The sequence below is a fragment of the Pholis gunnellus genome (genome assembly GCF_910591455.1).
Source record: "Pholis gunnellus genome assembly, chromosome: 19".
NCBI classification, from domain to species: Eukaryota; Metazoa; Chordata; class Actinopteri; order Perciformes; family Pholidae; genus Pholis; species Pholis gunnellus.
The window spans coordinates 9755077-9898804 of record NC_136546.1 but is presented as its reverse complement, the minus strand read 5'-3'; the positions used below and the strand labels follow the sequence as shown (position 1 = coordinate 9898804).

The 143728-nt window shown below is 42.7% G+C and overlaps 9 protein-coding genes across 9 annotated transcripts; 5 read left to right on the top strand and 4 right to left on the bottom strand.

The window, feature by feature from the left end:
• Positions 1-18411: 18411 nt before the first annotated feature.
• tmem121ab (transmembrane protein 121Ab) lies at positions 18412-19350 on the top strand (the record flags this gene model as incomplete). The annotated part of the gene is made up of 1 exon (XM_079180912.1): positions 18412-19350. One exon carries the CDS (start codon positions 18412-18414, stop codon positions 19348-19350), a length of 939 nt encoding a protein of 312 aa, XP_079037038.1.
• Positions 19351-32206: 12856 nt separating this feature from the next.
• slc24a4b (solute carrier family 24 member 4b) lies at positions 32207-60600 on the bottom strand (the record flags this gene model as incomplete). Its single annotated transcript, XM_079179769.1, has 17 exons — positions 32207-32356; positions 33262-33327; positions 33489-33601; positions 34169-34283; positions 34635-34801; positions 35234-35375; positions 35640-35809; positions 38289-38443; positions 40494-40547; positions 41386-41411; positions 41492-41566; positions 41935-42038; positions 42149-42233; positions 42327-42401; positions 44802-44878; positions 53834-53941; positions 60438-60600. 17 exons carry the CDS (start codon positions 60598-60600, stop codon positions 32207-32209), a joined length of 1845 nt encoding a protein of 614 aa, XP_079035895.1.
• A 12005-nt stretch (positions 60601-72605) lies between these two features.
• On the bottom strand, positions 72606-80388 carry cpsf2 (cleavage and polyadenylation specific factor 2). The gene is made up of 15 exons (XM_079179772.1): positions 80256-80388; positions 79718-79884; positions 79464-79623; positions 79254-79359; positions 79043-79172; positions 78832-78947; positions 78240-78427; positions 77799-78089; positions 77546-77646; positions 76885-77088; positions 76628-76780; positions 76252-76474; positions 75661-75975; positions 74809-74943; positions 72606-72829 (listed from the first exon to the last, which is right to left on the bottom strand). The coding sequence occupies exons 2-15, from the start codon at positions 79864-79866 to the stop codon at positions 72737-72739; spliced, it is 2364 nt and encodes a 787-aa protein (XP_079035898.1). The 5' UTR covers positions 79867-79884; positions 80256-80388; the 3' UTR covers positions 72606-72736.
• A 215-nt stretch (positions 80389-80603) lies between these two features.
• Positions 80604-82379, top strand: ndufb1 (NADH:ubiquinone oxidoreductase subunit B1). Its single transcript, XM_079180483.1, has 3 exons — positions 80604-80683; positions 81581-81725; positions 82205-82379. The coding sequence occupies exons 2-3, from the start codon at positions 81586-81588 to the stop codon at positions 82239-82241; spliced, it is 177 nt and encodes a 58-aa protein (XP_079036609.1). The 5' UTR covers positions 80604-80683; positions 81581-81585; the 3' UTR covers positions 82242-82379.
• A 92-nt stretch (positions 82380-82471) lies between these two features.
• Positions 82472-87259, bottom strand: riox1 (ribosomal oxygenase 1). Its single transcript, XM_079180919.1, has 15 exons — positions 87164-87259; positions 86804-86950; positions 86451-86590; positions 86179-86278; positions 85594-85707; positions 85201-85307; positions 85001-85108; positions 84696-84730; positions 84252-84430; positions 83924-84028; positions 83665-83806; positions 83384-83504; positions 83129-83228; positions 82956-83042; positions 82472-82685 (listed from the first exon to the last, which is right to left on the bottom strand). The coding sequence occupies exons 1-15, from the start codon at positions 87245-87247 to the stop codon at positions 82626-82628; spliced, it is 1629 nt and encodes a 542-aa protein (XP_079037045.1). The 5' UTR covers positions 87248-87259; the 3' UTR covers positions 82472-82625.
• A 3143-nt stretch (positions 87260-90402) lies between these two features.
• Positions 90403-93959, top strand: LOC306711516 (uncharacterized protein). The gene is made up of 6 exons (XM_079180490.1): positions 90403-90541; positions 91238-91274; positions 92442-92558; positions 92670-92795; positions 92886-92917; positions 93505-93959. The coding sequence occupies exons 2-6, from the start codon at positions 91241-91243 to the stop codon at positions 93544-93546; spliced, it is 351 nt and encodes a 116-aa protein (XP_079036616.1). The 5' UTR covers positions 90403-90541; positions 91238-91240; the 3' UTR covers positions 93547-93959.
• Positions 93960-95556: 1597 nt separating this feature from the next.
• Positions 95557-121903, top strand: extl3 (exostosin-like glycosyltransferase 3). The gene is made up of 6 exons (XM_079180340.1): positions 95557-95702; positions 112566-115183; positions 115883-116010; positions 117167-117311; positions 117425-117553; positions 118901-121903. Exons 2-6 carry the CDS (start codon positions 113048-113050, stop codon positions 119108-119110), a joined length of 2748 nt encoding a protein of 915 aa, XP_079036466.1. The 5' UTR covers positions 95557-95702; positions 112566-113047; the 3' UTR covers positions 119111-121903.
• Positions 121904-124175: 2272 nt separating this feature from the next.
• syt14b (synaptotagmin XIVb) lies at positions 124176-129984 on the bottom strand (the record flags this gene model as incomplete). Its single annotated transcript, XM_079180930.1, has 7 exons — positions 124176-124492; positions 125477-125533; positions 125923-126103; positions 126865-127302; positions 127639-127880; positions 128744-128881; positions 129099-129984. The coding sequence occupies 7 exons, from the start codon at positions 129982-129984 to the stop codon at positions 124176-124178; spliced, it is 2259 nt and encodes a 752-aa protein (XP_079037056.1).
• Positions 129985-137671: 7687 nt separating this feature from the next.
• LOC306711767 (cytosolic 5'-nucleotidase 1A-like) lies at positions 137672-143189 on the top strand. The gene is made up of 6 exons (XM_079180801.1): positions 137672-137860; positions 137990-138157; positions 139887-140016; positions 140152-140274; positions 140679-140863; positions 141660-143189. The coding sequence occupies exons 1-6, from the start codon at positions 137747-137749 to the stop codon at positions 142023-142025; spliced, it is 1086 nt and encodes a 361-aa protein (XP_079036927.1). The 5' UTR covers positions 137672-137746; the 3' UTR covers positions 142026-143189.
• Positions 143190-143728: the final 539 nt, after the last annotated feature.

Here is a 143728-nt window from a genome sequence, read left to right as displayed (position 1 = left end):
TTGAATGTATCATTGGCATGCACAAGCCTGACTCAGTACTCGTGCTCCAGGCTTTGAATTTACAGTGTGAAAGTACAATCAGGCTGCAGAGATTTTACAGCCCGGGCAAAATGTCACATCATCTCGGCACCAAGTTTTATGAGTCTAATCTGGGGGGCAGACACAGGCGCAGCAGCCACTAGCATGTTCTAAATGGAATAATGGTACATTACGACACACCAGGGCATACATCATGGGAGCTCTTTGCAGCTGGGGTGTGTTGTCGGATCGAGCTAATTTATGAGCAGATATGTCTACAGCCTAATTCCAAATATGAGGGAGCCGTCATTTGAATAATCTACACCGAGGGAGCGGAAGACTAAGGGATATTTAACGTGATGAATAAGCCAGGGCCGTACGTCTTGGGCTTTCTGCTAAGGCCTTAAATCTAGAGTCCTCGCCAGAGGTAGAGGGGTTGAGAAAGTGCATGGAACAAGTCCATGTTGGTCCAAGGCTTTTCGAAAGAGAGAAAAGCCAGAAAGTCCAGTGGTGAGACACAGGGGGCCAGTTACATATAGTCTCCGACTAAAGAGATTTCTCAACAGAGACATCCGCTGAAAAGGCCAATTATTCTAGGACCAGTCGTAATCCATGTCTGTGAAACTGGCCACGAGTGTTTTCTCTGCAGGGAGCCGGGTCTTCATTGTAGCCCTGCTTTTCAATATCACATCCCAGTCTCCATCAGGAGATAGATCGCCTCAGCAACAAGGGAATCTGGTTTTATCGTGCTCTGTTAAACATGCCATGCTGGTCAGCTCCTCGGTGGCCTCTGTGCATTACCGTTTTAAGTCATTCAACAAAAATTGGACATCACGGAGGTTCAATTTTGATCTTCCTCCCTTGCTTTGTACACATGGACATGGAATGAATGACCTTGAGCGAGGTGAGCACCGTGACTGCTCGGCATAATAGAGAGCGGGAGAATATTGTTAGCTCTGTGTGGGGTGAGGAGGGCAGAGTCGTATCCTCTAAGCACAGGTCAAACAGACTTTGTGACAGAAGGGACCAATCAGGACAACAAAGACATGGAGGCAGAGATGGAAGGACGGAGGAGGGGTCTGTGAGCTCACTCAAGGAGAGAAATGAAAGAATTGGAGCATTCCCACCTCGTGGATTCACAACATTTATGACCAGACATAGGGATAGGAAAAAAAATAAAGAGAGAAGGAAGAAGAAAAGTACGTGTGTTTTTTTGTTCTTGTCACTCACATTACAGCTTTAGAGTTAGGCAGCAACCTTTATTTTGCATTTTAGTCAAAATCTTTTCTCTCCTATAGTTCCTCTCCAACTATGTCCTGACACATGAGTCATCTTAGTCCAGGCGAGGGATAACAACACCAACACGCATCCAAACCAACCATCTGGGAACGTACAACTACAGCTCGCAATTAATGCAAGCAGACTTCTTTGAATTTTCATAAGCAGCCAAAGCCGCACACAATATAACGTTTCAAAAATGTGAAACATAATACTGGGGGGTATTTGTCAAATAGGTAAATACTTCCAACCCTATTGCAAGAGAAGAACGAAACATTTTCAGTGATCTCCCATCATCCTGCCCCTTGAAGACAATGTCATAATGAATGTATGTTTTACATGTTCTAAGCATAATTAGGTCTATTCAGCCAATTGTACGATAGTGTATGCAGCAGTGTGCTATATGGACACTCAGCCTTAGAATTCAAACGCTTTCCTGCTGCTTCTAAACTGAATATAGCAGCTGTGTGAATGCCTCATTATTATAATTGGAAAACTAGCATGTTCTGCTGTTAGTGGGCTACTTTTGTGCGGCCTCTTTCTGACTCCTACTCTTCCTCTCTTGTCAACATGCATTTCACGTTTTCATCTTTTGCCGATAAATCCAAACGTTGCGTGCGTTATGCCGAGGCACTGGAGTCTCATGAAATCTGCGATTCCGTGAGGCAGAGTGAAGGCTCGAGTATTTATGAATGGCTTTAAACAGCGGGGGAGAGATGAACTGCTGGATTTTCCCTGCTCTCCCCTTCTCCCTTTTCTCTCAGCTGCTCACCCCCCAACCCCGCGTTTGGCATCCCATTGTGTGCGACGTTCAGCCTCAGTGTGAAAAGTCAGCAGATGGGTAAAGTTTGCGGTTAGTGTGTGTTTCTGCCTGTGTATGATGGAAGAGAGGGGGTGAGGTAGAGCTAAAGAGCAGGGAATAATTTATGACCAACGTACCCTATAATTAGCAAAAACTAAATTGCGTGTCATGTAGGAGGCAGTTAAATAGGGCTCCTCCTCTGTCAAAGGACATTATAAACCTCAAAAGGAACTACAGTAGAAAGGCGACAGTGTGTTTCCACCGACTCCCTCTCTGAGCTGAAATAGGAGCCCATAGCCTGGATGATCTGGGACCCAGTTTGGCGAGACCAAACAACCAAATGAATTGCTAATTCTCAATACATTTTTGGCTTTTAATTTGTTAATAAAGGCCTCGGCGGAGCCCGAAGGCAGAATCACATTTGAAAACACAGAACACATTGGAACAAAAAAAAAGAAATAAATGACAGCAAAGTGCATTTTTAATTCTTCCTTTATACACTCTGTTGCCTATGAAGGTGCAGGCTAGCCTGAGGTACGTTAGGGTGCAAAGCACTTTCACAGACGGAGGCTGTTCTCATTCAAACAAGCGGTTTTTCTGAATGATCAAATTGACTTTTTAGCTCTCAACAACCCCTCAAGCTTCTTCTGTGAGACCTCGAGTAGGAATGGGATGTTGTTTTGCACTGTTCGAACATGCGACACATGAACCATTAGATATAACAAAAGATAAAATAAAAAAGAAACTGTTTTCTAATTGTTATTTTATTCTCTACAAAGGATACACTGAAGAACAACCTAATTGTGTTCATTTAGAATATAACACTTAGCTACATTACACAAGATCAGAATGTGGAATAAATGTTGGTGGAGAGCGATGGCTCAAGAAATTTGTCAAACCACAGTAATGCAAAATTGACTTAACATATCACAGAAATGTATTATTGTCAGGGTTATGGAAAAGACTGGTAGGTGATGGACCCAGGCACAGAGAGACACGGAAACAGAAGGATTCGTTAGATGAGGATTTAAAAATGAAAAATGTCCAAAGTAAAACCTGCAGAGCAAGGAAGTCCAAACGAGTAGCACCAAAAAATCCAAGGGCAAAAACTAGGAACGGGCAAAATTCAAAAACGGGATAAAAACAATAAGCGAAACATACTTGACAAAACACAAAGGAGAGGCGAACAGGAAAAGGGGCAACATACCAAGAATGTATTCCGATTCACCCACTCACGACAACTTAAAAACTTGTCTAACTTGCAACTGAAAGGAGTATGCTGCTTGTTGTACCACATGCAACACTCCATATACAAGCTTGTATCTATGATGTATAATAAATACTCCATAACCAAGCTATTATAAAGAGAATGCCAATTTACTGTTAAATGCTTTAGAAACAAGAGGTCTTAAACATCTTCATTTGAGTTTATATTTTGCCAGCCAAATCAAATTGTTTACAGGAAATGTAACCTTTGTTTCCTTATAATGCATGTAATACTTGACTTTTTTCTTTACAGGGCTTGTACAAAGGCAATAAAGTAATCCATGAATATGAGGTATGAGTTTATAGATAATTACAATTCTTCTTCGGGATTGTGGAGGTTGATTTGCGGCTTTTTGTCGGTCACACCTACAGTCTCTGGCGTCACACTCGTTGTCTTTTTGATTCCTCTCAGTTCATTTTGTTTGTACTCCCTCTGGCGTTTTGGAGAATAATGCAGCGCATAGAGTATTAACGCCTCCATTGACGCTCGGAGCTCGTGCGTCGTCCTCTATAAACAAAGCTTAAGTGTCAGACTATGAACACATTTCCTGTGGCATGTCACCCCTCTTCTACCCACATCTCTGCATATCATACATCAAACAACAATAACATAAAAATAGTCATTTGACAGTAATGTAAACTAGGAGGTAGATGTATTCATGATTTAGATGAATAGCATGTTGAATGCTCTCTATGCAAACTGTCAAGAGTGGTGGAAGTGTAGCTAAACTACAGTTAATGATTATTTTACCATAGGTGTAATAAGCTACACATAAGTACTGCAGTGTGTTATTTCAGCCCCTTGATGCTCATAATCAACACTCCTATAAAATGTTGACAACTGACATGTAACAAACATCTTAAATACAGGCTGCATTTCACCGTTAAAGTGTTCGCAGTCACATAATTAATACCTCAGATTTGAATTGCTTCTCCTAATGGCTCTTCTCCATTGTTGTTTGTAAATTACTGAATGGCATTGTTCGAAGAGCATGACATAACAGAGGTTTATTAGTGTGCCCCATCTGCTTGGGGGCCTCTTTAGAGCTGTTTACATCAGACAACCTGATGTTCATGTCATTGTAGACGCGTGGCTTCAGATCTTCCCAATTGATAAGAAGAGGCCTGCATTAATAACACCAGAATATGCTATTATCTTAAAGCGGATGTCAATGATGCTTAGGGTTATTGACAAAGCCCACTGGGTAGACAGGTCTAAGGAGCACACTGGTTCTTGCGCACAACAGTACAAATTGTAATATTAATTAATTGCCCTACGGTAATGAAATCATGGTGCAAGTCAATTATTTTATTGACTCTATAAAGTGGCACATTCCATAATAACCCATGTGACATGATTATTTTCTTTAACGTGCACATAATGAAATAAGTGACCTATAATTGAAAAAATATCAATATCTTATAACACTGGCACCCTAAACGTGCTAAATACGAGATTGGGAGCATTTTGATTCTCAACATGGCGACGGCTCAGCTGGCGGCTCGCGGCAAACGGTGCTAACAGCGCTAACTACGACAAAAGTGCTGACAGAGCTAAAAGTGTTTACTTGAGAGGGAACCGATCGGGGGGTTAATACGCTTCCGCAACGACGCCGTCGTGGTTAAATACAGCTTCCTATAAAGGCTCCGCACACCCACACAGGTGTTTTTTTTAAGTAACTCCGGTAATTAGACCTCTACTCGGGATGATGTTGGGTGGAGCTACAGTATGGATATATCACTTCAAGTCACGGGACTATTTCCCTTTACCCCCTATATGACGCACTCTCAAGGGTTGACTCTAGTGAGCAGTGAATTCAGATTTACAATGCATAGTAACCATCATCACTTCATGTCATCGCTCCAGCAGCGAGTGCTGCATCACTGTAAATTTTTGCATCTATAAAATGTGACGCATTGCATTTTGGGATCGTTTCTTTGTTCCGTAGTGAGAGGCTTTGAGTTCACATATCCAAACACGGTAGTGTACAGGAAATATAGTGCACGCTCGTGAATAGGAAGTGATTTATGACACAACCCTGATTATAATAAACTGTACATGTCGTCCCTCCCTCTCAGCAGCTGCAATAAAACTGGAGATGTCAATCACACACGGTTCTCCTGCCCACACAGTCTTGAAAAGAGGTCGACCAAGCAACATGAGTGAGAAGACCTGTGTGGGTGTACAATAGGAAGAGCCTTTAAGCCTTATAACCCATATGTCATGTTTGCACATGCCCTATAGATCAATGTTGGGCAGTAACGCTCTGCTTCACAACATGTAACAGTAATGTAATCACTTTTTTTAATGTTAATTTACTAATTATACTACAGCTACTAATACCGATTTGTTTGCTTCCCTACCAGGAATTTCATGGAAGGGTTCAGTTTTTTTAGTAAAGGGAGAGAGAGAGTGGACGACATGCAGCAAAGTGCTGCGGGACAGATTCAAACCCCAGCCCCTGCAGTAAGGACTCACCCGCAGTCTCTGTGCGGTCATTAGGGAGTAATAAGTAATCAGTATTTCATTACATTTTCCAAGTAACTCGCCCAACACTACTATAACTGCGTGTGTGAGAGCAGAGCGGCTACTGCCTCACACTTGCATCGCACAGACAAATTATGCCATCAACATGAATTACCCATCAAAACCGCAGATTCACAGCAACATGCCAAAAGCTACCAAAGTCTGTTCACAATGGCACAGCCCATAATTGCTTGTAAAACCTTAGCAGAGAACACTCATTATAAGGCCTGAGGGAAATGACTGGTCGTATGGAGAATATCAGCCATGTCCAGTTAACAACATTTGTAAAATTACCACAGTTGTACAATTATTTCTGTTTTGGTTCCACGGAGTAAATATAAATTGCACGACATTTGTCTTTCAGAGTTGCACAGCACTTCTGCACTTGAGGATCACAGCCAAACACACCTCAGTGGAAGCACTTGCCAAGAAATTTGACACTCCTCAGCGAGTCGCGAGGCAAACAATTGTTTAATCTTGAGAATAATGTCGTTTTCCATTTCATTATCACACAAAGCAGGTGTCGCCTTCAGCAGACACCCTGCCTGTGAGACACATTCAAAGTTTAGCAAACGTTTAGTCAAATACCTGGTTTCACTTCACAGATGTAAAATGCATGTCATTCTCTCTCTCTCTCTCTCTCTCTCTCTCTCTCTCTCTCTCTCTCTCTCTCTCTCTCTCTCTCTCTCTCTCTCTCTTTTATAATCAAATACAGTAGACATGCCCCCAAAAAACATCCTTGTTCTCTACCAAACACCTCCACTTAAGGTAAATGATCTTGTAATCAGTCTTTAAAACCTATCAACCTTAAAATAGGAAACATTTCTCTCACCATCATTAGATTTTCTACACTTGCTTCATGGAAAATACGTTTTTTTAAGACTGAACGCAAGATTGAATAACTTGTTGAAAGGGACTTTTTTTTTTTTTTTGCTTCTTTCTGCCTGGTTTCCACTCCCATCCCTGAGTCCCTGACTGGTGATATTTAATTCTGTTTCCTCTGCAAAGCTATCCGTTTTAACTCCCAGCTCATTAGCAGCACTTCAAAGTCTCCCTGTATCGCATCTCTTTTGCCTTTTATTCAATCACGTGGCGCCGCAAACCCTTGCTCTCTTGCATACTCTCCTTCCTCTGTTTTCTCCGGTTACTTTCCCCCTCTGAGGACGGTCATGAAGGTGACTGATGTCGCCCTTTTCCCTGCCAGTGCACCCATATGCGTTCTGCAAACTGGCGGGAGCAGCAGAGTGAGTGGGTGTTTAATGGAGACAGAAGACAAAGTGAGCTTTAGTGGTTAGGCTAAACACCACCTTATAGAACCATAGAGGATTCTTTTGTGCAACTCTGCATTTTCAGCCACTATTTGCTGCAGTAAACTCAATACATAAATGATAACACTGAAAGGACCTGTGAGGTTTTGATGTCTTTGGGAAGTCATTTTACCCTCAAGTGGAATGGAAAGCAAACAGAAAAGGAAGCGTGACTGGAATGAGGTATGGATGCCTCCTCCCTCGGGGAGGCCAGATTAGAAATGGCGACAGTGAACACAGGAGGAGGAATTGCAAGGCATGGCAAAACAGCAGGCTTAGGAGGGGAGAAAGGAAGACTGGGCGGGGGGGTATTGACACAAAGATCAAATAGATCTCCCTGTAATACCGCTGGATAAAAATCCCTTCTGTCCCTGGGTGATCACACACATCCAAATTATCATTAGAGAAATTAATATGAGAGCTGGGATTGCATGGGCAAATCAATATGCTTGTTAAACTCTTGCATGGAATGAATCAAAAGCTAGAGGAGTGTGAGTAATAGTCTTACCATAGTACAGCTTTAATGCCATGCCAGAGATATCTGTCTGTGTGTGTGTGTGTGTGTGTGTGTGTGTGTGTGTGTGTGTGTGTGTGTGTGTGTGTGTGTGTGTGTGTGTGTGTGTGTGTGTGTGTAAAGATGAGGGTAATGGTAATCACTGCGGCACTTTATGCTCTTTTGTGGCAGACAATTTGAAAAATTAAAAGGGGCGTCCAACAATCACTTGAAGGGACAATCCAATTATCAGTGTGAGGGGTAGTTACACTACAGTATGGGCTTGAAGGTGTGTTTTTTTTCCAACAGAAGGGATTAAACTTAATTATTCAGCCAATTCCTAATTGTTATTACTCGAGTTTAAGTCACAAAACCAAAAGCCAGAAACAATGCAGCTGGGACTTATATGTGGTCTTGCTTCACTGACTGCAATCTGGAACTTTTTGATAGAAAAAAGAGAAAATGAAGGGTTATTTCCCGGGGATGAGGTTATATTTCGTTGATCAGAGCTGACAGAAGAATTAGAGGCTAAAGCACTTTTGGGTATTAAAGTGTATTTTGTAGGTCAACTGACTACTGGGGTGACGTGCAATAATTCTTAAACTGAGTGGGATTTCCCTTTATAAGATGAGGTTGAAACTGACAGCAGTAGTGGTAGTGTTTCCATCCATTACATCATTTTGTCTTGAACAATGACAAAATGGGTCTTCAGAGGCTCTTACGTGAGCATCAATCAACTGAAACGACATGTCTAATTGGCAGAACATCTTATTCTTTATCTTCAAAGCTGCAGTAATCAATATTTTTATATGAACAATGGCTCAAATGACTGCACCGAATGTGAAAAAGATCAAAAATAGTACGACACAGTACTCACAGGTTTAAACCTGGTGTTTGTTAGATTAATATCAGCAATAATATTATATGTATAATTAAATGCCAGTGGTGGCTGCGAAGGATTGAACTTTTTTATGTCGACAAAACTGACTGAATATTTATAAAAGAAAGTGGACTTGACAAAAACAGACAAACTCACTTAATATGCTGAATCACTTTATCCAAATAGAGTAACTTTACTGTTTTTTTCCACTCTCACCAGTCACCTTAACCTTGTTTCCTGCCTCAGCAGGCAGATGTTTTGTGCAACAAACAAAAGAAGCTCCAATATACCCAATGTACGCTACTTGTGCAACGCAAAATAGCAGGTAGACACATTTAGCAGTTTGCTGGTGACCATAGTGGAGTTGGGCTCGAGCAATTCGTCGAAGTACGCTGCATATTAAAAAATACCTTGAATTGCATAAAGTGCATCGGCGTGTCACAAGAAGTGGCAGCGCCCCGGTCAAAGCGAGTCCCCTGGACGGAATATTTCCCACAATCCTCTAAAGTGTGGACGTATTTTAGACAGCGACCCAACAATAGGGTGCTCTGTAAACTCTGCAGATTGGAAATAGCTTTTCCCAGCAATACTGCACTTGCACCTTCCTTTGTCAAGAGGACGGATGCTCCAGTCCGACTTTGGGCTTTCAGTTGATACCAGTTGCCGATCCAATACCAGTGTTAAGTAATAACCTGTATGCCTCACGGTGTGGAGGAGACTGGGATCATTCTTTCATGTGTGCACCATGCGTCATCTAACTTTGTCATTCAGACGTTTTATATTTTCTGTTTACTTTAACGACCGTGAACGAGTGAGAACATGGCTGAGACTAACGTTAAAGACTTTTGTTATTATACGCTTTTTTATTTCCCTGATCCCACACTGATGCAAAAATACATTTGCGTGTGATTATCTTAACTGCATATGACTCCCGTAATGAAACCATTTTAGAAGTCAAATTAAAGAATTTTCAGATCAAGGAAAGGGGTTGCTGTGACATACAGAGATTAAATGAATCCATGTCCCACATCAATCCTTATAAGCTAATATAATATTAAAATGTTAATCAGACAAGTTTTTGATATTTATTTTGGGTGTATTATATGTTAGTTGTACGACTTGGGAATTTACCAAAAAATCTTACGATATTTGATAAATTAATCGTTGGATTAATCGACTAATCGGAAAACGTAATCAATACAAAAGAATAATTGTCAGGTGCAGCCCTATAGTGGAACATTACCAACGCTGCTAAAATGGCAGATATTTACCTCAGGAGTTGGTGGGAACCAAAAACAGAAGTAAAATGAGAATATAGGTCTTATATTCTTAAGGTGGCCAGAAACTATTTTAAATGAATGCTAATGTTGCTCACTGTCTGCTGGACGTGGGAAACACTTTTGTCATATATATAACATATATAATTAAAACTACTAATGCTAAGAACATAAAAAAAATACAATACATTTTTGTTTTGTTTTATGCAAATAACCACTAAAGATGAGTATAAAGTAAATAAATTACATTTAGAATTTTTGACTGTTGGGTTGATTAAAAATATGTTTCAGGACAGTTCCAGGAAAAAAGGTTAGACTGGAGCCTTGCTGCCATTTATAGTTTAATAATAATCATTATTGAAAGTGTTGTATTTCTAGTTTTATTCATTTTTTCAAGGCTAACTTCTTTTTGGGCCCTTTATGTTTGTTTCATAATAACCTCAAGTTGTGATTCATGCTTTCAAATGATTATTCATATTTACAGACACGGTGCTGCACAGAGAGCTGAAGTGAAACTCTCAGATTGAGTGAAAACCTATTCAAAGTCACATTGACAGTTGTAATAACACAAATCACCACAAATCCAGCCCTGGAGGAGAAGTCCCATAAAATCTAATGGGGACTATAGTTTTTATTGTTTAAGTTTCAAGGGAGGCTCAGTGAAGCAAGTGAAAAAATATCACGTTTTGTATCAAAAGAAGATCAGATAAAATAGACTAAATGTGTGTGATTTGGTTAAAGAGATAGTTCAGAGATACAGTAGTTTTTTGGAATTTTACTGTCCCACTTCCCCAGAGTCGGAAACTAATAAATGCCTTAGGACAGACCTTTTTCCATGTATTTGCTGTATATGTCACACGGTAATATTGGGCTATCTTGGCATTATGGGATCAAATACCAATCATTATCCCATAGGCATCCAAGCATTGAGCAAAACTAAACTAAGGGGGGGTGAGGGGGCACCTTTTAACCAAGTTCTCTCAGGTTAGGCCCACAGTGTCAGACTTTGAGAACCAATGAGAAGCATAACATGGTAAAACCCAGGGTTCAATGAGAGATTGCATTGAGTTACAGAAGCTACTGGTAGAGTGGTAAGGGGCTCTCATTGGTGTCAGGACTTTCTGTACAGTACAGTAACTCAATGTATTAACTTGATGACATCAGCCTTTTCCAAACTGCCTGTTGCGCAAAAAAATGCTAATGATACGCTTTTTAATTTAACCATCTGGACAATTTTCACTTGAATAAATGTCTGTTAAGTCACTCTCTATTGCTGAATGAGGTAGCACAATGGTGACTGAGCCTATGGCGCACTGATGAAAGCCTTTGAATTTGCAGTGTTACGAACTAGGCGTCTGTGGCGACATTCCCGGGACAAAAGCGGCGCTCCCTGGGAAGTGAGATCCAAAAACACGCCTGCAATTAACCCTCATCGTTTAGGATCGCGAAACAGAGATCTTCCAGATATTAACTTCAAGCTAAAAAGGTTAAACTTTTCGCAGCCGTAGCCACATAAACAGCATCCTCTCTGGACAATTCAAGAGTGTCTCGTCTCTTGTGTATGCTTTGGGCCACTAGTCATCTCTAGTCATCTTTGCCCCCCCCCCCCCCGTGTCAGTGACTAACTGCCGGGTTGGGATGTCAGAGGGCCGCTCTTCACATTGACGATGACTCACTGTGTCACGGTGCCTTTGATCGTCTCCCCAGCTTTGTGAATAAAGAATACACTTTGATTGACGCTGCGCACATTATGGCCGTTTGAGAGTTGGCAGGGGAGAAAAAGACACTGTCTGTCATGTTGAAAGGCCTCGTCTCTGAGGGCCAAGTTGGAGGAAAAGCGCTTTGGAGCTGCTTTCTACAACTAACCCTATACAATGCCCATTATAGGAGCCCACCCTGCACAGCAGCTATCCATCCTTTGTCATGTGCAGCGTGTTTGATTTCGGCAGCGTTTGATCAACACCCACGGATATTTAAAAGCACCGACAGCCGGAATACAGATTGGGTTAGTTACAGTTATGTGCTGAAATGAACCTTCGGTGCTTGTCACACACACACACACACACACACACACACACACACACAATGTGACATGGCAAAGTAGTGTGAGGATCAGCCTTAATCAACAATAATAGGTGATAAAATGAGCTTAACCACTGCTACAAGACACGGCCCTCTTCTTGGTTTCAGATCCCCATCAGTGTTCTAACCCAGTGCAACCTCGTGAGCAATTACAAGCGTATTATGCAGCGATAACAAGAAAACAAGAGAATGGGAATCTAAGAGCAGCATGGAACACACATCCTGCGCATTGTGTTTTGACTAATTGAGTGGTGTGTACAAAATAGGTGACCTGCCAAAAATATTGACAACAAAAATCCGAAACATAGGTGTTTAGGATTTGTTCGCACAGCACCACACTGATCCATTAGACGCAGAAGATATCCACTGTGAATCATGCATCACAGGCAAGGCTAAGCCCTATGAGGGCAGCTGAGTGTGGTGGTTTTAACATGTTAAGGAAATGTGCTGAGCGCCCGGGAGATGTCACACACTTTCGTCGGTGCAGCCGGGAGGGGATCAAGTTCTTGAAAACACGGCCAGGTTGGTTATCGTAGACATGTGTTAACATGTATTCAAGGATTTGGGGATATGATACTGTGCTGTGTTATAATCCGTACAAGATGTACGGGATCAGTGTGTGGCTATAGAACGTTATCAGGATATGAAAGATGGGATAAAAACATGACCTGCAGATCGCCCCCCTGTAATTAACCTTAAAAGGCAAGGTAATTGTGTGTGTGTGTGTGTGTGTGTGTGTCAGAGCTTTCACACATGTACATGTGAGTGCATGTGTGTGTGTGTACACCGTTTCTGTGTGTATACAAGCGTTTGCTCTGCCGAGCTGTGCTGAGCTGCACTCTGTGTGCTGGGTGAATTCAAAGCAATCTGCCACCATATCCCAAAAGCTAGCTTGAGCGCCGACTGTAACACAAAGGACGGCGCAGAACACCTGCCGAGATGATGAAGATGGCTCGCAGCCAAGACGGCATATGGGTCTCATTCTGGCCCTGATGAAGACAACCTGACATAAATATCGAACAAAACGGACCACTCTGGAGGCCTGCGCCGTCTCACTGCAGTGTTGCCGACATTGACTCAAACATTTGATCATCCTTGGGGTGTTGAGGCATTAGAAATTGAGAGCAGAAGCGTGAAGTGAAAGCTGAGTTGGGGAGGTAATGCGATACATTTAATGCATAACAGCGCGGCTTCCCAAAAGCACCAAAAACTCCCGGTCTTCTTTGAAGCCTACGTGGTAAAAGAGCATACCAGCCACAGTTGCAGGATGAAATGATTGTGTTGCTGTAAACAAGTGCTAGCTCGCAGCCCTCGCAAGGTGTATGAAGTGTCAGAACACCTCAGTATTAAAAGAAAAGCTTCCTGAAGCTTGTAAGACTTTACTATCCTTAAGCTCTGAGCTCTGAGTCAAAAACGACAAACATCAATAGCAAGAACACGAGTAATTAAGATAAGTCTTGAAAAGAAACTGTTTTCGTGCAAAAGCAGCACCTAGAAAAAGCACCACTTTAACAACCTATACGCATTTGATTGATTTTTTTCCCCACATTGTAGAGAATAAAAGGATTCTGTGCCAAAACACTGTTCTTCCTGTTGTTCTTGTTCTTTGACCCTAACAGACCTTTTGTAGGTTTTTTTTTTTTTTTAAAACAACTGTAAAAACAAACCAAAAAGTAGCAGAATGCCACTTTCTGCCCCAGCCTTCGTCCTTGAGGTGATCCATGTGATAGCCTGTGGCCAGTAAGGGAGGCTAACAGTGAATATAATTGCCTGACAAAGAAACTCTGGCTGCTTAGAGAGATAACGGCCTTGTGCCACAGCTACAGCAATAGCCTTCCCCCTGCAAACACATGTTTTGCGCTGCCGGTTCACAGCCCTCCATGTTGCCTTTTTAATGGCACATCAAAAAGCAATATGCTGTAACTGAAGCTGAAATGTACAGCGTGCAGTACACAGAGCCCCGTGCTCTCACAGTGGGTAAAAAGAAATCAAGCAAAGATGTGAAATGATCGTCGTCACAGCTGTCAAATCACAAATCAACGGCAATTTCTTTTCTTTCTTTTTTTCCCTATTTCTACGGGGCTAATCGTCAGCCTCAATTTATACATTTTAAATGCAGAGCCCTTCTGTCATCATTTCACACAGACAAAGGCCCTTTTGAACAGAAAGGATTAGTAAACGTCTGTTACTGCCAAAGTTCATCAGGTTCTTGTTTTCGTCGGGCGCCCATTTAGCGCCAAATCATGCCGATGACATCTTGCGATCTATGTTTCGCAACTGTAGCCATAATTCCTGGGAGGTTCAAAACATCCAATTTAGCACTCTCAAATTATCACGCCGGCTGTAATCCGTTAATTAGGGAAACAATCTCAAAGTCATTTTTCTTTTTTTAGAATTAATGGTATTTAAATAATGTGATGTACTGTATATGTGAGATCAGCCTTCCTTATAGCATGTTAATGATCCACAGCTTTCTGCTAATCAGTCAATTAATCACCATCCTATGAATTTAATCTCTTACTTAGGCACTGTTCTACATAATGGGTTTTAAACATTCAAATTCATGCTCGGATTACAAATGAGGCTCGTGTCATGCTCTTCTTAATCTGGGCTTCCATTGACAGCCTTTGATTTGTAACGTTGTTATTTCTGTTCTTCAACACACACGGTTATGTCACAATGACGCAGCACAATGCATCCATTGCAGCTCTGTGGTTGTTGTTTTCTGTATATTGCTTCTGGGTGAACATACAGTTCATGCTCTTCGAGGCTCTTCTATTTTCTGATGAAAAATAACCTCTCCGCAATCTCTGGATCTCATTCAGAAACCTCTGAAGCCCATTTTGCTTTGGTGATTCCACCCAGCCCAGCTGAACACAAACTCATGTTTATTTATCACGTGCTTAAAGCTCTCATATCAAGAGCTCAGTTCGTCAAAATGAGAGTGAAATAGAAGCCTTTGGTTTAAAAAAGTAAACTCAGCGGGGGGAACCACTTGTAATGCAATTCTGGATTAGCTTTTGAAAATGGATCCAATCAATATCACTAAAAGGTTAGAAAATATTTTTCTGAACTGATCTGTAAATGGCAAGAGCACAAACGTCAGCTTTGGCCTTCTGTTAATGTCAGACACACTGCTGATCCGAACCATTAACATTGAGGTTGATGGCGGTGGGGCACTCCCTGTTGCTCCGTCTCATGTGGGTCACATATCTTTATGGGAAAGCAATAATAAGTCACTGGAGTACCCCATTGCAGATCAATATTGTGTGTTTATACACACCGAAGGATTTTGAAGTTGTCAGGTATTTTGTGAGATATGTTGAGAAATACTGAAATAAGCTGTTTATATTTGTGCATGTCTATTTATTGTGTTTGAACACCAGTGTTTGGGAAGATTAGGCTCGACTTATATTATTAGTGTTATATTATTTGTATAATTAGATTCTGGTGGTGGCTGCGTAGGGTTATTTTCGACTGGTGTGATCCAAACATTTCCAATAATTGTGTTGTAAAAACCAAAAGTCAACATTTATTGAAAAAGGATAGATGTTAGAATTTCAAAAATTATACCAAACATTCTGCTTCAATCCATATTTGTTGGTGTTTAGCCTTTCCAAAAGAAAGTCACTCAAAGGACTCCCACTTACCGGACACAAAGGCACTTGTATTTTTTCTTTTTTTTTAGGGTGATGACCTCATAAAAGGACAGACATTCAATGATTCATTTGAAAACCTCAGCAGAAGTAAGACTGAACCACTTGCTTCAAAGCTTTGACCCTTGTCATGGTAATAAATGTCCAAATCAATAATCAAATAGATCAGGGTTTTTGCTTTGTTTTCTATATATGCATCACCCCGAAAAAACCCAAATAGCAGATGAAATAAGGAATAGTAATTCCACAATATTCATTATGCATCAACGTGAATTATTGTGAGTTACTCTCAGATGGACAGCCCTCGTTGTGTATAGAGGGTGTGTGACTGTGCTGTCCGGGCCACTGAAACGCAGCGGCAGCGATCGATAAACTGACAAAAAGTCTCAACAAAGCCATGTATGTTATTTCGGGACTATATGTTGGCATACAGTACATTTACTTATTTATTTGTATCTGACTAAGATCTGTTTCTCTCACTGACTGACAGAATGAAGGGGTGAGAGGTGACTGATGCTCCAAAAGGAGGAGGATGTGTTGCGTTATGTGTAAAAGACATTAATACATTTGGACTACAGTGAGCCGGCCTGTACCTTTTGGGGACGCAATTTCTGTAGAGAATAGCCTGTAGTGTGTGTGTGTCCTCCCCCCTGTCGAACCTTCAAATATCGTCGAATACTTGTCACAGAAGCTACGAAGCCAAAAAAATGTACATTCGGTACAGCCCTTATAGACAGTAGTTGCATGGTCCCAAGTTTGGTTATAGGATTCATATCTTGATTTGAAACGCACCTCAGCTGACAGAAAGACAAATGTGATTTATTTGTGTTCTGCCTGAAGGATCCAGTGACAGGAGGAGCGGACAGAAATGAACAGAGCAACAGAAACATTTGAGTTTCTCCTGAAGCTCGCCAAACTCAACCCGAGGGAGATGGGTCTGCTCAATTAACGCACTTCACTTTCTTTTCTTTATCCAGCCTTGTTCGCCGTCTATGCTAATAACTTAGACATGCCGGGTTATTTATGGACGAGGCCAGCGCACAAGGTGGGCTCCTGCTGGCGAGCTAAGCGCTCGGCATCTGCACGGTGTCTTTTTTGGAAAGAGCCGTTGGACTGTTGATGAGAGCCCCCCCCCCCCCCCCCCCCCCCTGACCCCACCCGTCACACGCTTCGACACACACGTCAGCTGGAATATTAAACAGGTCAAAACAGAAACACCTTGAAACATCATCCAGCCAAAATAGACTGTAAATGGAGCTTGAATTGAAGGGCAAAATAATGCATGAGGAATGTAATTATCAATTTAGTTTGACATGTTTTAGACAGCTGAAATGTGGTCTCCATGGATACTCCATGAAAAACACTACCTAATAATCCTCCGGGGAAATATCTACTGCATACATACTGCAATCACCATATCCTAGTTTCAGTTTAGAAGTGTGTGTGAGTGACTCAAAATGTGCCGGAAATGAACTCTTTGTCATCGTTTTCCCCCATTTACGAAGAAGAAAATGTAATGCCAAGTAATGCAGTAAAAAGAGGTGCCGAGCAGTTAGCTACTATGAGACTACAAGTACTAAATCCTCTATTAATCCAACTCCCCAAATTAAACTACTGGGTATTATGGTCCCAGATATGCTGACTATAATAACATAACCATCGAAGCATATTAGCTATGCATCCAGATGTCTTGTGACACATCACAGAGACAATAGAGAGGTAATGACATCCTGAAGCAGTCTTAGTGTGACATGTGCAATATACTCTGCCCTATCGATAGTGAAACGGGCTACATTTAAGCCAAGCTGACACATTGCTTGGCTCCTCATATGTGGTGGCCCGTTGGCAATGAAAGCTGTGTTATATGGCCCAGTAGTGCTGACAGGTTTCTTTCTCCCTTTCCTCTGCCCTCCCCCCCCCTCTTCTCCTCTTCATTTCCCCCCTCTTCTAGGCTGTGGAGAGGCTGGCACGTGGCAAGAGGAGGAGGGAAGGATGGATCTTCAAACCGATGTAAGAGCCTCCCCCCAGGGAAGCTGGCGTCGGACGCAAGGCCTCATGGGCCGTTGACCTACTGTCTCTGTGATTTATGGCGGCTGGGGGCCTCCGGCCACTGCAGACTCCTTTCCTCTCTCTCCTCCGCTTCCCTTCACACACACTGCAGGATTGCAAGGAGCCACACACACTGCACCACCGTCTGCAGGAGTATCCGAAGAGGAATTCCTCGCACAGGCTGAGCTGCAGCACGGGCGCGCATACAACTCCTGCTTCCTGCGCCGTCTCGCACAGAAATAAAGCCCTCCATAAACATTTCTACACTGCAGCACCGTGTCCCGCAATCCCATCGCATGTGCATTAGACCGAGCCGGCTCTAAGAGTATTCTCCGTTTGACTGTGTGTGGATGACTATCAGTCATGGCGTGTCAGCCGTAGAGCCGTTGGTTCTAGCTGCACGCTCGGGGGGGCCGAGGCGGATCAATGGAAGTGCGTTGAGTAACGAGGTGATGTTCCTGTTTTCACATGGTCTGAGAGCAATCAGCAGCCAGCATCTCTCCACTGACTCCACACACTGCTCTGCTTCTACATCGCAGTCCTCTATGGACTATTAGTGCAGCGACTTATAGTACTGTTCTAATATTAGACACACGAGTCAGACATTTGCTCCTCTGCACACCAGAGCGGTCAGACCACCTTAAATACATTTCTTTTTTTTCCTCCAGCCATAAAGGTTTGGAGAGGACACGGTGCCGTCTTCACCTTCTGGACTATTTTCTTTTTTGCTTTTGAAAGCTGGGAACTGAGAGTGAGAGCCAGCAGGTGCCCTCGCCATGGTGTTGCCACCCCCAGACAAACGCCACGTGTGCCTGACCACCATCGTCATCATGACCAGCATGGCCTTCATGGACGCCTACCTGGTGGAGCAGAACCAGGGTCCCAGAAAGATCGGCGTGTGTATTATAGTGCTGGTAGGGGACGTATGCTTCCTCATAGTGCTGCGATACGTGGCAGTGTGGGTCGGCGCCGAGGTGCGCACCGCCCGGCGAGGATACGCCATGATCCTCTGGTTTCTGTACATCTTTGTCCTGGAGATCAAGCTCTACTTTGTCTTCCAGAATTGCAAGGCGGACAGGAAGAGTTTGGAGACGGTGGCCCGGAAGGCTTTGACGTTGTTACTATCTGTATGTGTGCCGGGCTTATACTTGGTTCTCGTGGCTCTGGATAGTATGGAATACGTGAGAACTTTCCGGAAGAAGGAGGACATGAGGAGTCGTCTATTCTGGGTGGCTCTGGACCTGCTGGACCTGCTGGACATCCAAGCCAACCTGTGGGAGCCCCAGCGGACAGGCCTGCCCATCTGGGCCGAGGGCCTGATGTTCTTCTACTGCTACATCCTGCTGCTCATCCTGCCCTGCGTGTCGCTCAGCGAGATCAGCATGCAGGGGGAGCACATGTCGCCCCAGAAGATGATGCTGTACCCGGTTCTGAGCTTGGTCACCATAAACGTGGTGACCATCCTCATACGAGGCGTGAACATGGTGCTGTTTCAGGACAGCCGCGTCTCCACCATCTTCGTCGGAAAGAACGTGGTCGCGATCGCCACCAAGGCGTCCACCTTCCTGGAGTACCGCAGGCAGGTGAAGGAGTTCCCCCACCCGCAGAACGCCATGGCACTAGAGCTGCAGCAGAACAGCCACACGCAGCCGCTGCCCAACGCCACTAGTTTGCCGCACGAACCTTCGCCGGTACAGGATGTCATCGACACATGACCAGCCAGCGGTGGACTGAGTGCCATTAGAGACTGACTGCTTTTTATGAAAGCTCCAGCAGTGGAGGTAGATAGAGAAATCAGCTGCATGACAGGATGATACTCGCCACTTGTCAAGCCCACATGAACTGCTGTGAAACCATGAAAGAGATTTTCAGCATCACCTGCCTGTCAGAACATATTGTAAACCTACACTTGACTCTTGAGTGCAGCGTGCAGACTTTGAAATCAAGTCAAAAAGGTTTTTATCGTGCCATTGTGTTTTTAATTGTTTCAGAAGTTTTAAAAGTTCAAACTTTTATTAGAGACAATCTCCACAGTGCAAAGCCCGGTGACATTATGTTGTGTAAAACGGACAGTTGGTCCCGCCTCGGTGGGCATCTTGTATTTTTTAAAAAGGTCACTTTTTTTTTCCAACAGTGCATCTGTGGCATTTCCTTTCAATTCCAGCACCAAAGGACGGACCGCTCAGCGTGAAGCTCTGATGGAGAGGAGATGCGGAGAGTGGCACGGGTCAGTCTGTGCTGTGCTAGAGCAAGGTGGGTGGCAGACGAATGCTTTCTTCTCCTGTGTTTGGTTCTGCTGAGAAAAGAGCTCTGTGGAAGCCGCCGCCTCGGTCAGTGTGACACTTTACGGCCAAAGGCCTGATTAAAGCACCAGAGCTCAGCACCATACTTCCCACTGCAGGCGTCCGAGCATGGGAGGTATAGAGCCGAGGTGTCTACGTGCACACGCACACTATAGTCTACAGAGTATGTGTGCCGGCAAGCGTACATGTCCATGTTCACCACAGGAGGTGCGGGTTATTTCAAATCGTTTTTTGGATCAGATGTGAGTGGTTGATGTGTGTGATGAATAGCAAATGAGACAAAAATATGTAGTGATGTCAGAAAAAAAAAAACTAATATGATGGGGGTAAGATATGTTTTGTTTTCCTGTACTGTACATTCCTCTAAAACTAGCTGAAGCCTTGAAGTCTTGAGGATGCAGAGAGTCCAGAGAACGCCTCACTGAAGAATTGACAAAAGATAAAGCATAAATACTATTACAGACAAACAGAAAATACTTTTTCTGATGTTATTCAGTTTATTATTATTATTATTATGATTATTATGTACATTCTTTCCTTGATGGAGGCCAATGATGTTTTAATAAAAGTATGTATAAAAGAATAATGATGAGAGCTTGGTTTCTTTTTCCAAATTGTTTGTTTTTATTAAGTATGTAATATTCTTAGCCAAATGAAAGGTTCTCTATACGACATTCGGAGCATTTATTTAGCAGCAAGAGAATAGTTGCTATGTAAAGATGATGTCTCCTTGAGTAGAGAAGGAAGTCACTTTCCTCTGTGTGTTGTAATCAGAGCTTCTCTACTTTGTTGACAAATGTGATAACAAATGTATAAACCTTTTTCTTTCATAATTTCTCCCTTCTTCTTCCCAGCACTCTTTATTGTTTCCATAGAGAGTTTCAGTAACTGAAGTGTTGTGGTGGGAGATGGAGACGTCAGCCGCATGAGGACAGTCTGTCACTTTACTGTCGTAAAGGTTAACTGCTGATCTCGGCTTACAGAGACACACTCCATCAGCGTTAACCGTCGGCTGCAGAGTGTTTTGTTTTTGACTTTTCAAGCAAAATATAGGGCATTTTTTTTAAAGGATCATTCTGATTTCATTCATGGGTCTCAAAATAGTTCAAAGCTGTCTATTTGAACAATTGGAGGGAAATCACACTGACTGGACTGTAAAGACCAGAACAAACTTCAGCCATGCTATGATTCACAAACAGGATATTATATTACTGCACAGCATTTTTACCATTAAAGCTATTAGTAATTGAAGGTCTCCTACTTTGCAGGGGTAACGCCACACTACAGACAGAGTAACGACATAAGTAGATTTGCTCACTTCTTCACCGCCAATTATGCTCAGCAAAGCAAAGACGGCTATTCCAACAGCTTAATATTATTGGAGTTAGAAATTGTGCTTAGTTGGCAAATTGCTTCAATACCCAATTTACAGTATATTTGCAAAATATGCTAAACACACAGAGAGGAAGACTCAAAACCTTGTTCAGAAAGTTACAGCACTGCAAGAAACTAAAGTATGCACGATGAAGTGGTGCCTTCGCTTTTTTTTTCACGCCCCATGATATTGTTGCTTCAAGCTCATCAAACAACCGGTCGTTTAGACCGACTGAGCAGGATCAGTTTGGGGCTTACAGTATCTGCACAAACTGCCAGTGTCCTCTCTTGGAATCTATATTGTAAAAAGATATAAATTGTTCTTGCTGGTGGTGCAGTGTTAAGTATTTGTGAGGCGTGTCTCTGCGGGCACATCCAGTTCATCCTAGTTTTCTGTTTTTTAGTTCAGCTCCTGTCTTACAGCAACTCTGCGCCATGAGGCCTAATAACTGACATATGAAATAACTAACAGTTGAGAGTGGCACAACACAATAAATAGATTATTATTTCTGGATAATTCCTGAATTCGGGCTATTCAGGATCATTCCGGTTCATACTTTTTGGCCGTGATTCCTGTCGGTAATAACACACATTGTACCCACCAAGTGATTATTTTTAGATCTTGCAACATGGTGACATCACTAAAAAGAGATCACAGCAAAAAATAACATGTAGTCAGACAACCATGCAGCTTTTCAAACCAAACCCACAGTAAAAATATGTCTTTTAACATCAGAAGTGCAACACTAAGCAGAGCATCGACATTATTACCAAGCTTGTACTGGCCTGATTTCACGCCAGGTTTTGTAGCAATAGTTCAATTTAATTAAACTTTGAACCCAAATGTGCTGACCCGCATGTCCAGTGAAATTCTGGTGTGGACTTTATGACAAGAGATAATTCTACTGTTGAGAATAATTAATTCGGTACATCTCTGAATTCCTGGAGTAGGGGTGGAGAGAAATTGAACAAAGGGATTTATATTTACATACGGATGTAGTCTGTAGCATCCTATCTAGCTGCTGTGTAGGATTATGTGCTGCACTTCATTCTTTGCACTAGCTCATGTAAAGTATTCCCACTCTGACCCACAGTCCATTGTGTTAAACATCCATCATAGTTTACAGACCACTGGTTCAACCTTGACCACCCACACTAACCGTAGAACAAGCGCATGTTTTTTCCTGTGCAATGAGGGATTGTTCCTGACATTTTGGTTGCAATCTGGTTGGCGTTTTTACCTCCAAATAAAGTGGTTCAGAATTAGTTTTTTGGCTTGTTTGCAACCAGCTTGATCATCTGAAGACATTCGTTTCTTTTGTTGTGGAAATGTTGCCATATTATCAGATATCAGCAATTACTGAAATGAGTATTTCTCATAAAAACAAAGGACAAAACTACAAGTTCCTTGAAAAGAAGTGTAGGTCAGTCTCAAACCCATCACTGTTGCATCAATACATAATATGCTGTTGGACTAAAAGGATGCCATCAGTTGCTGTTTGCTTTGTTTCACATCAATACACATTAATATCGCATTACACTGTTTACTGTCAATCATCCGCCACCCACAGGAAGGGATATCATCAACTGTACCCCATTAAATGATCCTTCAAAATCGTGTCACCTTGGCTTGCACACTTTGTTGTCATATCCAGGTCTTTATATTTAGAGTAGACTTGTTAGCCAGGACAGCAAAAGGTAATCTAGTTTTGACACCGTGCAACATAAACAAGGAGATTGTTTTTGTTAAATCTAATTACACACCTCATGCACCACAAAATGATTTGTCCAATGTAAAAAGGCTATAAGTCGAAATGTTGAAATGACGGCGGTATTATCTTTAACTCTGACAGAGCTAAATGCAGCACTGCGAGGTGACAAAACGTCTGAGATAGTGGAGTTTAAGTATGGCCTGGTTGGCTCTCTGCTGCAACTCACATTATTAAATCTCTCATAGGCTTGTCTAAACAGTAGACTCAGCAAAATGTATATTTATAAAGAATGGGAACGGAGAAGCGGGTCCAGTATTTAATTGAAACGGTTTCCCAGTATGAATAAGAAACCGAACAAGTCCTTAGTACTATCTAGAGCCTTTAAGGCTGTGACTGAGACCAAATCGTTGCTGTGGTCTGGATCACGGCTCATTGCTAGGCTTTGAGCATAATGCCACGATTGTTTGAATAAATCTTGTCAGCGCAAGTGGTTGAAGGGGAGAACGTAAATGGCAAACTTGGGACCAGAATAAATTACCTGTGGCTGCCTCTGGAACAGATCACGTTTCCAGAGGCCCTCTGAGAGAGAGACTCATCCATAAATCACCAGGCAGGCACGTGCATCAGGAATGTAACTGTGCTCTCTCCATGTGTAATAACTCGGTAAAGGCGCCTTTTTTTCCTCCCCGCCTCTGATTCACTGTGTATCTATGACTTCCTGAAGCACTTAGTCTCTGCTAAATTAAATCAGAAGCAATCGGATGAGGGAGCCGTTTCCAGATTTAAAGACTCTCTCTTGACCGCCTTTGGATTTGCTGACTTGTAGGCTTTTGTCCATTTAGTTGCTCTCTTTGCTTCACACAAGTTGGTTCTCACGCCCTAATAGTTTTATTGGCTACACACAGCTTTAACTGCACCCTGCTCACAGTAATCTATGTGAAAATAATTTTCTGACTGTGCCTCTATCATAAAACTGCAACACATTTATTGCCCAATGAAAGCTTGGTCAAACGAACAATAAACTTCTTGCCAAAAGTAAGTAATGATGACATTTCTGCAGCCATAAATAGTTGCATATTCTAAGCTCTCTGTGACAATTTGTGCAGTCTTACTCCAGGCCAGGGGTTTTAAAGACCCAACATCAAACAGGAAGTATAATCACGCCATGGTGAGAGAGAGAGCTGTCGACAACACGAGCACCGTTACTTTTAAAGACTTAATTTGTTTACATTTTGTCAAATAAGCGCCATTAGAAGTATGCCAAATCAGCTATTAGCAGTTTCTGAGTGCAATTTTCCCACGGATAAACACACAGCTATCACTGGATTACTTTGATACTGAATACAACTTAAAAAACGTGATAAATCTCAGACACGTTCCAGGAGCGTCTTTTTTATGATTTTTGTAATCGGATTTATAGACTTTAATATTTATGTGTATGTGTGTAACACTCACACCTCAGTTTAAGTTCATTTAACTCTCAAGCCCGATGGTGGCCAGAAACAAAACTCCAAATGAATGCTGACGTTGCTCCATAGCTGCTACAAATGTAACAGTTTGAAACCATAAATATGACGCTTTACGTGATAATAGGTCAACGTTGCATTTACAGGTTGTTGTTGTTCTTCCCCCAAAGGGACAAAATAAGTAATTCATGAAGCTTAACACAAGTAGGCAGAGTAGAATCTGACGCAAACAAAACAAATTCAACACTGCCGTAGAATTGGGGCACATAGAAATGGTGTAGAAACACATAGACTTGGAAATGTAGAAGATGCATCACCTAAAAGAGAGGGGAATAAAACATAACAAAAATGTGAAAAAGACGTAACGGGAAACAAAAAGCACAAGTATTAAAATGAGTGAAATATAATTCAATGAATACTGATTATGTTTGCCATACAGACATAAAACATCCAAATGCAATCAACAACTTAACTGTCAAGAAAGAAAAAATACATAACAAAACACAACCACGATTAGGCCCAGGAAATAGTAATGATTTAATTTTAATCATCCTTTGACAGCTTTATCTTTCAAATGTTATTCACTAATTGAGGAAACATTTTAATTATGGATAACAATACAATGAATTATAACCCTGCTTTCCCCTGAATACCAAGCAATGTATCTGAGTCAGTTTTAGTGTTTTAATTTAAAATTAGATTTGTTTCTGAGTGTGAATCTATATTTCAGGCTACAAGAAATGCAAACCCTGGACTCTCTCCAACACAAACGTGTTCTCGTAATGATGGATGTCTGTGGATTAGCCTAACAAAAGTCCACAGCGCTCAGTGATCTATGGCACACGATCCTAACTATAACCTTGATGAAAGGACTCATTGCATGACTCACCATTACTTGAGTTTTCCAGATGGTCTTATCGAAACTATCGGTCTCCATTACACACTGTTACCTTCAACGGGGCTGACTACTTAATATTCATACATACCTAGATAAGAAGGTATTGTGTTATCTTCATGAAGTGTACAGCGTGTGCAGAATGGATTAATCACTGAGCCACAATGCACAAGGGAACAGGCTGTGGGGGACTGCCATAAACAGATAAGCATAAATGAAAGCTGAGCGGGCATCCTGGTCCAGCGTCCTGCTGTTAGATGTGAAAGAAGCTGACTGTCCTCTGAGTTTATGACTTGATTTCTGTGCTATTTAAAAAAAAGTGGCTTCATTATTGGCTGAGTAGCTAAAGAAAAAAGGCTACAACAGCCAGTGACCACGGGTTACAGCTCTGATAATGTCATTGTCCTCATCATTATTCAGGTTATTATAATTCTATCTTGTTATAAAGTTGGTTTAAATACCAGGGAAAGGTCACATGGTGGTAATGGAGAAAGATGTGTGCCACTTACGGAAAGTGGACTGTTAGCTTACGGACTTTAAATCGACTCAGCCAGTGGATTTTGAAGAAAAAGGAGACAAAGTGAGACACAGATTTGAAATGAGTACCTGTGTCAATTCTAAGAAATCCAATAAAAAGAAGCAGCTTATCAAGATCATTGTAGAGAGTACGGTTCACAAAACTGCCTTTAAAATGTTATTGATATGCTGTGTCAGTTTGAATGCCGTGCTTGCATCATGAACTAAATGCTCACAACAATCTAAAAAGAAAGAGTAATTATAGTTGTGGGTTCTGCTCCAGAGGAACTATCTAATTAAAAATCCCATTGACACTTGTAATAAAATGAATTACTAAAAGTCCAGCCCAACAACACAGCATCCATAATGATTAGAATGTGAATCACTCATTTTGTCTTAAGTGATAGTGAATTCTTGTTAGAATCACCGTTTCTGTTCATGAACTATTGGATCAATTTACATCTTAATGCACCGAAAACATTTTTTCCCTCTGTGGTTGAACTGACCACCTTCTACTGACAATTGCAATCTGTGATAAGAGTGATAAGGAGACATTGCTTCTTTTTTAAGGGGCTACAAGTCACACAGGATTGGGAACATCTGCTTTTACGAACACTATTTCCCAGACCTTCGAGGGTTAGACGTCAGAAAGGGAGATAGAAAACCTTTTTAGACGAGAGATTAGAGCTATTCTAAAAAAATCCAAAATACTTTCTGTCAGCAGTTGTTATCAAGATTTTTTTTTTAAGTACAAAATATTCACGTCGAGGTCTGTGGATTATCTTCAGCAACCGGGACATTGTTTCTGGGAAGAGATTTTTTTTTTAATGTTGTTTTTTCATTGCTGTGAGCCCCACAATAAAATATAATCTACTTCCATTGAATTTGTATGAGGCAGAAATATATGAGACAATTTCTCAAAACCCAAACTATCCCCACGGATAAACAAATAAATATAGTAAGTGTTTGTTTTGTCGTTTGAACTAACTCGTTAAAACACAAAAAGCACAGCCAGAGCTCACCAAAGAAAGCCAAACAAACCAGTAGTTAAGAAAACAGGGGCGACCCACAACACCTTGTGTTCAGCAGCACAGGATGCCTTCACGTGGGACTGCAGCAAGCAGCAGCAACCCAGTTTGTTCACCATCCATCATTGCAGCACAGCAATTTACCCAAACTGCAGAGTGGAGTCAGAAAAAATACTGGCAAGGCACAAACAAGGAAAGAAAATGTCCCCAAACTGTAACTGCGGGGGCGGTGGGTGAACAGATAAACAACTTTCCAAAGCAGGATTACGGTGCTGTATATGTGGAGGCCGGGATGCGTGGGCCTTGTCTCTAAATGCGGCACAGCAAATGGTGGAGGGGAACTAAGCCGGCGTTCACGGGAGACACGCAGTAGCCGCCCAAACGGGCTTGTTAGGGGGCAGAGAAGGAACTCGTCAGTGCACAAGATCACGGCTGACAGGGAAGCTTGTTAACTGCAGCACGGTAGCCAAGAGGGTGGGTCATTAGGGTGAAGCCCCAGTAGCCGGCTCGCGCCATGCTGGTCTCACCAGATGGCCGCCTGTCTGCTGGCTGATGAAGAATGTGGACATCCATCATTAACAAATGATTCGCAGTATGTTTTATGTGCAAGGAATCATACAGAACACACTAATTTCAGTCATGGGTTTGACTTTGCCACATTTTGATATTTGAAACTTCATCACAGACTGCCAGAGTCTTATTCACTTGGGTGAAGGAGCTCCATTTTTCATTTCATACTCAGCCAGTTACAAAGTTTCTCTGTGACATGAATGCTGTTGCAACATTGCCCCCTGCTGGTGCTGACAATACAAAAAAAGAAAACCTAGATTGATGGAGACAAGATGCAATCAAAACATGAATTTTCCCATCACTCGCCTCTCAATGGACTCTTCACATGTTGCCTGCCGTCACCATAAATAACAAAATTGTTTACAATCACCCTGTCAGTGCTCTTCAACTTGATGACACAAGACAAGTTTCCAGTAAGGACCAATACATTATTATTCTTCATTCACTGTGGGAGAAATGCAAGCTGTTGCAGGAGGACTCATTCATTTAGACATTCTTTTCAGGGACGCTTCAACCGAACCAAATCTAATCTCACACATATTTCAAGTATTGTTGCAATGTATTACTTTTAAGCATTGACCGAGTGTGAATATTTGAGTGCGATTGGAAGATGCTGGAACTTTAATTAAAAATCAGTTAGTTTTTGTACAGAAGAAAAGCACAGCCAGCAGCATGAAAAAAGAAAGGACGCAATCAAACACGGGTGATATGGACAGAATATATTAGAGGGTTTCTGAGGGGACATAAACTACTATTCTTGAAAAAAACTTCAATCTCTGCTGGTGCAACGGAGTAGCCGTAAGGAGTACATGGAACTCATTAACTTTACCTTAAGGGTCATTTTACCATGAAATATTACACATTTTAAACTGCTCAGATCAAAACTGTGAAAGCTGCACCGCGTCAGCATATCTGAAGTTTTCCTCCAGTGTTGTGACTTTCTTAGTCAAGAATTACAATAGATTACAGAACAAGACTTTTTAGTACACAGTATTGTTGGGATAATCGTTCTAAAATCATAAATTAGTGACAGGGAAGATCATTTTCAACACAACAAAGCAGAACGTCAAACTAAAACTTTAAAGGGAGGCTCCACCTTATATATTAAATTCAGTTTATAAGTCATGTGGAACACTTTACAGCTTGTCCAAACTGTTTGAGGTCTTCTGTGACTCTGGAAGGCGCTTTTTAAAGTTGCATTGTGGGAAATGTAGGATGTAGTGATTTTGGACAAAAAACTAAAAGTCAGGGCATAAGTTACGCTTAAAGTACTCAAGTGTACCCAGACAAAAATCATGTTTTTTAATTAAAAATCTGAAAAGTATCTAACTTCAGCTGTGAAATACATTTAGTGGGGTAGACCATGTGGTGTACAAGTATCCATACTCCATTTCTTTCATCTAAAATATGGGGTAAAAATAGTCAGAGTTCCCTTTTAAACCTAAAACCTGAGTACATGCTGGGAAAAACAAATATGGCAGATATATGTACAAATGGCATCATTTAATTTACGTATTTCACAAACGATCCAAGAACTGATGAGACAAATTTACATGAATTATTTTTGCCATTTAATTTTTTTTCTTCACATTATTGCTTTACAGTAAAATGCATTGGTTGGATATGTCCAGTATAGCAAGACAATACATTCATATAAGTTACACAGATGTCCTCAGTAATGTTTTATAAGAACTAACTTTACATTAAATTATTATTATATTTTTTAATCATGTATTATTCTTGACAAACGACTCCCACATCACATTGAGCTCACAGTGCATCAGGTCGCATTCAATCAAGAAATACATACCGGTCCTCTCTTGTGTTCAATTGCCATTTCTAAAGTGTGTGTTCTAAAGTATGTGCGCTTATTTTGTACACAAGATTTCCATACAATCTGTATTTATGCAGAGTAATGACAAGTATGGCATTTGATTTCAACACTTTTTTTTTTCTCCCCTCTTTCAAAAAGAATGACTTGTTAACAAGGATGCGAGTCAGACAACCGGTGAGAACGTGTGTCAAGATGAGGACAAGATGCTGCGTGTGTTACCGCTCAAATCTGGCAACCAGGACGTGACCACACAGAGCAACAAAAATATACACACGAAAGAAAGGAAAAAAAAAAAAAAGAAAAAAACCTCAACACTGCACATTCTGAATCAACTCAAGTACAGTACGTGCCTTCCCCACAAAAAGCATCCAAAAAATTAGGTCCTGTATGTACAGAAGACCGACTGAAAGGGTTTAGGGGGTAGGAAAGGAGGCGTACACGGACGTCAGTGGGCCGTGTGGAGGAGTCTGTAGGCCCTGTGTGGTCACCTCCTGACCTTAAAGTCCTCCTGAAAGTCTGCTCCCATCCATGTTCTTTGAAAAGCGACAACGGCCCCAGGGCGGTGGAGGCATATCATCCATTCCCTGCTGCCCCTCTGCTCCTTCAGCTCAGGTTGGTGGAGAGTTAATGCCCTTGTGCAAGTAGGAACAAGAGTGGAGAAAGAGGGGAAAGAAAGGAGAGCGTGTAGGACATCCCTCAAAGCCACCGTTCCAGAAAAGGTCCACCCTTTGGGCTCAGTTCTTCAGCCGTCACAAACACACACACACGCACGCACACACACACACACACACCTGTGAGCTCACACATCAAGTACTACGAGACAAACTGACGTCACATCTCCACGGGATCCCCCGTCTTTATATGGCAGCCTTGCAGGGGCCTTTAGTCACATAGAATTCTTTAAATTGAGATTGCATATACAAGTGCCTGCTGCCAAAGCAGAGGAATATTTCTCCACACTGAAAACACTTCCCCCACCCCTCCCCCATGCGCTTTTGTAAGTCTCTGCACCTCACTTGCGGGCCTCCTCGCGGGCATTTTTGCATGACGTCAAAATGTCTGGATTGCAGTGTAGCTCGTAGCTGCCGATTTTTGTAAAGTGGGTTGGGCGGTTTTCCAAGGAGAAGCCCAGAAGCCCTCAGCCTTTTGCTGTGCTGTGGAGGAGCTGCATTTAATGTCCTAGCATGCACTGCAGACGGAGGCGGGTGTGCTCATGATGTTAACGAGGTTCCAATCAAACTGTCCGAGAGTTGAGTGTGGGAAACAAAGCGTGGGCCCATACTGAGCGCACACACACACACAAATTGTTCTCTCTCTCTCACACATACACACAGTGACATATACACTCAAAACACACACGCACAGAAGGAAGCACTAGTTGATTCAGAATGAGAGGACGGCTGTTAAAGTGCAATATCTACATGTAACTCAAAATCAAGAGACCATCATCATCATCGCCATCTGCTGGAGTTGTCCATCTCTGAGTTTCCCTGATAACCGTCGGCTGTGGTTGGCACCCCGACCCTGGGTAGAGGGGCTGCGGTACCCCCTACTGGCCAGGGGGGCGTTATAGCAGACAGTCAGTGTTGAGAACCGTCTGGTTTCTTTGCATTTTCTCTAAAACAAACTATCTCCATGCTGCTGCCGTCTAAAGATGACAGAAATACGATGCGTCCCACAGATCTAGAGCCAGGTTTTTTTTTCTAAAGTTGTGCACAGGGAAAAGTGGACTGATCCATCGCTGAAAGAAAAAGAATGCTGGAGTGGAACCACCAGCCAGATACCCCTCCGAGTGGCAAAATCTCCTTACAGCACAAAGCAAGAAAAGCATTTCCATGTGCAATTTGTTTCAGTGAAAAAAAAAAAAAAAAAACAGGCAATGTCCTACATTTGCAACAAGCTCTCCTCTGCATTTCATACTAGACAAAACCTTCGTTTAATTAATAGAAAAGAAAAAAAAAAAGTGTTTACATGTTTACATTGTGCAGTGCTGCATATGCATAACACCCTCACAGTCATCTGATCTGGACTGCGGTACAACTCGACACAAAAGCTTCCTGACAAAACGTCTTTTTTGTTTCGTTTTTTTTTTAAGAAAACACAGCAGAATTGATCAAGCAGGTGAGGGTGGAGGAGAGTTGCGGCGGGTGAGTTAAGTGAAGAGCTAACAGTATCTGCTCCCTGATGCCAAAGGCCATGCTAGGGGAGTGGGGGGTCCAGGCTGGAGGAGGGGAGCTGCCAAGGACAAAGCCCTCCTCCATGGGGTCGAGAGGGAAAAGGGAGTGCACTTCTTTCTTTGGGTGCTGGGGGAACTGTAATTATTTTCAGGCGCGAGTTCATGGAGAGTTATCTCTTTGTGGGGGTTTTGGTTGGAATCTATTTTTTGTTTCCCCCGTCACAAACTCTTTTGGTTTGTGGAAAGGCTTTGGAAATGGAGCGGAAATCTATATGTGAAAACAGTGAAAACACACACCAACAATCAACAGGGGGCACTTATGATTCTGGAGGTCCCCAACATCTAAAGGCATGCTAAACGGGTAGAAAGTTAACAGGCGCACAGAATAACTAAAGACTCTCCTGCAATAACAGGCAATGCCTGAAATAATTTGAATTAAGGACCGGCACTGTGTGACAAGAGGACAAATTAGAGACATAGAATGAAGTCCACTCTTACAGCGTGTACTGCCTCTTGAGGAAATGAGATTCCTATTTGGGACTAAAAGGATTGCAAGAAAGAGCGCAAGAGAGGAGAAAAAGAGTCTGCAGATAGGTCCAGTATACTTGGGGGGGGAAAAAAATAAAATAAAATAAAAAGATTTGGGGGTTGCTATGGGAGCGTTGAGGTTTTGGTATCGGAGGCATGCTGCTGTGCTCTAGTCCTCCATGCACATGGGCAGGTTGACAAAGGTGAAGACGTTGTACTCGATCATCACGGAGATGCAGACGAAGATGGCGTACAACACCAGGACGTAAATGCCCAGCTTCACGTCCAGCCTCCATTTATTCAGGTGGATCCCCAGCACCTGCACACGTACAAATACATCAGAGAGGCATGCGCTGGATCGCGCATGTTCCACATGACATCTGAATGCGCAGTAGTTTGAGTTAAGAGGCGATAGTATGGACCAAAACAAAGCAGAATTGAATGCTTCGCCCGATGTTGAATGCACCCTGATCTGACTCAATAGCGCGTAACTGGGCAGCCAATACACATATTATGCAAATCTCATCCTAAAACTGATCCACAAGAGGCATTTTAGCTACAGCAGTGTGTCCATCGTTCTGTTGGAGCTAACAGATTTTCTGTAGCTGGCTCATTACTCATGTGTGTGTGTTTAAGATGCCACGGTCAAAAAAGCATTGGCCGAACAAAGATTACTGCAGTAATTTATACAAATTTAAAAAAAAAAAAAAAATATCAAACGAAAATGTAATTTTTTTTTATAGAAGTAACATTTGTTTACCAACTGTGTTGAAACTTCTGTTTGTTTGACGCCACATTGTGAAGAGTTGACTGCAACTTAGAGTTTTAACATATTTTGTTAAAGGGTAATTTGTTAATTCTTTTTTCAGTAAGAGTTTCACATTCCACTTAATTATTGAATGCAGCGTGAATATCCACATCTCGGTTTGTTCCAAAAAAAATAAATTCATTACCTCCTTTGCACCAGAGGATCTTTCATAGGAAGGATAACACTACAACACTGAATTATTTACATTTTGATGAGCCCATTACATAACTTGGTTCAGTCGCTATTGCATAACAGTGAATCAGTCAGTGATGGTAGATAAATAGCATCCCTGTTTGGCTACTATGTGAAAGTAGTGTGGATTTTTACTTTATACACTTAGAAAAAAAAAGTTGTCTTCCAGGGACTGGTGAACATCTGGGACCACTGCAGCATAAACATCATTAACGATTGCTCACCGTGAGGGCCACAGAGCCCAGCAAAAGCACCACCGAGTACACCAGGCCACGACTGTTGATCATCACCTGCAACGCACAAGAGAGGACAACAATGACCCTGCAGCTCCTCAATCTTTTTCAAATCAACATCAAAGATAAGGAGGAACTGAATTTTGGTCGTTTCTTACGCCAACACGCAGAGTGATAAGAGAAACGACAAGTTCTTGTAAGGTAAACAAGCTCCTTACCACTGATCCATAGCTGACGCACATGGTCTGTATCGCCCAGGGAACCCCAAGTCCCACGAGAATATCAAACACATTACTGCCAATAGTGTTCGACACGGCCATGTCTCCCAAACCTGCAACAAAATCAAAAGAAGCCATTTTATAAAAAGGAAACTAACTTTAAGAAAGATTGTCATTGAGACTTTCAGGTTGAATAAACCATTTGTATCTAAAGTTTTTCCTGTTCTGTACTTTGATATTTGTGAGGGCCTAACCTTATTCAGCCGACGCAGGGCTACATCGAACCATTTCCTCTCGTTTCTGTGCTTAGTCCCAACTTGTTTAACTATTTATTTGTATGTAGCAGACAACACATGTATGGACAGTACGACAAGTATGTTACACTAGATTTGTAAATGCCAACAAAGTCTAACGATAATGCCATCTGCACTACATTTTTTACAATAAATACTGAGATTTTAATATCTAGATAGAGTTCTCCATCCATGTTCTATCGCCTTAAGAAAAGGAACATCCCAGAAAGCACTTTCACCACAAAAGGTCCTGGAGGACTAGTGATTTGAAATATCAGGCAATATCAACGTCTGGCTCTCCACCGTGTTATTTATAGCAACTATACTAATAATAAACAACATTGACGAAATTGCAATCTAAAACCGTTTCAGAAGGGAGCGGTCTACCTTGCCGAGCCACAATGAGGCTGGCTATGCAGTCTGGGACGCTGGTGCCTGCTGCCAGAAATGTGATGCCCATGATGACATCGGGAATTCCCAGAGTGTAGCCAATTACAGTCACCTGAGAGAAATGTACAGTGTCAGAGCTCAAAAATAGCATTTTCTGTTTGTCAACCTGAACACCAAATACCCAAGTTTAATGCTTTCCTACTTATCTGCAAATGTTTAACAGTTCAATAATAGTTATGCCAACACGGTTGCATTCATCTAGAGCCCTTGATGAAGTTTTTCCCCCCTTTTTTTTTTTACAACCAAAACACCAAAGATATTCAATTTCCAATGATAGTTTACAGAGAGTTGGAAAAAGAAAACATCTGATTAACCATTTCAGCACTACTAGACTCAAGTAAAAGTGGGGTCCTGGCAAATGCCTCACTCTGAAAATATAGTAAGTTCTTGCTTTCGCACTCACCATCCAGACCATAAAGTAGGAGAAGACGGCAATCCAGACGGTGGACAGGATGAAGGAGAGCATGAAGAATTTCTCCCAGCGAGGCTTGGCACAGTTCGGGACGGTGAAGAACAGCAACAGGAGCAGAGGCCACGAGATCAGCCACTTCAACTTGCTGCCAATACCCCCTGCAGCAAGAACACGCATTGGCACAAGCGATTAGCCTCTTGCTCTTTAGTAATATGGTTGAAGTACAATTTAAACGCCATACCGTCAAATTGTATCATGATAACCTGTAGACCACATTTCCCACGAATCTTTGCACTTTATAATCAAATCTGGTTTCCCCTCTTTGATTATGTGAATCTATCTGTCCAGCAACTGGATTGCTACAGTCACTTTAAGCAGACATATTGTCCACTATCTGTTGTAAGTGCCAACAACATGTGCATTTTTCTTTGACATTTGAGTTCTGTTTTGCTTATTTCAAGCAAGCAATACAAGAGGACATGAAATAGTTTTACATGTCTAAGATGTTACAACAGTTTTACCCAGTAAAGAATGCATCGAAGTCCACTTAACTACACACATGCATCGTGTAAATAACACAAACGACATACTTGGAATATGAAACGGCGAGATGGTTTCGTTTTCCGGCTCTTCGCTGGGTTTGTCCTCTGGCACGTTTCCATTCTCGATTTCAACCTTCCCGTCAATCACTTGTGTCTCCACTCCATTAGCCCCTTGGACCAACTTCTGGCGCTTTCAGAAAAAGAAAAAAAACTAAGTCAAAGAGCACATGAGCAGACAGACATGCTGCTACTTTTAACTGCAGCGTCACCGCCATATCTTTTATGCATTTTGTTTGAAATGAAAAACACAAATAAATGTAAACTGTCCCAGTGAGATAATGGTACTCTTTGTGGCTTAAAGGATTTAGCTGCTACTATGTGTTGAGTGTGTTCTACACTCAACACATAGTAGCAGCTAAATCCTCTTTTTGGGGGCAACGACGCAAGGCTGTACCTCTGTAATGATGAGGCGACTGGCCATGCGCAGACGGGTCTTGGGTCCAAAATGGCTGGTGACCATGACACGGAGACCAGCTTCTGGGAACCTGAACTTTGAAGGGCTGTCGTGCATGATCTCGTCCACCATCACCACCGATCCACGGCTGTAAGCCTTGGTGGGCTTGACTGAGGTTTGGAGGAATATGATGCAAATATACAAAGAAAAAAATCATAACTTAATGAATTAATTACCTGTGCATCAATCTAGCACACCAACACATAGCACTGTGTTTGCATTCATTTATACTCTAATTTATTTGTTTCATTTAAGTGCATCGTACTTCCTGACCGTGAACCGTTTTGAAAAATGAGTCCCTGGTGGAGCATCCTTATGACTAATTAAAACTTAAGAGCCATCAAGAGATATGTACTGTACTATAAACATCTGTAGTGTCACTTTGTAGTCTGACGCACTACAGTGTCCCGGGATACTAAGGAATATTAATGAGCACTCAACCAGGGCTACTTTGTCACCATATCGGAGCTTAAGCTGCACCAGGCAAGATTTTTTTTATGTCAGCACGCACCATTCCCATTACCCTAAATTACAACGTGGGCAGTTTTATACCTACACAAATCAAAACTTCAGAGCAACAACGTCCCCTAAAAAATGTGAATGTCTTGTCAAGTCGCGGTGTTTTCCAAAGCTCTGGAAATCACTCCTTTCGCGCCACTCCCTCATCTTTTACAAAGTGACCAGGAAATGGATGTTGGTGCCTTTATGTTGCAAGTCGTCTCAGCAGTAATGAGGGAAGTCAGATGAAGCCATGAACGAACACTTAATCATTCAGTTGATGTGAAATATTTAGTGGCGATGTGGAAAAGATTGACATGTTAAGACTGCATAAACCTGCATATATTCGCAGGATGTAAACGGGAATAAGACTCACACAGATCGGCAGAAAAACGTTGGTTATGATGGGGCTACCTAATAAAAAAAAAGCATCCGGTCTTGACGGAGTAGCAGATTAACGGTCCCAAATGAGTTCTTCCTTCTTTGACGTCACTCTATCCTCATATCATGGAGGTAAAGGGGAGTTTAAAATCTTTGGGCCCCCCCCCCCCTGAACACACCAACGTTGACCCCCCCCTCCCCCTCCTCACATCCCTCTGGTATAAAACATCACACACACAAGCTGAGTTAACATGATTTCTGGGTACTGAACATCAAATAGCTTTCCCAAATTGCCTGGCGCAGCTTTGAAGTTGCTCAACAGTTGTGAATATTTATGATTGATTTCAAAAATGGCATGAAAGACGTAACCTCTGACATCTTCGATCCAACTATCTCAAATTGTTGCGCAGGTGTCCGACACATCAAACAAATAGTTAGTCCACTTTGTGCTCTGATAATACTACTACACATCTTTAAATGTTTTATTGGGATCCTATAACTCCTCATTTGCCCTGTGCTCACAATTAGATATAAGACTCAGTGCATGGGGAATAAAAAAAAAGTTTAACTCTGCCTTAATCTGACTTATTATGCATGCAAGGATGCACATAAATTAACTGTGTAAACAGAGCCGGCACAAACATTTCCTCTTGTGAAATTCATTACCACTTCAGGAGTGAGTGGGTCTACGCCCCAGAGACCGGCAGAAGAAAGTAGTATGCAAGCAGAAAGAATTGGCACACAGCAGCACAACACTGTTGACAGTAAGCAAGAATAAGTTTAGTAAGGCTAAACAGACAGGCATGTTAAGACTAATGCAGCCAAAAGGGAAGGGTTAAATCTCTCAGAGGGGTTAAAAGTCACTGATTAGACACTTCTGAAAAGGTCAGAAGCAGGAAAGCAATTAGTGGAGAACTGTGTTTACGAGGAAATCTCGCCCAAATGTGACATTAAAAGATTTCAAATTTCGTCAAGAAGTTTTTTTAATAAGTTTGAAACCCAAGACAACAAAGTCCCGTGACATTAAACTGCATTACCGAAGGAAGATAAAGAATATCTTCATTATTCCCATTTTAAACAAGAGCATTTCATTTTGTGCCCCCTGTATGCGCAGATAAGCTTCAGTTGCTTATCACTCAGAAGAGGACTTAGCGGGCGGATAAAATGAATGGAGGAACAAAGAGAACTTTAAAAATTACCACAGGGAAAAAGAAAAAAGTAAGAGGGAGACATTTGACGAACCGTCTCTTCAGGTAGTGCAGTTTGTGAGGTCACAGGACTGAAGTTTTCTTGACCTTTCGGAAAGGGATTCTGCAGAATCATGTTTGAAAAGGAACAGTTTGACGTTTTGGGAGACGAGTTTATTTGCAGTCCTGCTGAGAGGATCAATACCACTCATGTCCGTCTGCTAAATATAAAGCTAGCCAGTAGCCGGTTAGCTTAGCACACTGTTGCATAATAAACAGGTGTGAACAGGGAAACCTGTCCCAAAATGTTGAACTATTCCTATATGTAAATTTCAGCAGAATACCATAGAAGATGAAAAAAACTGAAGTTAGTTCAGCAGATAGGGGCAATGGTTAAAGCCACATCAGAAGGAAACAACCACAGTCTTCCAGAAGTCAAATCATCTCTAGATCTCCATTTAAACATCCGATTCATGTTCTGACAGAATAATCTTTGGTTCCCAGCCTGTCTGATTAACCTTACCTGGTGAGATTAAAGGCAATGACGGGTCGTCATCCCAAACATAGTCATAACTAGTATTACCGTCCTCCATCTCACTGCTGGCTGCAGCGTTACCATTTGCCACATTCTTGTTCGACTTCGACCCCATGAAAAACCTCTGCATGCTGGTGTTGAATCTAGTAATCAGATGGAACATAATCCCTGAATTAGAGATACTGAAATAATTCAGCCCAGAGTCCTAAAGGGAAAGAAATAAACAAGATTGAGCATCAATATTCACATTTGCGAATAAGGTTTATGAGCTTCAGATGAAAGGCTCCAACTTGTTTGAAATGTACATTATGTCTCATTAGCCAAAATAACCTGTTTACTATCCGTACTTTTATAGAGTGAATTTACAGTTACGGTGGCCTAATTTCTGAAAAACTGCATCAGCATAAACCGAGTGAAAAATGGCTGAAATATGCTGTTCTGCATAAGAATAGAAGGGAAAAAGTGGCCAATCGCAAGGCTTTCATACGCAACAAGGGCCTTCAATAAGACCATTTGAGTGCCATTACATAAAAATGGATTGCAAATACAGTCACTTCTGATGCCTTTGAACAAAATGTGTGCAAAGTAACACCGACAACATCTAAAGAACAGCTCTATCCCTTTCAGAGGTTACACCTTCAAAAGCTAACATGAAAACTAATGTTCTGTATTTTACAGTTTGCAGCATATTCAAAGTCGTTATCTTAATTCCACATTTTACTTTATGCTAAGTTTCTCCTCTGAATCGAGGGTTTTTTAACTAGAGATTTTTAGATTTTGTAGAGTTTGAAGCCCAGGAACGGCAAAAGGCTGTAAAAGATAAATAGTTTCTTAAATATGTAAATTGAGTGTAAAATCATTCAACAGGGTTTACATTTAAAAAAGAGAAAAGGCTAGCTAGCTAGCAAGCTTGACTGAAAATGTTAGCTAAACACACAGAGAAGCACAAACCATGAAGACTGAAGCAGGCTGGCCGTTTCTAATTACATCAGCTGTGTCCCAATTCAGCGGTCCCAACCTTCGAAGGCTGCATTTGCAGACCATCACAGCGGCTCAGTTTGGGGCCCAAGTATTCTTGACTGATATCCAAAAACAAATGCGCATCTTTTTTTCTTTAACTCTTGGATTTAGCGTTACTCGTTTTCACAATTGGCAGCGTGTATGCTATTTGAGGAGGGAAAAAAAAGAATCACAGCCAAGCCCTGGAAGGTCACCTCGGCGCTCCGATCGAGCTATATAAAACTCACTTTACACCATTTTGACTGGAACAGCCCAAAGTGGTCAGCGGATATTTTTGGGAGAGGGCAGACATATGACAGCACTTCTTTCCTCCAAATGAGAAAGGAGAGTGATCCGGTTAAGCCCGTGCTCTTAGCCACTACAGAGGGAGAAAGATTAAACTCTTATGGCAGGGAGAGAGCAGGCTGCTGCAGACTGTAACACAGATTACCAGCTGGACAGAGACAGCGGCACAGGACGACGTGGGTTGGCATTATGCGGTTTGGACTATAAAAGACACAAATGTGTCGTGATAGATGGAGTCTGTATTTTGTGCAAACAGTTTGCTCATACAAGCAGAAAGGTAACAGATTAAATGAGACAGGGGACGAGACGTCTTCGGGGCCGATTGTAACCGAATTATGTGAATGGATGCACACACCCCAGACAACAGACGAAAAAGAACCCCTACTCTGATCCTAATAATCCAAAGGTTCAGTGTCATGGGGCAATAGTTTTATGAAATAAAATGCATAGAATCCTCCACATAATTAACTTTAATAGTTTCCTATGTGCAGCATTTTTTTCAATCAATTATATAAAATGAATACAAATTCTGATCTCTAGCATATTTGACAAAGATCCATAAATAAGAAAATGTAAAATGGTGTCCTTACGGTGTGAAATTGCATTATAAAATAGTTTCCACCAGAAGGCACCTGAGCTTAATCTTTCTCTAACATCTGGGCTAAGGGGACATGAGAGAGACCCTCCCCTCCAGCTGGAAACACTCTTCTCTTGTGAAACACCAGAGTGCTCTCCTCATGCTCATTTAAAAAAAATGTTAAAAAAAGTATCAGAGCGCAGAATTATAGCAACTCTCCCCAAGTTTACACTCAGGTTGTTGCAGTGGGAATGTGTCAGTCAGCTTGAACAACAACTGAACAAAAAAAAAAAAAAACATGCAGAACTCACTTCATGATAAGGATATATCCAGCATACATGACCACCAGTATCAAACTCTCCCACCTGGTGAAGATAAAAATACAGGGTTAATTATAAAACAATGAATTCGGGTTCCCACACACTTTAAATAAATCAGTGTGTATGATTTAGTAGCATTTAGCGGTGAGGTTGCAAACAACGGAATACCCCTCCGCTCACTCCGCCCTTTCCGAGACTGCTTTAACGTGTGCCACAGAGTACAAAACCGTGGTAACGCCATGGTGTCTTTCAGGACCTTCGCCTCGCCTACTTTCAGAGCAACGTAATTCAGAAGGTGGGTGGCAGTTGCACGGCTTTGCACTCAGCAGCTCACGTTACCACAGTTTCACTGAAGGACTACGATGGCCTTGAGGTAACGTAAAAAACAGAATAGGTTCTCTCTAGAGCCAGTGTTCAGTTTGTCTGCTCTGGGCTACTGTAGAAACATGGCCGTGAAACATCGTAGATATGAAGGGCTCATTCTCTAAACATGAATATTCTTTGTTTCAGGTGATTATACACTTATGAAAACATACTCATTCATATTTTATTCAATTTCTGCAAAGAGATCCTCCAAAATCCTACACACGCGTCCTTTAAAGTCAGACTGTAACTTTTGCTGAACAATGACTTCTGTCACCACAAGTAACAATTACAGGACAATGCTATGTTGTAGTGTAACGTCAAGTCTGAATGTGATGTGCAGCAATGTCCTAAAGTTGTATTAAAGTTTACAAACATAATCAAAGTCATTGAGTGTGAAGATGTGATTCAGGGTGTTTTCTTGCTTATGAATTTAGCGTTCCAATCATAATGTTTTTTCTTTTAAAAGTTACATAGTCCCGTTTTAAAATATGGACACATTTAAAGCAAACTGACTTACCATTCTATCTTCCCATCGTAGATGAACTGAAAAATAAAAGGAAAACATAGCTTTATCAAACTTAGGCTGATTTGGATTTTTTTTAAATGCACGGGGTCCAACTTACTGCAATTAAAGCCAAAACAGACAGGGTGTAGTAGAAGGAATCCCTGAAAACTGCCCACCAGGTCAAAATCACCACCTGATTTAAAAAGGGAAAAGTGCAGCGTCATATTTTAGATCATTGCGCATTAGGGTTCTGTGAAGCATTTTGGTTCATACATATGGTATGAACCAACAAACTTAATATGTGAATTTCACTTGACAGAAAGAGCTTACAGAAGAAACATTGATTTATGATTAATTTACGCCTCCAGAGTTCTCCATTTCTACTAAAACCATTTTTGAGAAAGCCAACTAAAGCAGATGGCTTTGTTTCCCCTCAGCAAATGCAGAGCAGCTACACATGTGCTGCTCTGCAGTCTATAAATAAACAGAAAGATGCAGCCGGAGCAGTAAGTCACTCCCTCTGGCACGCACACACACACACACACACACACACACACACACCTGTCCAGCAAAGATCCCGCAGACACCAATGATGCAAAGGATGTTGAAGACCGCCGAGCCAACGATGGTACCCACCCCCACATCACCGTGGGTGATGAAGACACCTGCACACGTGGAGAGGCCGTTAATCAGACACCAACCATCTGGGAATGTCTGAGTGTATACACATACTGTAGGGGTGCCTGTGTGTGCGTGTGTGTGTGTGTGTCACTACCAATGACTGAAGCAAAAAGCTCTGGCGCAGAGCTGCCAGCTGCCATGAAGGTGGCTCCGGCAACATCTTCACTCAGATCAAGTTTCTGCAGAAATTAAGCAAAGAGGTCTGGTTTACACAAACAACGGCATTGTGTGATGTCAACGCTGACAAATCAAAGACTGCAACTCCCAAGTACCTCACAGATCTTCTCCAGCGCCGTCACAAAGTATTCGTCGCACGTTATGGCGAGGGCCAGAAACATGTAGAGTGCCTATAGACAGAAACGGTAGAGTTACGCTCTAAGAGAGTGAGTGTGTGTGTGTGTGTGTGTGTGTGTGTGTGTGTGTGTGTGTGTGTGTGTGTGTGTGTGTGTGTGTGTGTGTGTGTGTGTGTGTGTGTCAAGGGCAAGACAGCGTGTGTCTGTGTAGATACATCCTTAATCAGCAGAAATTAGCAAACTTAATAGAGCCTTGGCAGAGCAAGATGTTCTCCAGCTAAAGGACGGGTGAAGGGGAATCTCAAAGCACAGCATCCAATTATAATAGTGCCTGCATTAAATTCAAATGTCAATTCAGCAACAAGCTGTTCTCTTGCAATTTGAAAAAAAAAAATCTACAGGATCTATCAGGATAGATGTGAGAGAGGAGAGGTGGGAGCAGCATATTTCAGTAGCTGAGGAGAGATCTATAAATTATAGATCAGCTGTGACATCATCATGGCCCGGCAGCCATGGCGGCGGTGCTCTGCTCTATGCTATCCACAGGGGGCAGTGCAGGACTGCAGTATGATCAGCCCCCCCCCCCCCCCCACACACACACACACATTGTATTTTACTCCTCTCAGCAGTGACAATAAGAAGTCAAATTTCAGTGTGGAACATCCAGTTTGAGACACTTAAGTGTAAGAGCAGCATACAGAACTGCTCAAATCATACAAGACTCTTTATGTCCCGGTCATATTCTATTTGCGTCTCTAACCTTACAAGGGAAACCAAAACCTGATAGTGATCATGATAATGTTTTCATTAAGAACGAGAGAGAGAAGATGAGCACTCTCTAAAGCACCCTCGTAGGCGGGGGATCTCCGTGCTAATGTAATCTGTGTGGTGAGAAGTGCTTAACCATGCCGTGGAGGCAAAGTACTACAGTTCTCACACCTCTGTTCAAACTGGCTCTGCTCAAAAATGTCATCGATTTTTAGTCAGAGTTGGACAAATCCAGTAGGTGTCTTCACGTCGTCCTAGTCCTTTTAGTATACAATTCCCTGTGTTCCCTTGCCGAACTGCAACGGAGGCATCGTAACAGAAATTTAAAAAAAAAAGGGAATTTTCGACTATCGCTATGTGACAGACTTGAAACTGTGTGAACCTATTCTTTAATCCAACAAAACAATACATTATTTAAAGTCTCAGCATGTCTACCCCAGTGTGGAGAAGGCTGTGAAGCAACATTTCATGCTGAGGTATAAAATTTCCATTCATGTCCAATTCATTCTGGTTTCAGGTCAACATTTTCTGAGCGGGATGGGGAATGTGTTATGAGGGGAGCCTCATGACCTCAGAAATTTCTCAAATCCTACAGCCCTGACTTGCATTTGACTAAAAGAAACTTTTTAAAGCCAGTTAAATCCAGCATGAAGAGCATTACCTCCTGCTGAACAATACCCAAGAACTCCATTGAACTCCACAGGTCAAGTCAGTTGGAGCTTAGCATGACTAAATACTCAATAATGGTTTTTCATGTGGAGAAGCCGCTCATACAAGATAAATACAAATGTACATTATTATAAATGTACATTTATAAAGGCCTCAGCATTGTTCTAATGAATGTAATCACTTAAAATTAAACTGACTAAAAATACTTCCAACGTCAGAGTTACACTATCATATTTATGAAGCCATCTACACACACACACACACACACACACACTCCTGAGTTGAAGCTCTCCTCTGAGAGAATGCTTTACGACACTCAGAACTGTAAAATGAAATGAATGAGGTCTTGTAGTTTTGCAGCTGTTCCGATGTGCATTCAATACATTCAAAAAACGACATGGGTTATATCCGCTGATTTTAAATCTAGTTCTACATTCTTGTACCGATTTGCTCCCTGCCCTTTTGTGTTTACTATATTATACACCCTGTCAAATGTGGTTGTGCGTTGGCTTTAATAATTCAAGATCAATTTGTCATAAAATATTAAGAGTGCAATTACTTGGCTATTCCCAGAGCTTTTGTTTTGTTTGTATCCCATGGCCTCTCAGAAAAGATCTGCATTACAACCTCCACGCTCAAAGTACTACTGAACTGTTCTACCCATTTTTCTTTCTTCCCTATAGATCGTCCTCTCATCTGTGTGCGAGTTTACATCTAGGAGTTTGTTTTGCACAAAACAGGTGAATGACAATTTGTGTGTAAAATCATTTGAGCATTAAAAAGCTCCTATGTGGCATCCTTACATTCACGCTAAGCAAAAACTGCTACTATGCAGCGACTCCAACCTTACCTTTCCGGCTTTAAAAAGATAAAAACAAGCAATTAGTCTGCTAAGTAAAACGCTTCTAAATCCACCTACAACCAGCTGAGCTCTACTAAAAGTGTTGATTGGGGACAGATGTGATGGGAGATGCAGGTGCAGCAGCTTCTACAAAAAAAAAATAAAAGTCCTCTTACCGCCGCGATGTGGAGCAGAACGCCCCCGCTCTTACGTTCATCATTGGTGAAAATGTCATTGGGGAACTCGTGTATTGCTGAGGAGAGAGGAAATGTCACGGTCACCACACAGGAGCGGCATATCAGCGAGGTACATGTCCCCGACCCACCCAGAGAGGACCACATGACTTCATGATGGGCGTCTGTCTCAGAGGAGCGGGCACGGTGTGCCCCGTTGGTTCAGCTTGCTTACACGGAATTAGTTTGGTCATGGTACCGATCAGAGTGTCATCCTGACTGTTCCTGTTCCATCTCGTCACACTTTATCATCTAATACAGCAACAAACACTCGTGTATACCTAAAAACAGGGCACTGCAGCCTGGAAAGGTGCAAATGCAAATTCAATAGCAGCCTGTGATCATCATCCCAAAAAAAAAAAAACACCTGGAAACTTAAACATCAAGGGCTTTGAATTTCCAAAGGACTGAAAATCAGCCTGCAGTATGTCACACCCCTCGGCAACCAATGACTTCATACCTATTCATGGAAGAAGAAAAAAAATAAACCATCCCATCTTCTCAAAACCTGATGTAAGAGCCTGGGCTATATTAAGAGCTTGCAGTCATACAGAATTAAAGCAAGCAGGCAGAAAAAAAAAAGAAAAAAAAAAGCGTCCTTGCAGAGGACTCATCATCCATCACCAGAGCTCCAGCTGGAACAGAGGGTGATCAGGGTGCCACCATACGGCCTACATCTCTGGGAGCACAACCGCTCCACAGTGCACCTGGCCGAAGACAGAAGCTGGCCGTCGCCCTGACGGGATCCGGCATCTGGGGCGATCTGCCTCGGTCCGACCCGTTCCTGTTGGGCCCCCGAGCTGCAGGCTCACATCTCGTTTCTTATTAAACAAGCCTGCAACATATACCTCCCATACTGCGTACACAAGTTACAGCTATCTCTATGCTACATTTAGACTTGTAGTGCAGAATAAACCAACAAAGGTCTACAGTCATGCAGCAGCTCCGTGTGGCTGTACTTCTTCATAGTCTATGCTAGCTGATGCCAATATCAGCGAACAATGGATGAAGATTTTAGCATTAGAGTTTTTATTGATGTTTTTACAGTTCATGCGGGTTTTGTAGTTTCAACTGTTCTTGTTGTGCACTTTTAATTTTGTGTTGGAGGTGCAGCATCATTTGGCGTCTGGCTCTCAGTGGATAACTGATAAAGATCCAGCTCTCTTGTTCAAACTGTGTATTTTAAAAAAGAAAAAAACATTCTGTAAATCTCCTTGATAAAATAAAGAACATTCTTCCAGTCAGCTAGGGTTGCAAAGTCGTTTTTTCACAATGACAAGTAGAATATTTACCATGTTCACCATCTTAGTTTCGTGTTAGCATGCTAACATTTATTAATTAGCAATAAACACAGTACAGCTGTGGCCGACGGTCAAGTATTTCCACCCGATGATGCCGTCAGGGGAGCACCAAAGTTGATCAATAGCTCATCCTGACGGGGACATGACTGCTTGTGCCAAATTTCAGTTTGCTGTAGAGACATTCCACTCAATACCACAAATGTGAGCGTCATGGTGGCGCTACATGAAAAGTTAAGGGATCATCGAAATCTATAGGATTCATCATCTTGTTGCGATATTTAAGTCTGGGTCCAAGTGGTGGACCTTGCTATCCCAACAATGAAATAATCAAGTAGATGGGACTGCCTTGCTGTGGCACTACTGTTCGAAAAATACAAATACCCAAGTGATGCAACAAACTGCTGTAGTCTGAGCCAGCAGAATAACACTGTTTATGACTGAATATAAGGCAAGCTGTGGGCCCCTTGTCGCATATGGACTCGTGAAGTGGAACAGCGCTCACCTGAGACTTCTCACTGCATCTGTCCCATCCCCACCGTTGCCTGCATTTATGATATTCGGCGAAGTGTGCACACATGACTGAATCAGCGCAGCATTTGGAACACTGCACAGGCACATCAAACACTCCACAGTATGTGGTCCAAGCCCACTCAAATCAACTGATGCATTTCATGTCACATACATGGACTTTTTTTCACGTTGCATCTCCATTATGTCATCTCAGACTCTTTGTGTCATGGCTCTTTGAGCCGGCCTTGATTTGAGGTCTCATTGCAGCACCAAGGCTGCCTCCATGACCCAGTAAATGCAACTGATTAGACGACAAAATAATAATAGTATGAGTAATGTCTTTATGACAACCTGGAGAACACCAGGCTGACATTGGGATCTGACAGCAACATTGACTATTGCAGGCGGCTTTAGCTCATTTCACTTATGACAGGTTCATGTGCTGAATGAAACATGTCGGAAATCCGCCGGCCTCAAGCAAAGGCGCAATCAATTACAGGATTTGTCAGCTGTGCCATCAGAGGTGACTGAAAAACTGATGCTGATACAGTAGGCTAAAGTCCTACTGATACCTCAGGGACAAACACCCACAATCAAACATTATTCTACCAGCTGAAGGTTGCTCGAATACTTCTGAAAAACATAAAACCACGGGGAAAGTATCAAGTTTGAATTTCCTGCTGTCCGAGCCTTTTCACCTCCTGCTTCCATGTTCACCCGCCAAACCTGCAGGTCTGCCATTAATCAATAATTAAATGCCATTGCCATCCATGTTCTTTGGTTACATGTTCAGCCCCCTGCCTCTGTGCACAATCAGGTCTGGCTGAGAGCGAGTTAAAAATAGGTGATCACAAAAGGTGTTTAAAGGGCGCCGCCACAGCAGAAAGAGGGCAGGCAGGGGTCACCTCCCCGGCCCTGTAAACACTCGGGCAGACAGCGTCTACAGGATTCGTCTGTGTCTCCTCACTGTAGAGGTCAAACCGGACGTGAACATGCCGCCACAGCCGTTTCCCCACGCAAGGACAGGACGTACACACAGGAGTAGGAAAACAGACAGATTACTTGAGTCATGCATCTCAAATGAGGCCCATAAATAGAACCATAAATAATATGTAGCTCAGTTGAATTGGGTATCATTTTTAATGAGGGAGAGTTGGCACACAAATAAGACAAAGTTTTCAACTTTCTGTCTGACGGTGAATCGTTCAATCAATTGCTTCAGCTCTAAGAAGAGTTTGCTTGCTATTCACCATTTTTTGTAATCATTTCATAAGACATTGCTTTGCTTTTAGACATATGCACAAGTTGTAGCCTACATTTATACGGCAAGACGGTAGAGATTTGTCAAATTAATATCTGGCATTGTGAACTAAACTGCATGTGCCAATTTGTTATTAATCACTATAAAAAATCTTTAGGTAAATATGTTTGAGATGGCGCAGAGGAAGCTGCTATCAGAATGTTCCGCTGAACAAAAGGTTGTGATTGTACAAATCGGAAAAAACTAAAACTTGTATCTATGCTGCTGTTCTTGTGTTTGCATGGGGCTGCCGTCTGTTTTGGAGGCGACGAAGGAGCGAGAGGGAGGGGATGTCTGTACCGGCACGACAGGCAGGAGGTAAAACAAAAAAAACAGGTCCTGTTCAGAGACTGAGCTACAAAATCTATAAATAAACCCTGGATTCTCTGTTTGGACACCTGACTGTGCCGCTTATGCAAGAAATTATTGGCAACAAGTGTTGGGAGGATTTGATGAGATGCAGCGCTACCATCACTTTCATAAGTGTGGACAGTATGAAAATGATTAGGGGTCAAAAAAGAGTGGGCTGACGATTTTAGGGGGGGGGGGGGGGGGGGGGGGGGGGAGGTCAATTTCTTTTCTCACCCTAGATGCATTACATAATTCAGCCTTCCCATGCAAGATATACATATTTCATTGAGTCAATAATGGTGACTTTCGTGTGCACAAAAGAGCCAAAAACATTTTTACCATATGCACAGGACAGCAACTTTTCACAAAAAGGAAAGGCGTCGTATCAAGTTGGGCCATAAAATAATTCAAGTAATTCAATCATTTCAGTTCAGCTCGACATGTTGGGCCCAGTTCACGACGGTTGGTGGTGGTAATCTATTATTGTATACGTTTATTGATAAAAAGTGACAATATTCACCCGTTTGTAATAATTGCTACTAATTTGGCAAAAAAAAATAAAAGTCATGTTCGATTGGCAGTAGTGTTATTCCATTAGAACATGGTTTAAACTTTGTGCTTTGCCACTTTAGTTAGGATTGCAACAATAATATCAGTTAACCCAATTCAATACGCGAGATATTTGGGAAATGGTGCAACCATATACGGGGTTCAAGGAAAATAACTACATGCACTATAAACTAGAGTATTCTTCCCTGGATTTGTTGTGGCACTGCTTTACTGCGAGTAAAGTTCAGTTATTTAAAGCACTGAATACATTTTAAAATGTCAAGTCCTACAATTATTGTCTCTACACAGGTCACACAAGTCTCTCTGCATATACAAAAATCTGCTCAGATAACCTTCATATAGTGGCGTATTAAAGCCAGAGCACGACAGCCATTCTTTACATTTGAGTAACTATTATTCCATAATCTGGTAATATTCCAGATATTATGGTGCCGTTACATAATGGAGCTCAGCATCGTGTACCGTCTGTTGTCCCAGAGATAGAAAGACAGGCGGGCAAGTCTCCACCCAACACAGCTACTGTGGTGGCCTGGACAAAACGGACTGATATGGAGCCATTCAAAGTATGTTTTCAGAGGAAAAACACAATGTCATCACTTGTTAAAAACAGCTGAATAAAATGATTATGATGCGAGCATGATGTTTTGGCGGCGGGCCCGGCGCTACCTTCTGTCACCGACCCACAGACCAGCCAAGTCATTAACAGAATACAGTTGACACTCCAGTACAGCAGTCAAGAGACTCTTCAGAGGAGAATGATTCCTCGGGGTCATTATTAGTCGATTAGATAATTAGCTTACTCCAGCAGACATCAGTGAAGAGCATGACTCAACGGTAACCGACAGCCATTCTTGTAAACATGACAACATCACGAGTAGCCTTTCTGGAAAATCTCTGTCAAACAGAAACAATAACTTCTTAAGAGCGCAGGGGCTTGGGTAAACCTACAACACACACACGATTATCCATTTGTTAGGTCGATACTTTCACATGCTCAAACACACGCAATTTCACCTGCATGAACACACTTGCATACCTATTGCACTTCCACGTTTAGTATGAATTCCCCTCAGCCCTTAATGTGACCGCGTTCATGTAAGAGTGAGCGGTCGGGGTGATGAAAAAGGGCCAAGCTGGTGAGCAGAAGACACCTGGTCCAATAACCTAAAGGGGGCGCCACTGTGAGACGTGCGCATTCAGCTGTGTACAGGAGAAATAGGTACCGAGCTCCCTCAGGGGTGAGGTATGGATCTGCAACAATACAAGAGTAGAGCTGCCTCGCTGCCGCGACTATACTCCTTTAAACCTAATGTCCCTTTTCTCGGTTTATATCAGCCAAAAGCAGAATGGGATGGAAATGTATGCGGTTGCAAATCGGAAGCAGAACAGAATGTGACAGAGTGCAAACATAAAAGGAGGTCAGCCGCGTTTGAACTGGGCAGCGCGGAAAGTGCTCTGTGCAGGTGCTTGTGCCTGCGAGCCCCCTCTCCTCAGCATTGTTCCACCGTTGGCATGCGAGCGAGAAGCAAAGAGAGGTCAGTTTCCATTATGCACAGCAGCATAATCCCCCCCGCTTGTGTAATTCCCTTTTAAAAAGCCTCCTTCTGGTGTTTCCCTGGAGTGGACGAAGCTGCATTCCAACGGTGGACTGGCTGCCTCCCTGCTGGCAGAGTCACCCCTCGTGTTACCGCCAGTTTTTGCCTACCCAAAACCAACCATACACCCCCCCCAAAGAACTGAAACTCAGGATTTTAGGCAAACAAGTGGATGTTGTACGCTGCCTTTTGTTTTCGCCAGCAGCAGAACTCACTCCACTCGCCAACAGACATTTACACCATAACACAGCAAGCTTTTTTTTTACAGGATGACGATTCCACTTTGGGCCACAGTCACCCAGTTCCTCCTCACCCACACCACTTTTCAAGCCAAACATGCAACATGTGCGTCCCGTTGCCCGTGGGAGGATTAGAGCCATATCTAAAACCACTACAAATCAAATCCCGTCGGATTATTTCATAGTACAAACCCAGCCATACTAAAACCTTTGCTTTGTTGTTCACGTCTACTTCTTGCGCTGCTGTCGTCGACGACGACGACGACTTCCACCAGGCCAATTAGGCCACTCAAGGGGAGTTTTAAATGCATGGTATTAGCAGCATCTTTATTAAAAGCTAATTATTCCTCCCACAGATCATTAGCCACGGTGCTCTGCCCCCCTCCCCCCCCCCCCTCTCTCCAATTTTCTTTGCTTCACAGTTGGCATCAGTCGGTCCCAAAATGGGGAATATAATCCAATATTCTCTGTCCTCAAGTAAACCTCAAGTCAAATAGCAAAACACATTTCTGATCACACTTCTTGTGCAGCCTTGAAGAAATCATAAAACATTTTGATTCGGAAATAAAACTGCCAGTACATTCAATCCACAGAGTTACTTGTTAAATCTAAGTGAAAAAGTGAGAGTGCATTTGTTCTATTCGTCATGAGCCTGCTACAAGGGAAAAATGCATTTAAAGTTCTGCATGCGACTATTAAATAAGGTTGTATCAGCCCCTTCAATCAGGAGCGCAACAAAAACAGTTTGGACAGCACCTTGTGCTTTCCAGGAGTTATTACTGAAAGACCAATAAAAAGGCACTCATGATGAATGGCTGCCTTAGCGGCACAAGTTTCAGGACAAGCAAAACAACATTAGCACCCCGTGAACCCTGAAAAGGGCTCCCTCGCCGATCACAGAAATAATGATGAGGAAAAGGCAGAGAGACCAAAGCTGGCCGAGTGTAATCTATGCAGCCCACAAACGGCGGCTTAATTAAACTGAGCTTCAGATGCTGCACACACAGCATAAAACGAAAAGCCTCCAATAATAATTCTCATCCAATCGAGCAGGGGTCCAGCCACGGTTCGTGCTTGGCACACCAGTGCCATCGTCCACTGCTGGATCATCAGGTCTGGACAAACAACTGCAGAGGGAATCGGGACAAGCGCACCGATCGGTGATAAAGAAAACAAAAACAATTTTTCTCGCTTATTGTGAGAGTTGGAAACCAAGAACTCTATTCAGTTCTTGGCAAATGTGTTGATGGTGAACATGTTATCGGTCCAGCTGATGATGGGAGACATGAGCAATAAATATTCTTGACAAGTGCAACGTGATCAATAAATTGACTGTAGTCAAACTGTCGGTCAGACAGAGAACAGTGATCAATGTTGGATTACTTTTTCCCCTCAACTTAAGAAATTTTGCGTTGAGTTTCCTGAATCTCTACATAAGGAGTTGCTGAGTAAAAATAAAAAGAGCCGAGTAAATAAGAAGAAAAATATTTTGTATAATTGGCCTTTTCCGTCAGATTTTTTCCCCCCAATTTTAGAGAATTTGGTCTAGAAGTCTAAATGACTTGATAGTGTTTTGCAGTATAATATATCGTGACGGTCAAATCAATCTATATATATATATATATATATCATCTATATTGAAGCCTTGCCCAGTTACAACCAGAGACACCCATACTGCCCACAACATAGTTACTGGTCATCCGAGGTGACCTGAAATCTATGACTGGATTATTCACAAAACCATGACCCAAGAACAAAGAGTCATATGATCGGCTCACAGTGACGGGGCAGAGCAGGGGTGGGATCAGAGGAAGGAGGACTAGAGCCGGTGAAAAATGTGTGGAATGCGAAGTACTGTCTGGTGCGGAAGACATTTGAAAAAAAATAAATAAATAAAAAAAAGGTAATCCTGAAGGATTAGGAGGAAAACTTCAAGCACCTAATCTTCTCATTTGGTGCTCATTTCAACAGGACCCCACTGTGATATTCAAATGGACTAAATACTGAATAGTTCAAATCCAGCGGCGTAAAAAGAGATGTTTTGCTTGTTTATTTGCAGGTCACAGCACCAATGATTCATTAATCCCTGAGGGATGCTGCCTGCTGTGACCAGTAATTAAGTCATAGCCAGTTAGTCCTTACTGGGTCACTTGTGATTACGCAAAAAAAACAAAAAACACACACTTATACATTTCCACTACATGACTTAAGATTGAGCAGGTAGTCCCTAAATCCTGTTTGCCAATAAATATCACCTCTAACCCTGCAGAGCTTTTCTCACCGAGTCATTGGAGGAAAGAAATTAAATAAAAATAAGCTCAAATGAAACGAATGTAGTAAAAAACACAAGGCAATTCAATTGACATCTTGCCATTGCTGCTGGTACATTTCAAATCAACAATATCATGAACAACGTAGCTTTAATGTTTTTCGTTGGCTGATGCAGATGTCAGCAGTGTCAGTGGAACTGTCAGCATAGAGTCCGGTATAACTAATTATAGGAGAATGCTGCTTCCCTTAAGTGTGCCAAAGACGCTGTAACATAATCAATACCTGACTCTTCTAATAGCCCTTTCAGTGCTTATTGCAGCGCAAGTATTCTAAACCGAGTCAGAACAATAGAGGCCAAATTAAAGTAGCATAGCAAACTCAAAAACTCCTCAACTTCTGCGTGCTATTTGGAGTTTTTCTTACAATTTCATTGATCGTCTTGGAACAATACATACCTATAGTCGTCAAGAATAGTGCATCTATGACTTTCCGACTGTATTGGTCATGCCGCGTACATTCACTGGTGCATAAAGATTATCAAATCTTATAAAATATATCCTGAGGGAAAAATCTGTGTCTTTAGCTTCTAAATGCTCCACTACGTTCACAAGATAGTCGCCAACTTTGTTTGTTTGCCATTTAGTGCTGAGCAGGAAGTGTGTAGCAGGCTTTTCATGGCAGTTTTGCTGAAGAAATAAAAAATCTTTAAGTTGCGGGGACGTAAAAAAACAATGCACAAAAAGACGTAAAAAACATTTGTGGAGGACGTGTGTGAGGAAAACTACAGAGTAGAGCGACAATTCTCTGTTGGTGGATTAATGGACCTTTAATAGCATACCTGGCGCTGAACAGTTCTTCTGCTCCGTTTCGTTGTCTGGTACTGAAGCCATTAGCCGTCTTCCCCAGTGTTCGACGTCCGCATGTCCCTCCACGATCATCCCATGGCCTGCAGGAAACCGAACACAAAAACAGCTTTGCTTATCATCCATTCAACCTGAATTAAACCATCTAAAATTGCAAAATGCAAGTTTGCTGCATGTGTTGGAGGTTAATACTGAAGATCTGCTGGAACAATTTAAAAGCCTTTTCTTTTGCCGCAGGGAAACCTTGAAACTCCATTTTGCACATTGTAAAAACAGCAAGGAAAACTAACATGGCTGCTCTTACACAAAAGTATGTTTTATGACCCTAAACATCCATGATCATGGTCATTAATCCAAATAAGGTGGCTTTTCTTTAATCCGTTAAAAGTTTTCATTCATGTAGAAATTACATTTTCTTCCGGCGGTAGCAATAACACATCAACATGCAGCTGCTGTGCCATTATGTTTTTGGGGTGGGAGAGTGGGTGGAGGAGCGTACAACTTTCATTTTTCATTAAAATGCTCTTAAGCCTCCGTAATGAGGACATAAAAAAACTGCTGTCCCAAATCTATTATGTAAAAATCACCGACGACCTGAGCGGCGTTTCAATGCTCACAAATTTTCATGAAATGTCACCACACAAGCGCAACGTTGATTCGACACAGCGGTAACTTGCTGCAGGATGATTTCACAGTATTGCTGAATTCTCGATGATGAGCAGATCACTAGGGAATACCCTGAGGACAGATTGTCTGTGTACAACTTGTTCAGATTACCTCCGTCTGGCTTGCCATTGTAGGTTATACAATGGTTATGAAAGACTTTGAAGCAGTGGACTCGCATGATCTCAGAGTTTGTAAATGTCTCCCTTGACCATGTGAATGTGTCCGAAAGATCACCGAATTCCCCCTCTGGCAATGAATTTGCGGAAGTTATGGTTAGGACAAAAGGAGACAACTATTACTGAGATGTAAAGACTTCTTGGAAAATTTGACTGATTAGAACACTGAATGTTATATAAAATATAGTAGAAATCCACCAATATTTGCTTATTGCAGGTACATCAGTATATGAGTCAGCTGATCGGTAATTTGGAGCAGGGAGGAAGTTGTTTAATCTGCTGATTATTTTCTCTATTTATCGATTAAATAAAGAACAAGATGTTACTACCGTTAAAAAGGTTGTGTTGGTGAATCTGAGCATCCCATTTACACGTTAAGCAGGAGTCGTGTTTCTGCCCACCGGATTTAAAAAAAAAAAAAAAAAAAACAGTTTAGGCACTGGTTAATCATTTTCTACTCTCCAACCTTTCACTTAATCTTTGTATAAAGTTTGTGGGTGTACAGACACCGAAATGGCGTCATTAAATGGCTTTTAATCCGGTACAGTTTGACAGCCTGGCGATCAGCAGGCGCTGGACAAACAGACTGTACACAAGGCGAGTGCAGCTGCTGCCCACAGCTCTACAATCCAAAAAACACCAAACCATCCAGTCATCACTGCAAACTGTTCCCCTTCACTAACCGGCTCAGTTTCACTCCCCCTTGTTGATTACCGTTATCCGCTCAATGCACACCAATGCAAGGCCAGGGGAGGGATTGAAACATGTGGACACTGTGCCAAGAGATGATCACTTTGTCATACTTGACAATAAGAGTCATGTGTAAAGCACATGGGCTGTTTGATGTTTGGAAACAGTGGACCATTTACATGTTTTGGGAAAGTTTGCATGACAGTCCATCTAAATGCAATTTCTCCAGGCTGTTATGTGTAGAATCACTTGACCGCAACTATGAAATCTTATGTTCTTTAAAGAATGACTGTGTCGTTTCGTGGTAAATGACTGCATGCATCCCTGTGTCCCTGTGACAACATTGGGGGTTCAGTGCTCTGCGTGCTTCCTGCCGAGCATCTGAAAATGAAAAACGATAAAGACTGATTTCTGTCGGGACTTCTAGGCAGGCTGGGGGTAGGATGAGGACTGCAGTCTGTTGTGGGCATGACTCACGTTGATTAATTGTCTTTGTCTCTATGTTGAATGACCGCAGTGTTGGTGTCGTGAAGAGCTTGGAGGTTTTGATTACCCCCGATTAACCCTCGTTAGTTTGTCAACAGGAAATCTAAAAAAACGTAGGACTTTCAGTGGAGTTTGGTGGACAGGAAACTCGATCCAAGAATCAATTTAGTTGTAAATAAAGTAAAAAGTGACATAACATTTTCTGACACCGGTGGTTGGCACACATGCTGCCAATTTCACAACTCAGAAACTGTGATTTAAAGAGTCTCTGGGATAATCTAGTCCGGATTTGACCAGTCTAAGTATAGTGGTTTTTGAAGGAGACCGGCCTCTACCTAAAATGTCAAACATGCATCGGTCGCTCAGCAATGGGAGGTAAGTTTCCCTCAACAGCTGCAATTAGGGAGCCAACTTCAGTGCCATCTTCGTTTCTCTGCAATGCCCACTTTCAGGAGCATAGTTGACAAACTACGAGTCAACACACAAATACGTGGAAACGCTGCAAAGGCAGCCATCTTAATTGCGGACCGTGTGCAATGACAATTGCAATGCATTTAAGCAATGTGTGGACTGTAAGACTCGCTGCAACAGAATTCTCAATAAACATTAATCTTACGCATCCGAGGCCTCGCCCCCATTAGCCAACTCTAATCATAATGTGCATTTAATTTGATCCCACAAGGCCTTACTCAAAAGCAGTAAAAAAAAAAATAAAAATTTAAATGTCTGGGACAATGATGGCATTGAAAGTTTTACCGACTTTTACAGCGTCATCTTTGAGGAGGCAACAGACACAACTAGAGAATATATTAAATTAAAAAATGAATGTCCTAACTCAGAAGATGACAACTATGGACACAAACAAAAATCCTCTATTCCCAAAGACATTTAAAAAACTAAAATGCATAGTTCAAAGATAAATAGCATTTAGGAGCAGGGACCTTGTGGAATTTAAGGAATGCCAGGAGGAATGGGAGGAGACGGCCATGGTCCCAGCTTAGGATGAGAAGGCCAATGAACTAAGTGACTTATGCAAAGCCTGCTGTAAGGAAAACGGACTATAGACCGGTTGCTTTGACTTCTGTAGTTATGAAATGTTTTTAGAAAATCACCATCAATCTATTGAAACTAGAGGTCAGCTGTTCGCTACGTCCCGTTCAGGTGCAGTAGAAAAGGTACAGACGATGCTTCGGTCCCCTCTCTGTGCAACTCAAGTCCAACTCATGCAGACTTCATTGACGTAAAAAGGTTTAGGACAGCTTCCATCCCTGCAATCGACCTACCAAAAGGCTGTTCTAAAGGCAAGCCAAGAAAATAATAACCGACCCATCCCATGTGCAACACACAGAGCACCAGCTTTACAACATCGCCGAATGAATAGATTTTAAAAAGTCAATACAAAAACTAAACCGCAGCAGATTAAAAAATTAAAGAAGAAATTGAGATGGAACCCAACAGTGCTTTGTTTGTTTATTTATTGATGAATTTGGAAGGTTTTTTGTGGATGCTGCATTGGTGAAAGCCCAATCCAAATGTCCTACAATGTGGGACAACAAAGTGAATCTTGAGCTTAAAAAAAAAGAAATTCAGAGCCACCGCATCTTTATCTTTAAACATTGAATGTTTTGGCTCATACTAAGACATTTCAACAATTGGAAGTCACGTTGGGATATACATTCGTTATTCATTTTGACATGTTAGTTTGAATTTAAAATATCATGACAATAGGTGTCAGTAAATAAACATTTTTCAATTTTTGCTGGGGTCAAGAAGTCAGTGCATCTTTAGCGGCTGATGGGGTGCAACTGCAGAGGTGCACTATTTGAAAGTTGATTCATAGTTACCCCCCCCCCCCCCAATCAAAAATGCCACATATGGTCTTGTCCCAGACTCTTAAATGTGACTTTTATTTATTAGTCCTCCATCTTTGGGTTTGGGACTGTTGGTCCAAAAAGACAAAATAAAAACATTTGAAGTTGTCGCCAGCATATATTGTTCAACGTTGGTGAAGGTTAACAGGCTGTGCGCCTTAAAGTTGGCCTAATCTATAGATGAGCACATCTTAAATGTGGCATTAAGGCCAACCTGAAATTCTGACAACTGCAGTTACATTAAAAGATACTAAATCTAATTGCTATTTTGGAGCAGAACAAACAAAGAAATGAGCCCAAATGGGATTTTAAAAAAAAGGCTGTGAGCACATTTTGAATAAGACTATAGAGAGGGACAGCAGTTGTTGTCCTCCAGCTCTTTCCAGTCAGCTCAGCTCAGATGGACCAAGGACAAGCATCCATTAATCTACTGTGCGGTGAAGATGCTCTCCTTATTCGGGTGTTCACCTTCCTGTTGACTCTCTCCCCCCCCCCCCAGACCATCACCGTCTGCGTGCCACAGCTACCTGTCAGAGTCGAGCCCCGCTTCTCATAAACACCTGTTCTAGTCCTCCCCATGCGCAGCTTCATCGCACGCAGCCCCATCAGCATGCATGACAGCATGTTGCGCCCCACCCCTCTTTCACGGAGATGTAACCCAGGAGTAGTACATCAAATCCCATCCATCTGGACCATTCGGCGCAGCAACACTCCTCCACACTACTATCAATCAAACGGGTGGCAAACACATGGCACAGGTTTCACTGTGACGTGAATGTGTGCACGTGTCCCTGTTGTGATGGACGAAAGATAAGAAGGCCACGGCTGTTCAATTACACAGATCTGATAATGGCGAGCTTTGGGTCTCGTGGGTGCAGAGGGGATTTCTGGTCATCTCTTATCAAACACTTCTCTTGCATGTCACCTTGAAATCCCACCACCACCATTGCCGCTACTGCATGGTCAAACAGGATGAAATTTACAATAAATGCCTTCTGTCAAATACCCCCACATGTCAATCATCGTATGGGTCAGGAGAACTTGATTAAATGAAAAAAAAAAAAAGGCAAGCCATTAGTGACAGAGGGTGGCTTACTTTGGCTCCCAGTGCCTGCCTTTGGAGATAAGAGATTTGCACTTGCCTGTATGATATCATTCAGAATAATCTTTTAAGCCTCTTGTTGTTTTTAATGTAATTAATAAAACTCCTGATACATCAGTTGGAGATCTACAGTCAGGCAGTAGTTTTGGGTAATTTACGGCCGCTTTCAGCTCCTGGGGCCTAAGTGGTTGCAGATGGACAGATCCCATGACAGGGCTTGGGCCTGAAGTTTAGGGTTAGAAGCACAAGAAAAAAAAAGACAAAGACCAAGCCCTCTGCTCAGATTACAATAACTCATGATTTCAAAAAAGAAGCAGCAAGACTGCGAAATTCATGTTGGCACATTTGTATTGTTCCCTTCATATGAACTACACTGTGCTGGGGGGGGGGGGGGGGGGGGTTGTCTAGTTAACCTCTGATCAAAGTGGTGTGTGTCAGATATCATTCTTCACCAGCAAAATGTCAAGGTTGCTCGTTAGATTACATAACCGCATGTGAGGCTGTGTGGGATGCTCTGCGTGTCAGCGTTGGCACGGGCCTGAGGTAAGAGTTTCGACATGTTGGTGTGTGTGTGTGTGTGCGCGTGTGTGTGTCAGTGCCTGCATAACATCACACGCATAACGCATGATCAGCCATCTGAGTTGTCTGCTCGGCGCACACGTCGAGCACCAAGCTACAAACATTAAGCAAGCCACCGCATATCATCTTTAGATAAACTACAGCGGTCTCTGCGTAAAATCAGGATCCCTCGATGGCCATGCGGAACCTGGAAGCGTGATGATGCTCGAGCGTGATTGAGGTGATCCAGTGTGTGTGCGCGCTCGTGTGTGTGCATGTGTGTGAAGCCCCGGGCCAGGCGCGATGATGCCAGCGCTAACCACCATCCTGAGCTCCAGTGTAGTGTGACCGACGATATGCCTGGCGCCAAACCAAAAAAAAAAAAAAAAAAGAGGCAGATTTGGGAGAAATAAAAGAAAAAAGAAAGCGCAAAGCGCAGACGAATTAAATTGTGCTCGTTCTGGGATCGGTTACTTGATCGCCGTGTGCATGTGGAGCGTGAGGTGTGCGTGTGCCGTGATTATGAGCCACCCTATTTCAAATTAAAAAACGTGCCGCTGCCACCGCGCGCACACTGCGGCACATACGGGCAAACAGACTCATGTATCCAACACGGAGATAAAATAAAAATGCTGTAACCTGACGATAACCTGTGCAGTGGACTTTTTTTTTTTGCTACAGAGTGTGCTGGGCCAAAAAAAAAACACCGAACGCATCCTGGGCTATTTACAGCATATTAATAGAAACTACACACACTTCATCTAAACGGGTAGAAAACCACAATCGGAGGCTTCGCGCACGTATTTTCTGCACCTGCTCCGATTTTAACAAGCAAGCGAACACAACGCTGTGATCCCCTGCCCTTGACATGAGAGCGTGTAGGCCTGTGTTGGGCTCGATGCTCTGGGATTACAATTAGCCGAACTGTTGGTGCGCGTGGGTACATGGTTTCACTGCAGATCCGCGCCGTCCAGAGCTCCCTGTGCCCCCGGTGCATCTCAGCAGTCCCCACCACCCCCTCCCCACTCACCTGTCTTGGTCAACAACGCAGACATGCCCCACGCCGCGAAGAGGATACCGCAGACGAAGCACACCTGGACGAAAAGCATCTCCCTCCTCCTGCGAACTTTGAATATCTTCGCAATTATAGTCTTTTTGGACGCGCTCCCGGTGTCGGTGTCGTCCCGCTCCATGCTTCCGGAGCCCGGCCGGCGGACACTTCTTTGCGTCCTTGAGAGCCGAAGAAACTGCCGTCCCCCGCTTGCCTCTTCACACGGAACACAGCCGGGTTGTGGTCCTCATTTCAAGCCGTCCAGGGTCGCAGATGGAGAGTAGTGAAGCGGACAGTTTGTTTTTTTTATCTCCCCCCCCTCCCTCCCTCCCCCTCTTCTATTCTCTGCCGTTCAGAAGATGCCTCTAAACTGCCGGGACCGTGACTGCTGTCCAATGACACGGCGGTCAAATTCCGACAAGGGTCTCCAAATCAAATCACTTCAGCAACGCTCCTGAATTCGGCTTCTGTACGAGGATGGATATCGGACGGGCTCCCATTGCAACGCGTATCCTGTCCCGTGACAAAAAAAAAAAAAAACCTCCAACAAAAAAAGAAACCATCAGCTGCAATATCCTTCCTCCGTGTAGTTTGAGTGTTTGGCATTACAATGCGCCAGCGTACGGCACATAAACGTGAACTCGCTCAGCTGCGCCGCATCGGGAACTCCACGCACCTGCGCCAGTTAAGTGAAAGCAATCTGTGTTCATCAAGGTTAATTGTCGAATTCGGCCAGCAGTCGTGCAGCTCTCCTCGCTCGGGGCGCCTCCCCCTTCACATGGATCCCTCCTCAGTGCAGAAAAGCAGCGCTGGCGAGAGCGAGAGGACCATCAGCTCCCTTTGCTCACAGCTGCTGCCCTGCCACCTTCAGTGAGACCGGGCCCCTTTAACTTTCCCGAGGACTGCATGTGCGAACGGCCAGTTAAAACATGCTTTCGCTGTCCACCTTCAAAAAAAAAAAAAAAAAAAAACACTCTCCGGGCAGCTGCTCATCGATCACACCTGGACCCTTGCAGGGTGCGGAAAACCTGTTCACGTTATTTGCGCGTCTCCGTGAAATCAAACGCACAGGTTTGGATGTGTGCGCGTCGAGGCATGCCCTATATCACGCTGCTCAAAAACAACACGAGTCACGCGTATCCCACCACTGCTGTTATGAAACCAAAGCCAATATCTGTTTCTGGGTCCCGAACACAGTCCTCCTTCTTAATAACTCCAAAGTCACCTGCTATCCTCATTTTCATATCATGCAGAATAATTGAGGTTATAGATCTTCAGGCTCACGGGCATCAGCGTCTGCCCCCCCCCCCCCCCCCCCCTCCCTTTTCAAATCTACAACCATGAAATAATTTCTCATTGCCTAAAGGTTTTTTTTGTCCAAGATTATAATGCTTTTGCCCTTCACACAAACAGCTGTTAGACCTGCCCATACTATAAATGAATAATGTAATGGGGACCTTTATGTCAGTGTGGCAGTCGTAAATTAAATGTGGGTAAATATGTCCCGCAGTCAGTGATCTTAAGGCAAACAATTACCATTATAAGGGAGAGAAAAAAAAAATCTATTCTGCTGTGTATTGAGAAAAGCATTAATATCAACGAGTCTCACTTCACTTTTATGTGCAGCGAATGTTCCACAAGCGTATATGTCAGCATGAGTGGAATGCTGAGTGGAACTGGATTTAGCCTCCACTACACCCATAATTAGTGTTTGATAGTTGGCAGCCCTGCAAATGTGTCACCCAACAGGCTAACCGAGGACTCTGTGGAGTCCTGGAGGCTCCAGGTGATTGGTGAAGCTCAGGTGTCGTTGCTCAACTATTATTTGGTGTTCGCTGTCACCTGGAGCTGTGACTTTGTGTTACAGGAAATAATTGGACAGTTATGTTCCCTGGACGCCAAAAGTGCACGTTCTTTAAAGAGACTTATATGCGAACGGGCGTTATACTTTGATATAAGTAGCCAATTATTTATGATGGTGCAATTCGATGTTGTGGTTAGAAAAATGCACCACAAACAGAAGGGATATTCCCAAGATATTATCTGTTTCATCCGTCGTTCTTGTATTGTGTCCTGCCTGAACAACACGTAGACGAGAGATTTGCATTTGTTTGAAAAACACATTTTGCAGAAGTGTTGCAGAAGAAAAGCCCTGCTGTTTGCTCTAATGCAGATCTCCTCTGTTATTACCAGCTGTATTTTTAGGCTGCTACTGGAACAATTAAGTCACTTCCCACTACTGAACTTTTAATAGTTTAATAGATTGATAGAAGTGGAAGTTTCCACTTACAAGAACTTCAAAGAAATTGTTCCACATGTTGGGAAATACGCTTATTCGCTTTAGTTAGAGAGAGTTAGATGAGAAGATTTATACCACTCTCGTGTCTGTCGCTTTAATTAGAAAACTACATTCAGGAGTTAGCTTAGCTCAGCATAAAGACTGGAAATAGGGGGAAACAGCTAGCTTAGCTCTGTTTGAAGCTAACAAAATCTGCCTGCCAACATGTCTAAATCTTATTTGTTTAATCCTTAGAAGACAGAAGTATAAGAATTACATGTGCTGGACTATTTCTAGCTAGGTGTTTATAATATAACGTGTTTATTGGAGGCGCTTTTGAGAGACACGAGAGTGGTATCGATCATTTCATCGAATCCTCAGCAAGAGAGAAAATAAATATATATATATTTCCCAAAAGTATCTAACTATTCCTTCGAACACTTGAGTGCAGTGCTATCTTTCAGAATTACAAACAGCACACGCATGTGTTGGGGGAATTGTGAGGCTGCAGTGCAGAAGCTGGCTCCAGGCCTGCTGCGGGTCACCTTAACTGTCCATCTCCACACAACAGGTTGACAAGGTTGAAACAGCGTGTCAGCTCTTACATGCCCACTTAAAAAAAAAAAAAATGAGCAGCATGTAAGGGTCAAAGGGCTCACACTCCCGACGCAATCTCCCGCATACCGAGGTTATGTAAGACCAGGGCTGTCCCTGTCGGTACAGTACGAGGCAGACCTCCAAAAAACATTGCCCCTCATCTCTGAGGAGCATCCAAGACTTTGTGTGAAGGCTGCTAGTTAAGCATGGAAGGGGTTGCAGGTTATTAGACAGGGCTTTCTGAATCTGGCGCCAGGTCTCATCTTCATCCTGCAGCTTGGGTCTTCTGCATGCATACACACTACACACACACACACACACACACACACACACACACAGAGACATACACATCAACATGTGTGACCGATGGCCTTGCCAAAGGATTAGTCCCCTCCAGGCCCAGGCCCACACAGCAGGCAGGCAATTTGGGGAGCAGTGCCAGGGCCTGCTTACAGAGATTTAGCTACTGCTTTACACTCCCTGGCCCGGTCAAACATACATACATGGCCTCCTTTGCTTCCTGCAGGACCCGATGAACGGCCGCCGATCTGCAGCGGAGACGATAACGTTGTGTGAACGGTGGTTTTAGCTGCACGGGGAGACGGTGAGAGATTGGCTTTGTAGGCGTGTTTTAATGTGGGCAGATGTCGAAAGGAGCAGTCGGTGTAATGCGAATGTGTTGTTTCATATAAATGCCAAGCATGTGTCATGTCCTTGCACTGCGGATCGCTAATGACTTGATGTCAAGGGTGTTAACAATGAACTGTGTGAGTGTTGCACAACCATTGACTCAGCGCTGCTCATGTCAGCTTCCAACTCCATTTCTGCTGCGATGATTCATGTGGTTTATTCACCGCTTTAATGCATTAGGATCCAGCAGGACCAGGGCACAGTTTACATTATGTTTTGCATGGCAGGCTTTTGAATCAAGTACTGACAGCACTTCAACAATGCACTGTGGATGGATTTTCAGAGGTTCAATGGTTATGCATCGACTGAAGCTGCGTTCATTCACTATGTCAACACATAGTGAATGATTGTCAACTGCTATTTGCAATAATAACACATATGGCCACAGCATGGTGAGGTATACAATTTGAAATGCTGACTAAAAGACAGCAAAAAACTCAAATTGTCCCATTTGGTTATTTCTGCAAGCTGATGCCGGAATTAATTTAATTCTGCGGTTGAGAAAACAGTCGCACCACATGGTCCATTTAGTAGTGGTTCTTAACATTTTGATCATATCACTTAATCTTCCATCAGCAAATAGATTTTTCCCATTTTTTCATGACAATTTTAAAGAAGGACTATGTGACATTTGATAGTTGTTTAACACAGCCTTCCTAGTACAAATGTGGAGTAAATATTTTATGCAATAAAATGCACTTTTAACCAGCTTTTGCTGCTCTAGCTTTACCTTAGCCTTTGGTCGCTAATGTTAGCTGTGGCAAACTTTATGTCTTTATGACTCTTCTCAATTTGGGTTACTGTTACACATTCTTTTAACGGTTCTATTTCAAAAGATAAACAGGAAGTTGGTGTCCCATCGCTCTCATCTAGGTTGCCTAAAGATGACGTCTTCAAAGTAACTGACTCTTGAGTATCTGGGGAAAAGACAGCTGACGCAGACAAGTGACAAGTGAAGTTGTCGTATGTCTTTTTGTTTGATTTGAAGGACTAATTGGACCTTGTAATGAAATTGTTTTCTCAAGTCCTGTTTTTGTCTCTTTAACGTTCTGATAAAGATATTTCATATCCAAGTTAAAGCCTTCAAAAACGTTGTGACTAAAATAACATTTTGAAAACTCGGACACAACTCTGAATATAGCTTTAAATTGTCTTTGTTTCTGTTCATATGATACAAAGGGTGAACAGGGCAACTGGAATACAGCATGTCCTTTCGTGGCGACAACGCTGGGATATCCCATGTATAAGTGGGACTGATTCTGCTGAGTAATGATTGCGGTGGATAGAGGTGACACTGAGCCAAAAAAAGAAAGCGTGACACCTTCAATTATTGCACTGCTGGCACTGTAACTAATATTTTACCATTTATCTGAAGCAAGTAAACAGATGGAGAAAGAAAGACCCCTATGAACCCCTTTTTTTTTTCTCTCAACCTGCCAACTATAGCAGAGCCCACTTTAGCCAATGGCTGGTACTAATAGTACAGTACAAGCTTGGCGTACATGCGCACACGCACACAGGAAATGTCTCTGGAGACCTGCTGATTTTTACTCCTTGCATAAGCTCCTCGGTCAGCTGCAGGAAAAATGAAATATTAATCGTGAGTGTTGAGCATTCTGTGGCAGCACTGCAGGTTTATTTGTCTGCCTGCTCAGGTGTGAAGAGTAAACAGGGCCGAGAGGAGCAACAGAGAGTCTAATCTGTGTATTCTAGAGGCAGCAGCCATCTCCTGCACCGACCGCTTCATCTTCCAGGACATGAAAACTCACCCATACAGCTGTCGTCAACATAAGGCAACTCAGCCAACCCAAGACGGCCGGCATCTGTACCAAACATTGTGATTCATACAGTGCTGTGTACGTGCAGGTGTGTATGGGCCAGAAAACAGCACATTTCTCATTTATGTGTGTGTTTCATTCCTTCTGGCTGCGATCTATTTCTTTATCGCTCCAAAAACAAATCTCAGTTTCAGAACACGATGAGCATGATAAGTGCCCGAGAGGTGCACAGTAGGTGCTTCAGTAGTTACACGAGGCGGACAAAATGGGACACTTGTTGTATATTATGCAATCCGGTACAGTAGCCATGCGATATGCTACCTCATCTTTTTTTTTTTTTTTTTTTGAGATGGTGTCAGATATTGGTCATTTAACCTCTGTGGCTGCTTGTATCCGCTAAGGGTGAGTGTGAAATGTTGTCGAAAGCTCCAGAAAAAGCAAGTAAGTGGACCTTGATTTCACATTTTGCTGTCAAACTACTGATTCAAAGGCAAGAATGCCCTTTCACGCTCAATTTGAGGCTGTAGTTTGCGGTGTTGCATGGACACTACAGGGTGTTCGTGTCATTTTGTCCACCCTCTTTTAATGACAAATGCTAAAATAGATATCTCCTCAACGCGTCTGATGAAATATCTCAACATGTCACTCGTTATTTTACTTTTATGTTCAGCTCTTTCTTATTTTTTTCGTTATTCTAGTGACAATCTCTATTAACAGTTCGTCCAAACCTGCTTACTTTCCATTTTTCTTACTTCCCTCCTACAAACATCACCCTCTTCCCCTGGGCCCAAGACATCTATTTTACTTTTTAGAATGGTTTTAATCATTTGAGCATGAGCATGAGGACCGTGTGATTGGCTACATCGGAGAGCCCCAGCCTTCTGTAATTGAGCTGCACATAAATAACTTCATTATTCTTTTGTCTGCAGAGCAGAAAAGAAAGGGTAGGCAGGCAAAGAGCCGCCTTTTCCCCTTGCAAGGAACAGTGGAGAGTCCCATTCAGACTGACCACAGAGGTTATGCCAGCAGAAACATGCAGCCCATTCATTCTGGGAAGATAGCGTCAGAGTTGGATACAAAAGTCTATATTAATGCGGCAAGCAGCAGTCTCCAAGAACAGAGGGCAAGTGAGGGTGAGTTCCTTCATTGACTTGGAGCCGGGGGTGGAAGGGTGTGCAATAAAGTCAGTGAGCCAGTAGATTTCCCTGCTGTGTGATTTCCTCACCCTGCACACCTCCATGCTGGACACAATAGTTATCGGCACTGCGTGGTAGGAGGATGAGTAGGAGTTGTTAATGTCATAGTCGCATTATTCATAAGCGGGCACGGGGACTGGAATGTGCTTTTTTGATGGAAAAGTTATCAGAAATGTTTTGAAAGTGGCATCCCGCCATTTTTACACATGAAGATGAGCTGGCTTGTCATGAAGAGTATACCGCTCGGGCTGTAAAAACAGCTGGATCCTCTCTGCTGTGGCTCTGAAGGGAGCTGACATCACATTATTTAAGTTGTATAATTCATCTCCTCTTTGACTCAGTTTTCACATCCCTCCACCCCAAACCCCTATATACTGGGGGGGGGGGGGGGGCTCCAGGGTCACGTTGTGTTTGTGGTAGTTTGAATAATTGCAAAGATTTGTTTGGTAATACAATATGCAGCACAAAAAGCACGACACAAATCCCTTAGGGTTGCGGTGACATCTGCATTATTACATAATCTAGAGGCATCTCTTGCAGAGGGGATACTAATTTGAAATGTAGTTTTAAAGCCTTTATTAATCAGCTTATCTCATTTCCTTAATCATATAACCACAAACTAACACGCACATATGAGGGGTCAGTAGGGGCCCATAGCCCATTTTTGGTCTGGGGTCCCCTCTAGGTTTAATTCAGCCATGAGTGGAGCCTTGGTCTATGGGAGGGGAAGATCAAAGTCTTGGTTCTCAATTTTGCCGATGACTAAGAGGTGTATTCAAAGAAAGCTAATGGGTCGATCTTTGAGCCGATATCATTTTATCACACATACACTGGTCAAAATGGGATTTCCAGGCTCACGTGTTAACAGTGGCTTTACGTATTTAAGTTCTTGAAATCCATATGCCTGATGATAACATATTCTTGGTCTTTTCCTTTCTCTTTTTATTGATTTTACCAGGTAAAAACTTGAGACCTTTCATGTTTTTGCTCTCAGGTCTCAAGTCATGTTAAGTCTTCAGGCGGTCAAGTCTCAAGTATATCAACTCTCCCACCGGTCAGCCAAGTCAAGTTTTAAGTCACCGTTTTCTTGTGACTTAAACCTGGCTCAAGTCTCAAGTCTACAGCTCTGGCCCTTATTGTATCCGGCATGAGACGGCTAGAATTGGCCTCAAAAGAGAACGTGAGTGACAGAAAGCATTAAAAAGAAAATTGATAGGACACTGTCCGTATTTGTCCGGTGCGTCTCGCTCATGTTGTGCTACAAAGTCAAAGCAAGCGGAATAATTTGGACATTCTGTTTGACCGAGGTCTGCTGTTCCACGGCTCAGAGCGCTGGCATGTCCACCGAACAGCACGAAGACATAAACAGTTGTAGTGCTGAGTCACTTCTCTGGATTCTCACTCCTCGGCCTGGGCCTCTTCTCATTTCCACGTGGGCATCATTCACTGCAGAGGATTCAGCCTTATTACATGGCACCGCGTGTCATGCCAGAGAGTCATGCTGAGTTTAGGAGAGACGTCTGCAGGGGTAAACAAAGGAAGCGAATCCTCGTCGTGTTTTCCAGAGCTTGAATTAATCATCAGGCAGGGTCTCCTCATCGCTCTCAAGGTGGTGTCAGCGGTGTCACATCGGATGAGGCCGGCTGCCTCTGATGTGCCGAGCGGAAAGAGCAGAGCAGCCAGGTTGCATTCTGCTGACTGGCTGGAACCACATGTCAGCCTGAATGCAGTTTGCTCAGAGGCGGATGCTGTCCTCATCCGAGAACGTGTTTCCTGATCCCATTGCCTGCGTGGCTTCAAGTTACAGACACACAACTGGTCAGGTTTTGTTTTGCTCTGGGAGGAGAAGAATGCGCTGTTTGTACACAAGCCAAGTAAAACAATCTCATGTGATCTGTCCTAAATATCCAGTCACAAACACATGATCGCTAAGTCACGCAAATGTCTGTGCCAGGGGGGAGCCAGCCGGGATGAGTCCCAGCCATGAATGCACCCAACAAAACGCATTGTTTCATCAAAAAAGGAATCATGGCAGCTGCAGTATTGTGGACTGTGAATAATCTGGCAGCAAGAGCCTTCGTGGATTTGTGCTCGTGAGCGTCCCCGCTTTGTGGATGGGTGTGAAGAGCAGGTTGCATAAGAGGATCACCTCCGTAATGGTGTAATTCAGGATTCCTGCTCAACACAAGCCTTTCTATGCGAGTCTTAAAGAGAGGGTGGGCAGGAGTGGTTCTTTTACTGAAGGACAATTACCAAGAGGAAGACGCTGGCACATGAGGATTAGCCACAAGAGGCAGGAATTATGGAAGAGATAGAGGGAAATTATGATGTGTGGAGTGGGGAAGAAAACGAAAAGGCTGAAAACAGGAAAGGGAACGAACAGAGTGTTTGTTTAAAAGGCAACTCCACCCAAACTGATTTTTAGAGAAATATCTGCCAGTTACATGTCATTTAGATGCAACTGCTGACGATGGGGGCTTTTGCAATCATTTACAGTTTGTCAGTTCTGTAGTCTTAGCTCTCAGAAATGACCGATAAATTACAGCTGAGAGGCACGAATGTTGAAATTTGAGTGTTAAAATATAGCACGGTGTTCTTTATTTTGATATCATTATTTTCTGGTGGTGAGATAAAAGCATAACAATGGTAACGTTAAACAAAAGTGTGGAGGCAAGAGATGCAACACATTTATTAAATATCTAGCAATTCTGTCAAAGGACTGCTTCGTATTCGTTCACAACCTTTGTTGCTCCAGAAATTTCAACGTGATGTCCATTTGGGCAAAGTGACAAATTCCGTTTTTTGGCGCTCAAATCATGAGATTTTTTGTGCCTTATGCTATGTTTGAATATTGTGAGGTTTCATAGAAATTCGTCCCCTTTTCACATTATTACATTGATGTCATTGGCATTAAGTGGTCTGCTTAGTGAGTAGACCGGGATTTCAAAAGGGATTAAGTTCATTCATCCTCCAGTCGACACAGACGAATGGAAACACACACAACCAAGATTCTCCTTTCTGAGCAACGCTTCGTGCCAATGAGTACAGTGTGAAGAGCAGGGGGGTGGTCTACACGGAGCCAGGTTATGGATTTATGGATTAGACGTGGTCTGACAGATAGGCACTTGTTGAGTTGAGGGCAGATCTCTCGCTGGCCTCCAGGGGGCAGAGCCTCAGTGCCCCAGGGAGACTCTGCCCTGTGCTCTGGGCTTAGCTGCTCGTTACATTAAAACAGGGGCTTCTGTGACAGAGTCAGCATTATGAAAGCTAAGAGGATTAGCTGATGGACATTTCTGGCGTTGTTGGTCAATTATCAAAATGAAAAGCAGTGACTGGGCAGGGCTGGCATGCTCTATGGCACAGAAGAGCTCCTCTCTCTCTCTCTCTCTCTCCTCCTCATCTCCACTCTCTCTCTCTGTGTCTCTCACTCAGCTTCTGTCTGTCACAGGTTAGAGGTCTGTTTTGGGGTGGGGAATAAAAGGCACCGTTGAGGCGTTTCTGCCTTTCTGAACATGAAAGTGTGTGTGTGTGTGTGTGTGTGTGTGTGTGTGTGTGTGTGTGTGTGTTTTTATGTCTGTCTGTCTGTGTGTGAGCCACGGATTAAAAAAGAGCATTTAAATTTTAATGTTTCTAAAGTGCAAAACTGTATGTTATGCAACTGTGTAAGAACAGGCCTGCACGTCAGCCAGCCATCAGTGCTCAAGTGTAACTCCTCCAACCATGTGCATGATCACCCCACACACACACGCACGCACGCACGCACACGCGCGCACACACACACTGCTTTCACTGCCCTACTTATGTGCGTGTGCCCCCCAGTGATTGCTTAACAGGCTATCAGTGTAGGAGGAGGAGTCTCCACCACTATGCTGCACATGTGATGTTGGGAGAGTTCTGGATGATGAAGAGTTGTTGTAGGATGATGGGGGGGGGGTATATCCGTAAAAGTGGCGTTCCACAGCTGCCCGTGTTAAGGATCTTCCCCCGGGATTCACACAGCGCTGCAAACGTAATCAACCAAGTCAATGTGCCACCACGGCGTGCAGCGGACACATCTCTCCAGCAGTGACACCCTGCCTTCCGCTCCATCCTCAACGGCAGCAACATCCCTTCTTATCACCCCGACTTTCTAATACGCTGGTTAGACCTCACTGGAGCACAGCAGAGGTGAGCTGTATATCCATGTGTGTCTGAGAAAGATAAGAAAACAAACCGCTGAACCATTTCATTATTTTTTTTTTTCCAGGGAGGTTTTTTTTATTTATTTATTTATTGCTAGTAGGCTGAATTATATTCAATCCCAGTTATCTCTTCAGGGACAATGTCATCTCACCACTGTATTACAGATGGTCCTGCCGCATGGGCAGATTTGATATGGGTATTCAGGGGCTGGTTAGATGCAGCTGAAAAATGTCTCCATCTGGTGTTGCAGCGCTAACTAGTTGAACTAGCAGGCAGTAAATGTGTGTTGATAGATGCAGCTCATGCTAAAAGAATAATCTAATATGGACAGAGCAAGGTATCATATTGGTACAGTTTCAGCATTGAAAATGATACTTTTCAATAGATTAGTTTGAGGGATAATCACTTTTAAATTGAGCAAAATATGCCAGTTTTACACATGAACATCAGTTTACTTGTCATGAAGACTATTTAGCCTCTTAGGCAAACAGTTGTCTCCTGTGGCTCTGGGAGAAATTTGTCAATTTTGAGAAAATTACTCTGATGATGTCATCAGGGTTAGTTTGGTCTTGAGACATTAAAATCATAGAATGTATCCTACGTTACAAGCTGGAGGTTTGGGCGTTTATCAGACGGGAACAGCAGAATGAAAGATGCAATTTAGGATCCAGCATTTCTTTTAGTACTTGACCTAAACTAGTAGCTAAAACTCATGATAGCCCGGCCTCTGCTTCTGGTCGGTCTCTCACTGGGCCCTTCATTTCATGGAAGTGCAATAACAAAAACACAGGAGCACCCTCTTAAGGTGGCACAACCGGCCATACAATATCGAAACGTATTTTCGATAAATTCTGTCTAAAATGACCAAAAATTCTTGTTAACCTGAATATATGATCAAAGTACTACAGAGTACTACACTAAGGCTTTACTGTTTGGAGTGGAATAGTCTACCTATAGTATAGTATATCTATCCTGTGCTATTTTATCTGGAATGAAGTGTGAAATATATCCACTATACTGGTCTCAAGAATGAGTAAAGAGGACGGAGCTCAAGAATTGTGGCAAGAATTTGATGCGAACTTTTGATTCTTTTCCATTTTACTCAAAAAGTAATGAGGTTCATTACCCAGCCCTAACTGTTGACATCTGAGACAAAGCATTTTTGGAAAAAAAAAGGATTTAATGACAGAATAGGAGGGGGAAACACATCCTTTAGTCCATCCAGTGCATCAGGATGTTACTGTACAGAGGGAGGAGTTGTAGTATCTGTTCACACACACAGAGAGGTCAGTCCAGAGAAAGCATCTGCCTCTTGCTTTGTGGAGGTAAACTAACAATCATAAAAAAAAAATCATTATCTGGAAAAAAAAACTATAAAAAAGGGAAAATGTACAACTGGGTTTGCAGTGAAACAGCTGGAGCTGCCCATGAGGCAGAGTGTGGAACACCCTTGTCCTCTGGGTAAAGTCCTCGTGAAGGATCGTCTCTGTATTGCCGCTGTATGCTCTTCTGCAGTGTGTCCTCCTCCTCCTCCTCTTCCTCCTGCTGCTGCTGCTGCTATACCACGGCGTACTGCTGATACAGCAGCTCCCGGATCTTATAGTAGTCGTCACACAGGCAGCCTTCCAAGCCAATGCGCCCGGCCTCCGTCTGGACAAAGAAGCACAGGTCACATGGGTCCATTCATTAACACTTTGTACGACATGGTTCCCCCTTTTTAAACATTGAAGTCCACGCACTGAACAGCCCACTGCTGACCTCCAAAATAAATGTGTGTCCAATTTATTCCCACAGACTTTCTAAGCTCCGCGTTTTCCCTCTTAAATAGCACACGCGCCTTTAAGAGTCTCAGTTCTCTTTGATCTTATTTTCTGGGTTGCGTCTATTTTAGGTTCTTGTCAATTATGCATTTTGTTGTTGGTATCCTGGCTCACTCTCAACTTTTCCTTTAGTTACTTTTTTTTGCGGGTTTCTTCCGAGGTGAGATGTATTCATATGTAACTTTTATTTGAATCCTCCTTTAACAGGCTGTATTTGTTTCTCTTGTTTGTTCGACTGGTAATTTATCTCATCGGGTGGAAGTAGATAAAGCTCAACCTCACCAGGGGTCGGCAACCTTTTTGATATGAAGTGCCATTTTTCAAAACTTTCTTGTTAATCAGTGTGCAACATTAAGGTTAACATTAAGTTTAATCATTACACCACATCAAAATTTAAATCTCCAACAGATCTGTAATCTAGCTGAGCTATGGCATGCCAATGGTGCCCCTCGTACCAAAGGTTGCTTAACCCTGAAATAAACTACAAAGAACCACACTTTTGTCTCATTTTAAGACACAATAACTTGACAGGTTTTGTGAAATTTTGACCAATTACATTCCATCTCCATGACAAAAAAATAATCTTTTAATATAATGTAAATATATATTTTTTTACTCTTAATCTGAAGTAACTACGGTATATATTGTAATCAGCACCACTTAACTGCAATGCTAACAATTTGACTTTGGTTCACTGCCAATAACACATAGAAATACATTCGATAGATACCTCTGCTAGTGTTTATCTAGACTCAGACTTACTGTACTATATTACTGTATAGACTCAGCTGCTGTATTAACTGTACTATATTACTGTATAGACTCAGCTGCTGTATTAACTGTACTATATTACTGTATAGACTCAGCTGCTGTATTAACTGTACTATATTACTGTATAGACTCAGCTGCTGTATTAACTGTACTATATTACTGTATAGACTCGGCTGCTGTATTAACTGTACTATATTACTGTATAGACTCGGCTGCTGTATTTACTGTACTATATTACTGTATAGACTCGGCTGCTGTATTAACTGTACTATATTACTGTATAGACTCGGGTGCTGTATTAACTGTACTATATTACTGTATAGACTCGGCTGCTGTATTAACTGTACTATATTACTGTATAGACTCGGCTGCTGTATTAACTGTACTATATTACTGTATAGACTCGGCTGCTGTATTAACTGTACTATATTACTGTATAGACTCGGCTGCTGTATTTACGCCATCTAAAACAACTTGCCCGACAGTCCATCAATGTGTCACAATGTTTTACAACAATTTTAGTGTCTTTTTCAGCTGTACGGCTCACAGTCAACAGAACCTAAGGCAATAAATACCCACATCATTGGTAATGTATTTAATATGTGCCTATTTTCTGCAGTCGTAAATAATGGTTGAGTGTTTCTGGGGCTCTGACGGGTACAATAAAAGTTACTGAAGGTTACAGACATGAGATGTGAGAGGATATATTTGTTGTGATAAGCTAAAGGCCTTTTAGGTTCTTTAAATTTGTTGGACAATTAATTATTTTAAGTGTTTTGTACAGGTCCTTTAATTCACGTGCTTTTAATTTCATTAAAACTGGCTATATATCAGCTATGCAACTTCTTTGCACCTAAATATGAATACATTTGGAATTTTGGCTCAACATTTTTATTGCTTGGTTTTGGCAGTACAACAAGCCTATGTCATATGTCTGTGCGGGCCACTTTCCCTGTAGGGAGGGGAGATAGTGGTGGCGAGCGTGGCAGGGAGCTGACAGATAGCACACTCGCCGAGCCAGTGGGAAGGACAACTCACCCTGCGGACGGCCACCATGTTGTTGCATACCAGCACTCCTCCCACAAACTCGGCCTGGATGCCCTCTCTCAGCAGGACCTGCTTAAAGTCGGAGAGGCGAGGCTCGTTGATGAACACCGACTGATGTCCGGAAATCTGGAGGGAGAACAAAAATAAAAGAAGAGCGTCGGTTAAACAGAGGGCTGTCTGAATTGCTTGTGTCCTTGTGAACACATAATAGTGGAACTGTGTTATAATGCCTTCTCAATCAGAGCCCAATGGGTGTCTGTTGACAGCTCTTCTTTGCGACTCACCTTGGGCTAACTGTCTCCCAACCTCTTTGCTGACAACATGGAGTCTTTTTTTTTACATAAAGATTTTAACATTTTGTTATTTGTTTGCCCTTCGCTCAGTAGAATGACATCTATGCTGATGAATTTGACGCGAGAAGGCTGTTTGCACATTTATGTGCTGAAGGGGGAAAGTTTCTCCGTGCTCACCTTCAGTCTGAGTTTAATACGCGTCTGTACGAGCATGATTTGTGACGGCACACCTAGTGTGGAAGATAATCGTGGTCAAATAACACCAGTTTGTCATTCAAGGAGAATGTGCTTCTCAGTGAAGTGAGAGACTTATTATAACCGGCACTTAAATCTTTGCATATTCATATATTCTGGATTTGTTAATCAGGGAAAGGGAGATGATGTCATTCTAAGCATTTTTAACAAGGTAATTACATTTTTCAATGAAAAAAAAAAAAAAAAAAATGGTGGAGAGAATATGTTTGAGCTTACTGGCAAAAAAATTGACATTTAATTGTGTCACATTTCCCAAAAGCCCCATAACTCATATTCAGAAATAATGATGCCTCACCTCCTGTGGAGGCAGTGGCTCCAGCGTGGGAATGACGTCGCTCTCCTCGGACACCTCCTTCTCGTCCTCCCCAAACAGGTTCTTAATGGCTCGCTGTGCTGCCACCGCCGTGGCGTTTTGGTCGATGTCGAGCTCGGGGGCGACATCCATGGCCTGCTCGCCGTCCTCCGTCTCCTCTTTCACCCCCTCCTCCAGCATCACGCCCGTGTCCACCTTCACCACGCGCATGTCCAGCACGCCATCGATCCAGGCCAGCTCCGTGTCTTTGGCCTTGCAGAACTGCAGGGAGCTCACCAGGGAGTCTTTCAACCGCACCTTTACCGCGAGAAGATGAGACAAGATGAAGATGTTCGCCTGTCATGGAAGGATGCTTCTGTGCTTTGCTAAAGAGATCAACCTCGTAGCAGTTAACTTCTTGCCTCACTTGTCAACCGACAAAGTTTTATCAGGTTTTACTTTTTCACAGCAGAATATTTGAGCTGCATGAATCTATTAAACACATTTACGGATACACGATAGAACTACGTACAACAATCCTGTATATCTAATCATCAGAAAAATGCAGCCCTGCAGGCTTTTACTGCGGCTGACCTGGTAGATGTGCGTTTCACTGGTGGCGTCGATTGTCTCCTGCAGTTTGGGCGTGTAGACCTTGATGTCCTTGCTGAAAGCCTTGCAGGACTCAGCCAGGTCCAGACTGGCTTCCGCCGGCCCACGAACGATCACCAGCTGTCTGGGCTTCATCTGATTAATGATCTTCTTGATGGAGTCGCCATCAGAGCGACCTTCGTAGTCTATGTACATTATCCTCGCTCTGGAAGAAGAGTTACGTTAGCACAAAGCTTGTTAATTCAGCTGAATTATCAAACATTGTTTAGTATCCTCACAGATGAGATTTCTTAAAAGACTTGAGACGACACATATTGGGAACTAAAACCTGCAGAGTTCTTGTTAAAGGATGACTGACCTGATTTCAAGATTTTCTACACTGGAGATGCATTTGGTGGGAACCACAGAGAGATCCTGGTCCATGGGCTCATCGCCGTTGGTCAACCCGGATTCCAGTTTGCTTTTCTCCTCCTCTGTGGCTTGCAGCTCAGGAACCAGGAAGTCCTCTAGCCTGCGAAAGAACAATAATGGCTTATTGACGATGGCGTCAAACAGTCGGTGTAAATTCACTGTATGCATCTTTATGTAATCTGCCGTGTATTAAAGGTTGAGCACCTGATGATTTCCCCATACTCGTCCCATTTGATTCTCTCCTCGTGTGTGGGGAACATCGGATAAGACTTTTTGGCCTGTTTGAAGAAGCTGCCTTTGCGGCTCCCCTCGCTCTTCATCATCAGGTCGTGGTGTTTCGTTTTCACTGCAACGGGCTGATCCAGATCATCGTCCATATCGCTCTCGTCACTCGAGTCAACATCCACCCTGCAAGCGCATGAAATACACAATACACACACACACACACACACACACACACACACACACACACACACACACACACACACACACACACACACACACACACACACACACACACACACACACACACACACACACACACACACACACACACACACACACAGGTTTCATTTTTCCACGGACAGGCAACAGATTTTTGCTCAGTTGCAGAGTGTAAATGTTGCCTTAAAGTGTCGTGACTCATCTCCCATTTACAGATTCACATTTAATTAGCCTCTTTTAAATTTGCAATCTGGAGCACTATTTGCATTTCTGCTGGCTTTTTACATAATTTCCGGTTTTAGCTGTTAAAAGACGGTAAAATAAATGACAGGTTTTGTTACACCGCCAGGCATAAAGCATCATGGAAAAAGAGATATCTAACCCTCGAACACCCAGTCGACCCATGTCTATTCCTACTTACTCTTTTTCTTGTTCCAGTTTTTTAGCTGCTTCTTTCTTCACTTTGTCCTTTTCAAGGTATTCCTCCAGCTCCTTGCCCTCGAGCTTCACTCTTTTCCTCACCTGTCATAACGAGAAGAGTGAAAGATGGATATGGAGCAAAGGATGAGTCGGAATGTGAGAGAACAGAGCTTCTCGTGGGGAAAGCGCAGCGTAAAGAGACAATCTGAAAACCCTCCGTCATGACAAATCAGCATTGTGACCGCCGGTCTCACCTCCAGATCCAACATCTTCTCTCCAGGATTGTCAATGAGGTAGCGGGCCAGAGTTCCAGGTGTAGTGCGGTACGTCAGGATGACAGAGTTTTTGGCGTCTTGGCACCACTGGATGAAGAGTTCTCTGGAAAAGCCAGACTCAAGGTCTGGTTGGCTGCAAAGCACCACCTTGGGACTGGGCACCCGCGCCAGGTCTGCCAGACTGTGGCACAGGGTCAAGTGGCGGAACTGGAAGGGGTTGTTCCTCTTGTCTTCAAAGCACCTCATGAGCTTGTCACTCATCCACTCCACCTTCAGAAACAAAGCGGATTAAGTTCATGTCATTGTGTACATTTGTTGTATTTGGCAAACAAGGTGGTTCTGAATCTGAACTATCCTGGTAAAGTCACAAGGAAGGAATAGCACAACATCCTCTAAAGTGTAAAAGTTGGTGATTGATACCTGGGACTTTGAGAACTCCACCACGTTATAGCTGACATTGTTGAGCAGAGCGAGAGGGTAGGCTCCCAGTCCAGCGTCTTTTGTCCTCCAAATCTGGTCCAGGAGCTGAGCCAGCTCCAACACGCGCCCCGCTGTGTCCACGGCAATAAGGACATTGCCGTCACCACGAAGGGTCTCCATTACATTGGCTGTGAGTGAAAAAAAATAATGAAAATATTAATGAAAATAAACAACATTGTTCTCCCATTGTATTCAATGAGCAGTTAAGAGGAGGGATGAGAAAAATCTGCAGTTTGCAAAATTCTGTTTAATCCTTGTTCAACAGAATTGCTAATACTTTGAGATGCAAAACACCAAACATTATCCTATATTTTACACACAATATTAGACAAAACTAATACTGGACAGAAAGAGAGAACTTAAATGATAACTTGCTCGTTTGAATTACATGCAGGATTACATGGTTATTTTCTTACACCACAAGACATGTTATAATATGATTGCAATACTTCTTAAAATATAAGTAATTCAACTGAATAAATATACTGTTAAATACAGACATCACTACTTAAGTCTTGTGAAGATGACTTACTAAGGAGCAGCTCATCCCTCTGTTTGCGACGTGGCTGCACGTATTTAGCGTTGAAGGAGTCTGTGATAAGTAAAGACGGACGACTAATGCTCTCCAACGTGCAGCCGTTGAGGTGTCTAGAATAGAGGAACAGAGTTAAAACGGGCATGAGCTAACAGACGAGATAAAAACTAAACAAATCCAATTTCATATCAATGTTTTGTGCGCTCACATTTCTCTCTTGTGGTTGAAGTCAACGGCATAAACAATCTCCTCCTCGCCATCCTTCACAATTTTCCAAATAGTGCCTCCAATCATGTGACCGGCTGGAAGTGGAGTGATGGAAAGCCCATGTCCTTTCCCTGTCAGGTAAAAGGAAAGATGTCAAACATGAACGGTGGTGACTCCTGTCCTGATCTAAAGCGGGTCTGCAACTAACTCACCTTTCAGATTGACAATCTGAGAGTATTTCAGCTGCTGGATTTTATCAAAAGCACAGTCCACATCATCGAGGGTGAACAGTGTGAAGTCTTCACTGTTGTTTCGAGACTAAGCGGAAAGAATGAAAGGATTAAGAAATCATCGGTAAATATGCGATCAAGCTCTAATAAATAACTTTACATGCGGTGCATCACTCCACACCCCCTTCCTACCTGATATAGATCATACATGAACATCTGACCCATCTTGTAGACAGGGATTGTAGCATAGATGGTGCAGTTTAGACCCAGTTTCCCCACAGCGTATGGCAGGGCTCCCAGATGTATGGGGTCAGGGTGGGAGAGGAGCACGGCATCGACCTGATGAACATATCTGGAGGGAAAAAGAGGAAATCGCACTTGTTTGAATTTGCAAAACAGAGGGGGGGGGGGGAGTGATGGATTTAGAAGTCTGATAGCACAATTACCGTTTCATAGCATCAATGATGTCCATTGAGAAGCTTTCATCCCAGCCACAGTCCAGGAGGAAGCGGAATTCATCCACCTGCAGCAGGTAACAGAGGGCCGACTCCTCCTGCACCCCTGATATGGCTGTCAGTTTGATAATGGAGGTCATGTTTCTTCAGTTGTCACGCTGAAAGTAAAATTAAGTTAGCAGGAGGTTATGCTTACCACAAAACCATCCAAATAAACTAAACCACCTACGTTAAGTGGTGTGGCTCTGTGCAACTTTGATGACGACTGAGCACTCATTCAGTTCAATTCATGTAATCTACAAACATGGACACTTAACTGGTTCTTAAATATGTGGCGGGCTAATTAAGCTGTCAGTTAATTACAAGTAAGTAAGACAAGTAAAGCAGTTTGGTTGCTAGCCACAGCTAGCCACACAACGTTAACAAAGTAACCGTTAGCCGGCAGCCTGTCTATTTAGCATGCTAGCTACACTTAGCTTGTGGATGCAACGTTAAGTGACTTGGGTCGGCAATGGAAGGTGCAACTTACCACTAAATAGGAGATACTATAATTTCCTCCCGTTGATAAAAAAACACAATTGGTAAATGTTCTATAATTCCAACATTAAGGCATTTTGGCTAGCGTTTACAGTGCACACTTGACTAGCAGACATGTTTACCGCTGCATCATGTGTCAAAGGGCAAAAGAGCGTACCAAGTATGGCGGTGTTAATAAAAAAACTATTTCCCGACTTAACACCAAATGCTCATTTTATCGTAGTACATTTTAATAACTGTGCTTAAATATCATTAATTAATATGTTGTAACTGATATTATCACCCATGATAAGAGACATTACGGTAATACATTTTTGTTCTTGTTCAAATGACACCGTCGCATTGTCACAGTTGGTAGAGTCCAATGTCCTCTGCCTACTGAGAGAAGAGCTAAAGACCACGGCTTGGTGTAAACAGAAGGTAATATTTTACATATTCGTTGTGCGTCTTTGATATTTGAGTCATTGAACTGTAACATGTTGATTTAGCTAAACACCTAACAATTGCTTTAACTGAGAAACCATTCTCAACGAAAACCTGACACACATTGCTAATGTTAGCTAGCTAACCGATTAGCTAGCTAACAGTAGCTGTGGTCGGTTATTAAATTACAATGTGCAATATTAAACGGTATTACATGAGGTTTAGCGATTACCTTCACCTCACACTAATTAGCTATAAGAGAGCTCTGTCTGACAAACGTTGGCAACAATGAAATGACTAAATAACACGCTGCATTATGTTTGTCTCTGTCCAAATAGTGTCCACGCAAATGAGGTCGTCCAAAGGCTAACAACAATGTTTTAGAGGTTGTCATCACCTATCATGATTTGTCATATAGTTTTAATTGTGCAATCCAATCAATCCCAAATCAGAAACATATATATATATATGACCAGAATATCGGTCAGCTTTATTTTTGCAGTAGCTTTAGTGTCACACGTCTTGTTGAGTTCGTCTAAATACAGATGGCCTTCCTAAAACAATTGGTAGTCCTGTCTCCTGTGTAGTTCCTCAGATGTGATGGAGGCTACTTGTTAATCATTTCAACTAGATAGTGTGATACCACTTTTTTCCAAAGAAGTATCGGCCCCTTTCCACAGTAACTCTGGACAAAGTCCTTTCAAAATGCATGGCATTTCATTTAGTGACTGGCAGAGCAATCTGTTGCATATTGCTTTGGGTTTTCATTAATGTGATGGTACATTTTGTAATAGTGTCATGTCAAATGCAAATGTTAGCATACCCGTTTTTGATCAGGGTTTAAAATGTGCCACAGAATGTAGGTTACAATGGGTTTTCTGCTTACTTCTGTAGGAACCATGGTCAACTTTGTAGCACTTGCCCGGGAGCATTGGGTGAACATACTGGTGCCGATGGGCTTTGTGATCGGATGGTACCTCGACAAACAACAGGACCAGAAGCTGACAGCTTTCAGGAACAAAAGTGTTTTGTTTAGCAGGTAAGAATAAAAAAAAAAAAGTTATTTCCCCGCTCTGTCTTAAGGTTTAACAGGTCCCCCTTGGTTTTCAGTGGATTAAGGATCCAGTGACATTCATTTCGAAGTTGTGTGGTGATGATTCTTGCTACTGCAAACCCACTCACCTCCACTTTTAACTAATTACTAGGAATATAAGTAAGCAGAATGCTCGGTGATTAAAGGAAAACATGTAGTTGGTGTTGCAATACTCAAAAGCTATCCAATATACAGTTCCACTTGAACCCAAATAAATATTGCAAATGGAACCCAAAAGCCTCTAGTTGTGTTTTACCATGTATATTTGCCAGTGCACTTAGAACATAAAACGTGAGTACAATTAGCTTTTTAAATGTTTTGTTAATAAGCATTTCGAAAACTTGCCTGACATTAAGCCGGTCATCTAACGGCAGTGTTGCTCTGGGTAAAAGCGTATGCAACTTTCTGACTTTTGTTCTCTTTAGGGAGCTGAAGCCTGGTGAGGAGGTGACCTGGAAGTAGACTGCCCCCTACCTGGATAATGTGTCCCGTCATCTGTGGTGTGAATGACTGATGGGTGTCCCTCAAATCAGAATATTTAAGAAGACTGTATCTTTGTATTTCAGTTGTATCAACAGACAATAAACATGCCCTTTCTCATCAAAATAATGTGGTACTTGCTGGTGATTGAATGCATAACACATTACACCATTTCATTCTTTTCAAAAACTGATTTATTTGATGCTAAACAGAGAGCAAAGTCATGAATGGGTTGTTCAGCGTGAATAGTTCAGTAGAGCTAATGAAGACTACTTTGGGGGGGGGGAGAGAGAGAAGTGGTTTTGCATTAAATTGTACGGAGGCAATCTATTCATGCAGTCAGCGTGACTGAAGAATCTGTGGCCACTACAAAGGTTCTGCAGTGTGGATAATCCCCCTCTCAAAGAGCAAGTCAGCCAAAGCGATCTGGGGATAAAAAAATAAAAAAGCATGAGGAACAACTCAAACAGCTGATTTCACAAAAACAGAGGCTTAAATAATAATTTAGAATACATATCTATCTAAAATGGGACTTTCAATCAGTCTGGATATTTAAGAAAGGGGTAGGAATGACAGACCTATTACCAGAAGTAATCAATCGTTAAATGCAAGACCCCCTCCTTCTAAAACCCGGCTGTACAGACATGCCCGAATGTGCAGTAGATGCACAGACCATATGCACTTAAAACAACATACCCTGTCCTCTGCAGAACCGCATGGGAAACTTCCTACGGTCACAAATTTGGGATACGAATGGATCAGAAACTCAATGGCATCTGTGTGCTGAAAGAAAAACAAGTGTTAGACAGTGACAACGTCATTGGGACATTAAATACGAAACAATGATCTACAAACATCTTCCTATCTACCTCTGCTTTTATTTCGAAACTCTTGAGCTCCTCTTTGTGGTAAACTCTGGAGTTTTCTGTTGTGTAGTAAAGATTAACAGCTTCTCCATCACTGCATAACCTGGGGGGAAAAAAAGTTACATTGATAATTCACATTTCTGCTTCAATGGATCATTGAATCAGGTGTTCTTGACAACATACTTCACATTTTGAATAGCCCATTCCAAACCTGCCTGGTGGGAACATTATCTGAAATGCAATAAAGAGTTTTATTACCTGGCACATCCAGCACGGAGAACTCTGACTTTGGTCTGGGTAGTGATTTGTGCACCTACATCCATGACCTGCCCACGCTCCCACCGAGCAGATGCTCCTTGCACACTGCTGGACAATTCCTCTGTGGGAGAAGGCATGAAACCGTTAGAATCAGAAGCATTACTGAATGCATCTCAGGCTGTCCAACTCGATTTACAATCATTAACTACAATTTAATTTTTTTTCTGAATTAAGTGAACTGAAAGTGAGTTTATCCCAGAACTGACGTATGCATCACGTACCTGGTGTGAGCATGGGAGGGAGGCAGTCATGGAGGAAGCCTCTGGCTTTCTGATCCACGGCAGCATCGACCGGGGAGTAAGTTGCTAGCTTCTTCATCAGACACTCGATTCGGGAAAAGAATTTTGTCCTGCGTGGGTCATCCTACAAACAATTGTGCATGAGGAGGACTTGGGTCAATTGTGGGTAATTGGTGAAAAGCCAAGTATGGTGACAGTGACAGGAAGTGGCAAAATAAAACAACAATAACTGATAAACTACCTTGTCGGAGTTCTGTACTCCCATGTACGTCAGGTAATCCAAAGGTAAGCCCTGTCTAAACTCCACATCCTCCTCCATTGCTATTTCCAATGCTGCTGGAGCCACCTGGAAAAAAAGGGGGGAGTTCAAAAGTGGAAAGACCTTTAGTAAATTCAAAAATACAACATGGAAACCTAGTAGTAGTGCTTACTTGTATTGTTCATCTATTGCACTACTCTTATTCAAAATAACTACTGGAATATTGCACAACACAAACGATGCTTAAATCAGTAAAAGTGCCAATGTACGCTTGCACTGATGCTGCCCTTTGTTAACATGCGAGTTTCACCTTCTGTAGCAGATCCCCCCAGCTGTTCTTCTGGTAGGAGGAGATGGTAACGTGCAGCGAGTGAGTATCTGGGAGGCAGTCGCCCTGGTGGATGAATCCCCGGGGAAAGTAAAGGAGGTCTCCGGCTTCCAGCACCACTTCCAGGATCGGCTTCCCGATGTCTTTCTGATTGAAGTTTCCTGGAGTGAAACGCAAAGCAGTCCCGTCTGAGAAATGACGGCTGTCCGCTACATGGTTGATCAGCTCTGAAGAGATCGTGGGAGGGCAGCCTCGAGTAGGACAACTTCCTTCACCTTTGTGTAATTAGCTACCGTTCTGTGTGTAACCAATAACATACAGTACAAATACTTCTATAACTTCTGTTTCCAACCAAATTGAGAAAACGGCTTTCACTACACAAGAAAGAAAAAAAACTGAATGAAATAAAACTTTTCTTTTACTCACCACTTGAAAGCGCAGGTAAGACCTCATCTTCAGTCCTATAATAAAGTCAGAAAAAAACAACTTCAGTGTTTCGTGGAATCATTCTGTCACTTATTTACTAACTTTATGTCAAACTACTAGGAAAACATTTTGTGTATCATGAGTCACATGGGGTAAATGTAAAGCGCAAAAACTGGATTAGCTGCAAAGTGCAAATGATTAGTGCACATGAATTAGTGTTCCATCTCACAATGTTGAGATGATCCACTAGTTTCTGAGTTTAACTTGGCGCTGCTCTGTTAAAAAGGTTCCTTGCTGTATCTCACCTGGGGTTGTACACTCTCCAGTGTTTCTTCCCCTCCAGCTGAACCACAAACGCCTCGATGTCGTCGTAATGTGGAGCAAAGCCTTGTGTTCCAGGTGGTGTCAGGTATCTGGTTTGAAGAAAAAAAAATACACAGATTTAATAGTTACTGAAAGCATCCAAAGTGAATATCCAAGAGAATTACTGTCCAAAAATACTTACACGTTGGCTCCTGCCATGCTGCCAAACTGCTCCTGGAGGATGGACAGCACATTCCACACGGTAGAGGAGAAAGCCTGGGGATTCAGCATGCGGAGGGAGCAGCCGTTCTGGGAAATGGCGATACGATGACGATTACATGCTGATGGTGCAATGATACTTTAAATGCACTTAACGCAAAATCACTTTTAGCTTGCAAATCAATATATTGCTTAATGCATAAACGTACATCCAATTGCTTTTTAATGAAGGTGGTCCTTGGAAATTTCAAAGTGAGAAGAAACTATAATGATCCCCCCACAGAGACAACATGCTGCAAAGGGTCCAATTATAAGGAATGTAAAAATACAGAATCCTAGTAATAATCACGTACTGTGTGCATCAGTGTGGCCTTACCCCATAGAAGTCCCACACAGTGAACGGCAGAGCTCTCCCTGCAGGATTGTGTGTCTCCCTTTTGCCATTAGTGTAGCTCGTGACGTCCAGGTTCACTCCATACTGAACATCCTCCTTAAATCAGACAACGCAGACATTCAGTAAGACAGATCTCATTATATATCAAAGAGCATAATGCAACACTAAAAGTGCAAATAAAAAAAACAAACATAATATACAACAAAAATGAGGCGGCTCATTTTCACATCGATATGAATATATATTTCCTACTATGTCTCTTTCATTGTATGAATAAAAAAAATGAGACCAAGTATATTACAACTTCCCATGATAATCTTTGGTCCGTGGGATTACGGAGTCATAAGAGCCAATGTCCCAGATTAATGTTAACCATTCAGCAAAATCAGTTTCCCACAATAAATGACAATACCTTCTTCATTTTTACAATAACAATAATAATTGTGTACAATTTTGTGGTGTTTCAAAAGATCTGTCTTGAAGATAACATAACCGACAAATTCCAACACCGGGTCTGGAAATTCTGAATAAAGTAAGCACGGATGAGGTAATGTTTCAGATCCTTACCTGTCTTAATATGCGATCAAACTCTGCTGTGGAGAACAGTCCCTTGTAATAATCTGAATTCTTACGTTGAACAAGAATGGGCTTCTTTTCCCATGTTTCTCTTTGGAAAGAGGAAAAACATTAGTCGGTGAATTCTCCAAGACAAAGATGACACCTTGTATTATGCAAAATGTCTGCTTTGTTGTAATATTGGGTTAAATATAGATATAAATATATAGATATATATATAGTATGTGGACTGAGAGAGCCCCTGCCAAAACAATCATCCTTACCTGAAGAAGGACTTGGCAGGAATGGGGTTGATGAGCCACTGGAACAGCTTGCTCGCTCTCTCCCTGCTGTTGTTGACTTTTCCCAGGTCGGCCAGCAAAGCATCCAGAGCCTCACCATCTCCGTTTACGCTCTCCTCGTCCTGCATCAGAAGCATAAAGACTCGATCAACCATAACTGAACAGAATGGTCATTTTACCGTCAAAATAAATAATAATAATGATAATAACAACACTATAATAAACAATTAAGATTTGGAGAAAAAGAACGTTAACAGTCAGATTAACAGATCATAACTTCTTGGATGTGAAAATAGCCCCCATGGCATCCATCTTTGCAGCAGGTACAAACTTACTTTTGAAATTCCCTTAAGGCTCTCCTCTCTTTGTGGAGACTTAAGGAGCTTCTTTCGCATTTTCTTCCTTTCAGGCTTTAATTGAGCTTTTACTGTTTGGACCTTATTGGCCCCATTCTCCTTTTTCCTTTTCTTCTTATCTGCCACCTAGAACATCATACAAGTGACCATAAGGCTAAACAAATTGAACATTGATGCATGGTTAGCCTGGAGCAATGAAGATCAGATAGCATGGTTTCAATAGCTCACTATCAGAGGGACTGTGCTAGTGTCAGCACTGCCCCTGCTGCAGCTGGTAGTCTATCACAGAGCACAGCACCAAACACTACGCCACATTATTTCAATAATATCCAACATTACCTGCCGAGAAGGCGTCGTAGCAGCAGGAACGTCTGTTGACAACGTTTGATACAAAGCAAAAGCTGACATGTGTTTTCTCTCCATGTTCCAGAATGCGCGTCATCAGCGCGCGACTGCTGGCGAGTCTTCTTTTACGGCTATTTGTGTAGATTTGCTCTCTGACGGACTCACTACTGACGCCTACAGTGTTGCACTGCAGGTTCCAGCTCACTCGGGACTGAAAGGAGTTTAAGGCATATTTTGTCGAGGTTGTGGGTTGAGTTAACGTAAGCTTCAATGATTTCAATTTCAATCGTCTCATAAACAGCAGACAGTTTAATGAGCAAAGCGTTCAGGCACTAGGCACTAGGTGGCAGAAACTCCATTCTTTTACAGTCCATCAGACACTAAGCAGTAACACAGGTAATAGCTGTTGTGATTGGCTATCAACAGTCAAGTGCTTGTGTTACAACCAACAAAAACAATCTAAATATGTATTTTGTTATGCTTCTTTTCCCTGTCTTTTTTAACACTCAAAGTGCCCTTCAAAATAAAACTTTAAATACCTTTTAGGCAGACTCTGTGCTCTGTACTGGGCGAAATTAAAGGCTGATTCTCATGAATATATTTGTAGAACACATACAATCCTTTCTTTGATTGAATAAACACCTCAGTCATCATATTGTAACCGGTATGTGCAATGTAGCTCTAATTTAGCCTGCAATAAAACTTGTAGCCTGCAGATATAAATGTCCACTGCAAAACATTCACACTGCATGCACTAACAGGAATCTGTCTGTCTCCTGAAACAGAAACTCTCATCTGGTCAGGAAAGTATATTTGGGATGCTGTATGATAAATGTGAGATGCTTTATATTCATATTCGTCTTCATTCAGCTGCTGCGATTGGAATCTTTGAAGCTTCCATTAACTTCACCTGCAGTGACTATTACTTTGAAAAATCTGGTGTGATTCATTTCAACTGCATTAAAAGCTGTAATAGTGTCATTCAATCAAAAACAACGGTTAACCTTACAAAGTGTGAGTTTGAGACCTACCTCGGCCGGGTGTTTGGCCAAGTTAGTTAGTGCAAAAGTTCAGGCCACTGAACAGTATCCAGTTCCTACAACAGAAAAAGAGTTGATGCGTTTTCTTGGCCTTGTTGGCTGTTATAGGAGTTTTTGTAGAAACTTTTCAAAAGCTGTGGCACCACTCACTGATTTGCTTAAGGGTAAGGCTAAATTTGTCTGGTCACCGGGCTGTCAAGAAGCATTCAAACAGGTGAAAACACTCCTCTGGTCTTCTCCAGTTCTGGCTGCCCCACACTTGGACAGGCAGTTTCAAATATAGGTGGATGCTAGCTATGGAGGTGCAGGGTCCGTCCTCATGCAAGCAGATGGCCTGGGGATAGACAAGCCTGTTATTTTCTTCTCAAAGAAAAGTAACTCCTGTTATTTAAATTATTCGGTTATTGAAAAATAAGTTCTGGCGCTTGTTGTGGAAATTTATCATATCGTTCTTTTAGGTATAACTTGTATCGCTTAAACCTGCATATATGTAGATGAGGCCAACCAGGCTCATTTAAAACCTAACGATAAATGAGTTCATCGGTATTTTAGCATTTCTGACTTGCTGTAGTGTTATTTCACCACCTAACCCTCTTCCCACGAAAAGGCTGGGAACCGGCCTTGGTCTGTGCAGCGGCAGACAGAGGAGGACGACATCTGCGAAGGGGGGGTGAAGGGAGGAGACGAGATAACGTGCATATACTCTGTTTTTGTCTATTCCTTGTTGTTAGACCTCCGAACCATCTGTGGGGAAAGAGCTCTATCCATTCAGCTGAATTATCATTAGTGTCTGTTAAATAAATATGTTTTTATATTTTAAGAGTTTTCTCATCTCGATTATTTCTCACCGGGAGGTGAAAAAGATTATTTTCCACGACAGCGCTAATCCTGGACTTGAAATATTTTCACGTGTATGTTGGTGGCAGTGGTACAGCTGTAGTTGTTTACACTGATCACAACCCACTGACCTTCCTTAACTCGCTGCAGTGTTCCAACCAGAGGTTAATCAGGTGGTCACTCTTTTTGCAGTCTTACTGTTTGGATATTCATCATGTAAAGAGGACCGACATCGTGGTGGTGGACGCGTCGTCCAGGGCTCCCCAGTAATGAGGGTTTACTATGTGTTGCTCTCCTTGGTTCTCCTCTTGTCTTTTCCTAACCTCCTAAACTGCTTCCTATAGGTGCACATGGTTGCTGGGGCGGGAGCCTGGTGCAAGGGATGTTGGACTGCTGGAGAGGGTCACTGGTTCACCTAAGATGCTTTTCAGATCACAACAGAATTATTGGTAAAGTATATGGACTCTGGGATTCAGACAATTTTTGTCTTGTTTTGGTGTTACTGGAAAAATGTATTGTATTATAATAGTTATGATATGTTGGTACTGGGATTCCCTTCAGGACCCAGCTGTTATGGAGGGGTGTGTGACCGTCCCCTAGCTGTTTACTTGCCTATGTATGTGTCTCTTTAATGCAACAGATATCTGGAGGTGTTGATTGCTCTAGTTGGAGGCACCTGGGCCCGGTGCTCTCTGAGTATAAAGCTCCAAGATTTTGTTCCCATTAATGCAACATCTATTTCTCTCAACACACTCAGCACTCATGCACACACCCTACACCACTGATTTGACTTACTATCACATCCCATCATTTCCCTCGTTGTTATGTGGTTTATTGCCATTCACTTTAGTTATAATGACTTACTTATTATTTGGTTTCAGTCATGCCACGCTCATTAACATCACCACAACTTACAGTAAATACTGGATGGACAAGTATGAGTACAAGCCTCTGTTGCTGTTTAATCCATTATTTTACCAGAAACAAAGACTAAAGTCTAAAAAAGATTTTCAGTTTATATTGAGTAGGGCCTACTTCTTCTACCACAGGAGAGTTTGGAAAAGAAGGAAAAATAAATATTGTTTACAAATGTTTTCTCCTTTCGTCTCATTTTACAACTGGCAAATCATCTTCTTTTCTCTTGTGTTATGTTGAAGTCTGTTCCCCCGTTGTATAGTGTTTCCCTGCTGTTATAAATGGTGTTCGTTTATATTATAACCATGTTATTATGCTGTGCTTCAGCAGGGCAGAACTGTGCTGCACGGTTCCTGTGTTTGCTTCATCTTTTTTTCTTAGCCTGTTGCTGTGACGTGGTTGCTGTGACGCGGTGGGCGGGGAAAGAGGAGTGCACATCTGTCTGCCCTGAAAGCTAGCAGCGAGAAGACAGGGAGTAGCGAGCTTCTAGTTTCTAAACTCTTTTAGACTGTTTCTTTCCTTTTTCAAGAAACATTTTCATTCCCACAGTTTTTGTCCGATAAGTCGAACTTCACAAAAGGTAGGCGGCAGTTTTTATTCTATTTCTTGTGTCGTGAAGACACTCTCCGTTTGTGTGGGGTCTAGTTGAAGTAAAGTACACGTGGCAGTCGTGTGAGTATTTAATGGTTCTGCTTGTATGTGCTTGAAGTCATTTCTCAATTTTACTCAGTTTTCAGTCACCGAGAGAAGTTATTTATGCAAACAATAACTTACGCACACACACACACACACACACACACACACACACACACACACACACACACACACACACACACACACACACACACACACACACACACACACACACACACACACACACATTCACACACAACAACAAAACACTGATGGAATTAAAAGGTACAACATAAGAAGTTTTTTTTGTACCAGCAGTATTTTCTTGTATCATGCCATATGAAATATTGTCAGCAAGCTCTTAGCTTTGAGTGCAGAGGATATCGAGAATATGAATGAGGGAACAGGGTGTGTTCAGTCTAAAACAGGGTGTGAACGTGCTGTTGACTTTGTTTCCTGTTTCCTGTCTAGCAACTTTACATGTTTTTTACGTGACCTGAGAGTTTTGCATTGTGCTGTGTAGTTACATAAAGCCTTTTCACTTTCCATTCTGGGTGAAAGAATAAAAGTGAATTCCACAGGAGGGAACAAACAAATCAACTGTAAGCATAATGTCACCTATGTCACCTCCTTCTCATTGCAGATCATGGACAAGCTGAATTCAGAGGAGGGACAACGCTGTAAGTGGCTTTCAAGTACATCCTTAATTAACCCTTACATACTGATAGGGTCAAATTTGACCCGATTTGACATTTGACAGCAGTAACAATACCATAAACGTCGTTCTTTTAGCCTGAAATATTTTAAAATGTTATACTTTTGTACAGGTGCTACAAGTTTTTGTACACTGAGGCTGTTTTGGGTCAAATTTGAGCTGTATCTATTGAGATGGATTATAAAGGTACCTCAGTGACTGACATCATGGCAGCAAGATTTAGTGTGCAACAGGCCCTCGATCTGTTCTTCCAACATGAGGAGGTTGATAGTGTCAGAGCAGGAAGACAACATGGTGGAAAACTCAGATTACTGACTGATTATTGACTAGTTTATAATAAGCATTTTATTATATAATGTTTCGTACTCTAAGTGGTAAATGTTGAATTAATATTGATAATCATGATTTCTTATGATATAGCAGTGAGGACGTTTGATGGTTGCAATAATTAAATATGGTTATATTATAAATTCCAACAGTTCCAGAATCTTCATGCCATTTACAAATTCAGTAAAATATATTTAAGTCATTATGGCTTTTATGTTTTTATGTGTTATGTAAAATAGGACATGATAATGTGTAATAGTAGAGGTTTTTGTCCAAAAACGAATGTTGTAAACTTAGAAAATACACTCTCCCTGCTCTCTGAAACATTTATTAAGGATTAATCATACATTTATTAATGAGTCATAGGCTATTTAGACATTCTAAATAGATCTGTAGTTTAAAAATGTGGTATAGACACTTACTATGAGGGAATTCTTGGTCTGGGTCAAAATTGACCCGAACCATACTGTGAAGGCATTCAATATGAACAGTATGTGAGGGTTTTAAGCAGTGCGGGAATATTTGATCTATGAATGAGTTTCAGATTTTTACAAAATCAAACCAGTGCATTAGACAAGATGAGGGTGCTTTTAAGAATAATAATTCAGAAAGGAGGAGATACTTGTCAGCGCTGAAGGTAAAGATTAGCTGGTACCATTCCTGTATACGGCCCTACTCTGCACTGCACAGACTGTGAGCGAGCCTCAACTTTGCTTCTGGCTTCAAACAAGTCAGAGGTTCAAGTTTGTCTTTTCTATGAATTGTCATTCATTTTTTGAATTGTGATTGTTATTAATATTTACAGGTTCACCAACAGTGTGCGCGGATAATAGCAGTGTTGCATTCGCCAGAATAATCACAAACGCGGAAGACATCACCAATAACATTGTAACAGGGGGTGATCCAGGACGTAGTCAGACTGGTAAACTTTCATATTTCTTTGTTAAGCTCATTTACAACTCCATTTAGGTTTGAACCTTTTGAACACTTAATGGCAACATTTGAACTGAGCATGTATTTTTTCTTCCTCCAGGAAATGCTGCTGGACAGTTTCCCCAAGCAGATTGCACTGCACTTGGGGGCAGTGTGATTATCGTGGATAACATGTATAATGTTGGCAATATCAATACCTCAGTGGACACGTCCCGAGTTGGTGCAGGTAACATTTGACCAACTCATTACTATCGATCTGTTACGTATTGTTTCTTTCGGGGCATTTCAGAAAGTCCTAACACTGCTTTCCTTTCAGGAACAGCAGCTGGAATGATGTCCTTCTCTCAGGTACAGTGACACACACACACACACACACACAGTGGTAGAACCCCTCACACAGTAATATACACGTTGACGGGTTAGTTTCTTTTTTCTAATTACCCATAGTGGGACACACCAAGAACGATTGATAAATACTTTGTATAGCAGCGTCGTGTCACTCTTGCTGAAACGCACATGACACGTTTAACATTTTGAAAACATTGGTACATCCGTTTGTTGCTGTGTTTCACTCGTTTTGAGCAAAGCTGCTACTGATCCAATCTGCTAAGTGAGCTGAGCCAAACAAAACTTATCCCATCCATCACATTTCTATACTCACTTATCCTGTTGAGGGAAGCTTATCTTAACATAAAGGGGCAGGGAGGGGAGAGCATACTGATCAGGTCGCCAGCGACAGGTCAAAGAGACACATTCACACTCAGGCAGACATTTAGAAGAAAGGCAATCTCCACATGCACAGCTTCAACACATGCTGACACATACAAGTGGTGTCCAAGACTTTGTTCCACATCTGCAAAAAGTTAAATTTCCCAAAAGCAAATGAAAACCTCATTCATTTAGGATTGTTAAACAAAACCTGCTCTCTTTCACAGGACTCCGCTGTGGAATCCATGGAGTGGAACTCGACTGCCTGAAGGCGGATGACTTCTTCATTCTGCAGTTCTGAAAGAGCCTGGTGTTCTCCAGACCTATCTACAGCTCATTGAAATCACAAAACAAAGTTGCTAATGTTAGGTAATGTTAAGCTTGTTAGGCTAGGCTTTCACAACATACACACACACTGCTGATGCATCGAGGAGGATCCCGGACGTGAGCCGGTGCGAGCGGATATGCTCGGAGCTCCAACCAGGCCGTCGCTCTGCTAAAATCGATCCCGCCTGCACCTTGACTTTGACCAATGGCTCCTTTAAGGAGAACCTGCAAAACTTACTGCGCTTCCGTGTTTAGGCGCCTTTTTACGTTGCTCTCAATCGGAGAGGAACTGTTAGGTCCGTGCACGTTTAACTGCTCGGCTAATATCTCTGTGATAAATAAAACTATTGCTTGAATCTAAGTAAACGCCTCGAACTCAATTCGTTAAGTTGTTTTTACACAACACTAAACAATATTGGAAGTACAATGTGTCTTATTTAAAATAAAGTGCTGCCTAAGCCATCAGGATAATCTGAAAGATGCTATAAAATATGAACCACTAAAAAAATTGTATTGGGCAGATTCATTATTTACCAAGAAATGCAGTTTGATTTTTTTTAAATGTCATTAGTCTGTTCTTCTTTTAAAACAATATCCTGGTAACAAACAGGACCAAATCGCCTACATGTGCTTTATATGTGTTTACTATTGTGTCTATACAATGTGTGTCTCTGATACAGCTGATAAATCAGGCCTAATACAGGTTTAGGATGGAATATATATTATTTAATCACATCGATCATTTTTCAGAGAAAAGAAAATCAAGAACATTGCCGCTGAAAAATAATGTTTAAATATTGGCATAATTCAGCAACAATCAAGCTTTGCCTATATACATTGTAAAATAAATGATTTCAGTAATAACATCAGACGTGATGGCATAGTGAGCTGGCACAAAGCAGAGTCGTCATACATGATGATGTTACTAATATCTAGTGTGAGGGGGTTTTCTGTGCTCTTGTGCTGTCTGTGTTCTGGGACACAGGACTTTTTCTTTCAAGAGATCATTTGTTGTTCTCTATCGTAGTGAGATTACTGTGGTGGGTTAGTTGTCACTGCTTCTAGCTGCCATGTTAAAAAGGCCAGCACCACTACAGCACGACCTGTTTTGTTTTTTTAATTCCACCACTAAACAGTTCAACCACTTACCTGCTGAAAAAGAGCTGCAGAGCATCCAGAACAAACTTTTTTGCATCTTAATGGACATATGTCATCAAAAATATTGTGTTTATTGAATTTTCTAAAGTAGTTCATTCAATACACACACAAGCGAGCAGCCAGAGAATAAGAACACATAGACACAGTACAGCGTACATGACTGAATTGAAAAGAAGAAACAATGATAATAATAATAATTTACAATAAGCACACAAAGCACAACAAAAATACATTTGGACATCAGTAAATATAGTCGAGTATTTCTTTATTTTTGCAAGATGAAGATGGTCTATCAAGCTAGAGTTTTGGACTAATAACACATTTCCAACAGATAATAACTAAGCTATGTTTTGCTTAATATTAACAAACAGAAGATTTTTGTTTCTGTACTCTTACATTTGGACATGAGCCCATATTAGCAGATCCTGTATCTCACTTGGTCAGTTATATTTTTATATATATTCTCAGTGAGAAATACAAAATGTACTGCCATTTAAAAACTAAAGGCTCCATTAGCTTCATACTACATGTCTTATGTTAAGTTCAAGTGTATTTCTTTCAATATTATATTTCATATGCTGCGCTCTTCTGTTACGATTTCCCACACACCTCATAATGCTAAATAAATACATTGGTTTTTCGCGTTGACCACTTGGTGGAGCATTTCCCCCAATAATCCATGTAATTGAGCGACACGTTTAGTAAACACCGTTTCCCACAAGTCTTTGCGGCGCGCTGTCGGCGCTGTTTGTGCAGCCGTCGCTCCAACGATGCAGCTTTTAATGGTGCTGTGAGCGGTGCGAAAAACGTAGCAACACCGCAGGCTTGTCCGGTGACTGTAGTCGTTCGAATTCTGCACAGCAGGATTGTTGACGGTTTGACAAACGTGCCACGCGGCCGTGACTCAGTTTTTAAGGACATCCTCGACTCTTCTGCCGGGGTGAGTAGCGGCCGAAGCTAACGCTGGTCTGCCAGTGTAGTTGAGAGCAAATGCATTTTGTGATGTTCGTGTGCTGGCTAGCAGGCTAGCTAATTGGCCAGATGAGACATATGGCCCCTTGTGTCTTTCCCCCTGCAACCCCCCGCCGGACTATAACCAACACAATAGTCGCGGTGTCCACTGTCCTCATTGTGTTTTAGATGCGGGGTATTCTAACAGGTGTGAGTATAAAAGGTTGGTAGTTTGTATCAAGACTTTCGTGCAGTTGTGTCGTTCCCCGTAGCCGCTGCAAGTCGTGAGTCTGTTTTGCTTTGATCACGGGCTGCTGAGGCACACGTCAACCAAAGCGATGTTAACTTGCATGACACAGACGTTATTTGTAGTCTGTATGTGACTGCCACACATGTTGGGAATCTAAACATGTTCTTTAATGCGCCCCCCCACAACCGCTATAACGTACCGCTCTTTTACAAGGAGTAAAATGTCACGCCTAACTCCATTCATAAAAACAGACTATTAAATATCGACTTGATTATTGGCAAGCATAAATAACCGGCATGATGATGCTCACCAATTAAGAAAACCACAACGAGCATCTTGTTGAGTCAACAATGTTTTTTTTAATACACCGACGATTGTTTTCTGTGACACTTGGTGATACACGAACACCGTTAATACTGCGATTATTAATGACGACTCCATTATAGGGCTAAGAATGTGGAAATGGATGTTCTGTTTGCTGTGGTCGGACAAAGGTTAGATTCTCTCAGAATGTGGAGAAGACGTTTGACATTCTGCTCTGTCAGTCATGTTGTAGGCTACCTTTGCCATTGAGCAAGGTAGCAATAACTGTAATCTAATGTATTTGATCTACTCGGCATAGAAGAGATCATCAGGTATTGCTGCTTGCTCATTCATACGGTATTGATTCCATATAATATAGTTTAAAATGTAAAAATAACAAGTTTTATTTTGTACTTTTTCTCCCTATATAATTGAGAGTTGACTAAATATCAGAAACATCCAAAATTGGACCATTACAGCCTCCCTGAAGGTAGGATTTATTGCACGGCTGCGTCACAGCAATCCAGAGAATATGAGATGAATGGAGTGAGCCAGCCTCTTGTAGTTTTGGGAAATGCACCCCAGTAGCCTCTATTAATGCTTAATGCTTAGGACGTTAGTGGGAACACTGAGGTTCCCTGTCACTGGTTACGTTTCTGTAACCTGTAAATCAGTTTTCACTACGATTTCTGAGCCCAAAGTCGATTACTTAACAGCGGTCATATACCAGAGCTGTGTGGTCGGTGTATTTGTGGCTGTGTGCATCGTCGGAGCATGAGTTGTGCTTTTTTTTTTTACTTGACAGGAGGATGCTTTTTGTCAAATCACACAATACATCACAGATGGTGAGTTGAATGTACGAGATGTTGTTATTTATTATCTCAAAGCCTGACACTTGGTGGGAACATAAAGTCGCCGAGCATGAACATATGGGGTGTCCTGAATCTGATGATGTAGAGAAAACTAAGAAGGAACACAAAATATTCATCTGATGTCAAAGATGTCGAGTCGGATTAATCACTGTCTGGATCGCGTGCTCTCTCCTCACTCCCGTTCTAACATTCATCATTTCTCGAGTTATATTGTCAGCTATGTTTGTCGTGCACTATTAGATCGATGTCTGTGTTATCTCAGAGAGTGGTGTGGATTGTAGTGGTTGTCGTAAAGTCAGTGCTACGGTTTGTGAACGTATCGCAGCAGATGCTAGCGTTGGGTTGGTTTCAGATGGGTGTTTGTAGTTGGCGGCATTCTTTTCTGCGCTGAGATACAAACAACAGTTTGTAAACAGTCAACTAAGCAAAAGGCTTTTTTTTTTTTTTTGAGATATGATTTAACACAAACTCAGTTAATGTAGCTCTATCCAAAACTATAGAAACATGTTAACCTAGCGTTACGTTAGGTTGGACCGCAGCATGCATTAATATGTCTTTATGAGTCCCTTTGAGGACGAGGGTATTGATCTTTTTCTCAGAGGGGCATTTCTTCTTCTTCTTCTTGTGGTCACACGGTATTTAACAAATGCCACAATGCAGAATAATTGCACAATCAGCATTTCATTATGTGATAAGATGCTTGTAGATGTGCTGACCTCATTTAATAATTGGACGTCTGCCTGATGCTTCATATAGATTCCATTCCAGTAGCAACATTTGTACTGTTTGAATAATGTCGAATATTTTGGCCTGCGACGGATGTTAATAGTTGGAACCACACAAAATAAATCCCATTGAGCTGCTAGATAGTAATTCGAAAGGCGCTTGTGTGACAGTGAGATATAAGGCAGCATCTGATAACAGTCCACAAAAGGTGTGGGCGTGGCCTAAGATTCATCAGTGAATCCTTCTGCTTTTAATAGACATTTAGAATTATCAAAGCAGGAACAGCAGAGGTGTCAGGGATGGAGTATGCTTCTTTATTGCCGCCCTGATTTGTGGTTTTAGTCCGATTTTTTTAAAAGTGTCACGGCCCCGAGTGAGAAGAATTTGTCTGTGCTGTTGAACTTTGAGGCTCGGCCATTAATTGCCACCTCCTTGTAACGAGGGTCTGGATGAATCATCAACTCGAGCCGCCCGACTCTGTCAAACTGTCCCGCTCTCGTCTGACAAAGTGGCGAGGTTTAACTCCACTCGAACAGCCGAGTGTTCCCGAAGCTCCTCTTCTCTAATGAACATCTGCTTTACGAGCCAGGAGGAGTTAGGCTACATTAACCTTGGACAGATCGCTCTGTACGCTTTATTGGATGACGGCAAGATTTTGTGTTTGTGTTTTTATTGTTGCGATACGCAGGAGAGAAGTGACTGGCGTGAGTGAAAGTACTGACTGGAACAGATGTGGCAGGTCAGAGCAGAGAAATGCTGGGAAAAAGAGAGATGGCCGGACTAGTTTTACTTTTGGCACAGTAAGCAAACAGCAGCTCTGTCTGCCATGACTGCTAGTCGAGCAGTAGGATTTCTCAGCTAATTCATTTTCCAAGCAGCGATATATTTCCTCAAATAGAAGCACCATTTGCCTCCCTCCAGTGGGCCTTAGTCAGTGCATGTCACTGTCAAGTTGAAGGTAAGTGCCTCATGTGAAGGAAACGGTTAAAAATAAACTTAGCTGCAGGGCGAAAGTGGATATTTAGATTGTCAGTACTTTCTTTTAAACAAATCAAACTCTGGATGAGTTTGACTAGTGCCCACACACACACGCACAATCACTTGCCACTTGTTGACACGTTTGATTTCAAGCCCAGTGTGTTTTTGTTACGGCCGACTGGCCGCTAACAACACGACTGAAAGTAGTGCGAACGCCCTACGCTGACACTCAGGTGCAATCTCTTATGGGATGGTACATTGCAAATAATTCTCTGGTGTCAGGGGGGCTAATCACCCTGGCTCCCCTCCCACAATCCATCAGTGTCTGGAGGACGAGGCTCGCGGGGTTCTGGCAGCTGTTGTCGGGCTGAGTCAATCTGTTATGGTCGACGCCAGCATGCACAGGAGGGGGAGAGGAAGAGCGAGGCTGCTGCCGCTGCTATGGAGAGATAACAAGAGGATTTATTTGTTAGGAGGGCAGGATTTTAGGGTTTGTGTGTTAATTTAGCGGTTTTCTCTGTAAAGTGTGTGCGGGGGGGAAGCCAGGTTGAAGGAGGAAGGGTTTTATAAGCACAATGTTTCAATAAAACTTATGATAGTGGAGCCACAACAATTTATCGCTAGATAAAAAAAACACCGTCAATGAGCTTTTTAATAGTTTTTTTTTGGGTCATCTTTTAAGGAAAAACTGAGGATTAGCTGCTTCTCCCTGTGTTGTATTGTTTGAATATATTGTTATATAATTGAATAATAAAATACGTTTTAAGACGTGTCACCTCTGATGGACATTTCATAGACTAAATTAGAACGATTAATTGTGAAACTAATCAGAGATTAATAAGATAATAAAAACTAGTTAATAAATAAACTTCTAGGTGCAGCCATTAATGGCAGAGACGATACTATTAAGTGCAATCTTATTTTTCTTTTCTTTTTTTTTAAACTCAAACCGTCAATCCTTTCAAAACAAAATAATTGCCAGTGACTTTTCAGATATTTATGCAAGCAGCATCAAAGTGAAATGTTTAAATCGGCCTTATTACCGAATGAGGACAGTCCTCGATGGATTTAACTTACTTCTCAGTGTTACTCAGACGTAGGCTATTTTTTGATTATCGTGGATTACAAACTAGCCGTGTGGATTAAACCAAATGGCTGATATTGCGGGGCCGTCACAGAGCGCTTCTTAATGCTGGGAGAGGGAATTGGCAGAGACCTCCAGAATTGGAGTCAGTCGTCAAGGCAAATATTTGGAGCCGTACTTCCATTTGCAGGCTGCCGAGAGCGCTCGGCTGTTCACAAGTTTTTGAGGGCAGACGGAGGAGAACGGCTCAATAACTTATTTTTTGACATCTTCTAGATGTAATACCACACTGAGAAAAATAAGTGAGGGAGCGTTGCTGCCTGCAAACCAGCAGGTGTACTTGAGGACAAACTGGGGGGGGGGGTTTCTGTTCTGAAAATACTTTTTTCACAGTCGACTTTTGGACTAATTAGAGCAGGAAAAACACAGATGTATGTCATAACACTAACGATGTCTCGCTTCCACTCACGTGTGCCTGTAAGCCACGTAAACGCTCATTGCCAGGGCCCTGATACGTTATTCTTTATACCTGTGTTGGAAAATGACCGTTACATGTTTGTTATCTGTGAGACATTCAAGATGTTGAGTGTAGCTGTTGGCCTCTCTCATATGTAGACGGTTGTTCGCCACCACATAGTGATCCCGAGGTTAACGTTTGTTTTATTTGTCCCCGGTCTCCCCAATGTGCTCACAGTCACATTAAACCGGTTCATGGATGTACTGGGTATGTTCCTCTTTAAAGTTCCGTGTCTGTCGAGTTGTAATGAAAGAAGTAGGCGTAAAGCTTTAGGATGGTGCTGCCTACCCTATTTGTTGTTTTATTTGCGTTCTCCTTTAATGGTTCACTTATTGACTGGGCTTGGACACTATTACGATACAGAAGTGAGACGCTATAAATTTGTCAACCGTCAAGAGTGAGAGATGCAAGTTTCTCTCACAGATAGTCGGCTTAACAATCAATAATCGGGTAATCATTAACAAATTCTGAAATAACTTGGATGTTTTTCCATGTTTAACCACTGTCATGATGACATATGTTCAACGCAAAATCAGAGAAGGTTACATTAGGAGTCATAACAACACCAAGTTGCTTGAATGATAAACTAAACAACTCAAATTGTTGTTCTTCAGTGTTACTCAGCAAACGGCAACTGTAGCCTTCAACAGCAAATACCTGTAATGTTATAAAATAAATGTAAACCAGGTTACCCCAACCCCTTCAGTCTGACTGGTTTTACTGTAGCTGCTGGAAGCCGCTGTACAGATGTTCCAGGGACACACGATGACTTCGTTTTATGTCCATTTACTGCCACGGCTAAAATGCATTCATGCTCAGCAGGGGTGTGTCGCTTACACAGTTGATCACTTTTGTTGTTGATGTTCTTGGAAGCGTGTGTAATATTAAGAGTCCTGCTATCTCACACTCGGCTCTCGAGCAGCTGCTTCTGTTCAAGATGCTAGTTTAGCGTTAGCCTCGGATAGCTAAACCGTGCAGCCACCAAAACAACAACTCGGTGGAATTTCCTCAACTGTGTGCCACAGAGTTCATCAACAGGAGGAACCTCAGTGAGCAGGGCGAGGCACGCTGCGACTCATTTCTTCTGCGGAGGGCATGGAGTAACCCTTTCAGGGGGTCCCAAAACAAAACAATTAACTCATTCATTAAAGAGTAAGAAGCTCCACCTTGTGGTGCAACTGCACGCCACAGCAAATTTACACTACATTTTCTGACAGTCACACCTCCCGTCCCTTGTCTTCACGCCTTGTCTACATTATCAGTTAATATATCTTGAATCGGTTAAATTGTTCACGCAATTAACTGCTAATCGATTGTTCAATGACATCCCTCGTGAGAGATTTTGCCATATCATTTATACCGTGGTAGCCAAACCATTAACATCTCAGCTTGTGTTGGGCCACAGCAGGACTGCTTTGTGGCAGTATTGGATTCCTATTAGATTTTCACATCATTGCGGTGTACCTTGACTTTTCAGACATTCATTGCTGGTTATTTTACCCGTTGACTGATTCTCAAATGATTCAAATGTGTTTAAAACGCATTGAAGTAGTGACAACAATGCTTTCCTCTAAATCTCCACCTGAGAATTTAGTGCCAGTTTTATACTAGATCTTAACCACGGGGCTAATGCTCATTGGGTTGGCTTCAGGAAATAAAGAATATGGAGATGAGGAGGTTCAGTTGCGTCTATGTTTTTCTATCCTCCGTGTACTCTTGTAAACAGTTTGTGTATCCTACTTATACATAGACAGGATGTGGTGGACAATGTGCCTTTGATTTACCTTCGATGTTGCTTCACCGAGAGAGAGAGAGAGAGAGAGACAGAAAGAAAGAGGTTTCTTGAGACTCTCCGCTGCAGTGAACTTGATGTATTCAATCACTGATGCAGCTTCCACTCTTGAATACAAAAGGACTCTTCATGTATCTTCCTGCCCTCATTCCGCTCCTTGTCTACAAACTGTTGTAACGTTGAGTCGTGGAAGTTCTTGTAGTTGTGACCTGCTGGATTCACTTTGCTCCAGATTAAGCATGATTGTAGCCCAGGCGACTAATCAAGGTTCAAAGTTGTGACATCGCGGCTTGTGAAAGGAATTTACTTTAATTTAACTCTGCATACATGTCACGTGACCACCACTTATATGGACCTGCTTCAAAAAGCTCAGACAACCCGTCTTATTTTGGCTGAAATCAGAGTGTAATTATAAAGCAGTAAATGCTAACACGATCCACAATGAAGTAGGGAAAGACTATTAATCAATGAGGGAAATGTGGATATCATCGCCTGCATCTTACAACCCAAGAAGAAAATGTAATAAAAACATATTTTACAGTGTGTCCAATGTGTTTAAAGTACTGTTTTGAGACGTTATTTAAGATTTGAGATAAAGTAACGAGATCAGTAAAAGTATGAAAATGTAATTGGGCAATAACCTTCTACTTGAGCTACAGAGTAGCCGCACACAATAATAATAATAAACACAGCCATGTTCATCCTGAATCTGGTTTTTGTTTCTGTTTTTTGGGTGACGCTGTATGCGTTTCTGCCAGTGTATGACGGGTCTGTTTGTAGTCTCAGACTCTCATGTCCCTTTTCATCTCAGCCTAAAGTAATTATGGAGACGCGAATGGCTAAATGAGTACCATGTGGCAGCCTGTAATTAGATTTTTGGTAATGAATGGGTCAAATACCAGTTGCAGGCATTTGAGCACAGACATTCCCTGTCATATCTTGTGTTATCTTGTGTAAAATGTCTTATAACAGGACATGGAGGAGAAGCTTGTTTGAACTTTGTTTCATCTAACTTCAAATATATGAGAATGTTGAAGCCGTTCAGTAAATATTGGCAGATTTTATGTTATTTCAAAGGTCTTTCTATTCTGCAGAGAAATAAGACCAGTTTATAGTTAGGGCTGCGTGATTACGGCCAAAATGATAATCAAGATGATCTTTTATCTTTTGAGATCATTATTATTCATCATGATTATTCAATACTTCGTTATTGTGCTTTCAGATTTAAATAAACAGAGCACTGCTTTCACTTTGATGTTGAGCTACTTTCATCGTACAAATCTTTGCGTCAAAATAAGACTGGTCGTTATTCTCAGTGCATCTCCAAGAAGCAAAATAGATTTTCACTTTAATATTGTGCAAAATCACTGAACTAATCTCAGCCTTAAAATAAGGTTCTTCACCTGAATTACGTGCTGTCTTTTTGTCTTGCCCATAGAATATACAGTCTATCACTCTTCTTCTCTGAAGTAGAAGGGTTTCTGCAGACCTGACCCACGTGATTGAGCGATTGAGCGAAGCGTTGTTCACAGTAGCTAACGTTAGCCTAAAGCCCCCTGATGGCCGGCTGTTAGCTTAGGAAGCGCTTGATTTGCTATGCGGCTGAGTTTAAACATCAATGTCACAGTTAATCATGTTCATTGTGGGAAGCCAAAAATCATGATTGCAATTAATCTTAGATTAATTATGCAGCCGTGAGTTTAGTCAGGCCACAGTTTTAATACCTTTAGGGAACCAACTGAAACATTTGAACTTACACTGTGTTCTTACAATGGTGCTGGAGCATTTTCATCTCCCAAAAGATCATTCATCCCTGTCTCTACTGAAAGTTAAATGTTGATAAGAGTAGTAGTAGTAATGTTTTAAAAAGCTAAATCAATGTCAAATAGTCCAAATTAATCCTCCTCAGTCAGTCTTAGCCTTAGTGCCCCTGCGGTTCCCTTTACACATGTCGAAGACATTATAAAAACTGTAGGAAATACCCTCAACTGAGACACTTCAAAAAGACATTTAACTCATAAGGCATGCTCAATGTGAGCTCATAGTTCCATTACATGACCTCATTAGCACTCCAGCTCATATGTAAATACGATTTAAAAAGATAAATGTATGACCAGACTGTGCAGGAATTGGGAGAAGCCAAGAAATGCTCGTCAAACGCTGCCTCTCACACCGCGTTAGGAAGAATTAGTGGTGAATGTTGCCTGGAGTCCGCTCACCGACTGAACTCCTCTGCAGCTTCAGTCTGTAACTTAAACACATTCACGTCTATTTCTTTCCCTCTTCTGCGGACTAGCAGACTGCCGTCCTGGGGCAAACTTAATTGTAGTTTTTATTTATTTATTTTTACATTAAAATAGACACATTTTTACTGCACTTTGGTTAAAATAGATTTAGTCCAACGTCAATTTTATTTGACTTTAAAAAAAGAAGTAAAGCCATAATTAAATGAAAGAGCTTCAAGCTAACCCTGTGCTTTGTTTATAGGGAGGAGCAAAGTAACAACGCTAACGAACCATTTTTGGGAAACCAAAGGACGCATAATTAAATTTTTGCCTACTGCGTGAGTTGTTTTTTTTTCAGCAGTTGGAGCTCATTAGCGAAGTGCGAGCTTTTGTGTGCTGAAAAAGGAGGGAGTCCTGTGTGTCTGTACGTCTGCTCTGACTCTAATTGGCCGTCACACTCCCAGCTTTTCACCAACGCAGTGAGTCTCTCCTCACTGGGGGGGGGGGGGGGGGGGGGCAGCTTGTTCCACAGCAGAGGCTTCAGTGACAGATTAGCACTCGCTGCAAAGCTGCTGCGATACATTCAGTTTGTTTTCACCCTCCCAGCTCTTACGAACACGGAGCCTCGTCTCTGAAATTGGTCGACGGTTGTGATAAAGTTGCCGGAAGAATTATCCGGGTGCATTTTTTTTCTGTATGTTTTACCTTGGATTGTCTTTTAGAAGTCAAACATGTCCCCCCGCAAGGACATGGGCACCTTTTTTGTTTTGTTGAATTGCTCTCCTGTGTAATCTTTGTCATATTGCAGGAGCTTTGGAGGTTGGGAGGCACCGAGGCCCATCTGTCATTATGAACTCATTCCTTCTCTCTCTCTCTCTCTCTCTCTCTCTCTCTCTCTCTCTCTCTCTCTCTCTCTCGCTCTCGCTCTCTCTCTTTATCTGGCTACCTCTCTCTTTGTCTCTGCCCTGCAAAATGGTATTCAGAAAAGTTATAAATACACGGACGCATCGTGTGATGTTTGTTTCCAGTGAAGGGTGCGTTTCCTGTCTGCCTCCGTGTGTCTTTGTCTTCTCTGAGAGAGATAAAGGTGAACACGCTCATAATTTTGCACCGAGCAGGAAGTGGTCCACGTGGAGGGCGACTTTAATTGCTCTCGCGCCGTGTCATCACCGTACCAAATACTCCCGATGATCATAACCTCGCTGTCCTCTCTTCAGCCTTATTGGATCATTAGTGGAGCAGCAGGAAGCGGCACCCACCAGCATCACTGGGAAGTGTTCAGTGCTGATACAGGTTAAAGTTTAATGCCGTTATTTAAACTGTAATTAACTAAATCTCTTTAATCTGGCCTGTATGGCAAAGTATACAGTTCTCAAGAAAGCACATAAGGTCAGCTCTAAAGCATAATAAAAAGAAGAAAGAATGAGGAAGCATGCACACTGTCCTGGTTTTAAAAAGCACAGGTGAAACTGGTAACGCTAACGATGGCTCAGTCCCAACAAGCTATTCAGTGAGCCGGCGGGCACAATACCAGAACCACCTCTTTGTGGAATGCAGGTATAGTTAATGTTCATAAATACAACCGAGCGTTTCCTACTATGACATGACAAAACGTTGAGAAAAGGTCATAATGGGGTTGACATGGCCGACATCGATCAGAAACCTGTTTTTCAATCTGAGTATCAGCCGTCGTGTTCCGGGTTCTCAAAACTGGAATATCAGCTTCTCTAGGATTTGCCAATGCGGACCTTATAAACTCTAAAATGCAAGGGAATTGTTAAAAATGGCAATCCCCATCTCTGTAAACATCTGGCTGCCTCACTTCACATGTTCTCAATATAAGTGACAAAAGAAATAAATAAGTAAATCATCATAATGGTTGTTGATTTATTTGGCATTTTGTGAACCAACTAATTGTTTCAGCACCAACTATCACATGTTTCTCTCTCTCTCTCTGAGATTCTTAGATCTAAAAAAAGACCCACATCTCCTGACTTTTCATTAACTCTTTGAGAACGACTCCACAGCCCTACAGGCACTTCTGTTACTAGTGAAAAATTAAATAATAAAAAGTCCTTGAGATGGCTCAGTCAGCCGTCTGCAGATAAGCTGTGATCCGTGGCTGAAACAGCTGCTCCCCTCACACAACCCTATGACTGTGCTTTCCCCTGCAGCTGCTTCTCCCCCCCCCCCCCCCCCCTGCACCTCCACCATCACCTCCATGGGGAGTGCCCTACCTCGATCCTCTCCATGAAATCACAATTAATTATTTGAAGGGTTGTCTGCGAAGCGCGATGAGCCAGAAGCTCCTTAAGGAGAGAAATGCATCAGGATAACCTGGAGTCCCAGAAGCCGTGATGAGTTTCCGGAGTGCAGCAGCATCACCTCCAGAGGCCCGTGTGCTCACTGCTGCAGTCAGCTACAGCGGTGTATATTGTGGATTTAAAACATTCACATGCTTCGGGTTTTTTTTATGGTGTCTCTGTTCTACTTGGAGTAGAGCGTAGGGCTGCAACTAATGAATATGTAAAAGCAAACGTCTGGGCCTGAAGCCCAAGGTGAAAACCTCCTATTTCTTGTTTTGTCCAAACAGTTGAAGACCCAAAGTTAATTCTATTAAAATAGATAGAAACAGAGCAAAGCAGCAAATCTACACATTAGAGAAGCTGGAATAAGGACGTTTTTAGCATTTTGCTAGAAAATCTATTTTATAGTTCAGGCTACAATCACACGAATCAGTACGGCTTGATTGTTAGTGACAGAATGGAATCGTTAGTGAGACAATTTATGACTGTGAATGCTGATTCTCAACCTTATTAACCAGCTAAATCCATTAGAAAAGGTTAAAAAATAACAAGTGATAAATACTCACTGCCCTCAACACCTATTGTAATATAATGTATGTGCGGAACATTTATTTATAGAGAAAGAAAGAACACTCAGTTATTTTTCTTATTGATTTCTCTGCATTTACGATAAGTGGTCCCTGCAGTATATTTAACCTTCCTACAGCGGCTGTGGAAGTGATGAGTGGCTGACTTTCGAGAAACACTCTGGTATTAACGCGTGTAACATTGTAACGCGGCAGAGAGAGAGAGACCCTTTGTCTTTGGCAGCGTTCTTTTAGACCATGTGGTTCGGATGTACTGGTACTCGTGGCACATATGGGCTCAGCTATGTTGTGTCTCAGATCCAACGTTAGCAGCATTGTTCTGGATTGATGGCAATCACTGTCAAAACGTTGCACTTTTTCTAAATCTCGAAGAGTAAAAACAGATATTTAAAGCTAGCTTTCTAACAGTGTTGTGAGTCTTTACGAAGTACACCATCATCAGGTCAAAATATCAGTTTGTTCAGTTTGATTTATGACAAAATACCAGCAAAAGTATTGCCATTTCCATTAGCCTCAGCTGCAGATTGTGGTATTAATTAGCAAATATTAGATAGACATAAATAAGATGTTAGCATTGTCATTGTGAGCCAGTTAGCATGAGGATGTGAGCATTCAGCTAAAGTACGGGCTCTCAAAGCTTTAGACTCTAAAAAAAACTCTAAGAAGAATACGCAGTGTTTGAACTTAGGACGCCCAAACAGACTAATTGATTATGAAGGAGGCTGTTTGACAAATTCCAGATTGCTTTATGACAGTTTGTCTTTGTTCATTATACATTCTTCTGATTGATTAAGCAGCGAGTCGCACGTTAAGCAGTGGAAGAGAGCATTCGGTGTGGAAAATCACTCTGAAAGCCAGTCTTATCATTTGAAGAAGATTTTTCTTCTCGAGACATTAAAAGAAAATTCAAGGATCCATCTTCTTAATATTTCATTCCTTGCAGTACCTTCCATCTTTGAGCCTTGCTAGCCGGGGCCTTATTAAAAATACAAGCTGTGTGATCTTTCCGTCAGCCTTCTAAATCCCTCACTTCGTCTTACTATCTGTCAGATGCCTCACAGACACGCGAACAAACAAAAAAACCACCATCACTCTGTTTTGTGGCAAGATATGTCAGAAACTTTAATATTCACAAGCTGCTGCAGCCTTTCCCCGTCTTCCCCACACGAGATGCGACCCCTGGAAATTGCGTTGATTGTTGTAAAAGTAAAAGCCCGTTTTATAGTTGGATGTCATTTCTGTTCTCCTCGTTTCTTCAGGGAGGAATTTCAGGACCGCCTCAGAAAAGCCAGTGTGCAGAGAGACTGTTCAAACATTTATACAAGCGCCTGCCCTCAAAATGTCTGGGAACTGGAAAGTAGCGTCTCACTGCTTCATTCGGGCTCTGAGCTCGGCACCTGCGACATTCAGATGAAGATATTCCGCCCGAATCTTCTTGGTATTAATCCCAACGCGATGCATCTCTGAGTGCCTGCAAACCTAACAGTCTCTCACGCTCTCTGACGGAAGAACTTGATCTTTATTGACACTGAAACCCGCGTTAAATGCAACTCGTCAGTTTCCATACCCCCTAAATCAAATTTACAGGCCGCTAGACTAATACAGTCTGCGTTATTCATAGGCCTCAGCGGTAATTTGCTGACTAAGTCGTTGCTTGCTCAGTGCTGCTCACCATGTGGAGCAAAAGTTTTTGTTTTTTTATCTGGGTCATCAGTGGGCTGTGCTTCAGCTTCTCCTCCAGATCACTTGTTTTCAACGTGTTGCAGGATTTAGCCGTCTGAAAAGGGGGATGGATCGTACATCATATTTGTGTTCATTTTCAGTGTCAGTACTGGAATATTTACAGTATGATAAACAGATTAGTCATCGTATGTAAGGATGTAATTCAATTTGGCAAAAATATTTGCCAAGAATATTATAATATGTGTTAATTGTTCCCTGCAGCCATGCTAGAGTTGTTCTGGTACCAATTTGAGCTTTTTGATACTTCCAGCACCTTTTATTGAAGGTGAAGCGCTGGTTGTCCTTCATTTATGATATCAGAAATGCCTCCGATTCAGCCGAAAATGCTGGATGGGGTTGAGCTGTTTTTTGTTTTTGATTTGAAATTGGCATTGGAACATCTGTTTTTCCCCGTGGCTTCATTTTAATATTGGTAATGCAGACTGTGTCGTGAAAGGTTAACGGCAAGGACGAGCATATCAGTATCTCTCTTTGAGTTCAGATATATTTTATAGCTCTCTCTCTCTCTCTCTCTTGCGCGCCATGTATGCCCAAAGCCTTCAAGTGAAAATGGCTCCAACGGCAGCCCTTTAGGTGCTTAACACCAAAGTGCCTCGCAGCTCAGCGGTAGGTAATGGCGGCATTATCATTGATCCCTCACAAAGTAAATCCAGAGCGATCAATGCTTTCCTGTGTGTTTTCCATGCAGACAGCAGTCCGATTAAGCCGGCTGCAGCGGAGAGGAGACATTCTGCAGATTAGAAAGCTACAACCGAAGAGATTGAGATTTAGTTTCTATCCGTGTGTGTGTGTGTGTGTGTGTGTTGCTCCGTTTCCCAGAAGCAGAACTTTTAAACCAGCGTGTTGTTGGCACCGGATTAGGCCCAGCAACAGCGTTTGCCAACATCTGTCTGCCAGTGCTCCTGTGACACTGGCAGTCATGCAGCAATTAATCAGACTGTTGCGATAGCCGCCACTCGGTCACTCTGCACCTCGGGCACATCACGAAGCAGCAGGACGAGGGTCAGCGTTCAGAGGGTCGCGTGTCCTGGGAGTTTCGACTGTACATGTTCCTGTCTAACTTCACTAAAAAGCCTCTGGCCTGTAGGTACTGTTCAGGGCCAGAGCATCTTATCTAATGTTAACCGGGGTTACTCTGTTTCTGGCAAAGCCGGCCTCTAGTCAGTAGCTTGTTAATGGTGTGGTAGTGTTTTTAAATGCAGATGTATCCAGGTACTCCAGAAGTATTCATGCTTCGTGCTGCTGGAAACACAACTGTAAGATGATTGAAGATTCAGAAGGCAATATGTTTCTGTTGTTCTCGAAGGTATTTCCGTGTGGCGCTGAATCTGCGACCTTTAAATCAAACTTGTACACTCGGGCTGAAATGATTAGTCGATAGCGAGGAAATCAATCGTCAACAATTCATCAGCGGTAATAGATTCATCGTTAAAGTCATTTATCAAAGGAAAAAGCCTCTCGCCTGTGAGGATTTGCTGCTTTTTCTGTTTAACATCATGGTAAATTGAATATCTTTGGGTTTTGGACATTTGAAGACGAGACGTTGGGCTCTTTGAAGTAGCGATGAGCATTAATTCATATTTTAAAAACTGAAAAATCATCATCCAGCTGTTTTGATATTTGACTGTTCGTTTCTGTCATTATCAGATCTCAGTTTCTCAAATGTTTTATATCGTTGCAAATGAAATATCTTTGGGTTTTGTATTATTTGAACAAATTAAAGAAGGTGAAGACCTTGGGGGGGGGGGGGGGTCTGGTGAATTATAGTTTTCATTATTAACCATCAAAATTGCGAATCCCTTAATTGAGAAAATAATCAGGAAATTAATGGATGATGAAAATAATTGTTAGTTTCAATCCTAGTGCGAAAAAGAAAATATGTAGGCAGAGGTGTGTTTTGGAAAAGTTGCAAGTCATAAAAAGACATTGCGTTGTATTTGTCAGGTTTAACATCATGTGGCCGGATAGTATGGAAGGTTTAAGGTGCATTCAGACATGCAGCTACAAGGAGACATGTAGCAGCAGGATGGCGGTCATTTTAGGCAAGAGGAAATCACGTGCCTGCCATGTGATTGGCCAGTACCTTTCCACATTCCTCTGCTTGACAGGCGTACGAACACACACACACACACACACGCACACGCGCGCCAGCTGTGTTGCAAGATGCTGTTTTTCAGGAGTCGGGGGGGCAGAAAGTAATCTCTAAACATCAGAAGTGCCCGTCCCCTGGAGGCTGCGTGGAGAAATGATTACTTGACTGAGACAGAATGAGAGATGGCTTTTCCCCCCCTTATGTTTGTTTTAAAGATGGCATCTGTCTGCGTTTTGATCTAACCCGGCAGTAATGAAAACGTTACAACTGCAGACGGTTTGAATCCACCAGTCGTGGGAATAAAGTCCTTATCAAGAAGAGCTGTTATGTCTGCACAAAGGTAAACACCACCTGCGTCCCCTTTTTTCGCCTCTGCGACCGTGTCACTGAACGGCGCTGCTGCATCAAGGCTCGCGCTCGGCGTTGTGGGGTTGGCGCGGCGTTTGATAAGGGTTTGTTTGGCACTTGGCCTGTCGAACATCCTCCGGGCTTGTGCTGCGGTCTGATAAAGCTGTAGAGCTCAGAATGCAGGCTTCCTGCTGCTCGTGGAAAAGGAACGATCTGTGCTGAAATTTTAATTATGCTCCCCGATGTAAGACTCTTTCTGTGACGTTCGCTCCTGTTTAAGGGGACTCAAGCCTTTATATCCTGAAAGCTCACCTCCGTTGGCCTTTTGGAGCGTCTTGAAGACTTTGTAATGAAACTGGCAACAGTGAAGTAGTCTGCATCAGAAGTTGTGGGTGGTTTCTTTTGTAAAAGCCTGAGCCACATCACTTTCTAAGATGGACCGTTATCGGGGATGCTCAGTAGTTTGAGTCAGTGATGAGGTCGGGACACAGAAGAGGCCTTTTAATGAGATCTGCTGGAGGTGATGGTGGTGTTGGCTCGCCTGCTGTGTGTAGCTCACTAGTGATGGCTCTCCCCTGTTTTTCGTCTCTTTCTCTGTGACTTGGAAAGACAAGAAATTGAAAGAAAAAGATACACCCTCTGGTATTCTGCAGCACACTGAGGATTTTTTTCCTGGACTAAGCAATCATGCACATAATGCAGTGGATGAGCTGCAGAGCTTGTTTTACAAAGAAACATGTACGGTGGCTGACTATGGAAAGCCTGACTCTACATAAAGGCTACTGTGGACCTCACCTTAGGGCCGTGTCGCATTTCAGAAGAGGTTCACAGGTTTGCTTTACTGAAAGTAGCTTGAAGTTTCATGCAGAATATGAGATATTTTAGGACAAGGAATACGACTGCTTTGTGGGCTCTACCTGTTAAATTCAGCTTGTTCTTTCTTATAGTTAATTAGCAGTCACTTTGATGTACAGATAATAATTTAATCATTGTCGCTAATTGTTTTTCCCCCCTGTTATTCTCTCCTAGGTTTACTAGACTCCAGAAGCCCCACCTCCAGAGGGATTCCTGACAAGGGGCCAGAAAAATGAGCACAACCCAAATAGAAGCAACTGTCCCAACCGGCTATCTCACTGCTCTGTGAGCAGCCATGCCCCCCCTTCATCAACCATCGAGGGGAACCCCTCTCGAGACGCGGGACTGTTTCCTGACATAGATTTGGAAGAATTGGAACCATCGCAACAGAAATGGCATTGGTTTGTGTGGGCAGTAACGCATCAGAGTGCATATTAGAATACAGGTGAGGCTGAACCTCTAGCCGATACCCACAGGACTCTTAACAGGAGGCAAACAGCCTCAGATGACTTTTACGCAAGGACGGAGCCACAGCCCAGCTTTGATGATTTAGTATCCATCCCAGTACCTTGCTGACAAGGTCGTATCATGGCTGCTGCTGATCCCCATTGCAACGGTTCCTTGGCCGGGCGAGGAGCAGACTGAGAGAGTCAACAATGCAGCGTAACGGCGGTGGTGGGGGTGCCGGCGGCCAGCCGTGGGTGTTGCGGCGCGTGCGTCTCACCTGGCTCAGTTTCATGCTCTTCTTCATCCTGGTTTTCTTCCCGCTCATCGCCCACTACTACCTCACCACCATCGACGAAGCCGGGGGTCCCGACAAGCGCATCTTCGGGCCGCGGCCCGGCGGTGAACTGTGCGAGGCCAAACACGTGCAGGACCTGTGCCGGATTCGCGAGTCCGTCAGCGAGGAGCTGCTGCAGCTGGAGGCCAAGAGGCAGGAGCTCAACGGGGAGATCGCCCGGCTCAACCTGCGCATCGAGGCCTGCAAGCGGAGCATCGACAGCGCCAAGCAGGATCTGCTGCAGCTGAAGAATGTTATCAGCCAGACGGAGCATTCTTATAAAGAACTGATGGCACAGAACCAGCCCAAGTTATCACTACCGGTCAGGCTGCTGCCAGACAAGGAGGACCCGGGACTGCCGCCGCCCAAGTCGGCCCGCTCCTGCCGCCTGAGGTCGTGCTTCGACTATGCGCGCTGCCCTCTTACTTCTGGGTTTCCCGTGTACGTCTACGACACGGGCTCCTATCCATGGGCGGATTATCTCGACCCGCTGGTGAAGCAGGCTTTTGCGGCAGCGGTTAAGAGCAACATTTATGTAACCGATAACCCCAGCGTTGCTTGTCTGTATTTGGTGCTGGTAGGAGAGCTGCAAGAGTCCTCCGCCCCGCCGCCGTCTCCTTCAGAGCTGGAGAAGCAGCTAAAAGCTCTCCCTCACTGGAGGTCCGATGGACACAATCATGTACTGGTGCATTTCTCTAGAAAGTCCATGACGCAGAACTTCCTGTACAATGTGAGCACAGGCCGGGCGGCGGTCGCTCAGTCCACCTTCCTGGAGCAGCAGTACCGCGAGGGCTTTGACTTGGTCGTCTCCCCACTGGTTCACGCCCTCTCGGAGCCTAATTTTTTGGAAGTGCCCCCTCAAGTTCCCGTAAAGAGGAAGTACCTCTTCACCTTCCAGGGGGAGAGGGTGGAGTCACTGAGGAGCAGCTTACAGGAGGCGCCGCCTCAGTCTTTCGAGGAGGAAATGGAAGGAGACCCACCGGCCGACTACGACGATCGCATCATCGGCACCTTAAAGGCGGTGCAGGACAGCCACCTGGATCAGGTGCTGGTGGAGTTCACCTGCAAGAACCCACAGCCGAGTTTGCCGACCGAGTGGGCTCTTTGTGGCGAGAGGGAGGACAGGCTGGAGGTCCTCAAGGCTTCCACTTTTGGCTTGGTTATTGCTCCAGGGGACGGACAGCTGGTGGCCTCAGCGGGCTGCGGGATGAGGCTCTTCGAGGCCCTCGAGGTAGGGACCATTCCAGTCGTGCTGGGGGACCACTCCAGACTACCATACCACCAGTTCATCCGCTGGAATGAAGCAGCCATTATAGTCCCCAAGCCTCGCGTCACCGAGCTGCACTTCCTGCTCCGCAGCCTATCAGACAACGACATGTTGGCGATGAGGCGTCAGGGCCGCTTTCTGTGGGAGACCTACTTCTCCACCACGGAGAATGTTCTTAACACCCTCCTGGCCAGCATCCGAACCAGCATCCAGGTTCCTGCTGCGCCCATCAAAGAAGAGCCCGCCCACGAGATCCCCCACAAAGCGGGGAAGATGGCAGGAACCGACGCCAACCTGGCCGACAATGGGGATCTGGATTTGGGTCCTGTCGAGACAGAGCCCCCCTACGCCTCTCCACGCTTCCTCCGCAACTTCACATACACGGCGGCAGAGACTTATAGAACGTGGAACCGGGCCCCGGGGCCTTTCCATCTGTTCCCTCACACTCCTCTGGACCCCGTGCTGCCCTCCGAAGCCAAATTCCTCGGCTCAGGTACTGGTTTTAGGCCTATCGGTGGCGGTACGGGAGGCTCGGGGAAGGAGTTTCAGGCAGCTCTCGGAGGAAATGTGCCCCGAGAACAATTCACCGTGGTGATGCTGACGTACGAGAGGGAGGAGGTGCTGATGAACTCCCTGGAGAGACTGAACGGCCTGCCGTACCTCAACAAGGTAGTGGTGGTGTGGAACTCACCCAAGCCTCCGTCGGACGACCTGCTGTGGCCAGACATCGGCCTGCCGATTGTGGTGAGTGCTCCTTCAGGAAAAGAGTTCAACAAATGTACACACATTCATCTAAACCGTGTTTGTTTATTTTATAAGGGATACATCTCTGTCACATCCCGTCTCTCTGAAGTGCAAAAAAAAAAGTAACCTGAAGTACATCACGATGAGCTGTTTGGATCGGTGCCTCTTTGAAACTCTGCAGGAGTCCACACCAATTACCAGCAGCTTTACTAAAAAGATGTGAAGGAGTCTGACATCCATGAATAATACAATTTGTGCTTTTTGAATTAAGCCCTGAAAAATAAAATATTCATGTGGTTCATATTCACACCATTAGTTTGTGACGGGGACATGTGGTGCGCTGTGAAAGAGGAGCTGAAGAAATAGATCCCGTGGAGAGTCTTTGGTGTTACCTGGCACTGAGCTTATACTGCATATTTACTGTTTCTTTAGGGCACATGTAAACCTAGATTATATGACAACCTCAGACGCACTTAAACCCATGTCGGGAATACCTCTGTGCTAAGATGAGTCTTACTTGAAGTCTCAGTTTAATCATGAGCAGTCACAAACAATTTCAAAGTAGAGATCTGTTAGTGCAGGTATGTAAATCATGTAGAAGTTGTTGTGTGTCGTGTTTATCAAAATGTACTCGACTACACTTGTAGTTTATTAAAGTATCACTACTCACAGAAATGTTGTTCTCTTCTACGCCCGCAGGTTGTCCGCACAGAGAAGAACAGCCTCAACAACCGCTTCCTCCCCTGGGACGCCGTGGAGACCGAGGCCATCCTGTCGATTGACGACGACGCTCATCTCCGCCACGATGAGATCATGTTCGGGTTCAGGTCAGTGATGGTGACATAATGCACGCGGCTCAAGGGATTCATATATTCAAGAGAAACACCCTACAGACAAAATCTGCCATCAGTTTGAGCTCTGGTAACATACAGGCATACAGGCATGTGTCATTTTACAGTTTTACATCAAAAATATTGAATCCAAGTGGATTTAATGTGGATTTTTACATTGATAAACACTTTAACATGTCTACTTAATTAATGACAATTATAAAACATAACACACTTGTCTGCATACGTTTTTAACGGCACTGCATTGTCGAGGCATTTCATTTAAATGTCGCGTTTTTCCTCAGGAGAAATTCTGAGATCACAGTCAAATATGAAGGAAAGCTTCGTCTCTAGTGAGACATGAAAACGGGTCAAAAAAAAATGCAGAGGCATCACATTCCTGAAAATGCTAAACGAGACGGAGAAACTGAACCAACCACTTGAGAGCAAACCAGAGACCGTGTTTCCTTGTAGTCATGATTCATTAGCTTGTACTGTAGCTAGATAAGCTTAATGTGAAGGTCATGTTCAAAGAGCATGTTGAGCCTCTCCCAGACTCGTCTACAACTTGGTTATGTGTGAGTGTGTGTGTGTGTGTGTGTGTGTGTGGGGGGGGGGGGGGGGTCATTTGGCATGAATTATCTCAAACTCTCCCAGAATTCCTCGCCTCCACTCTCGCCCAAAGAGGAAGCATTACGCAGCAGCTCACTCTCAGACTTTTCAGTGGGCTCACATTCGAGACGTTGGTTTGCTTTTTGAAATTTCTTGCGTCGTCTGTGTCTGTAGAAGGAAGTATCTAATCTCATTAACTGAAACACAGTGTTTCCTGCAGTTACTGGGCTCCATTATGTGTAAATATGAGCCAAGAGAGACACTTTTGGTTTTAAATATACTCGTTGGAAGACAACAGAATGGTTACTTAATTGCTCCCAAGAGGCGAATAGTTGTCACATTGCTTGTATACAGTAGATTACAAGTTTAAACAGATGGATGTGAACAGACAGACACTTAGAAACCAAACTAATCACCATTAAAGAAAAAAAAAAAGGGACGAATACCAATAAAAGACTGATTAATTCTGCCCGGTCACGTCTTAATTACTCGATTTGAAATGAGGAATAGTGCTGACTTTGTGTTCTGCGGTGTCTCACAGAGTGTGGCGTGAGGCCAGAGATCGCATCGTGGGTTTCCCCGGGAGGTACCACGCATGGGACGTGAACCACCAGTCCTGGCTGTATAACTCCAACTACTCCTGTGAGCTCTCCATGGTCCTGACAGGAGCTGCTTTCTTTCATAAGGTCAGATCTTCTACTCCTCACCACTCCCAAAACAAAGACATACAGCATTCACCTGAATTGATCTTTTTGGCCGTCTCATAGCCGTCTCATTCACTCGTCTTGTATTTTTGCAGTACTACGCCTACCTGTACTCCTACGTGATGCCCCAGGCCATCAGGGACATGGTGGACGACTACATAAACTGCGAGGACATCGCCATGAACTTCCTGGTCTCTCACATCACCCGCAAACCTCCCATCAAGGTCAGTGTCGGAGCACATGCAGCACCCGCAAACGTCATGTCGTCCCCCCCCCCCCCTCAGGGCCCTGTGTGTTTATGTTTTTGCCCACTTAGCCTTGCCATTACTCAAACTGACGTATCCAATACTCCACACAAATGATAAATCAAAAACACAAGATCGAATCGGTGCTTTATGCCTGATTTGTCCACTGGATTTTTATCGGAAGGACATTTGTTCAGCTGAGCGTATTGGCTAGACAAATAATTATAGCAATCCAGCCATGGAAGCTGTTATTGCAGCCCTCAGTTTAAGTTCTTGTTGATTTAGTGGCATGTTAATATTCAGGGGTGTTTCCGAGGGGAATTAAGGACTGCTTTGATGGAGTGTGTTGCATGACAGCAATTCGCTGTTAGGAATAAGCCTTGTGAATAATGAATTTGGGGCAAGTTTGAATGCGGAGGCCTAAATGGAGAGGGGCTGTATTTCTCTTTTAGCCCAAATAAAACAGAAAATACATTGATTTTATGCATCATGGTGATGAATTAACAACAATCGAACTCGGCTTTTAGGGATATTCGTCTTTTTCTTCAACATTTATGTAGTTTTAAACCGTAACTTCAGTATTTTCCAACCTGGACCCTTTGATCCCCAATTTTGGAAATTGGTCCAGTATTGAGGATTAACGCTGCAGCTTAATCACGCCGTCAATGTACGTTCTCTAAAAATCCGTGTTTCTTTGCCACTGACAGGCTCAGGTTATTGTGTTACTGTCTGACAACATTATGGCAAAAAACCCTTCAAGAAACACAGCTTCTTACCTTTCTGCTTATTATTGCGTCTCGACACTTGTAGCCGGAAGACACCGCTGGAAACGTGAGTGAGAGTCTGAATATTCAGCTGATGTTGACAATGTGGAAGCAACGCAAGATTGCAGACCCTTCTCCTTGAGACTTCCACTTGGTTAAACACAATAACAAACAGACCGGATCATTTCTAGTCGATTGTCGTCAACGTTGGCCGTTGAAAAGACGAGTGGAGAATTTATCAGCTGTAGCTGGAGAGCTTGGTGTTCAGCCAGAGTTGATTGTATCATGGAATAGACTGCACATCTTTTATATCACACTTCCACAGAGAGGACAATATTAATGGTGTAGATCCTTGTCTCTCATACCAACAAGATCATCACTGAACATGTCCTAGAAAAGAGTGTGAATCACTTCATTGCAAGAAAAAAAGCCGTTTAGGATGAGGACTGGGCGACGTGTTTGGCAACCATAACGCTATCTCTGATGACGAGTTTGGCAAAGGTCGCTAATACTACCAATAACCGACCGACTGTCTCTCTCTCTCTCTCTGTGTCCATGTTAGGTAACGTCGCGCTGGACTTTCCGCTGCCCCGGCTGCCCTCAGGCCCTGTCGCACGACGACTCTCATTTCCACGAACGCCACAAGTGCATCAACTTCTTCGTCAAGGTGTACGGCTACATGCCACTGCTGTACACGCAGTTTCGCGTGGACTCTGTGCTGTTTAAGACTCGCTTGCCCCACGACAAGACCAAGTGCTTCAAGTTCATCTAGCAGCGGGCTGAGTGGCCCAGCAAAGAGCCAAAAGGCGGAGAGGGCCGAAGGACTGGGAAGTTTTTATAAGACCAGCAGCTCCCACTGCGAGCAGTGATGAGGATGGATGGACGGATGGATGGATGGACTGCTGGATAAACGCACAGAAGGAAAGTTTGGGGTGAGAAACAACTTAACCTTTACAAGCTGTTGGCTTGGTCGTCTAATCCACAACTCGACTGAAAATTTGAGGAGTGGAAGCTGAAAGGAACCACTGCCAACTAAATAAGCCTTTCCAGTGGATGTCCCTCCTCCGTTTTCATGTTCTTCAATCACGCTCGATCATCAACCACTACAGATGTCATTTGCACCTCTCAACGGCCTGCTGAGGACAAGAGGGTGGTTGTACACAGTGTACAGAAACTCTCCCGCGATAAACTCTCCCTGACTGGAGCTATCGGTTACCGAATCACCGACAGACTGGTGTCAGGCTGCGATCGGCCCAGCAGCTTGTTGACAGTTTCAGTAAGTGGAGCAAACGTTTTTCTTTTTTCTCCATCATACAGTTACAAACTGTACTTCTTGTACATGGACGTGATAGAAGCACTGATGGTCAGAAGTATTTTATTGAACAGTCTTTCTTTCTTTTTTTTTTAAAATAATGTCTAAATGTATAAATCTCTGTCGAACGAACATTTTCCGGAACGTCCGAAAACGAGACGGGACCTTAACTGAAGAGTCGGCCCAATCATGTTTAGTAGTGTTACGTTCTCAAGAAGGAATTCTCTTCAGCGGTCACCATAATGCCTCAAATCTGTCATGAAAACCAGCCACCATCTTGTCTTTGTGTTCTGCTTCCAGGATGTGCACTCTTCGAGGCCTGTTTTTGATGCTATAGGGCGTTCACTAATGTTTGTAAAATTGGTCGGAGGTTGAAGTAGTCATGTTTCAATGTAATAATATTGATCGATCAACGGTTACGATGTTCCCTTACTGAAGTGCAACTAAGTCCACAATCACAGCTGCCAAAATGTGTTGTAATTATAAAGAAGATTAAATGTACTATTAGGATTATGGATTAAAAAAAAAAAAAAAAAAAAGTTGAAAGGGAATAGCTTGACCTATTAGGAAATGTTTGCTTTCAGGCAGAGAGTCAGATGAGATTGTCTTCGCCTTCTCTAAAATCTGTCGAGTAAGCTTAACGTACAGACCGGAAAACAGGAAGTAAAATCAGAACCGCTGAAGCTCACTAACATACATCTTGTTTGTGTTTCCAGATATTCTCATCTAACTCTCCACCAGAGACCAAATAAGCATAAACTATTGAACTATTGTCTTAATATATTGCCAGTTCCGGCTTTGAGACAGAAGAATAAGATTTGTCCCGCCATGGTTATGTCACCCTCCTGTATAGACCTTTTATCCAGCTCAGACAGAAACGTCACTTAACAGTGTCGCCGTGTTGGTTTCACTTTTTTTTTTTTATACCATTGCTTGATGAATGTTTTCTTTGCCAAATAGGTACGATGTCTGCTGCTTTACAGCACAGTCTGCAGGGTGCACAGTCTGGTACACCCTCATCCGCTCTGCATGGTACTTTTTAGGAATCGACCCTTTGGAGCCTTTACCCATCATGTGTTATACATCCAAAAGTCTTTTATTTGACCGGACTTAATTCCTGTAATCTGAACAAAAAGATCGACCGACGGAGTTCCCTTTAAAAAGAGATATTTGGATAAGTTTCGTATTTTTATTGTTGTAGCCTCCAAAAAGGTTCTAACTGTGAGGATGCTTTTATGACACAAAAACTCCCATAAGTCCATGGTTCCTGTATATTTATTGAATATATTATTAAAAAAAAAAAGATTTTTTTAAAACTGATAATGACACATTCAATAAAATGACAAGACGTTGTAGTTTATTATTCCTTATCGCAGAGAGGTTCCAACCCGACTGAGCCGTGAGCTTCTTTCTTCGCCAAGGAAAACTCGCTCGTGCCACTGAATGCTTGAGGAGGAACGTAACTGACCTGAGAGCAGCGCTCAGGCAGACCAATGTGTTTTATAGACGTCAAGATGACCTGATTGTTAGGAAGGTCGACCTGAAACAGAATATCGTTAACTGAGCTCCTGCAACAGTCGGTTGGCAAGCAGAGAAGTGTCTTTGAAGCCAAATGTCTACCTGCTCCAGGTGGCTGCGGCTGCTGCTGCTGCTGCTGCTCTCGGGCCTCTCCAGTGAAATATAAAAACATTTGATTAGGCATGTTTAGCTAAACGGGATGTACGAAGAGCCAAATTCCTAATTACACTGATGTAAAATGCCCGTACAGCTCAAACGGATCCAAATTGACACTTCTGCTGCACCAGAGATGGAAAAAAAACTGGCCTATTTCCAAAACCTCGTCACACCTGAAAACTTTTATTGAAGCTCTGGGGGCCTCATAATTACCTAGCTGACTAAACCTGTCCTGGGGCGGAAAAGGGGTCAGCTGGTATGTTGGAAGTCAAAGCCTGCCAATCCCCCAGTCCTTGGTGTCGCCCCCCCCCCTTCCAATCTAGGATCTGTGGCACAGCTGGTTTTCCGTGGCCCAGAGCAGGATACAATCCCCTGGAAGGCCACAGTGGCCCTGCTAGGTGTTAGGAGCTGTGAAACTATGTGTGCTCCGGGGTCTGAGCCACGACCGTGGGCGAGGCTCCAGCCACCTGCAACGCTGCTCACGCTGTGCCAGACTGATGTTGACTGATGATAGTGTCAAACACACTGTTGAAGGCCAGATTAATGGAAATAAAAACTCTCAACATTGTTAAAACTTTATTTGACTTATGGCCTCATTCTTTTCTCCGTCTTTGCAGAACACATTCCTGCCTTGTTCCATTGTTTGTTTGTTTTCTCGTCGAGTTAACGCTGGTTTGCTTGATGATAAGATCGACACCACTTTCTGTGTGGTGAAGATGAAGCTGCAGCCTAGCATGAAGAATTGAAACGGCTTAGTCTGGCTCTGTGTGAAGGAAATAAGATCGCCCACCAGCACCTCTAGAACCTATTAAGAAACATGTTACATGTTGTTTATTTGATCCATATTGGGTCAGAATAGCCAGAAAAGCATGATCGCTTGCCTCATGCAAAATGTGACCAGATGCAGTGGCACACCCTGGTATTTTTGGCATATTGTATGTGACATACTATGTATTGGGACACACTTAAATTGCGTCTGAAATTCCATACCAACATACTATTAAGAATGCTGAAACAGTAGGCCCATGTGAAATGTTTAGGTAGTCCGAAACCTTAATAGTACAGAAATTGCATACTATTTATTTTAAAATATTACAGTATGCAAACACTGGACACTACCCCTGCATAAATATCCCACAATGCAATGTGGTAGTGACATTCATAACAGACAATGGCGTACAGCTTTCTAACGTCAATCACGCTTCAGTTTAATGGTACGTATAAGATTTTTTTTTTTAAAAGTAGTTCAGACTTCGTGATTCTTAGGTTGCCAACGTTTACCAACCGGCAAAAGCCAATTGTTTATCTGGCAGGAATGCTCGACATCTGGTTTGTATTCTTTTTTTTTACAAGGAATACAATTTGACTTTGAAGAAATGTGGCCCTGCGGGAGGACTGACGGAGCGAGGCGTGGTTTGCAGCACCCCAAAACCCAGAGGAGGGGGTTCAGATGTGACATCACTGGGACGAGGAGAAGAAGAAGAATGCATCCCACACCCTTGAGCTTCAGCCAGCAGAGAGATGAGGGAGGTATTCGTACTTTTGACTGGGACATGGGGTGTGGCTGTGTAGCCTTCACAAGTCTTTGGGGGGATTTTCTGACTCATAGCTTTAATGACGGTTGAAGACTGGCTTTGTTCCAGATGATAACAGAAAACCAGATTCCTCACACGTCTGGACAACGTTTTAAGTTATTATAACCTTTATTCAATAATCCATCTTTTTTTTTTTTTTTGCAGTAATTTCCTTTTGCCACTCCAGCTCAATTTACGGCCTAGCACCGCTGCAATCGGCGCTGCCTCAGTCCTCCAGAGAGACAGCCAGGTTTATTGGAGGAGGAATTGGCTTCTGCATATTCCTCCTCAGCGGGAAGCACCGTGTTTCTACATGAATGAACATGGCTGAGTTGTCAGAAGGCTGAACGGTGAAACAGGCTCAATCTGTATTACACAAGGAAAGGAAGCTGCTCTTTGATACCGGTGGCATGCGGAGCTGTGTCCAATTCTGTAAGAGTCTCTCTGCGAGCACAAGACAGAATTTCATTCCTCTCGCTGAAAGTGGCGTCAGATGCATAGTGTACCGGGTTATGCAATACCACAATAAAAAAAAAAAAAAAGAAAGAAAAGAAAGCTGTCTTTGTGCAGCACAAACCCCAAAGAGATGCCCACAAATCCGGTAAACCATTTGACTGATAATCGAAAAACATAAAAGGGGAAACCGATGAATGGATCTTGCATAATGTCATGTGCATGTAAACAAACTGTACAAAGCATTGCTTGTAAGCATAGTTGCAGCATCTTATAGGCCCTTTTGTAACAGTCTTTTTTTTCTTCTGTCAATGGCTATGACTGATAGAGAAATGTCTGGTATGCTGGTGGCAGCTGAAGTCCAGAGAAGCCCAGAGGAGACGGGGAGGAGTCTTGCTAGTCACGGACCGAGCTCTTTGGTCCAAGATTCAGAGACGGAAAATGTCTGGAAGTGTCTTCGCGTTGTCCTGTAAACAGTTGGTGTACATGCAGATCTCGCTGTAGGCAGAATTGCTGGAAAACCTCCTCCTGTTCTTGGTATGTTCAGTAATTATAACGCAATTCATTTTCAGTCCGCCTCTTTGTGTCAATAAAAAAGGCTGGCGCTGGTGTTTACACCTCCACCTCCACCAATAAAGTCGGTCAGATTTAAAGGGTATTAATGCATGGCGGCCCTGGCAGTGAAGACCGGGGAACCCATGCCCGCTCTCACACCTGTATGCAACACACACACACACACACACACACATATCACACATCTCACAAGGTGCTTCCTCCGACCGTCCAGGGAATGTTGTCAATGTCAGTCTTCCTAAATCTTCCTCCTATGTGTCGGTAAGGCTGTGCCAGTGGCAGACCTGCTGTCCCTCCGCCGCTTTCATCTCTGTCCAGTGGCTCTGCTGCTCCTCGCAGGTGCTGTTGAGGCCCAGGGAGACCCAGCCCAGCCTCTCCCTGGGCCTCATGCTGCTCCGGCGGCAGAACACCGACAACACCAGAGACACCTCGGACAGCTGGAAGAGCGCCACCTGGAACAAGAAGGTCTCCTTGTAGGTGGGGTTGGGCTGTCCGCGGCACACGGCCGTCTTGCACTTGGACATCTCTTTCCCCTTTGAGTCCAGCATGGTCAGCTTCACGTAGGTGTCTGCAAGGAGGTGTGGGAGAGCGTGACGAGAGAGTGATGAGAGAGTGCCATCAAGTGGTGGGATATCAGAGCTGCAACAAACTGCAGCAGAGGTTTTATACAGGTGCACATTTTCATTTTTCTTGTGCACTAATGAAAGAACAGGTTGAACTTTGGAAGCAAAGTCAGTGCAATTAAGTAACCCGAACCACAACTCAGTGAAGAGGATTTAAGACCGGTACTGTACATTAGAATGTGTGTTTGTGTATATTTTTGAAAGATTTCTTGGACATTTTAGGGGTGCCCTGGTGGATCAACGGGTAGAGCGAGCTACGTATCATTAAGTGGCTCGGGTCTCTCAAATTCAAATATGCTGCACTGGCACGAATGTTCCATTTTTAGGTTACACTATTGCCAAAGCTGAATTACATATTATTAAATAATTACATTTTACAAAAGAAAACTAAGTAGATAATCGCAACATAACAAATACACTTATTATTCAATAAAGCAGAAATGCCAAAAATACCGTTTTGAAAAATCAATCCTCGTCCTAAATACTGTTCACAATGAATAAAACTAATTCTGGTAATTTGATGGAGTCTTTCAACCTTGTAACGCACACTTCTCTGCAAAAAGTTACACAAATATGAACATATATGTAGATATATATTTGACTACAATGACAAAGTAGTAGCATAGTGTAGCATTTTGGAAAACATGTCTTCTTGCCAAGATTAGATTTCAAAATCGATACAACTCTCATATCTGTGGAAAACGACTTAAATAAAAAATACATACAAGAGAAAAAAATGTGTTGCTCTGAAATTTGGATAAACTGCCAAATAGTTTGAGGATTCCAAGTTTCATAATTTATTTGCACATTAACAGAACTTAATCCAACGGAGCAAATATGTGATGTTTGGGGTCAAATCCTTCTAATCTACACGTGATTCAAAGATTCCTAACACTGATTCGATTACTAGTAATTCACTGCTGACTTACCTCTCATGATATAAAGCTGCCCCCCTACGAAGTGTTTTATACAACAGAACAGGCCGTCTGTGGCACACACACCACGGCACACAAAGGTGGAAAGAAGAAAAACAGGAAGCAGTTTAAAGACTGTGAGACACACCAGAAGCTCAGCGTTCACGGGAACTCTGATAAGCAGCAATTGCTCCAGCATTATGGCTTTAATCACTTACGTTACTAAAAAGCTGGTGCTGTTGCCAATTCATATTTAAATGTCATGGTGCACAATTTGTTAGCTGCTGGGAGTCTTGCCCATCTGTTTTGCCAAAACAATTGCTGAGTGTATCAGCCCACTTTGGGGAAGCCACATTACAAAGGAAAAGAAAACTTACATCACCACTCAGCACCGCAAACCAAGCTGGACACAAACCCCAAGAATGAAAACGATTTGGTAACATGGGTGCTTTTGTACGTACTGACGGGTTTGTCGGACGCTGTGGTTTTGAAGTGGCTTCCCTGGATGACCTCAGCCGATAACTGACCCGTGGCGGAGTTGTAGAGGAGACCCAGGAGGATCTCTGGCAAGGAAGAGTCTTCAGTAGAGCGACAGGAAAGAGCTCCGGCACTGCGAGAAACGCTCACCACAGAGCCGCAACCCTGGCCAGAAGAAACACACAGGGAGTTAGTCAAACAAGTAGATGGGCCATGAAATATAGCACAGACTTTTAATTCCCCCTTCAGAATGAATAATACATTTGTTAAACCACTGGCTTTACATCTAGCTGTACTTTGACTGTATTTTTGTGCAAATTAGCAAATGCTTAGATACATTTAACCTGCTAAACATTAGCATGTTAACATTCAGTTCAAGTAGAGCCTCACAGTGTGGTTGACTCAGAGATTTCTTAGCTTCTTGTAATTTGATGTACTCTGCCTGACTACCTGGCACTACTGTTTTTAATGCAACTATATATTAAGCACTGAAAGTTGAAGATTCCGTGCTAAGATTGTTTTTTATAGTTTATTCCGTCCGGCTACTGATCGATATCTTTTGACATTTTGTGTGAAGGTCTCACTGAAAAAGTGCATCTAATGATGCAGTGAAACGTCTTCCTTTAACAAAATAATTGAATCTTGTTTGAACATCAACCGAAACATTAGTCAATTATCTGTCAACAGGAAATTAGGACAAACATTTGTGGTTCCAGCTCCTCAAATGTTATTTCTGTCTTTCATTATGGTAAATTAAATATTATTTGGATTTGAAATAAAGACATTTAAAATTGAATAGAGAAAGTGGAGGTTTAATAGACCTAGAGAGGATTAATAGATTATGAAAAGTGTCGTCAGTTGACAAATGTATTGCCTCAGATATGACTATGCACAGTGCAAGATAGACATTCACAAAGCATTCTCACTGTGAGCTCAGAGCCCGGCTCCAGGGTGACGGGTAGAGCGATCTTTCCCTGCAGGTTGAGCTTAGTCAGGTAGAACACCTTCTCTCCCAGGACCTTCTCCTTTTTCATCCGCCTGATGCTGTACAGGCGGAAGCGGACGGCGTAGTCCCCCAGGGCCTCCTGTTCCACTCTGGAAAACTTAAATGTTTCCGTGAAGACAGGACACGGACCCTTCTGCACGCCGGTCTTGGCCCGTTGCTTCTTGGTGGGCAGCAGGACCAGGTGGACCTGCCATGCGATGTTGCCCGTCTGCTTGAGAGCGGGGATGTCTGTCGCCGCAGTGACAGTGACTGCCAACCACTGCTCGCCGGAGTCGTACTCGAAGGCGACGTCCAGCGTGCCGTATTTGGCCAGTGGCTCTGGCTCGTAGGCAGTAGGGAGCTGAGGACCGGAGCCGTCCTGAGCGGAGGAAAGAGAGAATCTGAAGTGTCAGAGCGACCTTCGTCAACTTACTCTTGTTCTTGAATAGTATTAGTTATAGTCAGTTAAGTCCCCAACAGACGTGGGTCAAATATGAGGGAATAAATATGCCTAAGTCAATAAAAGAATACCATTTAAAGTGGAAATTATATTTTAAATGATATTTTATTATATATATTATATTTTTTACCTGTGTTTTTAATGTTCAAATTAATCAATCTACAATGCTGTTCAACCCAACCACCCACCCTCACAATCCTTTCTAGTATAAACTAAGACAGTTGGTTAAAGAACACACAGCAGCTTTGATCTCACCTCAGGTCCCAGCACAGCGGTGCTGTCACTGGGTATGTCCTCCTCACAGCCTTTGTTGAGGTAGCTCTCGGTGTCCTGGTCTACACTGGCCTCACTGGCCTCACTGGCGCAGCGGGACAACGCCCTCCTGACCCCTCGGGAGCGAGAGGTCACGCGCGCCGCCGGGCCCTCGTCCTGGTACGGAGGAGGCTGGGGCTCACTGACGGAGGAATTTTTCTTTATTCTCTGGATCTTGTTGGCTGCTTTCACGACAGTGACAGAGCGGGACGCAGAGGGAATGTGATACAAGAGGTGTGTTACTGGAGACATACTGTGCTCGGCAGAAATATTCATTAAGCATGCAGCATACAGTCGACCGCAGAGTCAGGTTAACCTCTTAAACTGTGCCGGAGCCACAGGTGAGTCCATCCTGGTAAATCGAAACAGCCTGGAGGTGTTCAAACTCTGTGTGATCATCATGTAGGTGCAATGAGATTTTAACAACAACTAAAGGAATACCCCGGCATTTTGGAAAATATGCTTGTTTGCTTGAATCAATCGTTTCAAATTTTGAGTTACTTCACTGAAATTGTGTTTATATGTATATATTCTATTCTATATTATTTTCATTACTGCTACTTTTTACTTCTACTTTACTCAAATTCAGAGGGCAGCTTTAGTTACTTTGCAGATTCAGATTAATAAGCCCAAATAGAATCAACAAATAAATGATGATGTTTTATTATGGATAAAGACTTGACTGCTTCCCAGCAGTTTATATTCTAAAAAGTAGCCCTTCGTTTACCAGCTTCAACATCAAAGCAATTGATGATTGATGTATATTTTGATGCTAATACTTTTGTACTTTAACTTAAGTAAGATTCTGAATCCTTTGACTTGTCTTTGCTGTAGTATTACTGCTTTTACTAAAGTAGAATATCTGAACACTTCGTCCACCACTGATTATTGCGATCAATCTTACACATACTTACTTACTCATGTTTTATCTCATTCATTATAAAGTGTGTCTTGTATTTTGTAACCTTTAGTTTCTACCGTGTATGTGTCGCTCCGCTCACCTCTCCCGGTTAAATAAAGTTTTCTGTAGAACAATGCACACTCTCACCCCGTTCGCTGGAGGCGTCACTGCTGTAGCCTCCCTGCTCAGTGGACTGTTTGCATTTGTTGCTCCATGCAGAAGTTGTGTTCTGCTGGGCCACAGCCTCGGGGCCTTTGTCCTCCTCGCTGTCTGATAAAACTCCCTCTGGAGAGAACACACAGAGACTCTTGTTCAAACGTTTCATTTATCTTATACAAAAACATATTATGTGCAGTGAGGCAAGAACAAAGATGCAGATGCTGAAACTGGCACACAGCACTCTGGAGAGCGGAGTTTTTAGGGTAAGAACTTCAGGTTATGATTCCAAAGAGTGAAGAAGAGGAGACCCAGAAGGTGAAATGGAAGCAGCACACCATCTAACCTTGTTTTCCTTTTTTCTTCTTCTTGCTTTTCTTCCCTTTCTTCTTCTTCTCCTCCACATCTGAGGCCTCTTCCGATTTCTTTGAACTCTCCTTTGCTCCTTTCCTCTTCTTCTTGTCAGACTTTTTCTTTTTCACTGCTGAGGAGGAAGACCTAGACAGCTCGGCCTCTTCCTCGTCATCTCCCTCTCTCTCAAGGCTGTCCGCCGCCTCTACCTTTTCTCCGTCTTCCGGCTTTTTCTGCTTTGATAACCCGCTTTCAGTCTCAGGACCAGGTGATGGAGGTGGTTGAGCGGTGGAGCTGTCTCCGCTGACACTCGCCTTTCTGTCTTGTCCGCCACTGTTGTCTTTCTTCTCTAAAGCGTCGGCTTCCTCTTCTTGCTCTCCATCTTGGGATTCCTCTTTGTTTTTCTGTGCCATGGCTTCTTTCTCCAGCTGCTTTTCCCTCCTTTCTTTTCTCCTTTGCTCTCTCTTCTCCTGCAGCTCCCTCTCCTCCTTCTTCCTCTTCTCTTCCTCTGCTAACTCGGCTTCTGTCTTTTTCACTCGCCAGCATCCGTCCCTCCATTCCCACTCCAGCTGGCTCGGATTGCCCTCGGCCTCGTTAGCATCACCGGACTGGTTGGTCTTCGAGGCTGTGTTGCCGGCCTTGCTTCCTCCTTCCCGTGTCGTGGAAATCTGACCCGACTCCTGGCCACTGATTTCGCCATCTTCCTCGTCTTGCACCTTGCTGATGATAGTGGTGACCTGCTCCGTCAGCTGGTCGCTGACAGCGTACGTGGCGTCGCTGACGGCGTTGGCCAGGTCGTCCACGCGGCTGGTGACCGAGTCCAGGAGGGAGGAAATGTTGACAGATGGGAGGTTCTGCTGGAAGCTCTTGAAGAAGGCCATCTCTCAGCCGGGGATCCCGTCACCACGCTGGCCGCTAGATTACCTCATCAGAGGCACTGACACGGACATGCGGTCGTTAGAAGGGTGTAGCGCCAGCGTCACAGTGTGTGCTGAGCTCAACACGTGCATACAAACCAACATGGGGATTGTAAAGATTATAATAAAATGTTTGGTAACAAGAGCTTTCTCACAGTGTCTGCACTCAGACATTATAATAGTATAATAATAACATGTACATTAATCAATGCTGCACTGCAAGAACAAAAGGAAATATCAAGTCTATGGTCTCAGTTTTGTCAGGAGTGAAGCCTCCACTCTGATTTTACACACTCATAACACATTCTGTGTTTTTTCCCACAGTTCTCTGGTCACATTTCCGACTCTGGGTGCTTTGATTATGCTTCCTCTGCTCCTCGCTCCTCGCTCCTCCGTCCTCCGGCCCGTGAGCCAGAAATTAATCAAGGTCAGCCATCATTGAGGAAGGAGGAGCGAGGCTCTTGGAGCGAGGAAGCACTCCCTTTGATTGTCGCGTTTATTAATTGGAGAGCTAATCTGACGGGACAGTAAAAGTAGCCACTGTCCTGTTATGGAAGCAGCTTATAATATTAATAATATTGCATGACTGATACTGTAATGAGGCAAATCATCTGTAGAAATGGTGGCTCTAAAGTTATTATTGTTTGTTCATAAAAACTGAATCTGAATTATGAATGATTCATACAAACATGAACACTGGCTTATTCAGATTCACAGTTGAGCTTACAAACATACAATGAGCCCACTTATGGTGGCGAGAGTTTGCACTGAATGAGCCAATAACCTGCGTGTAAATGCAGCCACTGTGGTAGATCTACATGTGTGTTGAGTACCTGGCTTGTTGTTCTTATAGCCACTGAGATGTGACAGATCAGCCGGACTCTCCACTGACAGCTTGTTGCTGAGGTAAAGAAAAAACAGAGCCATCAACGCCATGAAGGCTGCAATGGAAGACAGGACACCCAGAAGCTCAGGAGAGACTAAGGAGGAGAAGAACAGAAATAAAGAGGGAGGGAGGAAGAGAAGGGGAGGAGGAAAGACAGACAGAAAACAAAAAAAACAAAAAATTAGACAAACATAATACTGATTATTGAAATGTAACAGATGAATTTCCAAACCAAGTCTTTTATTCTTAAGAAAAAAAAACATGCTATAAATAAAAACAAACACAGATGGCTGCAAGCTAAAAAAAAAAAAGCTTTTAAGGCTGTAAACAACTCTGCTTTGATACCACAAATAAATCTATCTGATGATAAAAAAGACGCCTCGCCAGTCGGGGGGGGGGGGGGGGGGGGGGGGGGTCAGCATTAGCTATTGTGCTTTTAAAGAGTCAGAGCTTGTTCCACTTCAAAGGCATAACAGATACAATCTACAGCAGTGTATGTAGGCCAACCATACTCCATGTAACCATGCAGCCCTGCGCTGCTGATGTGCTATTTTTATGCGAGCCTCAAAGGGGCTGTATCTAACTGAAACGTAGACTCGGTAAACCAGCCAAACCGCACTGGGCCTGCACTTAATACGCTACAACGCAGTTTAGCTGAAGAAAACGGCAGGCATGAGCTGTGGGCTAATCTAAGTTCTGGCGTGTCTGGAGTTTAAGTTTAAGCCCTTCTTGAGCCACATAACACAGTTTTTTGATCTGACAATTATATGGACATATTCAACAATGAATCCCTTAGCGTTTCATGGCAGACACCGACACCGGTATTTTATATCGACTGTTCAATAAACCCCTCCCACGAGCAGGGATTGTCCAATCATAGCTTAGCAACCGTAGGCAAGCTGGGGACTCCTCCACATGTTGAGGTGGTGAGCATTGGTGCTGTGGAGCAATACTTTGCATTTAAAGACATTGGAGAGGGGTGTCTCTTTCTTTTTTAAAAACCACAACAACCAAATTGTAAGGAATCAATTAAAGTGTGTGTTTGCGCTCCCATGTGCTGCACAAGTTATCATGTCCAGATGGATAGCTTACTACCGCAATAGTAACCTGGCCACCCAACGAATGTTCGTCCAATCGTTCAGGTCTCTTTTGGCCTCTTGAGGGAAATATCTGGGTCTTCAACTGATAAAAGCTTGTGATTGTCTGTCTCCTGTGTGATGCTGAGCAGGTACAGAGGGAGGTTGTTTTGTTTTTTTTGCTGCTTGCCGTGTCTGGAAAAGACACTGATGAGAGCGCTGAGACTGAACCGCAACAATAACCCAAATGTTGTGTCGTGTGTTTTGTAGCAGGGGCTCATTTCTAATACACCTGTGACTGATTAAATTGGTCAACGGTGTGAAAACTGGTGTTGGTACTGAGAGCACAAATGCGAGAGGAGGAGAGAATAAAAGAGAGACATAGTTTCTCAACCCTCCTGACTACAGACTGAACTTATGGATGGACTTGTTTCACCATGGCAACAGGCAGAGACCACTGCAGCCTGACAACTGTGTGCTGCTGCCGACTGCCCAAGTAATGAATGCTAAATTCCCAAGAATGGCAAGAGAAGTAGGGGAGAGATAAGAGCTCCGACATGGCGGCAGAGGCTTACCTTCTCCAAAACGAATATCCTCTTTAAAGCCAGCTGTTCCCAAAAAAGCACTATCAGTATTTCTGCTGCTATAGATAGCAAACGAAGAAGAGGGAGAAACAAAGTTGTCTCTGCTCTGAAGTAATCCGACATGTAATAAATCCCAGTCCCAGGCCGTGCACTTGCCAGGCTTACGTATCAACTCTCACTGCAGACAGTTGTGTGTCGATTGTAGCCAGAATGACCTCTGCAGGCGAAATATACACAGCTCATGGCCCTGTGCCCCGGGTGCGATAACGCTTCATACATGGCCCCGCTCTGTAAATGTCAACAACAGCTGAATAATTTAGGCACCTGAGGTAACCTGAGGCCTCCGTCAATGTACACTGGAAAGTGGAGCGGCAGCAAGCCTTAGAAACAGCTCACCCTGCCGTCGGTGGTTTTTGATATAATACCCATCATTCTCAGGAAAGCCTGATGTTTATCTTAACAGATTAAAGTGGATCCTCCTCAGCCACTTCCCTTTCTCTGCCCGTTCTCTCTGAGTGTGTGCATGTACGAATTGTGTGTCTGAAAAGAACACACAAGAAAATTAATCTGTATTTTTTTTTTTTTTACGCCGTATGAGCTGAGGCTGAACCCAGGACTCTGAAATGAGCCTCAGGATTCAATCAGCTTTTTATTTTTATTTTTTTCGAGGTAATGACTCAAGCTGACTAATAAACATGAAAACACAGCCACTGAACCATTCAATGTGCAAACAGCAAATTAATAATAACCTCAGAGGATACGTGAGCTCATTTAGAGCAAATGGTTTTGTGACATAAAAACAAGGGAAACAAATCCTTCTGTTGTGTTTCTACATTACGATACAAAACATGTAAAATGTTGTCTTTGTGGACGTTAGCCGTCACTAATTAATTAATGTAATAACTTATCCCACTTTTAAGTTTTTAGACCAGTGCATACTTAACCTGGCTCTACTTTGTAGGGCATGCTTGTTTAAAAAGTAAGTAGGCAATGTGGAAATGTTGCTTACACATGGACTTCTGATACGAAACAAAACCTCCGCGCTGAATAAATCATGAACACACAGCTGCCTTCTTTTGCTGAAGTAAACCAAAACTTGATATGCCATGCATAATTCACACGCAGGCATTATGCTTTGTGAAGTCCATATTGAGACGCTTTCTATCCACCAAACTTCAGTGAAAATTCACAGGAATAGAGCTAAATGTTTGGACATAGCAATCTTTGTGCTTTTAAAGCGATGTCGCGGAGTACGGCCGAGCACGAACGCCATCATGCTCCAAATGAAAACAAACACAAACAAAAATGTGCTCTTTTGCAAATTTGCAACGTGAAACATGGCCTTACCTCGTCTGGCACAGATGAGCTCATGAACACCACAGTTCCTCCCCCCTCCTGGGAGAGAGAGAGAGAGAGAAAAAGTTGGGAGTCAGAAGTTATAAATATGATTCAATGGAGGCTACGGTAGAAACATATGTTCATGCCTCAGGTTTGGGAGGCTGGCAGATGGTTATGCCAACAACTATAAAACTGATGAGCTGGAACCAACAGAGAAAAAAAAAAAAGCTCAATCCAATGAAATGGTTAATTCTGAATATCAAGTTAGGGAGGTATTTTGAAAAAAAATATTGTAAAATATTTGTGAAAGCAATGTAAACCTGGAGCCGGTTAGCTTAGCTTATCTTTGCTCGAAGACTGGAAGAAAAGGAAACAGCCTACAAACATACAGAAGCCAAAGTGTAAAAATCCCAAGTTTTTGTTTGATGGGGAGTTATGTTCAGGACTTCTTCTTTTTTTCTTTTTTTTTTTTTGTAATAATTCAGGAATAATTGTGTTTCTTAACATGAAGGTCTAAATGTTCTCTGAATACTGAATTATGTATGTATGTATTTATTGGTCTACAAGTAGTCAAATATAATTATGAAAAGTGTAAAAATTGTGAAATCATTCTTTAAAAGTTACTCAATGTGTGTGTTAAATTCCCAGATTGAAATAACAAAGTCATGACCTCCGAACTCAATGTCCCAACCGGTGTGGATATCATCAGTTAAAGTTATGTTTCACCTAATTATCACCAACTAATATGATCTCTTTGCATTATCTGGAAATACGTTACATTTTTACTATTTTCACTCCATTATTTCCTTCACAATCCCACTGAGGCTTAACTTAATGAAGGACACTGACACTTGTATCACTTGATTCACACACTATCTCTCTTGGCTCGTCACCTCAGTATTTAATGATTCAGGTATCTACAGAGGCAGAGAAAGGCTGACTTGTGTTATGTCACACAGCAGACAGACACTCTCTGGACACTAAATGTTAGAGAATCTCTCTGTCGGCTATTCTTTCACAGACAAAAAGCTTGCCAAAATGTAGCAATCAATTTAGCACGGGTCACTGGTATCCCTAAAATCAAATGCTTACAAGAGGGCTTTTTACAGTATGGGGAAGAAGATTATTTCAGATTTATTTTTTTGAGTATAGCCAACTCTGCTTGTATGAGTTACAAATATCAAAGCACTGAACTGCTTGTTTGTGGTGATGGTGTTGTAATTGGTTAAAGTAAAACCGCAAGCTTCAAGCTGCAAAAATAGCTCGGCCTGTTTTTTGAAGCCATCAAACAATTTAAAAATAAGAGAGAAATCTATTCTCAGGTGATTCTTCCAAAAATGATCGTGAAGTCCAAGAAAGTGCAACATCAAAGTGCCATCTAGGTTAACTGGATTCACGTTTAACCTTCAGCCTACCAACACAATTACATACAAACCTCAACATTTTACGAAAGTTACAGTTAGTTTGCATGTCGTGTAAAAGGAAAATATAAAGAGCCCATGAGGAAATCTGCGTCTGTCTCCTTTAAAATGACTGACACAGTGCCCTACCCCCCTGATAGTGTGTGATACTTTGAATAGGACCCACAGCAAACATTTTATCTACCTATAAATTACATAGGCTGCAATTGGGTGCTTTTTTACAATATTTTTTTTAAAGCACTAAAAGACAGAAACAATGATATGAAGTAATTTGGAGCAAATTGATTGATAAAGTCTTGAAAAATTGGAATGATAGAATGAAGCACCTGAGGGCTCTGGGGCCCATTGGATGATAGTTCAATACACTTGAAGACATATTGTACTCTGATTTGAATATTTTGAAGTGATAACATCTATTCTAACTTTTAAGAATAAACCATTGCTGTGTAAATATATGGGCTAATTCAAGATTGAGTATTTGTATATATAGCATATACAATATGAGTTGAAGATATATGCATTCCTTTACCACTCGTGAGTCACAGGCTTTATAAAGCCCCCCCCCCCCCCCCCCCCCTCCCCTCTCTCTCTCTCTTTCTCTTTCTCAGGTGACGTGTAGGCTATCAACAAACACTGCTGCACGTATGGCTGCACGTGACATAATAAAGAACAGTGCCCATGATGGGACAGGGCAAGGCACGCGCCTACTCTTCACACTGACTGCATCATTTTTTTTCATCGCTGCTCGGTGTCATGTGTGTTCCGGTCACTTTCACTAAAACCTTGAGGAGATTGTAGCCTACACATTACCCATGCAGCATAGCGAGAATGTCAACAGCACGTGCATCCACGAAGAATAACGGTTATTTGACATCAGCGGTTGCTTTTCTAACTCAAGCCGTTATTTTATTGTATTATCGATAACAATACACCATATTCATCCGCCAGGTGATGTAGTTATTTTACAGTGGTAAAACAAAGTTGTCATGTGACGCTTAGTAGCAGCTTGCAGTGATTTTTCGGTTGAAGCCCAAAATAAATATTCATATTATTTTATATTTAATCTCTGTCACAGGCGTGTCTCAATCGAATATTTTTGCACAAACGTGAGTGGGTCAATCAAAAGCTCCGGGACCGTCTTCATCCGTGTCCACTTTAGCATCACTTCACGCGGCTGAGAGAGCACGCGCGCATCCCATGAAGGGATCACAACATTCCTGCATCAGCGCGGGTGTCCGCACTTCACAGCATCAGCCTCGTGCCGCTAGCTGTCCCAGCTCCGGAGCACTGCGGCACGGCGTAATTTAAAGCAGAAACTGCTCTAAGCATAACAGACATTCTGAATAAAACATGATTATTATTCATTTTTTTACAAACATCATTCTCATTCCGTCCCGAGCAAAGTTTGACACGAGTCCCGCAGGACACCTGAGACCGAGTACTTACCGTCAATCGCCATGATGCTCCGTCCCGGACTCTACCAAGTGTTGGGGGTGTGAGGGAGGAGGGAGGAGGAGGGAGATCATTCATGTGCCAGTGGACGGTGTGTGTGTGTGTGTGTGTGTGTATAGGAATTTACTATTTCAATATCAGAGGCACTATGTAAGCTATTAGACCTAATATTCAACATATTTTTTCAAATTGTGGGATAAAAAGGATGAAATGAGCCTCTACTGATCCCAAGAGGCCAAAATGCAGTTGTTGTTATTCTGCTACAATGCATCAGGATTAACAATCTAACGTGATATATGATAATATATCATTTTACTGCACACTACTTTTAGTTTGATACTTTAAGTCAGTTTGACTGATAATATTTCTGCACTTTTATTTAAGAATGATTATGAATGTGGAACTTTGACTTAAATAGAGTATTTGTACTCTATTGGGACTTTAACTGAAGGAGCTGAGAACCTGTTCCACCACTGGTTATAGTGGGGATGATGGTGATGTGTTGATTATATATTCTTAGTTTAGAGGTTTTTTTTTGTCTACTTGATTACTATTATGTATTTCAGAAGAAAGAAGGGGAGACAAAACAGAGTATTTATTCCTACATATTTCGTTTTCTTTATCTTTTTTTAAAATCTGGGAATAAGGGAAGCACACTAATTGCCAAATATATGCTGTTGCATTGATTTTTGTTAATTAGAACTAAGGGGCCCAGCACAAAAAAAATAAAATAAACAACAGCATCAAAACAAAAGTAACCTGAACCGTGTAGACAGGGGAGGTCCTGTTCTCCTGTCTCTCCCTCGCCAGCCAATCAAATGCCAGGGATCTGCCGACGTCACTCCTCGTGGACACACCACCGTTTTTTTTATTTCTAAACACATTTCCGCAAAGTTTACAAGCATCAGCTGCCTCACATTTAATCGGAGTTTTTTTTATGAAGTTTTAAGACTTACAACGTTTATAAAAATGAGTGAAATCAAACCAAACGTTTCGGCTCCAACTGAAGACAGCGGAGAGGAAAAAGACTGGGCCGAGGCCAAAGCTTTCTTTGACAACCTCAAAACAAACAAACCCAGACCTGTGAGTATTACCATGATCTTGTGTGTTATCCGCACATACTTTATTGCACACATTTCTGTGACTTTCTAAGTGCAGACAAGGCTGCAATAGCACTTTTTTCTTTGTGCGCCCCCTCCCATCCACTCGCAGCCCAAACCCCGGTATGCTGTCACCATCGCAGTCTCGTCTCGCACCCTCTTCAACATGGTGGCAGAGAGGAAGATCTACGAGGAAGAAGGAATGGAGAAGTACGTGGCTTATCAGGTGGAGCATGAAGAAGAGCCGCTGAAGCCAGGAGCTGCTTTCCCCTTCGTGAAGGTAGGCCTGGGGCCCCTCCAGTAGTGTTACCCATCCGGGAAGGTCTCCGTTTGTAAAAAGACTGCAGTGTTTCCTGACAATGGACTACATGAGTCAGTTTGAACCCCTGCATCCACAAATAGTGTGGTTACAAAACCATGTTATATATCAGGCCACACCTCAATAAGTCAAGTACAGGCATGTATTTTAGTTGTGGCCCTGTCAGATCCAGACAAACAGACTTAACAAGCTACTGTACAACTTCCTGTAAAGGTTGATTTATGTTCAGTTCTTGTGATTGTGCAATCTTCAACGTGTTCAGCAACTTTTTCACTGAAGTTATCTCGCTGGAATAGAGGAACATCAGGAGAAGAGTGATTGTAAAATAAACTTGTATTCCTACTCCAGTGACATAGCATACATTCCTGCTACCATGGCTGGCAACAGACACTGTGGGTTTAGTGCAAAAGTAATCCTGCCTGTATGTTGGATATAAAGTGATCAATGAGTCACTGGAGCTTGTTGAACATTTTCATCGCTTATTTTCTTCCTTCACCAGCAAATACCACAATATCAGCCCATAAGGAAGCGCTTTTGCTCTTCATTTAATCCCTGTAAATGACTACACTACACTAAAAGGAATAAAGTTGAATACAGCCGTCCAGTTATTAATCCTACCTTCATGAAGGTTATAATGTTCCGTTTTTATTTTAAGAGGTGTTGATTCAACATTTTGGCCATTGTAGAGGCTGTGATTTGTGGTGCTGTTGAATTATATTTGGTTATAATGAAATCTGTTTTCATTAATTTGCATACACTCATTGATATGATCATGGTGGACATGATGTATCAGAAACAGTCCTCAGTAAGATGTAAAATCACACTACAGCTTCCAAAATGACCATGAAATTTAAAGTGAAATCTCTTCAAAACAGTATTAAAAAGCATTATAACCTTCGTGGAGGTATTCAAAGGTCTGGACCCAATAATAACCAACCGTCATGATTTAACATTTATGATGTACTACATATTTTGTCAAGTACTTCATCACTGAGGTGATACTGCAACACCTTTTGGGAATGTATATTCATTGTCCTTTTTTAACAAATATCTTGCTCGAGAGCTGTGTGTGTTTTCTATTTGTAGACACTATGTGTTAGATGTGTCGATTAGTATGTGATGTCAACAGTAAAGTCCGACCAATATAAACATGTTTAATTAAGGCAGATAATTGACGGGTAAATATATAGTAAAATCTGATCATCTGAATCTAGCACATTTGAATTAAAGATCCTTCAAATCTTTGTTTTAATAAGAATTATGACAGGATATGTACAGATAACAGTTGGAAAGATGAACTTTTCATTGCTCTCTGTGGACAAACTGTGTCAAGTCATCACAGCTTCCAAATGACCTCAAACATATTACTTTGTTGCTTAACTGCAGACTGGTACCAGTATATCTGTGGTGAGCTAACATGTGATTTATCAGCCCGGCCATTCAAGTCTGTCTGTATCCAGCTGTGTCGTGCATGTGCATACAAAGATGCACAAAACGCCCTGATGAAGGCGGTAATGCTTTGTAAGGCACACTCCTCTGTTGCAGTGCTGTCTTAAAGCCTTTTGACGTTCCCTTTAAAAAGCTTAATTGAAAGAACGCTGTGGCACAATGTTGTAATGTTTGTGTTGTAACCTCATGTTGAACGCTCTTGAAGCAACATCCTGACTGTTTGGTCCGCCCTCTCACGCAGGCGCTGATGGACGTCAACTGTCGACTGAGGAAGCTCTACCCGGACAGCGAGGAGCTGTTTGATATCGTCTTAATGACGAACAACCACGCCCAGGTTGGAGTGCGCCTCATAAACAGCATTAATCACTACGGTACGCTGCTGGCATTGTTGATTGGTTAGCACGCTGCAGCAACGGGCACAATCAAAAGCATCACTCAGTCTTGAACTTACCCACTATGGGGGGACTTATTTTTCACATATCTCCAACTTGCTTTTATACTTACAGATCTGACCATAGAGAGATTCTGTATGACCGGAGGGAAGAGTCCGATAGGCTACCTAAAGGCCTACATGACCAACCTCTACCTCTCTAAGGACTCGGAGAAAGTCGGAGAGGCCATAGAGGAAGGTAAGGGATTCTGTTGGATTATATAACACTGATTTCTATCTCACACAACCTTGTTTTGATGCATGAGTTGCTTTCAGCAGCCTCGAGATGCGTTTGTACTTCACTGATATTTACACACGTGTGTGTGTGTGTGTGTGTGTGTGTGTGTGTGTGTGTGTGTGTGTGTGTGTGTGTGTGTGTGTGTGTGTGTGTGTGTGTGTGTGTGTGTGTGTGTGTGTGTGTGTGTGTGTGTGTGTGTGTGTGAGAGAGAGTGTGACTCATTCACACTGTTGAGGGAAAACCTCGACCCGCTGCTGTGCAGCAAAAAGGAGCCGGTTGTTTCATGGCTCCAAACTTTCTCCATTAAACCTAGCAATGGATGCACATCCCGAAGCATATTTCTGACCAACCCTCCCCTCCTCCAGGCATCGCTGCAGCCACGATGTTCATGCAAGAAATGGATAATGAGTTGAGCGTTACCGAGCTGAGGGTGGCGTTTGATGGCGACGCCGTCCTCTTCTCGGACGAGTCCGAGATCATCGTGAAGCAGCAGGGCCTGGACTCCTTCTTTGAGCACGAGAAGAAGTTTGAGGACAAACCCCTCGCTCAGGTAACTGATTTCTGTTTCTATGTACTTTAAGATCACTGGCACCTAATGCAGGGCCTTTATATCCAGAATATACTGATACAAACACAGCCTCATACTGATCTTCACAGTTATAAGGCGGTTGTGTTATCCAATGCTGATCCTTCCTCGCTAATCGCATTCCTTTAAATCATACAGATGTTTTTTTCTTTGTAGTTAATTCTTCTTGAATACTGTAGATTCAGTGTTTTACTCTGCCATTCACCCTCTTAAACAAATTGAAAAAAAGTTTTATTGGGCCGTGATGGCCGAGTTGCTGTTTCAGAAGCTTTTCAACATTGACAATAATATACTCAAAGATGCTCAAAATGCACAGACCACAATCATTGTTTTCCATCCAGATGTATCTGCCGTCAGTGGACAGAGTCCTGATAGAGTGCTCAGGGGGACTCGTCTGATGTAAACAGTTTAGTTTTTTAGTTTCGGATTATTTATTCACTTTTATACATAAGCATAAAACCAGGAAACAGAAGTGACAGGAGAGATAAATACCACATGAATCAGCAAAATACAAAGAAAGTAATGACGATAAGATGCAAACAAAACTGAACAGATGAGTTATCAAATCTAATAGCTGTGAGAACAGCACCTGTATGGCGTGAAACAAGGCTCTGGAGAATGTCTGCAGTCTATAAATGAGTTTTAAAATCCGTTTTGCCCTCTTGTGTGTGCATTTAGTTTCTCTCCTCTTTTGGTTATCTGTCCCTGTGTTCCTTATTTCCAAACATTTTAAATTAACTTGATTGTTTGGCTCTTTCAGGGTCCCTTAAAGTGCTTCCTGGAGGCTCTGGGGAAGCTGCAGAGAAAGTTTTACGCCAAGAACGAGCGCATGAACTGTCCCATCCGAACCTTCCTGGTGACGGCCCGCAGCGCGGCCAGCTCCGGGGCCCGCGTCCTGAAGACGCTCCGCAGCTGGGGCCTGGAGATCGACGAGGCTCTCTTCCTGGCCGGGGCTCCCAAAGGGCCCCTGCTGCAGAAAATCAAACCGCACATCTACTTCGACGACCAGATGTTCCACATTGAGGGGGCCCGAGAAATGGGAACCATATCGGCACACGTCCCCTACGGGATCGGACAGAAGTACAACAAGGGGAAACTCATTGAGCAGCCTGCGAAGAAAGAGTAATAACCTGAAACTGGTTGAAATATTGAATACCCACTACACTCCAAAATACAATCTTGCATTTATGAAACTGTATCTGTTAAAAGAATACCAGCAATTGGAAAGGATTGAGGTAATTCATTGTTGATGCCGTCTACAAAGTTTCCTAGTTTTTAAACATTTTTTTATAAAATATCTTTAGGATAAGTTTTTATTGATGAGTGGGGGGAATGCATTTTCAAATCAAGAGTTACACCAGGTGCCACAAACTGTTTCACTGAATATTGTTGTGGAGGAGAAGCACCAGGTTCAAGATTACCTATCGAGGCTTTTTATCTGCACTTACTGTGTAGCTGTTCACCTTTTGAGAGAGCTTTTGTTCTCATTTACATTTGCGCTGATGTCATTTTCTTTACAGTTTTATACAAATGTAATTTTACGTACCTTGGTTTTAGCTATTGGTCCTTGGCCTAATGAATACGACCAGGGCGGGAGAATATATATATAAATATATATATATATATATCTGCTGTGATAGTTGTTGTTTTTCTGCATTGGCTCTTTGATAGATTTAAAGATCATGAGCCAATTTCAACTCAAAATATCTAACATTCTGTTATTTATTTTTCTCATTTGTTGAGGCATATTAGTATCAACTGTTATTTTTAAAGCAGCACTTATAAGGGTAGAACGTCTGGCTTACAGGGAACACTGACACTGTTTTTCTTTTTTACTGTCTTTGTTGTTGATGCACACAAACCATATCAAACTTAGACTTTATATTTCTCCTCAAACTTTTATACTCATGTTCTGTGAGTTGTTAAAACTTGTACACTGTACCTCATTATCAGGCAGCACACTATAACTACACCTTTCTGTCACGTTGTAGTGCTTTTATATAGGACTGACTACATATGCTATACATGTTTGCAAATTGAATTTGATGTATTTTCATATTGCAAAGATTTGTAAATGTTTTCAAAACTATTTAATTGTGGAGTTCAACAGTTACACTTGTTTGTGAATGTCTGTATCATGTCTGGTAATGTCGACAGATCATGTGGTGTTTTTGAACTGATTGTAATCGTGTCCACAATAACATGTTTGTACAATTACGCTTTTCTATACTGCGATTTCTAATCCAGCCTTTGCGTGTTGAGTGCAGAGGAATAAAGGAATGTGGAGGAACCCCAATGGCTGTTTTCTGTCAGTGGTGGAAAGTGATTAAGTACATTTACTCAAGTACTGAGCTACAATTTTGAGGTGCTTCTACTTTAATTTAGTTTGTCCATTATATGATACTTTATACTTCTACTCCACTACATGTCAGAGGGAAAAACTAATTCATGTGACTTTTACAAGATTTTGCATTAAAATCATGCTGAGCTTTTGTCATGTTAAACCTCTCACATAAAGCAGAGTCTTGTAATGTTTTAGATGTCTGGGATGTTAGCAGTTCCTCCAAATAATAATTTCCCCTCTAAACGTCTAGAATGGTTTAATTTACAAAAATGTTCAAGGCCCAAAAATGATCCAATATTTCACAAAAAAAAACAAAGATTAGAGAAAAGTCTCCCGCTTGGAAATCACTGGACGAGATTACCAAACTGTAAATAAAGAAGTTGAAACGAGCTCCACCTCAACCAGCTACAACAATAAAAGGCTACATGCATAGTGAGGCATCAGCAAACAATTTAATATTGTAAGATATGATAATATATCAGTGA

Bases quoted from the DNA above. Each gene is read 5' to 3' on its own strand.
- cpsf2 (XM_079179772.1), bottom strand. From the start codon at position 79,866: ATGACCTCCATTATCAAACTGACAGCCATATCAGGGGTGCAGGAGGAG. The intron at 79,360-79,463 runs GTAGGAAGGGGG...CTTTCCGCTTAG, and splicing joins TCATGTATGATCTATATCAG to TCTCGAAACAACAGTGAAGA. The intron at 77,089-77,545 runs GTAAGTAGGAAT...ATGCGCTTGCAG, and splicing joins AAACTGGAACAAGAAAAAGA to GGTGGATGTTGACTCGAGTG.
- ndufb1 (XM_079180483.1), top strand. From the start codon at position 81,586: ATGGTCAACTTTGTAGCACTTGCCCGGGAGCATTGGGTGAACATACTG. The intron at 81,726-82,204 runs GTAAGAATAAAA...TGTTCTCTTTAG, and splicing joins AAAAGTGTTTTGTTTAGCAG to GGAGCTGAAGCCTGGTGAGG.
- riox1 (XM_079180919.1), bottom strand. From the start codon at position 87,247: ATGGAGAGAAAACACATGTCAGCTTTTGCTTTGTATCAAACGTTGTCA. The intron at 85,308-85,593 runs GTAAGGCCACAC...GCCATTTCCCAG, and splicing joins CTGTGTGGGACTTCTATGGG to AACGGCTGCTCCCTCCGCAT. The intron at 84,029-84,251 runs GTGAAACTCGCA...CTTTTTTTCCAG, and splicing joins GGGGGGATCTGCTACAGAAG to GTGGCTCCAGCAGCATTGGA.
- LOC306711516 (XM_079180490.1), top strand. From the start codon at position 91,241: ATGGACAAGCTGAATTCAGAGGAGGGACAACGCT. The intron at 91,275-92,441 runs GTAAGTGGCTTT...TAATATTTACAG, and splicing joins TTCAGAGGAGGGACAACGCT to GTTCACCAACAGTGTGCGCG. The intron at 92,918-93,504 runs GTACAGTGACAC...TCTCTTTCACAG, and splicing joins GAATGATGTCCTTCTCTCAG to GACTCCGCTGTGGAATCCAT.
- extl3 (XM_079180340.1), top strand. From the start codon at position 113,048: ATGCAGCGTAACGGCGGTGGTGGGGGTGCCGGCGGCCAGCCGTGGGTG. The intron at 116,011-117,166 runs GTCAGTGATGGT...GGTGTCTCACAG, and splicing joins GAGATCATGTTCGGGTTCAG to AGTGTGGCGTGAGGCCAGAG. The intron at 117,554-118,900 runs GTCAGTGTCGGA...TGTCCATGTTAG, and splicing joins CCCGCAAACCTCCCATCAAG to GTAACGTCGCGCTGGACTTT.
- LOC306711767 (XM_079180801.1), top strand. From the start codon at position 137,747: ATGAGTGAAATCAAACCAAACGTTTCGGCTCCAACTGAAGACAGCGGA. The intron at 138,158-139,886 runs GTAGGCCTGGGG...CCTCTCACGCAG, and splicing joins CTGCTTTCCCCTTCGTGAAG to GCGCTGATGGACGTCAACTG. The intron at 140,017-140,151 runs GTACGCTGCTGG...TTATACTTACAG, and splicing joins AAACAGCATTAATCACTACG to ATCTGACCATAGAGAGATTC.